The sequence below is a fragment of the Centroberyx affinis genome, unplaced genomic scaffold, assembly GCF_046629955.1.
Source record: "Centroberyx affinis isolate AG114_WGS23_722 - 3 ecotype Tasmania unplaced genomic scaffold, CSIRO-AGI_Caff_v1 ptg004126l_1, whole genome shotgun sequence".
NCBI classification, from domain to species: Eukaryota; Metazoa; Chordata; class Actinopteri; order Beryciformes; family Berycidae; genus Centroberyx; species Centroberyx affinis.
In genome coordinates, this window is record NW_027281900.1 from 37,779 (window position 1) to 160,090 (window position 122,312).

The 122,312-nt window shown below is 40.9% G+C and overlaps 2 protein-coding genes across 4 annotated transcripts; both read left to right on the forward strand.

Annotated features, from left to right (window-relative positions):
• The first annotated feature begins 4,677 nt into the window (after positions 1–4,677).
• ldb2a (LIM domain binding 2a) lies at positions 4,678–90,486 on the forward strand. Of its 3 annotated transcripts, XM_071542576.1 has the most exons (9): positions 4,678–4,809; positions 25,245–25,347; positions 56,527–56,699; positions 70,373–70,495; positions 74,159–74,242; positions 78,161–78,284; positions 80,390–80,443; positions 81,369–81,499; positions 88,515–90,486. In XM_071542576.1, exons 1-9 carry the CDS (start codon positions 4,678–4,680, stop codon positions 88,743–88,745), a joined length of 1,155 nt encoding a protein of 384 aa, XP_071398677.1. In that variant the 3' UTR covers positions 88,746–90,486. The 3 variants fall into 3 exon arrangements, with proteins under 3 accessions (XP_071398677.1, XP_071398679.1, XP_071398678.1); XM_071542578.1 differs by lacking the exon at positions 80,390–80,443 and having other exon boundaries at positions 81,369–81,505; XM_071542577.1 differs by lacking the exon at positions 80,390–80,443.
• A 2,465-nt stretch (positions 90,487–92,951) lies between these two features.
• On the forward strand, positions 92,952–119,002 carry tapt1a (transmembrane anterior posterior transformation 1a). Its single transcript, XM_071542579.1, has 15 exons — positions 92,952–93,147; positions 95,112–95,242; positions 96,650–96,768; positions 97,845–97,877; positions 101,713–101,875; positions 102,011–102,146; positions 102,745–102,842; positions 103,114–103,183; positions 105,050–105,130; positions 106,502–106,611; positions 108,089–108,148; positions 108,268–108,336; positions 109,309–109,385; positions 111,192–111,364; positions 118,415–119,002. Exons 1-15 carry the CDS (start codon positions 92,952–92,954, stop codon positions 118,744–118,746), a joined length of 1,848 nt encoding a protein of 615 aa, XP_071398680.1. The 3' UTR covers positions 118,747–119,002.
• The last annotated feature ends 3,310 nt before the right edge of the window (positions 119,003–122,312 follow it).

The window sequence follows — 122,312 nt, forward strand, 5'->3', positions numbered from 1 at the left end:
GTACAAGATTTAATCGCTGCACTAAAAAAAGATTCTCAACACACACCAGTGTTTCCAGTTTGGAGCGGCACACGTTTGTGTTGTTTTGAAATTCAACATGTGAATAACAACAAATATTGTCACAGTTTATGTTGCTATTAACATTAGTGGCATGGAATGTTGTAAAAACATTTAAATAAATGTTAATTACATGTGGTAATAACTGCATACATTATGATTAACATGTTATGTTGAAAATCCATGTGTTTAGTTATGCAAACTAGTTAGAAGGTGTCTAATTACACTGTTTATACAAACTAGACACACAAATGTGTTTAGAAAACTGAATTTCTTTGGATTAATGGATGCCTTAGAAATGTATTCATCTATTCATTCAACAATAATTAAGCATACAAGTTAATGAGTTCACATTTTTCTGAGCCCTCAGTAGACTGTAGGGCAAAAAATTCCCTACAGTTAAAACCATTAGATATAAGACTTTTCTCTAATCAACACAGTCAACATGTTTAGAGAAACCTGGAGAGAATTGTTTCCAATGGCTCTATATCAGGAGTTTTGTTCTAAAATAAGATACCCGCAACTTGAAAACTCTTACAAAATAATGGACAGCACAAATTTCATACAAATTAAGGCACTTTTTAGAGTATTTAGTAACTTAAGGCCATGGTTGAGAAAAGGAAAACCCTTTCACATTCTGGATCTTCGATATTTGAGAGATACTGAATACAAACGTAAGGTAAGGATGTTTTCACTAAAATGAATATATAACATTTTGGAATAGAGCTCTTCATCTGAATTGCGTTATTTGATGATCAAAGGTCATTTTCAGGCGTCCATCAAATTAGCCTGTTTTTAAAGGTCCAAAGATCATGCAAAACAGGATTTCTCTTGCCTCTTTGATTATAAAGGAGTTGGATGTGCTATCTAAGCATGGTGAAAGTATCAAAACGCACGGTCGCCAACTAAATCCGCACAATCCATATTAGAAAACCGAGCCTCTAAACGAGCCTTTTGGACTTCCGTAACTTTGTGGCGTCGCAAAGATTTGCTTATTATAATTTTTGTAAGAAATAATAGACTAACAAAGTGTTTTTTTTTTTTCAAAGCAGTTGAGCGTTTGCCATTGTTTATTACCGGAGAGTTTTCCCTACCTGTAGCTGTCTGTAGCTGCCGTGTCTGTGGTGTCTCACATTTCACTCTTGAAATGGTTAGCCAATCAGAACAGAGGGGTCATTAATATTAATGAGCCTTAAAGACACGGCGACAGAAACAGCCTGTTCTTTGCAAGGCTCAGAGAGATGCTGGAAAATGAACGTGTAAAAATGGATTGAGAGTGTTTTTGGTACATGACACCACACAAACAGCTTTTAATGGACATAAAATAAAACACTGGAAAGTGTAGAATATGGGACCTTTAAAGGAAAAATCTACCCTAAAACACTTTAACACTGTTAAAACACACCTATGGGTCAATTGTTTGATGTTGTATTTTAATGGGTTTTTATTGACTGGCCAAACGTAGCTTCCAGATATTTCCAGCAGCTACAATTGAGTTTGATAACCGTAATGTTTCAGCGATATAAAACATGGTAAAGATCAGGTTTTGGTGTCAGTCCCTCAGAATCAAAGAGCGAGAGCTTCTTTCTAAACCAATCACTTTACACATTCAACGATCATGCAGAAGAAAGAGAAATCTATTGTAGAAGAGGCAGAGAGAGCAATTTCTCCCCCCGCAGTTGCCTCAATAGACCAGAATGCAATGCAGCCACAAGCGTCTTGAGTAAGGGGCGCGACTCTCGATCTGAAAAGCTCTCACTTTCTTGCACTTACCATTGCTATCAGTATTTCTCTCTCCACCTACACGTTAAAAACCCACAGCAACAAGTTCAGGCATGTTCTCTGAGGGTTGCTAAGGCATTCTGGGAAACGTAGGAAATCACTAACTGAAGTAGAATAGAGGAGGCAGGTTGAGGGAAAGTGGCTTCACCAAAAACATAAATTACAACACTCCTGGAATGCATTGAACATCACTGATTGATGATCTACAACAGTGCAAGAGTATTTAAGGGTGGATTTTCTTTTAAAATGGTAATCTGTGAGATCCATGTTTTGTTATTTAGTCTCCATCTTTGTTGCTAAGCGCTCACTGCTGTAGTATATCGTCACTACGCACAGAACTTGAATGGATAGAACAGTCTTTCCCATTCAAATCAATGTTCCTGGATGGTCGGAGCGACTGCCTTTTTTATGTGAACCGCTGGACTTCCGTATGAACCGACTTATGGCAAGTCACTGAGGTGAGAGGTTTTGCAACAAGGATCAAAGCAGTGGAAAACGGGGATTGGAGTTGAATTAAGTTGTCCCTCATGCCACCACTAGATGGAGCTCTTTTACGTTACTGCTGTCTTTAGGTACGTCAAAAGTTTTCACATCTGTGCAGTTAGTAGAAGTGCAGGTTATAGTTGAGTTAATCTGTTTCTGCCAATGTCTGTTAGCTGTTTGAAGTTAGTGAATGCTAACTTTTCTTCTCCACTAAAGGTAGGCTAAGCTATGTTAGTTTACAGCAGTTAAGGGGCTATGTTAAATTAAGTTGATAATCCTTACCTAGGTTTGATAATATTCTGATTTTGACGAGAAGAGCTAGCGAGAGGAGCACAATATTTAATAATGCTACATTAGCCTCGTCGCTAACATCAGCTTTCAGTTGAGTTTTGACAGTTTGCTAAGCACTTGTTCAACAGATACACAGTTGTCAAGCAAGTGTGACAGATACAGCCTGAATGACCAGACATGTGTTGTCACCATAGCAACTAACCCTTGTGCCATAGTCGCCATTTTATGGTGTACCAGCCAAACTACCATAGCAAACAGTGTTAGGACCATTCTATCCATTCAGGTTCTGTGGCACTGCACTTCCCAGAGATCACCTGTCAGTCAAACAGTGTGGGCGGGACTGTGACATCTTTTTCTTTGGATTTTCTGTTGATGCAGTTTGAGTTGAGTTTGAGGATTTTTCCCAGGAAAGACCTACCAGACACTGGGTGTTCAGAACAACAAATGTAAAAGCTTTCATGAACTGGATATAGGTTTAGGATTTAGGATTTAGGATTTTATTAGGATCCCCATTAGCTGATGCAGAACATCAGCTACTCTTCCTGGGGTCCCCACAAAACATAAAAGCATGACAACAGATAAGACACTTACGGACAAAACAACCAAATGATGATCTGTTGCATTTCAAACACACAATGGCTAATAAAAATTCAGGGTGACTTGTGACATTTGTGAATTCACCTGCCACTGCATTAGATACAGCAGAATTGATTTTCCCACCCTGGTTATATCAGAGACTGTGCCACTTGTTGTATAACTAGGTCCTATAACATCCTGTCATTATCTAGGAGTATTGACGAGAGGAGGCATCACAATCAATATTACATCATGAAATCATGCCACATATAAAACTGACTGTTTCTTATGAGTGTCTCATCACCTGTGCTGTTTTAGCAGTTTCCTGATGATCTGTTTCCTCCAATGTGAATGTGGGAGGAGCTGTTTTTCAATTAAATGACACTTTACACCTTTTACACATATTAATGCTGCAGTTTAAAAAAAAAAAAAAATGTCTCAAGAGGGACGGAGTAATGTCAATACGTTGCAAAAATATCCATCTTACTATTTAAGACTGGAAACTCCAAGCTATGGTCAACTGATGGCTAATTTGAATTTCACAATTGAAATATGCCAGATTTCTCTCCCACTTCCTGTAAAAACAAGTGTTGTTAGATTTAGGAAGTACTAGTTAGAACTAAATTTTCCCCTTTTAATAGACAATTTGATGGCTTTCTTTTAGACCTCCAAACACCACGACTTCTACCATCCAGTCTTAAAATCTTATTTTTCTTAGAACAAATGAAAATAATCTGCCATTTGGATAACATAATTCCACTTGTTTCCAATACATCATAAATCAACTTGATCCAACAATTGTCTTGAATCAAGTCTAGTTGTCTTGATAGTGGTGATCTGCCTTATACTAGATATTGGTATTTATTATTCCTGAAACAAGTGAATTGGAAAAAAAGAAGAATTATCTTACCCACTTTGGTAGAATGTAACAAAAAATCAATTAATTCAACATTTTAGGACTGAATGTTAGAGCAGATGACTTTTGCATAATGAGATTTACAATAACAAACAGGTAACAGTATGTCTCTATATATCCAGATTGGGACATTTCACCAATGTATACTTTGAGTTGATCACACACAAACACACACACACACACACACACAAACACACACAAACACACACACACAAACACACACAAACACACACATAGGGTCTTACTTGAACTTTGCAAGAGTGCAAAACTGCGTGTAGGTCTTGAGGGAACAGGAAACGACCTCCCTCCTCCCCCTCCTCCTCTTACCCCCCACCCCCCTCTCCATCCCTCCTCCTCCTCCTCCCTCCCTCCTCCTCCTCTTCCTCCTCCCTCCTCCTCCTCCTCCACCACCACGCTATAGCTGCGAACTAGGCAGGCCAACTTGCAGAGTGCAGCTCAGCCTCGACAGCGGCTGCTTCCCACTGGGGGTCTCGGAGAGCATCGCACTCCCATGTGCGCTGCTGTGCCCGCTGGATGTTGAAATCGCGCCGTGCGCCTCGCCAGGAGCCACCATGTCCAACCCAACCCACGACCCGTTCTACTCGTCCCCGTTCGGACCCTTCTACCGGAGACACTCGCCCTACATGGTCCAGCCCGAGTATCGGATCTACGAGATGAACAAGCGGCTGCAGGCGCGCACAGAGGTGAGCTGACCAAAATAATAATAATAGAAACATAAGCGACGGTCCCGTTAGGTCGAGGCACCGGCTGTTTTGGGAGTCCGACGCGGGGGGTTAAAGGGGTTTTGGGGAGAGACGCTCCTGTCGGTAAGAAGGTCCCGCAATTAGGAGATACGGATGTGATGCCCAAGTGCCAAACATTCCTGAGGTGAAAGTAAACAGGCTTCGGTGTGTACGCTGCAAAAAATATCCATCCCAGCAAGTAATTTGGTCCAGTGCTGATTCGTGAAATCTTATTTTTCGTATGCAAGTGAAAACAAAATTGTGGTTATATGCCAACAGGGGTGAGATGATTTCACGTGTTCTCAATGCAAATTAACTTGTTTCAAAATTCTTGAATTAAGTGACAGTAGCCTATTTGGATACTAGTGGAGTGAGTGAACTCTGCCTTATAAGATATTATAACTTGCTTTCTCAAATCAGGTGAAACTGCATTGGAAACAATTGGAATCATCTCATCCCTTTGGCACATTTTGTTAACTTCTTGAAAGGAAATCAAGATTTTAAGACTCAGAAGTCAGTGCCAGACTAAATTACTTGTTAAAATGGGCATTGTCTGCAGTGTGACAAATACTATTGCAGCACGTTGTGATATATAAGAGGACATGTTGTTATAAAGCACATAGCCTAGTATAGAATTTAAAACAAAATATCTGAAAGAGATCTGGAAGAATATTCAAGTCTAACTGGGCTCTGAAGACTGAGGAAAAGTGCTCTTTTCACGTGCATTTGATGCATTTGCATATATTTACATGCAGCCTCGTTTTTACATATATTTGCATGCTGTGTTTGGGTAGTTAAAAACTGCAACACAGTGTGAGCAGCACAAGCCAAGCAAGCCTGACAAGAAACGAAACTAACGAAAAGAGAGTTAGTCTACTCTGGACTCTGGCAGACTGAGTTTCTGGTGTGACTGTAAAGCCAGGACAACAAAATGATGCACATCATGCTTTATGATTCATCACTTTGTCTAGACGAAGATTACATGGAGGAATTCTCAATGAAAGTGACCCCTCCCTGGTTGCACAATTGAATGTGTAATATAACTGCGTCAGGTAAATTAATTTCATGTCAGTTTTCCAGCAGTGCTGTGTTACTAAAATGGGATGCTTCAACTAGTTGGGCGCTAAGTGAGTGTGGCGTACAGTGTCATTCAGACTGAACCTTTGGTGATCCCACTGTGAATTATAGCAAGCATCTGTCTTCAACATCTGTTCAATGATCACTAATGTGCAAATCTGCGGATAAAAAGTTCATCCGACATGTCAAGTTTTAGTTGCAAGGCATCGCCGCAGGGGGGAATAGTTGAAAATGCATGAGAAAGCAGCTTTTAGCAATTTAATTGTTCACTTTTTGAACCATAAATACCTGATATTGTCAGTTAATGTGGCCAACCTTATGCATAAGGTTTTAGTTGCTGCTGCAGGCTTTAGAGTTTGGGTTTGATTCCCACTGAGACACTGTAGATGTACTGTATGCTGTAAGGCGTTTTGGATAAGAGTGTTCATCAAATGACGTATTTTGTGTTAAATATTTGCAGCAGTCATATTGGAAAATCTTATTTTCTGAAACGCACAGCAGGCCCAGTTAGACTCCAGCTAAGTTACTGCAGCAGCTGGCAGATGCTGACTTTCCTGAGGAGGAGTTGCAACTTTAAGCAAACCAAGGCAATGTTGCTGAGATGCAATGGCCCAGTCTGATGCATTATTCATATGGAGTGGTCTAAGCCCCAGTGGACCTCAACTCCCGTACCACACATACCCACACACCAAGTGCAATCACCATGCACACACACACACACACACTCATACATGAACACACACACACACGCACACTCGTATACAAACAAACAAGCCTGCATCCACACAAACTGCTCACATGCACAGACACACGTGTGTATATGTTAACATACAGACATGTGTACATTGTGTACAGGCACATGCGTGCGCAAACAAACACGCACGTGCCTGTACAGTGCAATTGATAACACACATGGTGGAGTTGCATGATATGAGAGTGCACCTCTTCAGTTCAAACACACAAACACACACACACACTAGGCCTAGACGCGCATCAGTAATAAGCATTACCTTCATCTCCTCAGACTAAAGTGGGTATTATAATTAGTTTTCCGTTCCTGTTTGTGTTCATGGCATGTTCATTCTCCTCAGTATCTTTGTCCTTCTGTAGTGGCGAGAGTGTATAATATGTCTTCTCTTTAGTTATGTGGTTATTGTTTGATTACAGTTTTTCACAATTGTTTACACACTAAAACTGGAACTTGGGACACAATCACTAAAACGTGAAACTCATGCATCAAATCCCTAAACCAAGTCTGCAAACCCACAAGCATTTTTTTCCTGCTTTTCACTCAGTTTGCAATTCTCTATCACACTTTTTGCAAAACACTACACACAGTAATGTGTAGTTTTCTTTCATTATCTACATTAGGCACAACATTCAAAAACTAAAATCACACGTTCATTTGGAAGCACCGCCATCCCCAATGCTTAACTTCATTTACCAATTAGCTACATCCACTCATCACACATATAAACACTAATATCTGAATTGTTCACTCAGAAATCAGAGCTTTAGCACTATAAAAAAAAAGACCACACGTGAGCTCTCTTTTTTTTGAGAACAATGTTGCAGTGAGAGCTAGAGGAAGAGGAGTGACAGTAAGAGGTCGAAGAGGAGGACGAGGACAAAGACAAACAAGGAGAACAGTTACATGAGATCCAGGTCACTTTGGTTCACCATGTGGTCCACATGGGTTGAGCATGAGGGAGGCTGGGCAGAGAGTCCAGACCAACCTGAGCAGCTTCACTGCTGCTTCCATCATCCAGACATTCAGACATGAGAACAGGCAAGTAGCCTAATCTCTACACCATGCTACTGTTCTTTATAGTATACTGTAGTACTAGTAGTAGTAGTAGTAGTAGTCCTACACATTACTAGGCCTGTGCTACTCAGTGATGGTTGGCCAGTGTTACAGTAATGTGTCATTTCATATTGAAAAATAGAAATATTCTTATACCATAACCAATCACATCATGTTTTTAGATCTTCTGCAGAACTGAGAGACGACCAGTCTGTGTGAACATGGCTTGTGATGTAGACTAGGTGTCCGACACAAACAGGAGGCAGGATGCAGCCTCATTTTTTTTAATCCTTTTTCATTTTTTTTCTGTTTTTATCCTACTGCATTGTGTTTTGTGTATAGAACACTTAACATATCCAACACATTCAAGTGTTGAAATAAAGTATTTGCGTGTTACTATATTACTGTATACTGTAACAGTCTTTTACAACAGGCTGCTGTGCATAAGTCTACCTCTGAACATGCAAACGACATAAGCCTACTGATGAGATATTCATAATAGTGTTTTCCGTTAAGCACATCAGTGTGTAGTCGGTTGTTAGAAAGATGTATTCATATGATGGTTGTGTGTGCCATTTTATTGCAAAAAGAGATAAAAAATGGTTTTGAATGCAGTGTTTAATTTTGCCAGTGATTTGTGGAGTTTTGCATTTTGTGTTAGTGGTTTTGTGTTTTGTGTTTAGAGTTTTGAGAAAATGAGCCCTAGTTTCAGAAAATGTGTGTAAGCAATTGTGAAAAACTGTAAAATGCAGGTGGTGATTATAATGAGGAAGAAGTAGTATCTTATCGCAGGAACTAAATGCCTCGAGTTTTGCATTTTGTTCTCATCCAGATGTGACATACAGGCAGCTTTTAAACAAATTAAATAGTAATTATGCTCCTGAATGCAAAACTGTTGCCAAATTACACAAAGCCATTGCATGTTAGAAATATATAAAGCTAAAAAAATGACTATAAGAGAAAACTCCCTTAACAATGATGCTATGTTATGTCTTTGTCCCTTTTCGCCCTGCTTAAGACACCGAAGGAAAAATGTGCAAAAACACAAAGTCCTTCATGAGAGAGACACACACTGAATGTGTTTACTTCCTGTAAAGCAAGGTTAGCCGACTGGTCCCTTAATGATGATGCGTGCCTCAAGGGTCATTCCATTGGTTCTTTTATCACTGAGGCGCTGCTCGGTCCTTTTCCTATAGGATGACTTTGAAATTCAGTGCACATTTGGAAGGAGACTGTGTCAGGATCAGCGCAGGGTCAGAACACTGTTGTTTCAAAACAGGAAGTTTGGAATGTTACTGGCAAAAAAAAAAAAAAAAATCTGGATTCCATTAAAAGAAAATAGCTGAATTGTCCTGCCGGAGAGTTTCTTGAATATTTCATCAGGGGTTTGCTGCCTAGCAGCTGTTGTACATCCATTTCCTGTTGTGTTTGATAGCTAAACTGCTGGCAGTGAACTGATGTTTCATGAAAATATCAGTTTGACAAACTCAATTTGGACTTCCGAATATATAGCAGAACGCTAAATTGATTTCCTTTTTAGACATGTCGCTATGAGCAACAGCTAAACCACAACAGCAGCAGCATGGGCTTTTATTGTTGTGGGTTTTTAAAAAATAATCTTTAAACAGAAAACACAAAGTGTATTAAAAATGATTCAAAGCAGAGAGGATAGCGAGTGCTTCTGTTGGGTTTTGGTGTGTGTGCGGAGATGTGTTGAAGCTGTTGGGGTTGTTGCCATGAACCTGCAATGTTTTTTTTTTTTTTATTGTCGGATTGATTTTTAGGTTGCAAATAGCAATCATGTCAGTATCATCACCGACGTTAAGACGTTCGATATCGTGAAAGGATTGCCATTGTTCAGGACCATAATAGCACTAAGCGTACTTAACATTGTGTCTGTTGGCAGGCTGCAGAAGTAAAATGACTGAATAGTTTTTAACAGGGAAGTGGCTAAGCCTCCGTATGACACTACCTTTTGGAAAAGTGTTGCTGCGCTGAAGAAGTTGGCTGAAGTCATTCCTCTAGAAATTCTTGCCTGTCTTATTCATGAGTGTGCTTTTGAATTTGCTTGGCATCGTAGTGCGACTGCCGCTCACACTGGCAGACACAGGACTCAAGGACTTGACACTTAAAGAGACTTTCCCTGAGAGGAAGCTATAGTCCTCGCTAGCATAAGTGACACCTATGGCAGAAGCTCTAAGCAGCTATGTGGAATTGCTCCTCTGGGAGTTAAATAACAACTCTTTACAATTAGATAGAAATAGTGTTTTTTTTTGCTTCTAGTGAGGGGAAATTAATTACTCTGATTTAACTTCCTATATATTGCTGCATGAACTCAGACTTTAGTCCAAGTGGCTAGTGTTTACAGTATGATCGTCTCTCAAATCATTTTAAAAGCTGGAGAAGTTAACTTTTATTGGGAAAATCCACCCTCAGACACTCTTATACTGTTATATATTATCACTTTTTTTTATCGATATTTTATGATGTGTTGTAATTTACTTTTTCGGTGTAGCCACATTCCCTCAACGTTCTATTTTAGTTTGTGATTTCCAGTCGAGAAAAAGCGAGAGTCGCTCCCTTTACACAAAACGCTGATGTTTATCGTTGTTGTTTTAGGTAGCTAAACATTTTTTTGCTATCAAATCCCTTTGTAGCTACAGTTAACCACGGGAAAAGCTAAAATATAGCACCAAACAACAAAGGGTCCCAGAAATGCAAGGTGCATCGCCAATAGCTGTTTTTTTTGTTGAAGTGTTTTAGGGTGGATTCTTCGCTTAAAACGTATGCGCTGAGAGCCTGCTTGTGCTTCTCTTCTCACTAACAACCTCTCTCACCCGGCATGCACTCGGAAACGAGGAGGAATAAAACCTAACGATACAACAAATCCTTTGTGTTCGTCTTGAATCAGCGTTCACCTTTGAACTGATAACTGCGGTGCGGCTTAAACAGGACTGCTCCAGTGATGACTCTGGGTCTGTTTCTATCCTAACCTTATTACCTGCTCCATTCATACCTATTACCTGACTGGCTGTATTTCTGCACCAGGCTGACTGCTATCCCATTACCTTCATTTTACACAACGTGAACCTACTGTGACCTGGCAATCTAAACAGGCTTTGATTTGGATTTGATGCTATGCATACGGTGTGACCACATTGTTTCTGTGCTGTCGCTCGGGGGCACTGGCCTCGGCGCGCAGAGACTGCTGCAATGATTTGTGGGGGAATTTGACACTTAAGCGTATGCAAATGAGGCGGCGGATTAACATTCAGAGGAGGAGCTTGTTCGACCTCAGCCGGTGTAAGGCCATTAGCATAGAAGTCATTAATATTCAGCGGGAGAGAGCGGGGACACAGCATAACGCTGTAAGTAAAACTACAACAGAGAGTCAGGGAGAGGGTGAAATGGAATGAAAACAAAAGCATTTTAATGGAGGTGCCATAATAATATCCAAAGGGCTCCGTTTAGAAACCTTTCCGCTGCTGCTGACAGTGGGTCTAATGGTCACACGCTCCTCAGTGGACAGACATGCAATCAGTAAAAAATGATTGGCAGGTCATTCTTTGGACGCTAGTGACTATTGCATGTAGTTAGTCTCATTCTCATTATTCTAATAGGGCTGCGGACCCGACTCGTACACACACACACTGCTGTAGAACTGGAGGGACTGGAGTGTTCATTATGGCAAAATTTCCTCGTCCCTGTCAGGGGCAAAGTGGATCTGTTCCCATCAGTAATATGTGTCAGATTGACATGAATAGGCTTATGATGTAGAGGTCAAGTTGGCACTGAGCTGTAGGCTTTACAGAGAGGGATTAATCTGAGCCTAACACCAAGAAATTTCTTTTGGTGAAAATCTGAAGTCAAAAGGAAGTTTTTTTCAGTCTTTAAAAAACACTAGGCTGAGATTTTTATGTGAAGTTACACCTGTTTTGTCAGTCTAAATCACAAGGTGAGGCTGCAGCATCCCGTCTATCGGGACGCGGTAGGTTTGCCCGATTTGCCCAAATTACAGTAAACTCTGGTGTCTGGTCTGTATGCTCAATTTCCCGCCCACAAGAAGCGACAAATCAAAAGTTAAGAGTGAAATACAAACAGCAGCGAGCAAACGCTCCGTTCAGAGAAAGCTGGACTCACCACCGTTAGATCTTTTTCCTCTCTCATCCCTTTGGCATCCTTTGGTGTAAAGCATCACAGACCGGCTGGGTTGGTAAATGACAGTTACCTCTCGCTACCATTTGGTGCCCCAACGTGCCGAGCTGTAAGATCTTATTTTTCTTACAATAACAAAAAAAACAAAAAAAAACGAATCTGCCACTGGATTGAGATACTTTTGTTTGCTTCAGTAGAATTCTGCTTGTTTCAAGAACTTTAAGGCTTGATATATGATATGTAATTAGTTGGTCAGATGGACATTTTTTACAGTGTATGTCTGTGAAACTGGCTGTTATTAATTACCACAGAGGTGTTGAACATCACAGTGCCGTTATCTAGGAGGTCACAACTACTATTTCAATTCTCTACCTTCATGAAAAAAGCAATCTAGTCAAATACTGAAAAGGCTTTCACAATTTACTTTCATTTACTATTTCAATCTAGTAAAGCTGAAAGAAGTCATTAAAAAATACATTGAGCGTACAGTATGTGGTGCCGCATGGAAATTGTAGGTGGGGTCAAAGTGTAATGTCTCCCTTTGGAAATCACACTTATATGCACGGTGCTATGTTCAAACACAGCAAACAACACAATGTAAAATAATAATTCATCTGTTATTCATTTGGCCCTGGACTGGCCAAACAGTATTTTTGAACAATTACCAAGGAGAACTAAGATAAGAAAAAAAGAGCTATCTGTGTTGTCAATAAGATGCACAGCTGCATTGACATCAACTCTAACCCGCTGACAATGAATAGACGGCTGATTTTGATATTTCTCTGAGCTATTACATTAGAAACAAAAACAGCTTTATATTTTCATAGTGGTGCCAGTCACTGAACATAGTTAGTCCCCCATCTCTGGAAGCGAAGATCGAATCCCATCAGTGCTTTTCCTCCCATTTTTTTTTTCTTTAGCTCCCTCACTACGTTCCCACTCTAAATTAAAGAATAATACTGCTAAAAGGTGACTGGACTGCCCACTCTTTTTTAAGAAAGAAAATGTAACCTTATTCTCAGAAAATCGTGGTGATCACTGTCCTGGTTGCCTTTTTCATCTGTTTCATTTCATTCCTTATAGAGCTGTACGTCGGTGTAAAATCACTGAATAGAGACAAAAGGGACAGTATAATCTCATACAATATAATTCTATTTAAGTGTTATACAACATATAAGACATCCACTAATTAACAGCAGTTAAAACACTTTTCTGTCTGGTTTCTAGTTATGAGTGACAGTAATGCATGTTGGCTTATACAATCAAATATTTCTAAACTGAGATTCAGTGGTATTCCCCTTTAAGCTCTGTTTTTTTTCCTTAAATAAAGTCTAAGTATTAAAGTTGTATTATGTACAGTAGCTTATCAATTTAGAATCAGAGTAAACTGATGTAACTATCAGAAAATGCCATTTAATGTCATTTAATGAGTTTCCGTTCATTATAATCAGATATATTCCTAAATTGATTATAGATTAATTGACTTACAACTCATCATAGCTTTCCCTGTATTACTTTGCCATTAAAATATCCATGGGGCTTTAACATATTTCCATTATGATATTCAGATTCATAATTCTTAGATGAGGATGTTGCCTGTTGAAAAGTTTTGTTCCCAAATGAGCAACAGCCACTCTTACAAAATGATGGATAGCACACAAAGCACCTTTACAGACTGGATCCTCTATATTTAGAGGTATTGAAGGACGAAGTTCACATAATGATTGTTGTTTTAAATGGATATATATAGCGGCTTGGAAATGAACTCTTCGTATATATATTTTTGTGACGCAGATTAACACAGTTGCTTTGGTCCGGTAATATCATACATGGGATGCTCTGAGAGGATGTTCCCAGAAAATCATATGAATAAAAAAAGGACTTCTGGTCAAACAATGAGCGTCAGTCAGGCCAGCAGGATGCTCGGACAATAGACCCACCTTTTTCCTGCTCCTTTCCCATGGTTCCTTCCAGGCTAAAGTGTGGCTCAGATAACAGAGAGGACGGAGGAGCCTGCAGCCCGTCTATGTCCTGTTGTTCTTTCTCCCCAACGGCGTTAGAGAGTCCGTCCCGTAAGCGAGAGGTCACAGGTCGGATCCCTGTGTGTCCATCAACGACGATGTTGAAGTGTCCATGAGCAAGACACTGAACCCCGGCCTGCTCACTCACTGTTTAACTGTTTATTAGATATCATCAGTTTGTTACGTTCAGTGCATTCCAGGAGTTATTTTGCGATGAAGGGTTGCAGTTTACTTTTTTGGTGCACCCACTTTCCCTCAACCTACCTCGTTTACTTCTACTGATTTCCTACATTTCCCAAAATGCCTTTCAACACCCCTCAGAAAACGTATCGGAACTTGTTGCATCCAGTTAAATGTAGGTGGAGAGACCAATAGTGATAGCGATAGTAGGAGCAAAGAGAGTGACAGATTTCCAGTTGAGAAAAAGTTGCGCCCCTTACGAATAACGCAGCATGTCTTGTGGCTGCATTGCATTCTGGTCTATCGAGGCTACTGTCGGTGGAGAAACTGGTCTCTCTCTCCTCTTCTACGATGGATTTCTCCCTGTATGATTGTTGAACGTCTCTTGGTGCAAAATGGCGGCTCTAGAAAGAGACACCCCCCGCTCTTTTGATTCTGAGGGACCGACACCAAAACCTTTAAATTTACTGGTGATGTTTTACATCGCTGAAAAATTCCCTGCTATCAAACTCAAACCAGCTGCACTGGAAACAGCTCAGCGTGGCGTCACATTTGGCCAGTTATCCAGGGCAATAAGAAAAATACATCACCCAAAAGCAAAATAGGTCCAGAAACACAAGGTACATTGTGGGTTTTTTTTAAACAGTTTTCAAGTGTTTTAGGCTGGATATTTCCATTAAAATGCATAGTTAAATTGTAAAATGTCTGTTTGCTCTAACAGTATGACCCTAATGAGAGCTACAGTGAATATGGGGGAGATATTCCTGCGGACTGTTGCTTTGGGAGGCAGCCGCTGCTCTGTGTCCCGGTTTCTGGGTGTTTCGTCATTTTGCTGATCAGCCTTTTGATGCAACCGTAGCATACTGTGTTTTTTTTTTTTTTCTGTAACGATGAACATGGCTGAATAGTTAAGATTGTTGAGGGATGGACATCTGAATATCGCTGGCTTGGAACGATAACTTGTTTGAGCCTTTATTTACCCAGAGAAGATTTTCCTGCTCTGTTGTATAGCAGAAACTTTGCCTAGATCTTCCCCAGCTGGGATACCGACTGACAACCACTGGGCCATGCCGCCTGTAGACAAGCCTCCACCCTGCTGAAGTGTCCTTGAGCAAGGCGCTGAACCCCTGCCTGCTCCGGGGGGGCGTGGCACTGCAGCCGACCCTGACCTTTGACCTTCCTGTATCACTATAGAAGGCAGCAAGCAAAATGAGACGAAATTTTCCCGAGGGGATCAATACAGTATCTTCTTCTTCTTCTTCTTCTTCTTCTTCTTCTTCTTCTTCTTCTTCTTCTTCTTCTTCTTCTTCTTCATCTTCTTCGTCTTCTTCTTCTTCTTCTTCTTTTTCTTCTTCTTATTATGCTGCTGTAACCAGAGGTGGAAAGTAACTAAGTACATTTACTCGAATACTGTACTTAAGTCCAATTTTGAGGTACTTGTGCTTTACTTGAGTATTACCATTTTATGCTACTTTATACTTCACTACATTTCAAAGGGAAATATTGTACTTTTTACTCCACTACCTTTATTTGATAACTTAAGTTACTAGGTACTTTGCAGATTCAGATTATTAATACAAAATATAATCAACTAATAAATTGTGATGTATTATTATAGATTACTGTAAGCTACCCAGCAGTATATAAAGTAGTGGAAATCAGCCCCACCTTTTCCAGCTGCAACATTAAAGTGATGCTTACACATTAATGCATCAATAATTATAATTCAATAATATACTATATACGGTATTATTCTGAAATGGGCCATTCTGCATAATGAGTACTTTTACTTCTACCACTTCTTCCACCACTGGCTGTAACCCAGTAGCAAGAATTTAATTATAATGATTACTACAGTCATACATAGAACTGTCCTGTCACTGTCCCTCTTGTATGATATAAGCTTGGCCTGAGTCCTAGGGTTTGCTCTTAGGCCAGTGGATAGCATGGCCTTATTCTCTGTAATTCTCTATAAAGCTCTATAATGTGTTGGTGCAAAGATAACCAGAGGCTCGGACCTTTAACACAGTAAGGCAGTATACTTTAACAACTACATAGGGCTGCACTGCGCAGTAAATAGTAAAAATATCAAAATTGCAATATTGACTGCAATTATCAAATCACCAGAGGTTGCAGTTTTTAATTATAGGTAAAGATGTTTCAGCTTCCTAACCAAGATACTCGTCTCCTGAGCAGAATGCCTGACCTACAAAATTAAGTCGCATGTCAGGGAAAATCTTTCATTTTATTCAAACGGTGCAAATTGTCAGCATTGGTACGTCATTCCACCCCACCCCAAGTTTTTTGACCATTTCTTAAGCCCTGAAAAAAAATAAAATAAATACAAATTAATTTACAGGATAAGCTGCAGCCACAGTTATCAAAATGCATAGTGCAATTTCAATATTCAGCAAAAAGAATTGAATTAGGATTTTTTTTTTTTTTTTTTGTCAATATTGTGCAGCCCTAAGCAAGCCTTTGGACTTGAATGCACAAGCTCTCTCATAGATTTCACCCTCTGGATTTCCCATAAACCACCTGTGTATTGTTTAATGCCCCCCTTCCTGTTCAGCTCCTCAGTCGCATTGATCAAACTAACAAGCAACAGGTGAAGATGTGCTTTAACTGAGAGCGAACCGTAGAGACGCGACAACAAAGCACATTAACTCCAACTGAACAACGTCTGTGGATTTGATGAAATCCGCTATTGATTGAGGTCCTCGTTAGGCAATGGAAGGGAGAGCGTGGTGTGTTGAGTGTTCATTGGTCTAATTAGCACATGGAGGTGTGTTGTTGGATGCAGAGGTGGTGATGGATTGGTGGATTGGTGGATTGGTGGTGGAGCCTCCCAATCAGAGCCCCACCCTCACTTTCCCCATGGTTTTATTTTCTGCATCATGGCTTCATGGCTACTTTAATTAATTTTACTCCCCTAATTTCTCATTTATGCATTTTTTTTCTTCCATTTTCCTGCATTTTCCTTTTCCTTATTGAGTTTTGCCGTCACTTAACATACAGTATGTTGCCCGATTCACTTGTGTCTTTGCCTGTAATATTGACTTGTTTTTGTTTGCTCGTCTCCTTTGAGGTGAGACGTTTTTTTAAGCCCCTTGGGTTTTTTTTATTGAACCTGCATAAATTCATACATTTCTTTTCCCCCTTTTATTAATATGTGTGAAAAAAACAAATTACATGTGCAAGTGTGAATGTGGAGTGTGCATGGGGATATTCTACATTTTTAGGCATTTGGCTGATGCTCTCATCAAGAGCGACTCGCTGTACAATGAGTGAGCAGTGTCTTGTGTTACAGTGGTGAATGGACAGTACAATGCATTAGTACAGCAGACAAGTCTCTTCTGTATAATAATCTTAACCCTAAACCTAACCTAACACAAACAATATATCTCTCAGTCAACTAGTTCCCAGACTATTCCTTGTAACTTCTGACAGCTGAAAAAGGGAGAATGGGAACGAGGCCGCGGCAGTTCAGCAAACATGCGGTTAAAGGTGCGAACCTCCTCACCGACCGCATTTACAGAGTGGAAGTTACTGTGGAGAAATGTACGGTGGCTGTTCAAGGGCAATGGCTTTTTTTTTTTTTTCCCCGCATTCATTTCTCTTCATTTGCATAATGCATGGCTAGCGGCTCTTAGGTGGCCAAAATGAAGCAACACGTTAAGTTTGCATTATAGAAAAACACTCAAGACCCGAGAGGATAAAGCTGTGTTTATATCAAACATTAGGGTGCAGCGAGTCTGACATGATTAAAGCACTGTAGCACATGCAGCCTTTATCAGGGGTTCCCATAATTTTTCATCTTAAGCACCCATTAATAGATATATATGTTAAGGTACTGAGTCCTATTTGTTAAGGAGATTTTTATTGTTAGATTTAGTACAGAATTTCTACTGTAGGTGGGGAGAGTGAAACCTCTATATCAAGTCATTTTTACACTGTGTTCTCTCATGGCGCTAACATCTGGTGAATGAAATAGTAATACATTTTAACTATTCCTTAATTTTGTCGAGGACCCCTCAGCAGCCTTCTCAAGGACCGCTGTGGGTCAAAGGCCCCCACTTTGGGAACCGCTGGCTTGCAGAAAAAAGAAAAAAAACTGTGAATACCTCGCATCATTTCAGATGTGGAAAAAATAAAAAGTTAACTTGCCAAGGATCCTTTTCTAGACATCTAACGAGTCTTTGGATGTGTTCAGCTGTTCTGCTCCCCATAACCTGAAGATATTTGACAACAGTAGAACTCCCTTGGCCCGCCAGTCAGCCAAGCTATAAGCTATTCAGCAGTTGAATGGGGTTTCAGACATTGTTAATTCACCAAGGTTAGAGCCCTAGACACGCCTACACTCTTGGAGGCCATTCTCCCACAATAGGCTGGGAGCAAAGGCAGAAAAATACCCGCTAACTAAAGCATGCTGGGAAAATGGTTTATGTTAAACGTTGTGACATTGGTGGTTTTATGGACTGTTAGAGAGAAAGCGTGAGAGAGGGAGAAAATAGTGGTCGTGTTTAATGTGGTATAATTGTGTATCGTAGCACAGGTATGTGTGTATGTGTGTGTGTGTGTGTGCTCTGAATGTACACAGTTTGCCTTTTGTATATAGGAATGTATTTGTGTAGATATGAGTATACTTGTACACAAATACATTCCTATATAAATGTTTACACACATGCTCATACATACTTTACATGTGGGTGCTGTTGTGCATTTCTATACATAACACAAGTGTTGTCCGTGTGTTTTCTGTTGCCACATTGTATCGTCTGTATGTCGTCTGTATCCAGACTGTATGGACATTTCTATATGCGAGGACTTAACCCTCGGCTCTGTTGCTATTTACTGAGGATCCTCCCTATGCTGTCCCTCCAATCCTCTGGATTTCCCATAAATCCCTGTGGCCCGGCCAACGCTGGTGATTTGTTGTCGGCTAGTGGGCAATTGACACATTGATAAATCCCCCTCAGACGGGGGACGATCCGTTTGAATCAATACAGCCTTATCGGCTGACGGCCGTCACGGCGGCGACCGTGTCAGTTCACCCCGGGTCCCTCAGAGTCGGTCTGATTTGTAGCATTTGACAACAAACATCGTCACGCCACGTGGCTCGTCAGAGAGTCTGCAGGCGTAAATGAAGGCAGGACGTCGTCTGTCAGCGAGCAGTGCTGCATCGAGGAGGATGAGAGAGAGACAGAGAGACAGACAGAGAGAGGGAGGGAGAGGGAAATGGATACAGAGAGAGACAAAAAGAGAATGAGGATGATGTTGGAAGACAGGAGAATGCAGGCTAAGTTTGGTTTATGTTGTTTTCCGATGAGTTGACTTGATTTGGCCAAAAGAAGGAACATTGATTATTTAGCACTGAGGGGCATTTGACAAATGATACAGTATGATTGGCTGTTGTTGGATTTGACGTTTTGATTTAACAGTGATGCTACCAGGACTGGGAAGTAGAGTTCATTGTTCCTGTTGACTTGATTTAATGCTATTGATCTCTATTGATTGCTCACTGATTGTTGCCCAGAATTAGGCACACCACAATCTCATACATCACACATACAAGGGGAAAAACCCTTTCTTTACGAAATGATATGGCATTTACAGTTTTATAACCCAGTATAAAAGCAAAGCTCTTAATAACAATTCCTGCTGTAGTCGGGGGGGGGATTGAAATTGAAATTGAAGACAACATCCACAGCAGCATGAGGCGTCCAGTGGCTGGGTTCAGCCTCAGCCAGAGGATTGGTGTGGCTTGTCTCCACTGGCCAGGCTGTTGCTGCGCTCCGGCCCGTCTGGCTCACTGCCAGCGTCTCCACTGTCTTCAGATCCGGGCCAAACCTGGCCAGACCGCGGCTCAGCCAGCCACGTTTCACAAGTTGGCGAGACGCGGGTCCAAGCTGGCCAAAAGCTCCAGCAAGGAGGATTAACGGTTACTGATTCTAAATAGAACTTTCCCTGTAGATAGTAGAAAAGTTTTTGGAGGATTATTAGTTAGCGGGATCAAATTTGTGGTAACACTTTAGATTAGGGAACACATATTAACTATTAACTATGGGTTTTCCCTCAACAGTTTTATAATTTCTCTCACTACTACTACTACTACTAGCACCTTATAAACCCATACTGAAAAAAGCATACTAAAATTAATGTTTCCTTACTGACTGCTATAAGCACTAATTAGGATGCTATTGAGGGAAAACACATTTTATAACGCAGTTTATAATTGCAGAATACAATAGTGCAGAATAAGGTGCTAATAAGTGGTTTGTAATGACTAGTAATGAACCAATACACTACTAATATGCATGTTAATTAGTAACTTATTAATAGTTAATATCTGTTCCCTAATCTAAAATGTTAACAATTTGTTTTACACAATAAGTGATCGGGAGAAGAACGATGAAACTGACGCTGCAATTTGTGTTACAGTTTGAATGCTGAAACTAAATACTAGTTCATGTTGCATGAGATGGGCTTGTTATTTTCAAATCCCGCCTCTGGGTAAGAGGCTATTCAACAGAGACACAAACCAAACCAGATCACTGTGTGGTTAACCCCCGCTGGGCCGCACAGAGCTAATGGAGACAAGACAATAGACACACCACTGTCAGCTCTGCTCTTTGTGAAACACAGGCCCTTGTTTGGACGGTTGAAGGCCAGAGCCAAATATCAATAGACTGCCAAATGAACCATATAGAGTTAGAACAGAAAATATTATTCTGTAAAAGAGAATAAGGGTCAGGTTTAGGAAAATTCTTTAAAACAGAGGAGGGCGAGCTTAGGGGAAACATTATTCTGTAAAGGGGATCTTAAATAAGAGACCATATTGGAAAATAGCATAAGGGAGAGCTTAAGTAAAACACTGTTCATTAAAACAGAATGAAGGGGGGGTTGACTAACACTATACTGTAAAATAGAATAAGTGGGATTTTAAGAAAGACAGTATTCTGTTAAACAGAGTGGGGGGGGAGCTTAAGTATAGCACTTTTCATTAAAACCGTAAAGGGAAGCTTAATGAATACAGGATTCTATAAAACAGAGTGAGGGGAAGCTTCGGGAAGACAGTACACGGTAAAACAGAGTGAGTGGGAACTCATGAAAAATGGATATCTAGCTCTTAATCCAGGGAATTTATATCAGAATGGGCATCAAACTTTTCATTGAATCTGATTCAGGAGCAGTAAAGGTTCATTCAGTCGAAATACTACTTTTTGTTTGGAACCAGATAAAATTTGGGATTTGCGTATTAATGCAATGTATTTTTAACAATTGTCTAAAACCTAAGGGGAATTTACATAGAATACTGCAATGAATATGAGGAACTTCATATGTTCAATACACACGCTATGTATGAAATGCATGGTTGTGTATTATTTTTTGACATTGCGTGACAAGCTGTTTTGACCTCTGAATCATTTTTATCCAATTGAGAATAGAATATAATAGAATAGAATAGAATAGAATAGAATAGAATAGAATAGAATAGAATAGAGGATCATCCTTTGTTTTACAGTGAGATAATGAGAGCGGCAGTGTGTGTGTGTGTGTGTGTGTGTGTGTGTGTGTGTGTGTGTGTGTGTGTGTGTGTGAGCATGTGTTGAGAGAGTCTTGTTGACCCTTGGCTTGACTGTCAATCCCAGGAGGCCCCGCCCCCTCATGCTACTGGATTATCTACTGAACTCAATCACAACGCTGAGTAGGACTAAATACAATGTCTTTTTATTTCTCTCTCTCTCTCTCTCTCTCTCTCTCTCTCTCTCTCTCTCTCTCTCTCTTTCTCTCTCTCACTCTCTCTCTCTCTTTTTTCTTTCTGTCTCTCTTTCTATTTTGCTCGGTGTGTCACTCTTTTTCTGAGATAGATGTATTCACACAAAACAGACACAACACACATGCTGGCTGTTCACACCTGCTGATTCTCACAGTATGACACAGTCAGTCAGACTCACACACACACACACACACACACACATGCAGCTCATCCAGTTTATTCCCTGTGGGGAGCTGGTCAGAGGTGTGTGTGACCAGGATAGCTACCTTTCAAATAAAGATTTTAAAATATAGACTTTTTTTTTTTCATAAATGAAAACCTAATGCTGCCAGCTGCCTGGCACCACACACTCACCATGTCTGGAAATGGCACCATGTGACACACACACACACACACACACACACACACACACACACACACACACACACACACACAGATACACCGTGCCTTCCTTAAACACCACATAACACACACAAACACAGAGGAGAAAAGCCTGACTTATGTTCACATATCCAATTGTTTTAGACTGAGAACACTGGCACTTTACATATCCCATGTAGTTTACTATCTGAGGTACTTGGTACTTTGTTCCGGAAAGCATCCATAATGGTATATGAATGGAGGAGGGCAGTAATGAGGTTGGACTGGAGTGGTTTGAATCCCAGAATGCTTTTGGTGGTGCGGTAAAGAAACAGCAGTTCTGTACTACAATTAGATATATACACCATCTGAAACAGGCAACACATAGTCTTACAAAACGATTAGCAACACATAAATAGATCAAGTTATGGTGCTTTTGAGTAGATAGTAGGCACGCAAAGTTCTTTTTCTCTTTTTGCCCTTTTTCACTTTTTCTCCCCCATGCAGTGAAATCCCGACGAATCTTGGACGGATGATGATGCCTCTTCGCACTGTGTTCTGGCGTCAGATATCACACTGATTGGCCCAAAGAGAGTGCTATAATTAAAGACCCAAATTTTTTAACTCAAATGTGAGATGTCAGACACCACTGGTCCAATTTTAACCACTTTTGAAACTTGGACGGGTGACACTTTTGGCACTGCGTTCTGGTGTTAAAAAATGTACTCTAATTGGCCTGATGGGGACGCTATAATGAAAAGTAAAACATTTTAAATTTTGATAACGAAACTTGGAGGGATGATGCATCTTGTTAATGATTGGCCCAGGAGGTGCGTGCATCATCCACTGGGGACGATATGTTTACTTGTACAGACTGGATCCAGACTGGATGATGAACTGTAATTATTTCTTTTTCTAAAATAGATACAGTGGACATACAGTGTTTTGAACTCTTCAATTATCACAGATTACATATCTCCAATGAAACCAATACTAGTTTAATTCTTATAGGCAGGGTGGAAGTGGAAACACTGATTCAAACAATTCTTCTTAACATTTTCACTAGACTTTATATTTCCACGTTTGACAAATTTTAGCCCTCAGAGACGCCTCATAAGTGCTAAAAATGTCCCATTCCATGTAATTCATCCCACACTCTCATTCCACCAGGGTCCAATCTGTAGCCCAGAGGTTAGTTGATTGGTCGGCCAGCCAGAATGCCTTCCCACTAACTCGTAATCACCTATTGATTGGCCTGCTAGATGAAGGTCCAGGTTCAGGTCCTGGACGCCACATCTCTTTCTCTTAGCGTCGGACCCCTCGGATCTGAGACACGGTGACCTGCGGGGCGCCCCGGTCGCCGCTTATTGGGCTTGACACTGCTTGATGGTGACAACGCTAATTGTCAACATCTGGGAAGCGCTCGCCATCCCTCGGCCCGGCGCAGAATGAAACGTGGCGATCTGTCATAACGTGTCAGGGGAAATTAGCATCAGTTGGGTGGGGGTCGTCCCGCCAACATTATCTGATGGTTGTGGAGCGGCGGGGGAGAAGGGGCGATGGGCTGTTAGTGGAGTCATTTCAGGGCAATTGGATTTACATGATCGTGTTTCCTCAGAGGGTCTCTGTCCCTGCTGTGATGGTGTGACCAGTACTGCTGCAACTACTGCTACTAATACTACTACTACTGCTGCTGTTAATACTACTACTGCTGCTACTACTACTGCTGCTACTACTACTGTTACTACTACTACTGTTACTGCTACTGCTACTACTACTACCAGTAATATGAGACTAAGGAGAGCACCTATGCAAATGACATGTATACTCGAACTCTGCCTGTGAAAGGCCAGTATGCAACATTCAAGTACAAGCCAGAAAGTCAGAAATCTCAGATTCAAATGCAAAAAAAAACTACTACTACTACTTACTACTACTGCTACTACTACTACTGCTGCTTCTGTTACTACTACTACTACTACCGCTACTACTACTACTACTACTACTACTACTGATACTACTACTACCACTGCTACTACTACTACTACAATAATAATAATAATGGGTTTATATAGCACTACCAGGTGCCAGTTGCAGTACATTACAAAGCGGTTGGGCTCCAAGCTATATCACAGACTTTTAACCCCTATCAGCCTCAGGCTCTTCCAAAGTCCAGGCTTAAACTAAAGTTCACCAGGCTTTTGGCTTTGCAGCGTGTCTGTCTGAGGAGCTTAAGCTACTGTAGCAGTCAGTATCCTCTTTTAAATCACTTCTTAAAACCTAATTTTATAGACTTGTTCCATATGCTGTCTTTTATCCTCTTGTTTTTTTTTTACTGTTATATTGTTTTTACCCTCTGTTCTTTTATTTTCTGGTGCCTTCTTGTTGTACTTGTTTGAATTTATTTTATGAGTTTGATGTTTGCTCTTATTTGACTGTTAAACCCCTTTGTAAACTCTGCTTTTAAAAAAGTGAGTTAAATAAAGTTCAGATACAGTTTATTATTATAATTAAAAGGAACAAACATATCAACAAACTACAATAAAGGGAATACATGCCATCTGCTCTAAACAACAAAATCTTTCTTTTTTTCTCTTGGCTCATACAAAAGCCTGTTCACAATATCTCAGTCTTATCGCGATGAATCAATATTGAATTTATGTAAAGGATCTCTCACAGAAAAACAAATGTAATAGCACATCACCAATAACTGGGATGAAGGAGATTCACTGGATTATTAAGTAATATAAGAAAATGAAGAATTTCATTCCAAAATGATGCCCTCTCACAAACTGAAACGACTCACGGTATTTTGTACAGGACAGGAGTAACTTAAGTGACAATGCAGTAGGGAAATGCTTTCCCATACTGCATATTTAGAATTCAAGATAACGATTCTTTTAAAAAATGCATATATAGTGTTTTGGATTGGAACTTAACTTCCCATACGGAGAAAAACCTGGATCTGTCACGGTCTTCCCTGTCGCACTGACATTTAATTCTGTCTCTCCTCCAACAGGAAAGTGACAGTTTGTGGTGGGACGCCTTCGCTACCGAGTTCTTCGAGGAGGACGCCACTCTCACGCTCTCCTTCTGCCTCGAAGACGGACCAAAGAGATACAGTAAGGCTCCCACAATGCATTGGGTTTATACAAAGTTGAGTTTGATGGACAGGTTTTAAAACTGACAGTTGTAATTGGGAGTATAACCATTTCTCCGCTGGAAAAATATGGGATTAAGTGCCTTGCAATCGACTATTTTTGCTATATTTTCTGAGGGAGAGCGTTTCAAATTCATTTCCCTCGCCCAGATTTTCCTGAATGGGATTCAAACCAGCAACCTTCCAGTAACGAGCCCACTTCTCTAGGAATTAGGCTTCTAGCATCCTAATAGAAGGGTATGGACAGTGGTTATAAGGGAAACACCTCCATACTGAAAGAGTTTAAAGGGAAAGTCCACCCTCAGATACTCTTACATTGTTCTAGATCATCAATCTGTGATGTTCAATGCATTCCAGGAGTTATTTTGTGATGAAGTGCTGTAATTTACTTGTTTGGTGTACCCGCTTTCCCTCAACCTGCCTCGACTACTTCTAATTAAGTTATTGATTTCCTGCGTTTCCCAAAATGCCTTTCAACAACCCTCAGAAAATGTGTCTGAACTTGTTGCATCCAACTGTTGGTGGAGAGACCAGTAAGAGCAAGAGCGAGAGTTTTTTAAGACAAAAACCACAACACTGTCTTGTGGCTGCATTGCATTCTGGTCTATTGAGGCTACTGTGGGTGGAGAAATTGGTCTTTCTCCTCTTCTACGATGGATTTCTCCCTGTATGATTGTTGAACGTCGGCCCAAAATGGCGGCTCTAGCCCTCGGTTTTTGATTCTGAGGGACTGACACCAAAACCTGATGTTTGCCATTCATGTTTTAGTTAGCTCTGCTATCAAACTCCATTGTAGCTGCACTGGAAATATCTCAACATGATATGGCATGTTGTCTACGTTTGGCCAGTTACCTATGAGAATAAGAAAAATACACCACCAAACGACAAAATTGACTCAGAAATGCAAAGTACATCACCAATAGTTTTTTAACAGTGATAAAGTGTTTTAGGGTGGATTTTCCCTTTAATGTTAACAGCCCTTCTGCCCTCATCTATTTCTTCATTTTTTATAACACCCTCTCTCTACCTTTACAGAGAAATCAAGGCATTTTCTTTGTTTTGTCAGGGAGGAAGAGGCGATGACATTACAGTACAGTCTCTCTCTTTGTTGTTACTCTTTCAAAATGATGGTTTTTCACTCGTAACCCCTGGTAACCTCTCTCCAAGCGTTTCATGACAGGCCTTTATTGTGGCCCTTACTTTTTAAATATAGACATAAATGTAGACCGCACTCTCGAAAATAGACAAATTACTGGGTATTCATATTGGAACATTTGACAAAATGTCTGCCTTTGAACAAGGTCCTGATGTCACCGCTTTATGACAGCGTGTTGATATCTTGGCAAACGTATTTTCTTTGAATTGAAAAGGGTCAAATCGCTGCACCAAATCGGGAAAAGTACACTTTTACTTAAAAGAGCCGAGCACAGAGTATCTCCACTTGATACTGTATCTGATTGTGAGTGTTTTTTTAATTCAAAAAGACTCCCAAAGTCACTGACATACACACTGTAAGAATTTGTTTCATATCGCTGCTGTCAGGGCAAGAAACAGTCATGTCGGCCATAAGTAAGATTTCCAGGAATAAAGACAAGAACGCTTATTTTCTCAATGACATCTGTGTATTTTTTAATATCACACAGGGTTTTAATATAGGTTTTCGACGGTCAGGAAACTCACTCAACTAACCTAACATGACCATGCAAACTTTCAACTCAAGTAAAAAAAACAAAAAACACAAAAAATTGCAGTTATGTGGGTTTTACTCTGCAGCGGCGAATATCCCAGAGCAGAGGCTGTTATTGTGTTTGCGATATTGTCCCCTTCATCTCATCTGCATAGGTTCGTGTTCTGATATCTGAAACATATTGAATATCACACAGACATAGATAAGGATGCGGTGCTCTGAAATGAGCAAATGTGTGTAGCGTCTGCTTCGTGTCTGTGTGTGTGTGTGTGTGTTTGTGTGTGTGTGACTCAGCCCAGTCATGGAGGAAGAGAGAGAGAGAGACAGAGAGAGAGGGAGAGAGAGTGGAGGAGAGAGGGAGTGGAGGATTGTTGTGAGCCGGGCCCCGGTTTGCTTTTCAAATGTAAAAATAAAAATCCCCAGTGGTGTAGAGACGGTAACCCTGTTCCCTCGGGAACAGGAGGCTTAACACCATGGCGATGATGACTCACCGCCAGTCGCAAGCCTTCCTCGATTCACATTCAGGTGCGCTAAGTTACACACATGCACGCACCCACACACACACACACACACACACACACACACACACAGACACACAAACACAGCATCCAGGAAAAACACACCAGCTTCATATGTATCCAGCAACAGATTTGTCTCATAAGAAAAACCAAGAATGACACCTTCTGAAAGTGATGTTGTTGTCTGTCGGGCTGCAGAGTGTTTCACATTGGCAGTATTATAAATAGAAAATAACAGTTGAAACAAGGACTTTATATAATGCTCATTGTCATATGTATACATCATGTTCCAGTTAGCTGGTTTGTCCATGGTTCAGTAATATCATCTTTTTAATTTGAGCTATAACAGAGGGACTTATGAGTGAGCAAGTAGGGGTTCAGTGTCTGGCTGAAGGATACTGAAAAAAATACACAATATACACAATACGTTTTTGGGAGGTTGGCCTGTTGGTTAACTTACCCAGTAACTGATGACAACATAGACAGCAACATCATCCATGTGTCCCCCGTAGATCATTGGCTCCGGCGCTCCATGCTAACACTTTAGCGTTCACTATGCTGATGATAGTTAGCGACTAGCATCATCTGAAAAGTGAGAAAATGAGAACTTGTAGCAGCTCTAAAGCTAAATGGAAAGTAATTCTAAATTCTAAGTCTGGCAGTTTTGTGTAAAAGAAAGGGAAATATATATGCAAAATATGATCTGAAAATAACAGACTGTTTTGAACTGCAAGGGACTACTTTCTCTGTTTCTATAGAAAGTGAACATGGTAGGCAATGGGAGACTGTGTGCAGCTAAAAACCACTGCGCGGCGGATGAATACACGGTTGCTCACCTGAAATAGTTCCAAAAATAAACATCTACCAGCTATATTGAGTTAATGACATTATCATTTTTCAAATTTATCAAATTTTAGACCGTATGATCAAAAAGACGAACATTATTTTATTACTAAAAGCTCAGCCTTCTTACTTTGGATAATGCTAGTCGCCTACTATCACTCAACACAGTGTATGCTAAAGTGTTAGCATGCAGCACCGAAGTGAATGATCCACCGGGGACACATGGGTGATTTTGGTATCTATGTTCTCATCACTTAACGGCCAATTACTTTAAAGTGAATTCCTACTAATTTCTACGTTTCTCTGTCATAACAGTGCCATCTAAAATGAAACATAATGTGAAAATGGCATTACTGAATAGTGGAGAAACTGGTTTAGAAAGCTGGGAATAAGATTATGATGATGAGTATTGGTATGTATGAGTGTCTCTAACCACCAGGCTCCCTTACTCCCTGCAGTAATGTCAGTTAGTCTGCCATGTCATCACTATCTCAGCATTTGTCACTGTGAGTTTCTGGCATGTTCTGACTGTTTGGTATTCGTGTTTAGCTCTCAGATAACCGTGCGCGGACACTTAGGAACCTTATCTAGGCAAAAAGCTCATTAATGAATAATGGATGTGAATGTAAATATATTGATATGTGGCTCAACAAGTACCTCAGGGAGTTAGACAGACAGCTACAGTATTCCTGTGAGATTTGAACATGTGAACTCTGGAAAAAATACACAAAAAAAAAAATACCGCTCTACCTTTTCTCCCTGTCTTTTATTTCTTCACCTTCTCTATTATACAGGATTATCCTTGTGGCACAGGAATTTCTGTCATGTCTTTTGTCGGGGGACTTCAGCTTTGCCCCTTGCACTCCCTACTATTGGTTGCTTTTAATGTTGCCGATCTAGAAATTTATGCTTATTCTGCTGTTGCACTCATTGTTAGTCACTCTGCATAAGAGCGTCAGCTAACTGCCTAAAATGTAAAATGTAAATGTGACCGCCAATGGCTTTGCTCTGAAATAATCTTTGCTTCCAGCCCTTTTCAAAGCGCAGACACGCTGCGGTTATCGTTGCCCGAGTCGCGACAGCGCTGACCAGGGGAGATGTGAGGGAGGAGGAGGTGGAGAGCGGCTACCGGTGGTTTAAAAAAGGGCCGGTGCCGCCATGTTGGAAGAGTGACAACAAAACAAAAGGTCGTTAACGTTACGCAGTGGAACAAAGAGTCTTCACATAGTTATACCGAGTTGGATGAAATGCATGAAATAAGTTCTCAGCAGGACGTAATTCCCGAGGCTAAAGTGGTGTAGTGTACAAAGACTTGTGCAGACATTATGAGCGGTACAAGCCTGAGCAAAAAAGATTATTTTAGCTCTGTGACACAAAGCATGTTATGGCATTTCTAAATTGAAGAGAAAATATCTGTATCTTTAATAATCAAAGATACTACACAGACAAAAGGGCTACGCTTCTGTGTTGGTAGTTTGTAATTCAACGACAGCACACAAAAGACATAAGGTCAAATTTGAGGTTATTTTTATTTCCAGATGTATTCATTATTCGCTTGGCACACTCATAATGTGTCAATGTACGAGTGTGAGAAGTCCAATCCTCGTTGAAATTGAATTATATTTTTTGAGCCATACAGTAGCTTATATGATGATTACAAAGAAACAATCATTTCACTCCATACCGAGGCCCGTTAATTTCATAACGTTCAGCAGAGGAAAAAATAGAAGAGCCAATTCACCTAATCTGTTTTTTTTTTTTTATTGCATGGACCTGTATTTAGGTGTTTTGTAACCAGGTCTGCAGCTGGCATTCATTGTGACTTTTTCAAAGGAAGGCGATCTTATTAAAAATGGCCGTGCGTTAATTGTGGGAAGACAAACGCTAATGCATTTGTTTTCTCCAGGAGTTCCTTTTTCCTCTCTATCTCCCATAAGGTAACATAACAAGCTCCACTGGAGAAACTGGGGGGTTCGTTTTCTTGCACAAGGGCACTTTGGCAATGATTGTTGAGAGAGGGAAGAGCGTTTCTCATTCACTTTCCCCACTGGGGCTTTCCCAACCTGTCCGGGATTCGAATCGGCAACCTTCTGGTCACAAGCCTGCATCTCTAACCTCCATTATATTTCATTTCATTTCATATCTATCCATTATCAAACCTGTTTTTTTATTCATGGGCCATAGTGGCCAGTAAATCCCAAAATTCGCCAACTAATTTCACTATTCTACCAGCCAACTCAATGTTAAGAATAGAATAGGATAGAATAGAATAGAATAGAATAGAATAGAATAGAATAGAATAGAAGACCTCCAAATTATGGTTGGTCTCCTGCTAAAATGGCTGGTACAGTAGATGAACCTGTCAGCCACAGCATGTAGCCTGTGGCTTGTTAATTTCTCACCCTGTGCCACTAATGAACAGCAGCTTCAACCTTCACCAGATCCTCTATTCTGTCTAATTGTAATCTACATGTATTAATAACAATAACCAGTGTAAGAAGACAACATAAGCAGCTTATCCAGATAGAGTACATCACGGCTTCTATCGGCTCGTCTTGCCTTGTTCTCGCAAAGATCTGAAGAGAGTTGGATGTGAGCAGTGAGAATTTGCAGTCTCAAAAATATCATAATATTTTTATTGGCTTTTTTTGGAAATAAAACCTATTAAAAAGTATTTTATTGCCATGACTAGTGCTTTGACAGAAGTTCATATTAATTGTGTACTTGTTGAAATTACATTTCAGTGTTGGACAGTAAAGTGTTTGCGCGTTTGTGCGTGTGTATTTGCATACCCATGTGTGTAAAACAGTTCTCCATAGGTGCAGGCCAATTATTGTTTTCTACACTGAATATTCAATTACACTATCTAATTATTCCCCCAATTGCCGTGGCCTTAACATTTGCCCCAGTACCTTGTCTAGCTCTGCAATCTACGAGGCATCTGATGAAAGCTGCGCTCCATGATGCAATCAAAGAGCAAGGCTCACTTTAGAAGTAGTTCAAACAAGAGAGGGAAAACTCTGCATGTTTAGTGGGCTGGTTCACCGAGGGCAAACTGTGAAAGTGATTCACAACACATTTACAATTCGTCTAGAGTTACCCTTGCATTGCAGCATGCAATAATTGCAGCTATAAAATGACCACAGCTAATAATATTTAAGCAAGCATGAGGACATAGAGAAATAATGAGGAGGAAGAAAACGGGGGAAATAGTCTTAATCCGGGTGAAGGAATGAACCAGACTCGCTCTGCAGTGGCTTCGACTGGAGCTTAACAAGAAACACACCAGGCGCCACACATTAAAACCTGGAAACTGTTAATGAATAAACACACTGTCCTGTTCATATTATAATGATGTTTACAGCCTGTCTCAGCCCAGCCCTATACATATCATAATGATGTTTTTAGCTAGTCACAGTCCAGTCTGATGTTAATTGCTAATATTAGGCCAGTTCTATACATAGCATAATAGCCAGTTTTAGCCCAGTGCCACATACTGTATCATAACCTTGTGAATTTCCAGTTTTAGCCCAGTCTTAAGTACATTATGTCTCAGTCTTGTATTTAGCATAAGAAAGAGATAATGTGTTACTTCACATCGGGGTCTTGCTCGCCCTGAAGGGGTTTATTTTGCAATAATGACCATCTCCCTGTACATTATCTCGCTTATTACATGGTTACTTACCAAAGGCATTAGTCATTTGACATGACATATTGATTTAGAATGATTTTATTCCAAGCTTAAATAATTTACAAGCCTCCGCCACAAAATAGTTCTGCAGGACTGCAACATTAGAAACATCTGTGGCTAGCATCCATGGGCTGCACTGTAGAACTGTAACCACAGCATAGTAAACAAACCTGGTAAGACTGCTGCTCAGCCTCCAAACAGCCGTTTTGTGTTTTCAGAATTTTTTAAAGATTATACGATTTTGGGGCGTTTTGCCTTGATTACATAGTTGATAGTGAAGAGCAGTGGTGGAAGAAGTACTGAGATCTTTTACTTAAGTAAAAGTAGCAATACAACAATGTAAAGATACTCCATTACAAGTAAAAGTCCTGCATTCAAAATCTTACTTAAGTAAAACTACATAAGAACTGGCAGCAAAATGTACTTAGAGTATCAAAGTAAACGTACTCATTATGCAAACTGTCCCCATTTAGAGAGTTATATTTTTCATAAATTATTGGAATATTAATACTGATTTATTGACATACATGTACATGTAAGCAGCATTTTAAAGTTGTCAACGTGAAGCTGATCTTAACAATTTAGCTATACTTTTGGGTAGTCTAATCTATAACAATGCTATTTTATAGTTATTTTATATAGATGATCAAATGTTTTAAATATAAAATATTGATCTGAAAAGTAACTAATAACTATAGCTGTGAAATAAATGTAATGGAGTAAAAAGTACAATATTTCCCTCTAAAATGTAGTGGAGTATAAGTACAAAGTAGCATAAAATGGAAATACTCAAGAAAGTACAAGTACCTCAAAATTGTACTTAAGTACAGTACTTGAGCAAATGTACTTAGTTACTTTCCACCACTGGTGAAGAGAGACAAGAAAGGTTGTGAGAGAGAGAGAGAGAGGGGGACAACATGCGTCAAAGGTCCCGGTCCTGACTTGAACCCTGGACACTGCGGTTACATGGCATGCGCCTTAGACCACTGAGCCAAAAACCCTCCATGTTCCTGATCTAGGTTAGCCGAGTGTTTGTTTGCAGTAACCATGGAGTAACGACTTATTGGCACGAGGTGTTGCCAGTCAATTTGATTAGAAATCAACAAAATGGACCAGACTTCTTGGCGGTGGAGTGATATGATTAGATGTGAAACAGCGGTCTGTTATTCAGAAATAAGATTTTGTTCAGTTTGTTATTCAGAAATAACAGACCTCAAGACGACCTCACTGGCCAATCAGAGTGCTCAACAAAGCCGTGTAGTAATGATGTTTATTGCCAGAGTTAGCCTAGTCGCATATCATAATATTGATGATAGCCAGTTTTTTACATGTCTGATATAGTATGCATATTATAATGATTATATAATCATCTTAATAGCCAGTGTTAGCCCAGTTTTTATAACAATAATGTTATTTATATGGCACTTTTCAAAGCACATTATGTCACAGTTTTGTATATAGCACAATTATATTTATAGCTGGTATCAGCCCAGTCCTAGACACAAACAATGTTAATAGAAAATTTCCACCCAGTCTTATACAATGTCTGGCCTGTCCTAGTTTTTCTATCATTATGGTTTTATAACCATTATAATCATCGCCAGTCTTAGGCCGGTCCAACACACATCTTAATGATGTTCACATCCAGTCTCAGCCCAGTGTTAAGCACATTATCTCTCAGCCCTATACATTTCAAAATAATGTTTGTAGACAGTCTTAGGCCGGTCATAGCTGTGTGAAAGAATCTGAATAGAAGTCTGAGATGGAAGGATAAGACTGGTGCTGTGATCCCACTCCCTTTCTGTTGAATAAAAGATTGACAGGGAGGGAGGGGTGGAGGGAGGGAGGGGGGGGGGGGGGTTGCTGTATTATTGAATTGGGAGGTAGGATGAAGAGAAGGAGAGGAGGAGGCCCTGATGAAGGTATGGGAGTGGTGCAATGTCTGCCTGCCTGCCTACTTGCCTGTCTGCCTGCCTCCCTGTCTGTCTGTTTGTGTGTATGTGGTGTGTGTGTGGGTGCGTGTGTGTGCAGTACGTGCGTATATATGTGTGTGTGTGTGTGTGTGTGTGTGTGTGTGTGTGTGTGGGTGTATACGCATGTGTGTATGCCTCTATCTGCGTCTTATTGTCAATGTATTTTTCTTTGAGCAAGCAACGGGGAACAGTGAATGTTTGTGTGAATTTGTGTGTATGTGTATGTGTGTGTGTGTGTGTGTGTGTGTTGGGAGAGTTAAAGGGGCTCTCAGTGCTTCTGTGGAGGGGGTTGGTTGGTTGGTGGTGGTGGTGGTGGTGGGGGGGGGGGGGGGGTGTGCTGCGTGAAGCTGCTTTACAGAGAGATGGATAGGATGGATTGAAGGTGTAGAGGGGTGATTGGCAGGCAGGATGATGCGGCCCTGGCTCAGCTGCAGCGCAGAGATGTAGGCTGCTGTTGATTGACAGTCGCACCGAGCCTGGGAACCACGGCGTTGGATCGGCCACAGAGGGAGGGAGAGAGAGGGAGAGAGAGACTTAGAAAGAGACTGAGAGAGAGAAAGAGAGAGAGAGAGAAATGATACCAAAATTCATAGCCTTAACGTTTTTGCTGTATGTTTTTTTGCGAGGATAGTTCTACACCGCCATACATTGTAAACTGCTTTGGCAGTATTGTTAATTTTTGAACTGAACTGAATTGAGAAGAGAGAGAAATAGATGATGGTAGAGAGAGAGAGATGCAGAGAGAGAGAGAGAGAGAGAGACGCAAGCAGAGACTGAATGACAGATAGCCCTCAGGAGAAACAGACAATCATTGAGCCAATGAGATAGCACTGTTTGGGAGTAGAAAGCTATATATATATATATATATAGGCAAGTCCAGGGGGTGAGCAAAATAACAGAAACACCTAACAATATCTGAATATCAAGTACCTATAATATCCTAAACCTTTTGCCTTCAGAACAGCTTCAATCCTCCTTGGACTGCTGTCTTAAAGGTCCTGGACTGTGCGGTGGGATACTGGACCTTTCTTCAAGAAGGAAAGTTCTTTGAGGAATGAAGGAGGCGGAAATCAGAACTTCCCATAAAGGTTCAATGGTGTCTAGATCTGCTGGTTGGTTGATCTGAATCTTTTGAATGTGTTTAGCAGTGTGTATGGGAACATTATCATCCTGGAATATGGGAACATCATGAGGGAACAGTGTTTGCACCATAGGATGCATCTGGTTCTGTAAAATGTTCCTTGACCTTTATACAAATTACTCGCACAAGATGGCTGCCCATACCACACAGATCCTCCGCCATGGTGGCAACCGGCATTGGGGGTTGAAGGCATTTTCCTTCTGGCTTTCTACAAATGTAAACTTGCCAGGAGAGTGAATACGACTCATCAGTAGTGATGGGACGATCTGCTTATCTCACGATATGATTCGATACGCGATATGGGGTTCGCGATTCGATACAACCATGATACGATGTAATAAATAAAAGTTCAGTGACAACAAAGTATGACCGTGCAGAATTATGTTTATTGCTGAGCCACAAATCTTTCTAGCGATGGCACTGGCTTCGCTCGAATGTAAACAACAATTTAAAAATGTCATTAGTGCAAATAATATAATTTGGATGGAGAGCTTGTGAAATTGTGATAGGCAAGACGTCTCATTGGTGATTACTACAGCAGAATAAAATGGAGCTAATATCGTGATTCATTTTTCTGCCCCACGATATGTATTGTCACATCTTTGTATTTGGGATATACTGAATTTCGAGATATCGTCCCCTCCCTGCTCATCAGACCATATTATGTTTTTCCATTGTTCAGGAGTCCAGGTTTTGTGCTCCTTACACCAGGTTGAGCATTTTTCTGTGTTAGCCTTGGATACAAGATGTTTCTGAATGGCAGCTCTGCCACAAATACCAGCTTTGTGAAGCTCACAACATACAGTATTCATTTAATTCTGTGTTTGTCAATCCCTGTTGGTGAGCCTTGACCTGCAGTTTGTCTGTGTGGCATATTGTCATGATTTTCAAGACTGTAATTCAGACGCCTACTATTTAGCCTCTGTGAAACCAAATTATTTGCCTCATTGTTATTTTGAAAACTCATAAAAGTAGTGGATGTCAGACCTCTTTTAAAGCTGACACATACTTCTAATTAGCATTCAACTTAAAGTGATTCATCTGTGTATCGCCTTTGTAATTGCGAAAAGGTTAGGTTACTTTGAAGTTAGCGTCCAATTTTTGGTGGTGTTGTTGTTATTTTGTACACCCCCTATATACAGGGGTTGACAATATAGGATAACTAGGGCCAGTTGATCGGTCAGTCAGTGCCTTAAAGGAAGAGTCTTATTATTTTATTATTTCTGGCTATTTTTCACGTGATAATAAGCCATATCTTTCGCTGTCTGCCACTGGCCCACTCTCCTCTCTGTTGTGACCCATCAGATTGGACGCCACCAATCTGAGTTAGTGACATGATGTTGTTATGATATGTATAGGACTGAGATCTGTGTGAAGTGGATATGATAGTGGCTACTTAAAATCACTGAGCGAAAAGTTGAAGGCTGTTTCTTTCGTCGTGGAAGCAAGTTTCCTTGGGTTGAAAATGATGAGTCAATCCCATTTGATTTATGTTTTATTCCATGTTAACGCTGGTTACATTTACAGAAATGCCTCAATCAGATAGTTATGAGGGCTTAACCATGAATACAACAAGTGCAACAAGGGTCAATTCATACTTTTCATAGAGTTGTTAAAAATATATTTCAAATGTATTCATAATCAATCAGTTATTTATTTTATTTAAATCAATATATGAAAGTGGTTACTTTCATTTTTTGCATGCAGAGCTAATGGAAACATACCAGTGGCAAGGAGAACTCTGATCTACTGTGCCAAGTAGAAAAAAAAAAATCTTTACATTGAGCCCTGATATAGCAAGTTAGCAGAGGAAGAGAAAAACTGATACCATCAAAGTGAAAAGTGAGTCACAGTCAAAGTGAACTGAGAGAGAGAGAGGCAGACAGAGACAGAGAGAGGGCAGAGACAGTCTGATACAGAAGTGAAACTCTATTATTGCGTTCTCTTAATCAACCTTTTGCAGTCATGTCAATCAATGACGGACTAGAATTGATTTGAATCCGATGCCGATTCCCGTTTGTCTCTGGCGATGTGTGGATCTGTGGGTGTATAGGCGCAGCGTGCATTTTGTCTAAGAGTCAGATGAAAATACAGCTATAGCAGAAGTCAGCAGTGTTTTTTTTTTTTTCTTTTGCACCATTTGACCAGTGAAGAAAGGAATAGGCCTTTTAATGAAATAATGTGGTTCTTCTAAGGCTGTCGGGAACTGAAGCCTTTTCGTTCTAAAACAATATCCAGCATCTGAAATAATTGACGCCTACTCTTACAAAAAAGACTGCTGGCATGAAAGTAAAAAACAACACAGAAGACTCTATCCTTAAAAATTATTATTGTGTACCATTGTGTACCATTACTTTACTCGCGTCAAGTCAATTTTATTTATTGAGTGCTTTCAACAAACAGGTTTGTCACAAAGTGCGCTACAGACAACAAAGGACATAAAGGACAGATAAAAAAACATTAAAAGAACAAACACATCACACATTTTAAGCTATAGCAGAGTTTGTGTGTGTGTGTGTGTGTGTTGGACTATGGTGGAATATAGTCTACTTTTGGAATATATTAAGTCTCTACAGTATACAAATGAGTTGTACATTTTGAATCGATTTATCTGAAAGTGAATCGACCCCATCCCGGTTGCTATAGCGATAATACCTGAGAGGAAGTTCTGTATTGCGATTATGGGCATGACAGTGAAGCAGCGAGGTACGGGGTGCAGCCACTGGCATTACCGAAGTGCCCGTAATCACCATAAAGAATATCCTCTGGAGTGTTATGGCTTTTATACAATGCCTACCTCTATAAGTGTACTGGCTGAAAAAGTTTTCTTCACAGTATTGTACATACTTAGGAATAAAAAGAAAAAAACTAACCAGCTCCTCAGCTACCACCAGAGTAAACATGGCAGCCAATACATTTTATTCATGAAATACAATTAGATCTGCTTTACAGGAATATTATCAACCCAGCTGGAACGTGCCAGGCTGAAAACTGAAAGTAAACATCTATACAGGGCTTTCAGATGATGTCACCCAAGCCCCCAGGAGGAGCTCTGGGCTGTGTGGCGATTTTGGTGTAGTGGCCAAGCTCGGGATTGCAAGTCACGTGACGGCATTGGGCCCAAAAATACTTTTTTTCCCATAGAGATACATTAGAAAAGAAACGCCTGTAAAACTCCAGAAACATTTTTTTTCTGGGGATTGCAACCATAGATGTCACATGTCTGTTGGCGGCCATATTGGAGGTCCACAGCAACAATGGCTGAGAGCAGCTGATTGCATTTCTAAACTTATAACTTGGCTGCCTCAGCATAGACATTGTTAATTTCTGTGCTTTTTTTGACTGGGAACTGATCAATTCATCACTGATAGCCTACATGAGAATATTTTTGTCTTTAGATAATAGCTTGTTAGTTAGCTAGCTAGCTAGCTGCTGATGTTGTTATGCTGCTCTATGTTAACATATTGCCTAGTAGCTAATGTTACATGGCTAGTAGCTAGTAGGCTAGTGGTTAGTGGTTGTATGTATGTATTAACATTAGTTGTTTTGACAAACATGCTAGCTAGTTCTAGCTAAAAAAGCCAAAAACCAACTGTTTGTTAGCTAAGCTGACTCTAGCTAAGACTTTCCTTTGTCACAGTAACCTCAATTTGGAAGCAACCTACCTTATCAAACCATTCCCACACTCGCACCATGACTATTTTTTTCAGTTCGCTCTTGTTTCTAGACTGCTTGTTATATATTTAGCCATTATTTGCACACAGCCTATTCTCCAAGGGTCCTCCAAGATGGTGCCAGCTGCGATTACGAGGAGATTTGTGACACAACTGCGAAGCCTCTATTCAGCCTGAGTCAAGGCAGGGAGTGGCTGGGTTGGTTTCCAGGTTGCCTGGTTCAGGGTGGGAACCATTGTATGTGGCTAACAGGAAGGGGGGATGGCTATCGGAGGGCACCAGCTGTCCGTGAGGATGGGCAGGTCTCCTGGCTTCCTGTTTCTCAACACTCTGTGCGCCCCGCAGCAAAACAAAACCAGCTTCCCCTTCCAGTTTGAGAAACAATAGATGTCGCAAACGGCCCCTCCTCTCCTCCCACCTCCTCTCCCTCCTCTTCTCTCTCATCCTCCTTCACCTCCTCTCTCACCTCTTCTCCCTCCTTCTCCTTTTCTCTCCTCCTCTCTGCTCTCGTTCCCTATCCTCTCCCTCCTCCTCCTCCTCATCTTCTCCCTGCACCTAATCTCTCCCCACCATACTCTCCTCCCTGTTCTCTCCCTCTTCTTCTTCATCTCCCTCTCCCCATCCATCCTTCTCCCTCCTGTCATCTTTCTTCTCTATCCTCTCCCTCTTGCTTCCTCCCCTCTCCTTCTTTGCCTCCTTCTCCCTCATCATCTTCTTCTCTCTCCTCCTCCCTCCTTGTCTCCCTCATCTCCCTCCTCTCCTTCCTCGTCCCTCCTCCTCCTCTCTCTTGGCTCAGCTGAGCAGTTTTTTGCTGGTCTCACATCTTCCTTACTTCTTCACTTCTTACCTGTGTGTGTATGTACATATGTATGTGTGTATGTGTGTGTGTGTGTGTGAACATGTACTGTGTTAAATACAGTCAATAATACAGTAGATTCTTTGACTGTTGAATTGTGCATTTAGTTTGACTGTAAAGACAAATGTAATGTAATGTTGTAACCAAAGTTAGATGGCCTAACTGCATATAAATCACACCTAGCTATTATATTATTTGTAATAGACAGGCAAAGAATTAACAAAAAACATAGTACAATATGTTAAAACGATAATATGAATTGACATATATGCAACTTATTTATTTATTTTTTTTTACAGAATTTCTTGTTTAGCAGTGTAACACAAAAGATTGTGTGTGCATGGAGGAGCGGTCATTTTTTAATTTGAATAAAATAAATGTGTATCTAATATACAACTTGATTCGTCAGCTCCACATTCTGCGCAACACAAGAAAATCTTGTTTGTCTGCAACGCTGTTCCCTCTGAGAAAAAAACATTGCAGCATCTTGCCGTAGTATCACTATTTGGATTTTTTTTTTTTCCAATTTATTGTGCAGCTGCAGTTTGTAATATATGAAATAAACATGAATTTACATTTAAAATGTCCTGAAAAAGCTGTTTCCCATGAGGTCTGTTACGGCACGCATCTCCGATTTGTTGTCTTTCTCCGCTGAAATGGAATTTGTGAATGTTTGCTACAAGTCATGATGACAAACATGGCAGTTCATGAAAAAATGAAGAGTGAAGTGCAACATGAGCTTTTAACACTGGAACATTCCAGAAAGGTCAACAAGATGGGCGAGAGAGAGAGAGAGAGAGAGAGAGAGAGAGAGAGAGAGAGAGAGAGAGAAATAGAGAGAGAAGTTTTATCAATAATGAATAGAATTTTCATCCGCACACTGGAGAGTAGAAGAAGAATTCCACCTGGAAAACCTCACACACACACACACACACACACACACACACACACACACTCCCTCTCCCTCTCTCTCTCTCTCTCTCTCTTTCTCTCTCTCGCTATCTCTCTCTCTCATACACACACAGAGAGAAGAAGCAGCACACATAAATATAGTGAAAGAAAGTGAGAGACTGCGTGCCGACACACACACACACACACACACATACACACATGCATATGCGTACACACACACACACATTAATACACACCCATTACAGTAACTGAGAAAGAGTGGGAGAGAGCACATGCGCACACACACACACACACACACACACACAGACACACACTGTACGCTCAGAGAAAGTGGGAGAGAGAGAACTTGTGGACACAAGTACAAACACACACACACACACACACAGACGTACACACACACACACAGACACACACAGTTATTGACACATGGAGAAATCCATATCTTTATATATAATACAGTGTGGTGGAGACCCATCAGTCTCCATAGTCTATGAAAGGGCCTGCGCCGCTTTACTTAAGGTATTAAATGTTTATGTGGCGCTTTTTCATCTCTCAATAATCCTTCTTTCCAACCACACACACACACACACACACACGTGAGAGAAAGTGAGAGAGAGCACACACAGATATGCAGACATACACACTTACACACACACACACACACACGCACAACTGCAGTAATAGCCTCCCAACTCAGGTTAGAAAAGGCTGAAGTCACGATTATATGACTTTTTCACCTTGTTAGCTAATTCTCCATATCATAACGTAAACAGCTATTTAACAATAAATGCAAAATTCTTTACTTATTTTTTTGATCAAAATCCCATTACTTTTACTTCCTGAAAAGCAGTGTTCTTTTTGTGGTTACATCATACTTCATTCAAACCAATAAAACCATGACAGATTTTTTTAACAATCCCCCCCTCTCCGCCCCTCCCATCATCATAAAACCTGCAGCTTCACAGCTTGCAAAGTGACACGAGTGGCGACTAAGACATCATCATGGCGGCTGGAACTTACTCATTTTGAGGAATCGTGACAGAATTTGTGACAGCTAAAGATTATCTCATGATGAAGTCAAGGTTATTTTATTTAAGCGTTTCACAGTGGATCGCTTCACTAGTTCTTCTGAATCTCTTTTCCATGTTTGTCACGCTCCGACCTGCCCACTTTTGAACAGGTGTACAGTTACAAGAGGGATTTAAATCAAATCCTTCGCATTTGATTGGACCGTTAAACGGTGGGCGGGGCTTAGAGTTTAGCGCGATACGGAGCTACAGAGAGAAACGGAACTACATACCAGGGTGAAGAATGATTGATGGGTGGATGTCATGATATTATTGGTTGAAATTGGTTGGTTCACGCTTACGTAAGCACACGGCATATTTTGTTTTACAGGAAGAAAACATGATTGGATTTTGATATAAGAATACAAAGAAATTGATTTTTTTTTTTTTTTGGCATATATTGTTAAATAGGTGCACGATATGACCGGGGATGTGATCTGAAAGGGTTAAAAATGCATTTTTCATTTCATCTCGACTTTAAAGACACACACAGAATCTATATTCCATCCAGAGGCGAGCTGATACACTCATACCTACACACACACACACACACTGGGGCAAGGGTTTGCAACACACACCTTCAGGCCAACACACACACACATCTGCGTCTATTTCGCCACCTCCCTCTCCCCTTGGGAACGGAGGGAAGGGGGGGAGGTACAGTGGTACAGCCCCCCCCCCCCCAACCCCCCTCCCCTCCTCGGTAAGCTGCTGAGTGCCTCGTCGTATCGGTGCCTCTTTTAGATCGGAGCTCGATTATCAGAGGCCAAACAGCGCAGAGCGACGCTCATTACCATTGATTCAGACTCACTGGGAGTCTGAGTCACACAAGAATGGAACAAGGGGGAAACTCCAATAGTGTGTGTGTGTGTGTGTGTGTGTGTGTGTGTGTGTATGTGTGTCAGATATTAATTCACCCGGTGACGATACAAATATGAAGCGTATAGCGTAGCGTTTTACACCATGCGATATGTTTTTGTCCTTCACAGTGAAGGAGTCCATTTGTTTGTTTGTTTGTTTGTTTATTTGTTCCTTCACTCATCCGTGCATTTGTTTGTTTGTTTGTTTGTTTGCCGCGCACAATATCTAAACACCACACAGCTGATTGGATTTTGACGAAACTTCGGGGGGAAATTATGCATCTCACCGCAGCGTCACAACAGGGCGACACACACACATTTGTTATGATGTGTTTACCTGTCACCATGGTTACGGTTCGGATGCTAATGGACATTGTTTAGCATTGACTGTGCTATGGTACAGATGGTTATAGTTGTAGCGTGTGTATGTGTGTGTGTGTGTGTGTGTGTGTGTGGGGGGGGGGGGGTGCTTTGTCTCTTCTTCTCTTCTTCCTCTGCGTGTTGTGTCCTCCCTGCGGGGCTGTGCCCTGGAGGAGGTTGGGAGGGGGGGCAGGTTATGTATGGGAGGGGGGGGGTTATGGGGGAGGGGATGGAGTTGGGGGGGGGCAGCCCCTGTTGAATTATGGATTGAGGTGAAGAGGGGATGAGGGCTGGCCTCGAGGGGATATACCCCCCCCCACCCCCCACCCCCACCCCCACCTTCCCACCCCCCAATACTTCCTACCCCCCACCCCCCCTCCACCCACCTTCCCCCATCTCCTTTCCTCTCCTCCTCTCTCCTCTCTGCCCAAACAGACACCATCCAGGCGTGGCGTGAGGTTGGATGAGGGTGACTGGAGATGTGTCTCTCTCTCTCTCTCCCTCTCTCTCTCTCCTTCTCTCTCTCTCTCTCCCTCCATCTCTCTTTTTACACTCTCTTTCTTTCCTCTCTTCCTCTCTCTCTCTCTCTCTCTCTCATTTGCTCTCCCCTGCTGTTCCTCTTGCTTTTTTTCTGTCTGAGTTGCTCTCTCTCTCTCTCTCTTTCTCCACTCTCTCTCTCTCTCTCTCTCTCTCTCTCTCTCTCTCTCTCTCTCTCTCTCTCTCTCTCCCAGTTTTCAGCTGGGAAAGTCAAAATGATAGAGGTCCGTTCAGTCGAAACTGGTCCGCAGATGTTGAGAAAACGAGACAAAGACATATCTGGATTTCCTTCCAGTGTGGATTTCCATCAGTATTCAGCCGGTGGCATGTTGCTCAGCGACACACAAAGCTGTTGTTTATTTCGTTGTTTGTTTGTTTGTCAGTCTAAATCGTTGCTGTGTCTTCTCACAACCTGCTATGTAGTTTGCGGTGAGATGTCTTAATAAGGCAGTTGGGTTTTTTTTTTTTATCTCACCTACACAAATTACTAATTTGCATCTTTTTTATCATCATATTTTATCACTGTTTTTTTATCACTTTGCTTCTGTTTGCTGCTTATGTTTTATAACGTTGCAAATAAACTAAACCAAACTACCAGAGAAGCAGATCTGAAGAGCTGCGTCAGACAGAAGGTCCATCTGGGAAACAGCAATAATATTCCTCATTTCTAACCGACCGCTCCTCAGAAAACAGCACGGTTCTAAAAAAAATCCTCGTGTTTGCGGCGTTGAAGTCACGTAATAAAGTACGTGACATTTTCATTCATCCGAATTCTGTTTACTGTTGATTTTCTCCAGGGGCTTGGTAGCCATTATAAGACCAGGGAGGGAAGGCTGGTCCACCTTGTTCCTGCTGTAGGCATTTATTTGTGTAGAAGGAGAATAAAAACTGATTTTACTTCCTGTCTTGCTCTGGTTTCAACTGGCAAAGCCAAAATGATGGAGGGCTGTTAAGTCAGAACTCGTCTGTGTGAATTACTACCAGTTTTGAGTCAGTATCATGTCAGTAGTCCTTCTGAATAACACACAAAGCTGTTGCTTGTTGGTCAGTCTTAATCTCTGCCATATCTGCTCAGAACATGAAGACAAACACAGCAAAAACTACTTTTCTACACAGCAAAATCATTAAAAATCAAAATGATGCCAGTGTTTCTAGAGGTCCACACCCACACACGAGTGAATTTAACACTTTTTTGACACTTTTAAACAGCCGCCCTAGAGCCACGTCAGCTCTATGAGTGGACAAACAACTCTCCAATCAAAATGCTAATAATCCAAATAATTGTCACTGAAAAACAGTTATAAACACAGGAAAATTACAGCCCGTGACTCTGAAGATTAGATGAATCTTGATCTTCGGTTGTTGCAGCAGCAAATACTAATAGGGTACAGAAGAGGAAAAAAAATAAAAGAGAGTAAAAACACAAAAATAGGATATAAACAAGAACAATTATATACAATTTCAACACCAGAACATGTTTAGGAGAATGTATGAATGTATGAAGTATGGGAGAAAGTATGGATTACAGCATACTTTTGTTAATGTACCTAGCATTTCTCTGTTGTACATCATCAGTGAAGGGTCACAGGGATATTTGTTCCATCTGTTGTCCAGCTTTGACCCGTTGCACTCCTTCCTATTGGTTCTGTAATGTTGGTGACCGAGAAATCGAAGCTTATTTTACTGTTACACTCATTGCAAGTCACACTGGGTAAAAGCATCAGCTAAATGCCTGAAATGCTTTATATATATATATATATATATATATATATATATGTTGAGGCATTGGTATGATCATGCTTTCCTTTTCTGTGTTTGAATACATTGGTTGAATGACAATAACTTTGATAAGAGGAGACTTCTGAAACTCGGCATCACAGTATTAAAAGTAAAATGCTCCTTGCTCGCCACCCAGTAGCTTTGCTTTTGAAATGTAATTTTGAACTATATGAATAGCGGTTTCCTCCATCTGAAATGTGGCGGCTTCTTAATGATGCGCTTTGGCTAATGCATTTGGACAATTGTGCAAAGGGGTTTTAATGAAATCTCTTATTGCTTTCATTGCAGGAACAGTGGGCTAAAGTGTTTACCTCACAAAATAGATAGAGGCAAAGAGAGGTTTACAATACAGCAACCCCCAAAATGACAGGAAATACAGAGAGAGTGAGAGAGAGTGTGTGTGAGAGAGAGAGTGAGAGAGAGAGAGAGAGAGAGAGAGAGATTGAATTAAAGTTTTATGACTGATGAATATTTCATGTTCTGGGCAGTGATTCCCACATTCTGGTATTGTGTGTGTGTGTTTGTGTGTGTGTGTGTGTGTGCGTGCGTGCGCGTGCTTATGTGCACAGCCCAAATGTGTGTATGTGTAAGAGCACCTCTGGAATATATGCTGGGCGTTTTTAACCCGTTCACTACTGAATTAGGAAGCTATATCTGTGTAGTGTTCTTACCAAGATAGAAATTGACAGGGAAGCACACGTGCACACACACACACACACACACACACACACCAGCTTCAGCAGCTTCAGCTCTATATCTTAAAAAAAAATGTATCTTTTTTTCCCGTTGTTTCCATCTCTGTTCATGTCCTTTGTAAAGCACTTTGTGACAATTCTGTTTGTCAAAAGCGCTTTCTAAATAAATTTGACTTAACTTGAGTTGACTTAATCAGTTTGCCAATGATCTCCTGCCTGGGCTCTTCCCTGTTGATCCAGTAGCAGCAGCTCATGATGGGTATTTAGATAGAGATATGAGTCGATGAAGACAGACATTTGTTTGCCAAGTAGCTTGGCTCTCCTCAGTCATCAATTACACTCCCAGATCAATATGTCAGCTTGGTTTTCATCCACACATCTCGCCTCTCACCGATCATCAACAGTAGCTTACACTGAGGAGTAATAATCTATTTAATAGTATTTTTAGCCTAGTTTATTGATTACAGCACATACTGTAGGTCTAAACACGCATTGGTTGCTATACACGCTGAAAAAAAATCAATACTACCTATCTGAGTCTGTTGATCTACTTGTTCCTCAGGTTCCTTCATCAGTTTTCTTCAGCCTAACCTTATGTATAGGTTATGAGGTGACGCCAGGCTGGCCTTGGGGATAGAGAGACTGTCCTGGAACTGAAAAGACAGAGTCAATCCTCACAACAGCCCACATGTTTATCAGCAGCCGTTTGTCCTGTCGAGGCATCCTTGAGCTGAGCCCCGACTCGCTCATTTAAATCGCTTGGGATAAGAGCATCGGCTAAATGTCTAAAACTCTAAAAATATAGAGAATAAATGTAGGAAAGTTTCATATTTTGGGGTGAAGCATGGGCTAAAATCAGTAGCCTTCAGTACATTGGCTTTTGACAATGATCCCTTTTGTCTGAGTACCCGTTAGGGCTGAAAGATGTATCGTATTTTTATTTTCCGCAATAAACACATCGCAAAAGGGCTTCTTACAGCTTTTTTGATTTGATTGACAAGTTTATCGCGCATCGCAGATCTGACACAACACAACACAACACAACACAACACAACACAACACATCAACATCAAGTCTTATGTTAGTACCATGCTCTACTCACTCACCTACACAGGGAATGGAGCCAACTAAATGCCTAAAAAAAATTAAAATGTAGGGGAAAAAAACAACATAACATAACATAACATAACATAACATACCACAACACAACACAACACAACACAATACAAAACAACATAACATAACATAACATAACATAACATATAGTAGCATAACATACACAGAAAGATAAAAGGTACTGAAAATGGTTCTTCGGAGTGATGTCATAGAAGAACCATTTCTGGTTCCACAAAGAACCTTTCAGACCAAGATTCTTTAAAGAACCATTTCTGCTCTCCTTTGCTTAGACACCCTGCATTGTGTTTTTGTTTATCTGCCCTTGTATAGCCTCATTTGCAATTGCACAATATAAACTATGGAGGGATTTGGTTATTTTCCACATTTATCACCCACCATCCAATAACTAAGAATTAACAACCTTTTAATATCGCAACCATCTTCACTCTGAAGAAACATTTTTGGTTTTGGTTCGCACCTTTATTGACATGACATGACATGACATAGCATAACATAATGACACGAGATAACATAATATAACATGATATAACTATAATATATCATGACATGGCATGAGGATTTGAACCCCTAACCCTGGCAGTGTTAGTGCCTTGCTCTACCCATGGAGCCACACTGGGCCCCTGAGACCAGCCGGTGACTGTCTGATGACTGTTTGCAGGATGCAGACACTGTGGATCATCTACAATTTCTCCTTGCTCTCCCCCTTCTCATTTCCATCCCTTCTCTTCTGCAGTGCGGAGAGCTGCATTTGCTGCATAATCGCCCACTGAGTATCTCCCGACTTTCTCGCCTCTTTTTTTTTTTTTTTCCTCTTTTTAATTCGGCTTCATTCTGTGAGCTATACTCCACCAGTATGCAGTTTAATCATCACCTAGCTGGACGGCTTGGACGAGCAGCACTGACAAATCTGAGAGGTCTCCGTTTGACTCGTTTAATTCCAAATTGAGCTACCGCCCGCCATTCGCAAAAAACAGTGACATCTTTTCTTACAAAAAAATGACTGATAGCACAAAATTAAACACAAATCATGGTACTTTTTTAAAGGATAGAGCCTTGACAGACTGGATCGTCTATATGTTACAGGTATTGAATGATGAGCTTCAGGTTATAAAGTCCAGGTAATGACTTTATTTTCCCAAATGGATGTCTAGCGCTTTTTGAGTGGAACTCTCCATGTGTTCGCTGTCACATGGAGGATGTCTAGTGACAGTCTGCCAGCCAAGCTATACTCTTTTTAATAGTTATTGCCATTTCAACCAGCCATGGCTCCAGCCTCTTACTCTCAACTTCATGCAAAATGGGATTGATACTTGGTGATTGGTTCACCATGAAATTCTAGGGCTGCTTTGACTGGAGAACGAGTCGCCCTCTCCTACCTCACATGTCGACCCCTAAGTACTGGTTTGAAGTGTTTTCATTTTACATTTTTAGGCATTTAGCCAACGCTCTTGTTCACAGTGACTTACAGTGAGTGAGCAGGTTGGGGTTCAGTGCCTTGCTCAAGGGACAAGACACATGGCTGTTGGTGGACACACATTGGCACACAAGGCCTGTGAAATCCTTGAAAGGAAATATATCACACTTGGTGTTATATTTAGATTTAGATTAATATAAATATAAATTAAATATAAAACAAATGGATAACTGAAAATAGGCATTTATAATGAATCCTTATTGAATTAAACAGGTCTCACTTGTGTAAACACACAAGAGTAAAGGTAGCAACAGTAACATTTAATTCAATTATCAATGTTTTACACTATGTTATCCAACGTGGAAAAAAATGTCTAGTGTGTAATGTATTGGCTAATCAATAATTAGAAGGTTCAGTGTGTGTGTATTGACTGAGAGGGTTGTGCGTGTGTGTGTGTGTGTGTGTGTGTGGGGGGGGGGGGGGGGGTATAGTTCACTTATGTTTCTTGGTGCATCTCTGCATGTTTACTTGTATTTATTTTTGTTCATGCATGTGGGTGTGCATACAGGAGGATGTATGTTTTTGCCTAGCTGCCTATATACTCCCTAGGTGCATCATTACTGTGTGTGTGTGTGTGTGTGTGTGTGTGTGTGTGTGTGTGTGTGTCCTGTGTGTGTGTGTGGTAGTGGACAACGCACAGGCTCTCCATTCAACCAGCCAATCTTACAGCTTTACAGCTCTCCTATACACACATAAACACATGTAAACACATGAATCACACGTACACACACAGGCATATCTGCACACACACTCAGTCATGTTGTATATGTATCTACAGACACACACACACACACACACACAACCACGCACGTACGTACAGTGCATGCCTGCAAGCACGCACATACAGTATGTACCCACACATGCACACACACACACACACACACACACACACACACACTTGCAGGTATACTATATATACAGTATACACATAAACACCTACAAGCACATGCATACACATATACAGTACACACACACACACATGAATATACAGCCATGCAAACACTCACACACACACACACACGAATATACAGCCATGCAAACACTCACACACACACACACACACACACACACACACTCACTCACTCAATCAGGTTCATATATACATACACATGCACACACACATGTTCCCACACAAACACACATATTCACAACACTGTGATTCACTTGACTGCATGTTTTCTCACATTTACCCAAATACACACACACACAGAAACATTTAAAATGGTCTATCTTGCTCTCTCTTGCGCTCTCTCTCTCTCTCTCTCTTCTCTCTTTCACTCACACACACGTGCACATATTGTGTGTGTGGGTGCAGATGTGTGGGTGTGCACATGTGTCTATGGGGTGGGGGGGGGGATGAATATGTGTTATTCTGCACATGTATTTGAATGTGTGCCCGTATGTGTGTATGAGCCTGTGTGTGTGTGTGTGTGTGTGTGTGTGTGTGTGTGTACGCCAGCCAGCGGCCCTCCTTTCTTCTGACGCCCCGCTCTCGCTTCGGAGCTGAAAAATCGCTCTCGCCGTCTCGTTGGCTGACGTTGCTGGCAGGAGTCCTGGGGACCGACGGGGGGAAACAATCCCAACAAAGTGGCATGAATTAATGTGACTAATTAACACCACGTTAATTATTTGTAAATTGCATGTTTGGGTACACATTACTTGAGAGGCATATGCTGCTTGTCGTGTTCGCCCAAACAAGTGCCAGCTAATCCGTATCTCTGAGTGCCCCGCGTCTGAAGACGGGCCAATCAGCGCGGCGGAGGGGGGTGAAAAAAAAAAAAAAAAAAAAGAAGAGGAAGAGGAAGAAGAAGAGAGAGGGAGGGAGAGGGAGAGAGAGAGAGGTGGGGTGAGGAGGAAGCAGAAATGGAAAAGATCCCAACAAATGCTTTATTTTATCTCGTCTGGTCTCCATGCAGCTTGAGGTTTTGTGTTTTTTGTGAGGTTTTTTTTTTGTTTTGTTTTGTTTTGTTTTTTTGTCCACCGGCAGTAATTTCCGTTTGAAGTTCGTTAGGCTTGTGTTCTGTTGGTTAGCGTGATAATCATTTGTACAACCTCAGGGCTTGTTAAAGGATAATTCCAGTTATTTTTCAACCTGGGCCTTATTTCCCATTATTTGCCATCATGACCATTCATTGTGTTCAAAATTTAGTCACTTCACTTGTAGAGCTTTATGTAGCCGGCACTGCTCTCCAATACACATCCATAGGGCCGATGCAAACTCCAACAGTCGAACCCAAAAAGTGTTTAAAAACATGCAAACAGGAGGGTAAAAAAGGAGGGCAGATGGCAGGGTTTGGTGTTTTTTCAAAGGGCATTTTTTGCCTCTTTGATCTGATTTTTAGGGACATTTTGGTTCTTGTTGGGGGCAATTTTATTGAACTATGAAATAATAAATTTGCATTGAATTTTGGCAAATAAAGACAAAATTTGTACCTTTAAGATTTGTTTTAACTTCTTTCCCACTGCTGGAAACTGACAGCAGGCTTTTCAGAAGAGGACAGTGCCATTTTCCCCTCTCTGTCTCCAACCAGTCCATCTTCCATCTCTCGATTGTTTCGTCTCGTACCATATTGGTGGGTTTATTTTTTGTTAATGCAGTGGTTTGTGTCGGTCATCATTTTCTTCTACTTCTTGGCTGTGTGGTACCAACATTTCCTACTTTCTTCAGGCTGTGTACTTGGTTGTTTTCTGATCAAAATTTTTCTTGCCCAGTACGCACTGGAAAGTATCCCACAGATCACCTATGGTGGCCCACGGGGGGACAGTAGTCGCATTGACGTGAGAATATTTGATAACTCAACGAAAAAAAATGTGATCAAGCTGAAAGTCAAAACAGAATAGGCCTATTCCTAATTATCCCCCTCATTTTTAATTTCAGAGGCATTTCATGAACTTTCAAGTGGATTGTTGCCTGAAGCCTCTGTTAATTTCTGACCATGGAGCAATGAACAATACAGTAACGCATTCAAGTATGTGCTAATTTGACACCCAATCATAACAAAATTGAAAAATGTAATTACAGCGCCAGTGGTTAGAGAGACTCCTGAAAGATCACAGGTTTGATCCCTGCGGCAGCCTCATGTCCTGCCAAAGTGCCTTTGAGCAAGATGCTGAAACCTGCTCACACAGAGAGCAGCTGAATGCCTGAAGTGCAAATACAGAGTAGGGGAGCCTGGAAAAAGATTTTAACCCCAGCCTAGAAACTATCTGAGGAGAAACATAAGACTGCGGTGCTTGAAATGATCCAAGCCTTGCTAGCATGGCTACCATTACATGCTTATCTATCACTCTGTCACCCTGGGCTACGCTCGCTGGTTTTTATTAGGCCTGTTTTGGTTGAGAAGACTCTACCAAAACTCCTGGCTTGGTCAGGTAGGCAAGAAGCAGGTCGGAGTATCTCTCTCTCTCTCTCTCTCTCTCTCTCTCTCTCTCTCACTGTCTCTCTCTCCCTCTCTCTCCCGCTCTCTCACTGTCTCTCTCTCTTTCTGTTACCCCACAATGTGTCTTCTTTCCCCCCTTTCCCTCCCTGACAAGCCCCCTCTTCTTTTTCTTCCCTCTCTTTCTTCTCTCTCTCTCTCTCTCTCTCTCTCTTTCATCCCTCGCTCATTTTTCTGTCCCAATCCCTCTCCTCACGCCCCCCCTCCCCCTACCCCCTCATCCCCCCACCCCCCTCCTCCTCCTCCTCCTCCTTCCTCCTCCTCTCCTCAGAGCTCCTCCGCATTAGCAGTCAGCTCCACTCCTAGACGTACTTTGTTTTTCAACCGTGGTGTCGAGTGAGCGAGGGAGGGAGCGAGAGAGAGAGAGAGAGAGAGAGAGAGAGAGTAGAGAGCAAGTGATAGAGAAAGAGAGGGAGAGAGAGAGGGAGAGAGAGAGAGAGAGAGCATCATTTACACAGTCATCCACACCAAGCAGAGCCTGCAGCTCAGCCTCCTCCTCCTCCCTCCTCCCTCCTCCTCTCTCTCCCTCCATCCTCTTCCCCCAGCCACTGCTCACGCTGCCAAACATTTTATGTGTTTATTTAGTCATGCCTGACTTTATCGAATTTGAAAAACATGCCAGTCACGGGTACATTTCCCCCCCACCCCACCCCCCTCCATCCATCCTCCACCCCCTTGCCCAGCTACCAATACCAACACCAACCCCCCAATCTTTCTCTCCTCTCCCTCTCTCTGGTTTGAAACTCCACTGTCCAGGTCGGACCTCAGGAGCAGCTTGAGCCACTGTCTTTGGGGACATTTCACTTCTAAATGAAGTTTTATTCCCTGGCTTCACCCCCGCATCCCCCCCACCCTCCCTGGGGAAAGGGGAGAAAGAGGACTGGAGCATAATTCCAGCCAACAGAGTGTTGACTCTAAGATGGATTATTTCTGCTTGAAATCAGAGGCCGTGTGCTGCTGGATAATGTAGTGCTCCCGTTTTTTTCCCCGGCAGTGTTCTAATGATGAAGATTTGACGGGCAGGAAAATGCAAGAGGAACAGAGACTTGTTCCACCAGGCGAGGAACTAGCGGCTGAGGGAAATCCCAACACACTTGCCTTTATAATCCCAAAGTCAGGATTTACGGTTGTTTTGTTTTTGCTCTTATTTAACAGTCCGGCGTGGCTCAGTGGGTAGAACATGTCACTAACACTTGCCAGGATTAGGGGGGGGGGGGGGTGATTCCCAATTGGACCATCCATGCAAAAAAAAAAAAAAAAAGTATGCTCTTATGGTGCTGTAAGGTGCTTAGGATAAAAGCATCCACCCAAATGGCATATAATATCATATATTCTACAAAATGGATAGAAACCTATTTTCTGTTGCGCTCTTTCCTTGAGATTTAAATTACTCTACCCTAGATGGGATCAGGGGTGTTGAGGAGAAGGAACATGAAAAGTTTGCACCCAGTGGTAAAAAATGTGAGCTAGTATCTGCAAGGTTGCTGGTTCAAATCCCCAGTCCAGCTGAGAGAATGAGCAATACTCTCCCCTCTCTCAGCAACTACTGTTGAGGTGCCGTTGAGCAAGGCTTGTAACCCCCAATTGCTTCCAAGTGTGTATGTGTGTTAACTGTGTGAGTGTGAAACAGTGCTGAAAAAGAGGATTTGTGCTCAGAAAAGCCCTTACCTAGATAAATACGGGTTAGCGAATGGTTCTTGAAGGGGGGATGCGCTGCTAAGATGTGGTGTTACTGATGACATGGTGTGTTCTGCACAGCTGATCAACAAGCAATACAAATCGCAATATTATATATATAGACTCCTGCAATTTCCAAAACACAAGAGGCTGCAATTTTTGTCCGAGTGAAAGCTGTTTCAGGCAGCTGTTCTCTGTTGGTGCTCTGCAGAGTCCCTGATCTACATATTAAGTTGCACATTTGAAAAAATCTTGCTTTATATTCTGACTAAATCCTGAGCATTAACATCTCATTTTTCACAAGTTGCATTTTTTTTCAAACACTAGAAAACAGCTATGCCCACACACTGCAAAATAGCCATCTTAACAAGCTATTTAATGTAGTACAGAGTTTGAAAATCATATTTTATTTAAAAATCAAGAATTTTCCAGGGTCAAGTGACAATATCTCCAAACAAGGCAGATAAAACAACTCATATCAATTGAAGATTAAATAACTTGTCGAGGTGGAGATTTTTTTCAGTGTATGTACTGCAGTTCATAACACAACTGCAATGTTCAGCAAAAGAATCCCAATTCGATTTTCCTCAGTATCATGCAACTCTAATACAGAAGACACTGTACTTTCTTTCCCGCACTCTGGGCTGGCGGATAGGAAGACATGTAGCAGGATTTCAGCTTCTTAGCCGGAGAGGTAGGGTGGGATTTTTTTTACCGGTGTTGCAGAGGAAGAGGAACTGTAAGACAAATACAACTCCTGAGCTGTGAAGCCGAGGTTAAGATGAAAAGGTGCTGATGTAGTTTTGTCAAACACGCAGTTTTGAAACCCTCAATAAGGATTTTGTGCCAAATTTCCGTTGTAGTAGTATCAGAATTGTCAATTGGGAGAAATGGCTCGGTAAAATGCAGGGCAGGACTTGGTGTATTACGGTGTAAAAAGACATCCAAATATTCAGGAATCTGTATGTTGTATGTAATGGAAAATTCAAGTCTTTTCTACTGTATCGTCTATTGTTTTCCTTGAAGCTAACGAAGACAGAGGAGATAGAAACCAGACGAAGCCTGAGGGCTAAAAAGACGCTGCTGAGACGTTCCCCTCCCTGACTCCACCTCCGGTTTTCATCATGCAGCCTGTTCATTGTCTCTTTAGGATTCTCCTGATAAAGCTGTCTGTCTCAATAATTCATTTTATTATTGAATTTAGTCATGAAATCATATATTTCTGAAAATAAGCGAAGATATTCTGCCAGTTGCCCTTCTTTCCAATGCAGTTTCACTCATTTGAAGAATATTTCAAGTGAAGTGACATATCTTGGAACAAGTGATCGGCCTAAATTCATGATATTGTCACTTGTTTCAAGAGAATTCTTTAAGTTCCACATGTGTTGGAAACAGGTGAAATTAGCTCTACCCAGTGGAAAATATATTTTACACTTGTTTTAAGAAAAATGAGACTCACTTTAAGGATGAAGGACTTTTTGGGGATTTTTCCTGAAGGCTGTCCAGAATTTTACTCACTCATAATCAATAGCTCGCAGGACAATCCAATAGTTTCTGTAATGTGCCAGTTGTGTTAAGAATATTGATACATAAATTCACCACAGGCAGCAGGAAAGCTCCATGCAATATATTTACCAGTGAGTTCACTCAAAACAGTCGTGATTACTAAATATGTAGCAATGCAAAAACACTGTAAATGATTTGTGTGGGATTATTACAATGCCCTTCGTGTTCCTTGTCATTAGAAGACCTTTCAGCTCTTAATGAGGCTGGACAAGGGGAGAATACAGATGAATGCATCTTTCATATTTTGAATATAAACTGCATTTTACATTTACATTTGAAGGACTTTGCAGATGCGCTTATGCAGAGCAACTTGCAGTGAGTGCAACAGTAGAATTTGCTTAAATTCCTAGATTACCAACATTAGAAGCAACCAACTGTAATGGGTGGAAGGGTCAAAGCCAAATCAGTAGACAGTAGACATAACAAATACTCCCGTGCCCTTAGAATGGTTATGTATTATAGAGAATGTTTATGTTTATGTGAAGAAATTAGAGCTAGATAGCAAAAGTAAAGTATTCAATCCTTCATTTGAACATTTAATCTGTTCCTGCCTCCTCCAAGGCTTTTAACAGACAGTTGTATAGTAACATGTTTAGAAGATGATCTTCATCAAGAATATAGAAGTCCTTCTCTAGCATTTTATTGTCTGTTATGCTTTTAAGAACTGGTATCTCTTCTTAATTTTGCATCACATTTTCTTTCATCCCTCAGTTTTATGATCTTGCATTTAACTGATAACTTCATGTCATTAAGAGTTAGTGTTTTTGTTCATGTGTTTGTTGAGAGTCCAGTATGATTTCTGAGGTTCGACTGGTTTTTGAATCTTGGTCCTTAATGGGGTCAGCAATGCCTTCTTGATTATAGCTTATTGTTTGTTAATATGTTTATTTTAATTTGCTTAGAACAGTTTGTAACTTTGTTAAGAAAAGTGCCATATAAATCTAGTTAAAGTGTAATGAAAATACAGTTTTCGCAGTAGTAGTAGTATAACTAGTTTTAATACTACAAGAAGTACAACTATTCTTGTTACTATTAGGGTTAGTAGTTGTAGTAGCAGCAGTAGTAGTTGCAGGAGTAGTAGCAGTAGTAGTAGTAGTATTGTTATATTAGTCTCAGTAGTAGTAGTATTTAATAATGCCACCCTCGTCTCTCCCAGCTATTGGACATCATTAAGTACATTGTCTTCCCTCCAGTTCGTTTCACATTTTCTCTCTGTCTATATTTAGCAGCTCCGCCCTCTGTCTTGTCTCCCTGCAGCTATCGGCCGGACGCTGATCCCCCGTTACTTCAGCACGGTGTTCGAGGGGGGGGTGACCGAGCTCCACTACATCCTCAAACACTCCAAGGAGTCCTTCCACAACTCCTGCATCACGGTGGACTGTGATCAGTGCACCATGGTCACCCAGCACGGGAAGCCAATGTTTACAAAGGTAACACCTGACCCCAGAGCTGTCCCACCATGAATAATTGATCACAAGGTATGATAATGGACCGGGCGAGGCGTTTAACTGGTTAAAGATCAAATCCATTTTCACCCTTTGATTTTTTTTTTTTTGCTCCTTTCGTTTTGTCCACCCAGCGTGTTCAAGCCTTGCTGTCAAAGATGAGAATCCCTGTTTTAACAGTGACAGTCTGTGAATTTACTTGCTTGCTTAAATTTGCTTTGAATTCTGTAGGAGTAGGAGGATTTCTGGAGGAATGGATGTTTCCCATTTTTGACAATCAAGCTTTATTTATATTGCAACTTTTGCAACAAGATTGCAATACAATGTAGTTACAGTAACATCAAGGCAACTTAAAGAAACACTAATAAATAAGAAAATTACAACAGAAGGTGTACACTCAAAAAAACGATTCAAGCCCTTCTTAGATGTGACACATTTAAATATTGTTTGCTTTATTTAAATATATCTATTTAATAGATATGCATTTATATTTAATGGATGTAACATAAAATGTATTCATAGTTTCACCTATGAGATTCATTAACTCAAAATAAATGAGTTCTCTTCGGGGGACCGCCCTTTGCGCATGTGCGAGACCACGCCCTCTCGTCCTCGTTTTTGCGCCCTCCATTTTCTACTTCTGGCTGCAACGAGATTGGTGCGGTGGTGAGACACTTGCAGGTGGAAGTCTATGCCTTGGTAAGTATTCGTTTTTTTGGTAGTAGTTTAGAATGTACCTTGCTGTCAAATAACGTGCATTCCGTAACGTTGACCCAAATATTTGCAACAGCCGTGATAACGTTAAGCGAGGCGAATTTTGCTAGGTTTTCAGTAAAGTCGGAGTTGGCGGGCTAACCGTAGCTGGCTAGCTAAAGTTAGCTAAGCCAACGTTAGCTGGCTAGCTAACCTTGGATAGTCTCTCCCCCTCACTCACACGCGGGCACCTGACACACACACACACACACACTGTTGCCACTGTTGACTTTCTCGCTAGACTTAGCGTCTTTTCAGACCCTCTTAGCGACTGTATTTCTGTACAGAAGCCTTTTTGCGCGCTCCCAGATGATTGGCACTGACGTCGGGGAGCGCACGGACCCGCGCATTGCAAGCACCAGCTTCAGAACAGTGACAGACAATTCAGTTAAGCTCAGCAGGGACAATTAACGCTTTTTAACTTCTCTTTTGTGATTTTTGTGCGTGAGTGAATAAGGTGAGAATCTGCTCATGTTTCTTCAACTGTAGAGCAAGTTTATTTTCTGTTTAACATGCCTTTGCGTATTTTCCAGTTTGTGTTCGTAAAATTATTGCTGTGTCAGGAGCTTAAATGGCGTCTCTCCCTGTCCTCTCGCGCCGTGCGCACGCAGGCAGGAGTTACTGTGGTTATGGCAATCTCTGAACCCATCGTCTATCGTCGTCAGATAGTCAGAGATTGTGGTTATGGGGACACTTTGTGTCTCTGTTGCTCTGAAACTTTATCGAGAGAGGAAGAGCAGACGCGCCCACTGTGCCCGGGATAGGATTATCATTACCGTATTTCCTCAAACAGTGACCGGGGCCTTTATTTACCTCAACTGCAGAAGGTAACAGGCCATTATTTGAAGCAGGCTTGTATTAGAGGCAGGCCTTTATTTCTAATTCCCTCTGTATTGATAAGTATAATTTGTCATATTTTAGTATGATGCCTCGTTTGCCCTGTTAAAGTTATTGCGTTACGCTGTTAATACAAACTCAACACTTCCGCTTTGACTTTGGCTGCAACACACATACACGTGCAATGACTGAAATTGGACAATAAGCTTTAGATGAGTAATCCAGAACAACAAGGTGTTGAAAATAGAATGATTATTGTTGAATTTATTAAATTAAAGCGATGGAAATATACATTATACTTAGTTGGCATGCACATAATATGACAGCCACCGGGAGTTTGTCCACCCTTGTTTTTTCCCTGGCCATTATTCGAGACCCGGCTTTTATTTGACTACTGGTTTTTATTTGAGGAAATACGGTATGTCCCTGTGCTGTTTAACACAAATAAAAACTGGCCTGATCCAATTCAAACAATGTCATTACCACAGAGATATATATGTTCTTTGGTAATTACAGTGGAACCTATAGGCTCAATTCAAGAACAACACAAATACCTAGCATAATAATAGTGTAATAATATAGTATTATTGTATAAATATATTATTGTATAACACATTTTGCTTGTGTTTATGTATTGAGACACATTTCTATTCACATTCTCTAATTTAAATCCAAAATGATGCAAACACAAAGATGAAATAAAGATTATTATTATTATTAATTGTATTGTTAATTAAGATGATTATTTGATATTTTATTAAAATAGCGGAGTAAAATTTATTTGACATGCTTTAATGATTTGATCTCCATTATATGTAGCTTCAGTGTTGCTGTAAAATGATTGCTAGTCCATTCTAAATGTTAACGTTTTATCTGTTTTCATTGGCGAGTGCACTAATGCAATTTTGACTTGTCGGTGAATTTTCCAGTATTCCAGCACAAGTATTTGTTTGTTGTAGTAGTTTAGAATGTACCTTGCTGTCAAATAATGTGCACTCACACCTCTAATATATGTATCTCATCTTTTGCAGTTTTGCAGTTTGATCAGCATTACCAAGCTACAACCTTCAAGTGATAGTAAGTAATAGGCTACTTGCTCAATCAATGCTGGCACAAGCTGATCTGTATCATTGCCATTTGTTCAATGTGATATGTGCTAATTCTCTTTATTCTCATTTTTAGGATAATGAATGTGGCAGTGCAAAGACTGCAGTTTGGAACTAGCTAGCAGGTATTTGTTGCTGCAACATCTTTGGCATTTTATACTCATGGGCAATTTAGGGGCAGTTATCGCTATCCATGTCCATACACAGATTGCCTGTGTACGTTTAATATATGGTAGGGCTGCATGATATATCATTTCAGCATCGTCATGGCGATGTGTGCATGCGCAATAGTCACATCGCAGGACGTGCGATGTCAAGTAAGGCAAATTAACTCAAACGCGTCATGCTACAACTTTTTTGCTGCTTGATACAAAAGGAAAACTCGCACGGTTCTCATTTCCCAAAGCCAGTAGAAGTATCTACATTCCAGTGTCATGTGTGCTCATGCAGAGAAATGGCGAGGAGAGAGGAGAGGAGAATGCAGAGTTCTTGTGGATCACCACCAAGCCACTGCAATCAAAGTTCATGTCACAGCTGGACCATTTCTCAGACAAGCTGATACAGATCTTCAAGAGCAAAGGAGGAGTGAAGGGGCAAAGGATCAAGGACGTCCTGGCGATCAAAGATTTGGTTAGTAGAAATGCATAGAACATCCTTTTTACTGTATTGGGGTGGTTATTGTAAGATTTTCTTGTCCATAGCTGCTCATTTAAACACATTTGAACACATAAATGGTAAATGGCCTGCTTATATAGCGCGTTTATCCAAAGTGCTTTACAGTGTTTGCATTTCATTCACCCACTCACACACCAACGGCTGTGTAAACCATGCAAGGCAACTACCAGCTTGTTGGGGGCATTAAGGGGTCAGGTGTCCTGCTCAGGGACACCTCGACAGATCCTCTGGTCTTCAGACAACCTGCTTTCCTCCCTGTGCCACTGTCGCACCCACATTTGGCTAAATTTTGTCTTGATTTGTCGCCCCTGCTTTAGTGTGACAACATCAACACCAGGAGGGAGTGCATCCTGAGAAGCCTTGTCATCTACCTCAATGAAGATCCAGACTCTTTCTTCAAGGAATATCTGGTAAGTTTATCACAATATGTTTCCCATGAAGCGTCGAACAGTGTTACCCACAGTTATTTCTCCCATGGCACACTATTATGGAATCAGATGAGTCTCATTATTAATGAAAGCGCACAGAAAGATTCACAAATGTATTTTGTGATTTATATATAAATGACACTCTCCACAAAAATATTTTTCAATGCACACAAAAATATTGTATATATGTGTATATGAATGTAAAAAAAATCCACATAAAAAAAGAAGGTTCATAAATGTTTTTCTGATGCACACACAAATATTTCTTGCTTTAAATATATGTAATAGAAATCCGCAAATATATGTATTTAAAAGTATTTGCAATTTTCATCAAAAACATATTTGGATGTTGTTACATTTATATACAGACTGTTGAACCAGCATTTATAAACTGCTTGTCATTTGTGACTGTTCGTTCTCTCTTCGTGTTCTAAGTCATAATTGTAGACTGCAGATGTAACGCTGTGATCACATTAAATCACACCTTCGAGTCTACGCTCATGTGATTGGCTGAAAAGGAAGGAGACATCTGATAGGCTACAGATAATTCCCTTTTGAAAAAAAATGCATTTGTGAATGGAGCCGCGGCAGGGGAGTCTCAAAACATCCACACACACAAATGCAGTGAAGTTCACAAATGACAAGCAGTTTGTAAATGCAGGTTCCAACAGTCTGTATATAAATGTAACAACATCCAAATATGTTTCTGATGAAAATTGCAAAACTTTTAAATACATATATTTGTGGATTTCTATTACGTTTATTTAAAACGAGAAATATTTGTGATCTAAGAATGCTTATTTATATTTTTGTATATAGTTTTCTGTTTGTGGTGTTCAGCATTTTACTTCACACAAGTGTTCTGTGTTTGTGTTGTTGTTCAGGCCTCCGCCACTGAGGATGCAGAGAGGGACATCGGAGTCATGGGGATTTACACGATCCGAAGAGATGGGGAGCCAGAGGACGTGGGAATTGTGATCGAAGGCATTAAAGTCCTGACCAACGTAGGCAGTGTCATTGATCTAAGCTTTCCAGACAACCTCAAGTACACCTTCAAGTTTTTCCAGAAGGTCATAATGAATTTGGATGGGCATAAGCTGAATGCAAATATACAGCAGCTGAAAATCAAGTTGTTTGCATGAGAGGTGAACACCAGGTGACATCTTCAAGTTTCCTTATCACATCTTTTGGGAGTTGTTTTTGTTTTGTTTGTTCACTTTCATCTTCTGCCCAGTCAACGACCAACAACAATCGATGACCTCATGGATGTTTTCCTTGTTCTGACATTTTGAAAGAATTGACTAAGCTGCACAGAGGCAGGCCAGGGGCTGTAATTTGCTGAACTTTTACATATGACTGCAAGCTTCTGTTTAAATATAATGATGAATGTATGATATGCAGCCATGGGGAGTGGAGCAACTTACTGCAATTGCTCCTCCCTTACGAACTAATGGTTGATGGGGGTTTAAGATTGGAATTCCATGGGCTCGGACGAGTGTTTACACATGGAAAGTTTGCCCACTTCACCTCCCCATCCTAATTCCTTGAGTGTGACTCTACCCTCCACCCTTCTCAAGCTGCCGTTCATCTCTAGTGTCAACTGGCGTATCCATTTTTCTCCTCCCTGTAGCCCGATTGCATGACTCAACTCAGGTTGAAATGGACCTAAACACGACTCAACACACTGTGTGATTTCCTTTGATTGTGAATGGCCAGAACTCTCTTCATGCTGCAAGTCACATTTTCATAGATTAAGTTACATTTAAATGACTATGGGTATCCTTGTTAGTTATAATCAGACTCTTGGTCTGTGAATGTTGTGATTTTTTATTTTATTTTTTTGTTGCCCAAAAGTGGTCCACGCTACCTGTTTCTGTTAGCACCTATGATAATACACCAAAGGCTATTCTTCAGTGTAAATGAGTAATTGCAAAACTGTGTCCTTGTTTGAACTGACCATCTTGTACTACAGGGAAAGAAAACAAAGCTGTACCGCTCTTGAGAAACCAAAGTAGTGGGAATTTTGCATTTGCCATATTGGTTGTACATGCCAATTGCAGGAATTTCTTTTCTGCTTTTGTGTGTGTGTGTGTATTCAAGTATTGATGTTGTTGAATTGAGGATTACTGTCATCGACCTCATTGATGATTTCCATTTTGATGTTTTCTTGGTTCTAACATTTAAAAACAGTGTAACCTGCACTGTGTCGATCATGTTGGTTTTTTTGTTTTCATTTCCTGCTCAGTCTGTTTCTGTTATCTTTAAAACAAAAAAGAAATGCAGGCACACTAGTCATGGGTGGTCGGTTTTGACCATGCTGAACTTATCTGAACATTTTCAATAAAAACACCACAACCAGGTTTTGTCTCATGTGTGTCATAATGGGGGATCAAATGAAAAAGAATTTTACCTTATTTAATTTCCAATTAATTATATTCGTTTGAGTTGGACAAACATAAATCAATTTCATCTAGTTAATGTAATTATTTTATTTTTGCTGTATTTGATAAAAATTAGTTGGACTAACTCAATTCAATTATATTAGTTTGAGTTGGACAAACCCAAATCAATTTCATCTAGTTAATGTAATTATTTTATTTTAGCTGTATTTGATAAAAATGAGTTGGACTTACTCAATTAAATTATATTGCATGGATGTACTTAGTTTGAGTTGGGGCTACATATATTTATTGGATGGAAATCCTGCCCACAATTTAATTGAGTTCATCCAATGAGTTATTTTTTTGAGTGTAAGAGCTCAATTACAACATAAAACACAATTATTACTTGGCTACTAAGGCTTCATGTAAAATGATAAGTCTTCAAAATGTCCCTCCATGACTTTTCCTAAACCCTAGTTTCCTAGTTTCTGCACAAATCAGTGTTGTTAGATTTTATAAATCATGCAATGAAAAGGTGGATATAATCATATTTACCCTCCTCAGTTATCAGCTTGTTGGCCTTCTCGTAGACCCCCAAAATCCACCGGCATTTCTCATTTATCATGTCTGTCAAAGATGTGGACAGATTTTGAAGCCCTCAGCTCCTCTGGCAGGCTGAAGCTATAGGAGACATGAAAGAGACTGTTGAAGAGTAGAGTTAAGTTTATTTGCCCATACAGTATAAATGACACACAGAAAGAAGCGAGAAGAGAAGACGAAATACAAATTGTGCAGGTGAGATAACCCAAAACCTGGAACCAAGGTCTTCTGAAAACACAAAAGCAAGAAAGCTAGAAAGAGAGGAGGGGAAGAAAAAGAAAAAAATAATCTTTAAGGTCATCTGTTTTTTTGTCTTTGGGGGAGAGTATCTCCTGTGCCAGTGTGAATATCTGCTTCACCAGAGCCTGATCCAGATGGCTAGCTGACTCGGAGAGTTCTTCTGCTGACTCTCTAAATGAATGTGAGTCCAGGCACCTTGTCAGCGCCCAGCAGCCGAGCTAAAGGGATTCCATGTTCTCTGTACCATGAACCCTGAGCTGCAGCACCGCACCGGATTGTTCTGACATTAAACAGCTATACGCCCTCTTGTTTTCACCACTTGAAAGTATACGCACTCCCTCTTCTGTCTGTCTGTGTGTGTGTGTGTGTGTGCGTGTGACGGTACAGTGTCCGAAATTAACTTTTCCGCTCACCTGCCGAGGGCTAGTATAAACTAAAAAAGAATTTCAATTAAAAAAAAAAAAATCAGGGGATTGCACTCAGAAATTAATCTTAATGCATTTATAGCAAAAAAAAAGCAGCAGCAGCAGCAGGGGAACAAATCACACACAAACAACAGGAAACAGTGTTTTGCAGTAAATGCGTTAAGATTAATTTTTGAGTGAGATTCCCTGATTTTTTTTCATTGATGTTTGATGGATCCAGCACCAAGTTAAACTGAAATACTTGCCAAGAATAGTTGTTACCGTCCAAAATAATTTATATACATTTTTCATAGAGATACGTCACCCTACCTGTTCTCAAAGCCATTTTGTGTATAAAATCAGGTGCTGTATATTAATTTAACACTTGTCCATTCACTTATAGAATGGATCAAGTTTGTAATTCATTGTAAACTTAAAAAGTTGCCGGCCAGTGTATTTATATCTGCCAAAGACATATTTTATAGGCATTTGGCGCTTGGCGGGTGTTAATTTCAGACTCTGTGTGTGTGTGTGTGTGTCTGTGTGTGTGTACATGTCAGTGTGTGTGTGTGTTTTTGTGTTTGTGAGGAGGTTCAGGGGGTCATATCACGGTTTCTGTATATTTGGAGGGGGATGGTTTTTCTACATGTAACGGATGGGTGGGGGTTGGGGTGTGTGTGTGTGTGTGTGTGTGTTGGCGGCGGGGGGGGGGGGGGGTTAGTAAAGGTCCTATCTATCTCCCTAGACCATTCTACAATCTTAACCCACGCTGGCCTTTATGTGTTATCATATCAACCTTAATGAGAATGAATATCAAATTTTTTTTTTGGCTTGGTAAACGAGGCTTCCCCAAAAAAAACAACAACAACAACAACAACAACAAAAAAACCTATGAGTGTCTGATATTAACGGTACAGAACAGTCCAGACCCGGTCAACAGCAAGCTAAATTTGATGCTCGCAGCGCTGCTCTCTTTTCATCTTCACCTAAATTGGATGAGAAGAATTAATTCATTAGAAAAAAAAAAAAGAGAGAGAGCGAGAGAGAGAGACAGAGAGAGAGAGCGAGAGAGAGAAAAAAAGAATTCCAATAAGTGAGCGTGTTCTCCCAGCGCTCCGAGCAGCAGCAGCAAGCCTGCAGCTCTGGAGGCCGGAATCTCAATCAGCTCTGCCTCGCTCGCTCGCTCGCCTCGCTCTCCTCAACCCCCCCCCCCCCCCCACCCCACCCCCCCCCACCTCACCCCCACTTCCCTCCACCACCACCCCCCTCCTCTTCTCTCTCATCCCCCTGCCTCGCTCGCTCTCCCCTCTCCCCTCGCTCTCTACTCCACCACTCTCTCTCATCCCCCCCCCCCCCCCTTCGTCTCGTTACACCCCCTCCGACACACACACACACACACACACACACACACACACACACCCGCATCCTTCATCCCTGGAGAAATCATCCCCAGCTCCCCACTCGCTCGCTCTCTCGCTCTCTCTCTCAGCCTGTATCTCTCTCTCTTTCTCTGTCTCACTTTCTCTCCCTGCCTGTCTCTCTCTCTCTGTTTCTCTGTCTGACTCTATCTCTCTTTCACTCTTTGCCTGTATCTCTCTCTCTCTCTCTCTCTCTTCTCTGTCTCTCTGCCTCTCTCGCTCACTCTCTCTTTCTCTTTGCCTGTTTCTAGCTCTCTCTGTCTATCTCTCTCTCTCTCTCTGTCTGTCTGTCTGTCTCTCTCTCTCTCTCTCTCTCTCTGCAGGCCATGGTCCTGTTGGGAGTCCCCTGGGTGCTACTCAGTAACGAATGGGCGGGGCTAGCGTGGGGCTAAGGGTGGGCGGAGCTAACCAGGTGCTAGGGGGTGATGTGGGCGGGACTTTCAGGGTGCTAAGGAGGCAGCGGGCCCGGCTTTCGCAAGGTGCTAGGTGTTGACGAGGTGGCAGAGGGTGTCGATTTGACCAAAAGCCCCCCCTCCTCCTCCTCCTCACCCCGACCGGAGCCTCACGGTATCCCAGCACCTCTATTCACTACCCAGCAGGCCTTGCTTCACCTGGTCAGTGTGTGTTAGCTCGGAGGGCACGGCCCTTGTTACTGGCGCCCAGTTGGGGTTTCGGCATGCAGGGAGGCGAGGAAAGAGCAAGAGGAGAGTTCATGACACCGTGATCCCACTTCTACTGAATTCAATTCCCTGAGCGAATTCTTTGAGAAATTTACCAGTGGATCTGTTATCAACAGTTTCTCTGTGCTTTGTTAACATGATTGTCGGTGAATTTGAGGCATGTTTGAATTGTCACTCTACCCCTACTTTGGTTAAAATTACAGCAATCAACCATTATTTATGTTACAATTACAGTAATCCGCCCTTATTAGTCGTAGTGCATGTTTAAATCACACTAGTCTACCCTAATTGGATGGCATGTTAAATTACAGTGGTCTATCCTTACTTATATTCAAATTACAGGTGTCTACTGTTATACATGTTTAAAATATAGTCTACACTACACTAACAATCCCTTATTATGTTGCAGTGTCTTAATACTACACTGTCTACCTGGTAACACTTTACAATAAGGGTACACTAAGTTAAGGGTTAGTTAATGCTTAATAAGGGTTAACTAAACCTTAATTAACAGTTAACTAATGTGTAATTTACTAATGGTGTTCAATGGGTTAGTTAATGCTTATTAAGCATTAACTAACCCTTAATGAATGTACCCTTATTGTAAAGTGTTACCGTCTACCTTTATTTATGTTAAAAGTACAGTAATCTACAGTTATATTAAAATCATGGCAGTCTATCCAAATTGCAGGCATGCTTAAATTACAGTCATCTAGCTGTAATATGCTGTATTCTCTCTTTATTGATTGATTTGCTATCTCATTGCTGATCACTGGTTCCAATTTTGAGGAATTGAGGTGTTCATTTCTAATCTATTCTGTAGAAACACTCATACTTGTCATGCTGCTAAATTAGAATTTTTGACATGTTAGAGTCGCTGTTAGAAGAAGGCTTTAGTCATATTGATATTCACCAGAAAACAACAATGAATGCTGTATATCTTTAACATTTTTATTGATTTGATACTGTTCAGGTCTTCAGTTCATAATTATTTGTCATGTTGAGGTGCGGCATTCAATGGCATCTTAGGGCCTAGATGCTGTAATTCAACATATAGCATGCTTTACTCATATTTACATTAAGCAGGAATAACAATGAATGCTGTATATCTTTAACATTTGTATTGATTGAATACTGTTCAGCTCCTCAGTTCTTAATATAGTGTCATATGTTTAGATACAGTATTAAATGGCATCTTAGGAGCTTGTTGCTGGAATTCAGCGTATTTAGCCAACTTTGATCCTATTTATATTCCCCAGAAGTAGCCATGCGCGCTGTATATCTTTAACATTTTTATCGATTTAATGACGCCCGGCTCCTCAGCTGTTAATTGATTGTCATGTTAAGGTACAGTATTGAATAGCGTCTCAGCAGCAAGACGCTGTTATTCTTTGTTACTCTTTTGAGCCGGAGATCCCCTGATCCCAGCCCCGTTGTGTGGAAGATTTATGACCCTGCTCTTAAATCAATGGGGACTCTCTGTGAGGGGCTGGACCATTTAATGTCCCTCCTTTTAATTCAAGGGGATATTCCTGCTCTTAGTTTTCATAAGGGAACGCTGTTTAGGTAAACATTGGTTACGGCCATCGTGAGCGATATTAGATTTTAACCAATTGGCTTTCGCTATGGAGGAATTAAATAGCTTTGTTTGATTAAACCGACACTGGAATGTGAGGAAAAGGCTGCCTTGGTTAGTGTTGAGTTTTGTTGCTACGCTTGTTGTCGATATAAATCTCTGCACCGGTGCCACCAAGACAAATTTCTGTACATTCATTGCGTTTGGCAATTAAAGTGATTCTTATTCTGGTTCTGTTTTAGGCAATTTACCAATGCATATTTATTTTTCAGATACTGAGGCAGAGAGCTGGTACAGATATAGCAGCAGTAGTGGAGGCAAAGCTTAAGAAACAGTTGGCACTGTGGAGAAAGTCAATAGTACAGCAGTGTTTCACTGTAGGCTACAGTACCTGGAAAGCATCGTAAGAAACTGTTTCACTAGTAAACATAATTCAAGTTATTTCACTGCTGGTGGGTAAATACCATAAATCTGCAAAAAATACAATTTCAGCAATGGAGAAAAGAATTACTTATTTCCTCAATGATGCCAATGTATTTTGAATTATACAACAGGGTTTTAACAGGTTTCAAGGGCCCAAGGGGCATGAAACTCATCCAAAAACATAATGACCATGATAAATTTCAATTCAAAAGAGGAAAAGAAAAACACCAAAGTTGCAGTTACGTGTTTTTGTATGTGACAACAGCAATTTGTGTATTCTGGCGGATTCATTACAGGATTCCCTCTTGAGATGATTATTGTGTCACGATTTATGGAATCTGGATGAATATATTTCTTAATACACAAATTGAATGTCATGTTTTTAATCTTTATAATAAATGACTTTTCTCTGCAAAATAATGAGTATTTGTCGTCTCAAGGCTTCTTTCAACAACTTTATCAAGTAAAATAGCATGAAAAGGGAAAATAAAAATCATATTGTGCGTTTACGCCCACAATAGAGGATCTTGGTTAGCTATTGCTTCGTTTTCTGGGGCGTTGCGAGCCAAAAAAGTTGAGAATCACCGGTCGGACAAACCGTATCCTTCCTTTGACCGAGACTCTGAGCCAGTGGTCAGCTGTTGGACAAACTGCTGTTGGCATTAGAATAAAAAAAAAAAAATAAAGTCCATTTTCATTGTCCATTAAACACGACACGGATTATTTCCAAACATTGCTTTAGTCTAATCCACACTTATCTAGCTCAGACAAGCCCATTATCAGACCAAGCAGATCCCAGCGGTGTTTGCACTTAAAACTATCCGCACTGCATTCTGTCAATCATCGAAAGAAGAGTTTATGCATCTATTTTGGGAAGAAATAAGATCGTTACCTGAAGTTCCTCAGTCAGCATCTCTAAAAATGTGTAGGATCCAGTTTGTAAAAGTGCAACTACGTTCCTTCAGAAGTTGCTGTAAATTTGTGGTCATTTTGTGCGAACAGACATTTTTTTTTAAGGGTAACTGTCACTTTTTTTTTTTTTTTTTTTAGAATGGGAGATATTTCATTTTGGAACGAAATTCACTCTGTACTCTCTATTACTTAGTCTAATCTCAATAGGGTTGAATAACTTGGGAGCACACCATTGCACAGAGAGTGAGAACATTATACAGTAGCTGTATTTTCAGTCAAGACAGCAGAGTAGCAGCTCTGTATTCAGGGGTTTTTGGAGCAGTACAGCTTCTACTTATTCTTTTTTTTTTTTTTTTTTTGTGCAGCGTGTTGGAGTTAGCGGTTGAGCACGTGACTGGGGGGGGATATGGGAGGGGGGGTGGGGGTGGGGGGGGGTGGGGGGGTAGTATGGCCGCCAGCCTCTTTCTTGTTGATCCTCAGGAGACCATCTGCGCTGGGGGCATTGATTAGAGTGTGTCTGGTGGGATTACATCTTTGCCGTTGCCATGCCAACTAATCAGCTGATTTTTTTTCCTCTCTCTCTCTCTCTCTCTCTCTCTCTCTCTCTCCATTTCTCTCTCTCTCTCTCTCTCTCTTGCTCTCTCCCTCCCTGGTTGTCACAGCAACGAAATACGGGGGAAGCGCAAGGGCCCCGGCAAGCGCTGAATTCGGCTAAAGGGGCGAAAAAATATGTTTTTTTTTATTCTCTCTCTCTCTCTCTCTCTCTCTCTGTATTTCTCTCTGTCTTCCTCTCTCTCTCTCTCTCTCTCTCTCCCTGTCTCTCTCTCTCTCTCTCTCTCCTCCTAATTGGCAACTCTCTCTGACCTGAAGTTCTTTTGTCTCTGGCGTAAACACACCCCTCTCCAGATTACATTTATTTTCACATTTTAGAAATAGCTGGATGGTTGAGAGGCCCAAGGACAGATGCTCTGAATGAGGAAAGCGAGCAGAATAAATATTGGGAGCATAATAGCCCGCCCCATGCTACAAACTCCTTGAACAAACTCCAACACCAAGAAACCCTTCCAGCATTTTATGAAAATCACGCCTGGCCAATAAACACTGATTCCTTTTGTCTCTGTCCAAATCAGCTGACGGCTGCCTGCCAGCTGGTTAAAGATTACTGAGAGAGATGTCAGGCTGAGTAGAAATGCAAAGTAACACTAACGATGTGATCTTTCTCCAGGTTTGTACGGAGGGTCGTTTGATACTGGAGTTTGCCTTTGACGATCTGATGAGGATCAAGACGTGGCACTTTACCATCAGGCAGTACCGAGAGCTCATCCCCCGCAGCATCCTGGCCATGCACGTGAGTGTGACATCATCAACGCGCGACGAACCCCTAGCCTACTGTCCGTTTAGGTGTCCGTTTTGAATACTAACGAGGGTGTCTGTACTCTGCCAAGACACTTTAGAATCTATTCATGAGCATATGAAATTTAAACGCCAACAAAGCAGTTTGGAGGGATTTTTGCAAACCAATTTATTTGCAGACATCAAAGGCCACCGAGGATAAAAAAGGGCCCTTGCCTGAAAAGAGAGGGAGAGAGAGAGAGAGAGAGAGAGAGAAAAAAAAAACAAGGTCGAATGAATAATCTGCTTAATTCCACTAAGTGTAATACACATTCTAGTCACTGGAGCTGTAGAGTGTGCTAGCTATAGCTAGCAGGAATTCTTCTGTTCTCAAGTCATTTTGAACTGAAACTGTATGATAAGGCACATATCGCTGCTGTCAGGAAGAAAAACACCTATCTGCATTTTTCATGAATGAAGAAAGCAAAAATAATACACATTTTCTCATTGGCGCCCATGTGTTTTTGAAATTATACAATGGGGTTTTAACAGGTTTCAAGGGCCCAAGGTGCTTGAAACACACTCAGCAGATAAATGACCATGTAAGCTTTCAATTCAACTAAGAAAAAAAACAAAACAAAAGTGCTCTTACGTGTTTTTTTCCTCTCCAGCAGTGATATGTATCCTGTGTTGTTGCTATATTGTGCATGCAGCTCCTTCCGTTTGGTTGATAAAAAAACAGAGATGCATTTCTTCAATATTTTCTATTTATCCCCACGGACCTGCAGGTGTGTTTAAGAAGTAGCTCTGCCCTGTATAGCCAACCTCCTTTTGGCCAAATCTTCATATGAAATTCACACTCCATTAAATTGGCCCCTCTGGATATTCAGACTAATTCCTGGAGAGTGGGGTATTGTGGGTATTGCAGGTCCTGGCCAGATCTTCAGTGATGTGTGCGAGTGTGAGTTCGCTCTTTTGATCGTTGCCTGGCCTAATGAAAGCAGATACAGACACATGGGAGACAGAATACTGGAGCTGGATTGAACCTGTTCGCAGATACCAGTGCAGATGTGGCCATTGTGGAAGTCCCACTTTTGAACTGAACTGAGCTGAACTACTGCTGTACTTTTGCTCAATGATCCTAGAGGAACTGCTTGTAAAAAAAATCTAGTTTTGCTCTACTTTTAGATGTCACAAGTTACAGATACTGGATAGATAGATACTGCTAGGGATGGGACGATATGCTTATGTCACGATACAATTCGATACGTGATAGGGGGGGTTTGATACAACCATGATACGATGTGATAAATAAAAGTTCAATGACAACAAAATATAACGTGCAGGCTTATGTTTATTTCTGAGCCGCAAATCTTTCTAGCAATGGCACTGGCATGCTAGAATGTAAACAATTTAAAAAATGTCATTACAAAGCGCAGATAATATAATTTGGATGGAGAGCTTGTGAAATTGTGATGGGCAAGCCGTCTCATTTGTGATTACTATAGCAGAGAAAAATGAAGCTAATATCACGATTCATTTTTCTGCCCTATCATAGGTATTGTCGCATTTTTGTAGTGCGATACATTGAATTTTGATACATCATCCCATCCCTAGATACTGCTGAGAGATACTAGGGATTTGTGTTACAATTAGGGAAAGAGTATCAAAATATCAGCAGTCTACAGTGGTGGTAGTCTAAATCTGAGCATTTAATGTTACATATGTTTCTTAGTTAAATTAGTTTCATGAAGATACATTTTATAATTAGCCAGTTTGTGATGCCATGCTTACGGAAAGCCTACAAAATTGTATTGTGACTTAAACTGTAGCAAAGTATAATCCTTGAGTCAAAACACACATAAGTAAAAGTAAACGTAGGCTAATACGCAAAATATTGAGTATTAGCCAAAAAACTACTCAAGTAATACATTTAATTTCTTTATACCAATGCATGAAAAGTGGACTTCTACAATGGCTTACATTGCTCACATTCTAGTTGCAGCTGTCTACTTTCACTAGCATAAATACACACATGCACTCTATCCAACTGGGATATAAATACATTTTGTCAAAGTTTTCACATGTGAAAACTGTTTTTTTTTCAAAACGCGAAGACGGTTCAGGAGAAGCTGTCCGAATGATTTGGAAGAATCTACTGTACTTCCACTGAACTGAACAATATCCTGATCTCTCTCACGTTAACTTTGAATGCATGTCTTTTATTCATATAGACGCACGATGACACTGTCTTTACTGCTTGAACTTCTCAGTTGGAGCCGGTGTGCCGTGCTGCCTGAAAGCACACACTGTAGTGATCGAATGCTGCGTGTATTTTTGTATCGTACGTATGCTGTTTGCCTTTCACTGTCCCCTTGAACCGGACGCCTCCTGTTATCCCTGCACCATATGTGCCAGTATGTTCCCGCACTAATTGTTGATATCTCTCGCCAAGACAAATTCCTCTGCGGTGCATTTAATTGCACTTTGCGATTAAAGTAACTCGGATCCCGATTCGAAACGCCACTAATAACGCGCGCCGGTTCGATTCCCCGTCACTCATCTCAGACTGCGGACGGTGCAGAAGGACTCCCTCGCTTCCCTCTTGACTTTCTCCACACACAGATGCGAGTGGAGATAGAATTATGCATTTTTCATAAGGCGGTGAATGCAAGCGTGCTCACTGCTTCTCCTCAGTCTGGGCTATGTTTTGCTCTGTCAATATCTACAGCTTTTTATGATTCGACTGCTTATTCTTTGAGCGGCAAACAAGCCGACTGAATAATCACTTATCTTCAGGAGATTTTTTTTTTTTCAATCAGATGTCATTCTATAAGTGCCATTTCTTTTTTTTTTTTTTGCTTTATTCTCATTAAAGCCTTATTCATACTCCCACACATACTGTATTAGTGCAGGGTTCCCATACATTTCCCATTTTTAAAATGCTATGCTTTTTCCAGTGCTTTTCCAGTGATTCTTGAATAGATTAGAAGATGTTGGTCAGTGATCTTTTGTATACAAATGGATGATATGACTGTAAACTGGGGCATATCACTCTATAGCTGATGATTGTTCTTCACAACAACAAATAGCACAATACATGAAATGGCAGGGGGTTTACATCATATAAATCTGAACAAATATATCAGGATTGATCGTTTTTTCCCCGTAATTCTCTAGATTTTTGGCCAGTTCCTAAATTTTTCAATACCTGGAAAATATAAAATTAATTTTCCATGTTTTTCCAGACTTTCCAGACCGCCTTTATACACACATTGACTAACATCTTCAAATCCAGTCAAGAAATTAAAGAAAAAGTATATTATTTTAAAATGAAAGAAGTGTAGGAAACCCTGGAATAATAAAGTCATATAGATGAACTCACCTACGGTTTGATATGCTACATGATAATAAAGTCCAAACACACTTTGCTAGCGCATTTAGCTTCTACTTGTACTTTAATGGGAAAAATGGGAAGTAATTGTAATTGTGACTTGGGGGTGTGAATGTGTCTATTGTGCATATCCTATGAACGCTAATGAGCCCAGTTATCCTGCAAATTGCCTGTAGATAATTTGTTTAGCTGTGTTAAGATGAATGCATACATAGCCTATATATATTTTTTCTTTTTTTTTTCTTTTTTTTTTTTTCATTTTCATTTCTATACTCCTGACTTCAGGCACAAGACCCTCAGGTGCTGGAACAACTGTCCAAAAACATCACTCGCATGGGTTTGACCAACTTCACCCTCAACTACCTCAGGGTAAGTGCTCTACATGCATGTGTGTGTGTGTGTGTGTGCGCGCGTGTGCGTGTGTGTGTGGGCGTGTGTGTGTGTCTGACAGAGTCTATGACTGTCATTCCACTTTTGTTTTTGGCTCTCTCTGATCTCCTCACACTTACATGCACACAGAGGCACAATCCATTTCCAAACGTAATAATTCACATGTTACTCAAACTAATTTACTTATTTTCAAACTAAATCTCTAATACTCATCTCTGGAAAGCGCACAGTAGCTGTTTTCATTATGCATAATATTCATGCTTTTGGCACATTTACTATGGGCCTGGCATAATTACATTACACCCTCTGCACCGAAGTCTATCACGTTTTATTGTGTTTTTTAAGTATATATATCAGTGTATTAGTGTATGAATATATCTGTTTGATTTGAGTTTCAATTTGCAGATATCCTTGTTTACTTCCCCAGGTTCAATCTCCAGTTTATTTAAGGTCATATCGTAACTGCAAATTTGGTTATTATTCTTTTTCTTACTTGAATTGAAAGTTTTTTCTGTTATTTATGTGCTTGTACAAGTTTTGTGACTGGGGTGCATGTATAATTTCAAAACTACATTGGCGTCAATGCAAAAATAGGCATTTATTTCTTCCTTACTGTTTGCATATACGTGGTTTTTACCTGACAGCAGCGATATACTTCACGGAAATAGGAAGTATGAGCTGGCTGAATACATTAGTGATTATTTCACAGGGTTTTGTTTGTGTTTTTCTACTCCACAGTTGACTGACAGCTACGATTTCCAAATGGGAGAACAAGAGCGAGAGAGCGAGGGATAGAGGGAAGAATTAATTGGATACAGAAAATTAGCATAACATTAATGAACGCTCCCTGTTGAGACTCATAATTGTGAAATGCCGCGCGAATCGGGGAACGGCACCGCCACTGCTTATAATAACTGGAGTGAAGAGAGAGAGTGTGAGACAGACAGAGAGAGAGAGGGAGAGAGAGGGAGGGAGAGAGCAGGGCGGCTGTTAGTGTTTTTGTTTTCCTATAACAATGATTTTTATATATCGAATGCAACTGTAGTGCCGTTGAAAGAGAAAGCACATAATTCAAGTATCTGTAATTACACACTGAAGATTTAGCTGCTGTTCATTCTCTATGTCAGTGATTCAGATGGTCAGTGCTTAGCAAATGAAATGGGGATCATGTCTTGTTTTCCATTTGCTTGCAACACGCCTTTTTTATGGAAGAGGTTAAGTTGTTTGTGTCTAAACAACGGCAGCGTTGCTTTTGAAGAATGGTTAGTTTGTCAAAATGACATGCTTCCCCTCAGTGGTCTAAATCTGAAATATTTCACATAAATCCTTTTGTGTCTGGGAGGTAAATTAGGCATTGGCCGACTTTGCCGGGGCACAATGGGGCTTTATTTTATACACTGCAAAAAATGTCCGTCTTGGCAAGGGATTTAATCTTGTATTGAGTGTTTCTCTAGATTGTTTCCTTTGTTTTCAATAACAATCACAATATCTTGAGCATATTACTTCACTAGTATAAGATTATGTTACTTGGTTGATTTGATTCACAGTTTAAAAGGTATGAAGTTATCTCATCCAGATTGTCAGCTTTTTTGTGTACTTTTTTTAAAAAGAGAAATAAGATTTTAAGGCTCAATAATAGATTTAATGACTTGTTGAGATGGACATTTTTTGCAGTGCGCTGTAAACTGTGTAAACATTATCAGTCCTCAACATGTCACACACAGAGCTAATGATTTTTTTCCCCCACTGTTATCTTAGGGTGTCGAGGTAAAATACACCCTTTCCTCACATTAAACTGGCAATAACGTGTCTCTGGAAAAGGCCTTTCCCAGCGTTTATCAGTCTTTCCAAAGAGACTGACGGTTTCCTGGCTAAGGGTTACAACCGGCCTTTCTCTCTCTCTCACACACACTCTCTCTTTCTTTTTTTGTGGAGTATTTAAGCCTTTCCATGTATTGGAGCTGCCGGCTTCCTACTATTCAGCCTGAAAATAGCCCTTGTTTTCGGGCTGAGAGCCAGGGCTTGTTGGCTGAGCCGGGGAGGGATATTACTGTGTCAGGAGGGAACTATCAGAGGAGAACACGGGATTAGTCTGCTACACGGATGTTCACTTTACCTCGAGCTGCGTGGCATCAAAATACTGCCATCCTAACAGAGGGAAGAGCAGCAGACATTACTATATATGTGTAGGCTAATTTGGGGTGAGCAGATGAGACTAGGGTTGTTAAAATTGGTCGCCTGACTGGTGAACTTCCCTGGTTTGAATCCCTTATACTAAAAAAGTATGGTTCCTGATGTTGTGAAGTGCTTTGCATAAAAGGCTCCAAGAATTGGCATATAGGCTACATATCACTCAATATTCAAAATGCTGCTTCAACGCATAAGTGAGGACTTCAGACAGGCCCAACAGTTATCAAATTAGCTAGCAATCCCCAAAACAACTACAACAACTCTTTGAATTTAGCATGGAAGTTAGCTGGCTTACTAGCTAGTTAGGGGGACTGCCCATTGTTCCGACGGCCCATTATTCCGAAACCCCAATAGTCCCGAAAAATGTCCACCCATTGGGCCGAAAGCCCATTTGTCCGACAGCCCGTTATCCCGGAGGTGGTTGGGTTGAGGCATGGGGTCATTGAGGTTAGGGTTAGATCAAGCTTACGGTCAAGGCTGTCAGAAGCCACGGTTGTGGATGGAGCCAGGCTTGGAGTTTTCGGACTATTGGGGCCGTCGGAACAATGGCACGGCACCTCAGTTAGCTAGTAGCTAACGACCTAGGCTAGATTCCCAGTGGGCTAGCTACTTGCTCCTCTCTAGGTAGAGTTTCCCTTTCCCACCCGAGGGTCACGTGAGTTCAAAATGGCCGCCGTGGGAATAAGGTCTGTTGCTCCAGTGGAGCTGCTCAGTGGCCAACAGTAGAAAGCTGTTAGTTGTAGGCTACTGGGCGGCTCCCAGCTGTGAATGTGTGTAACTGTGTGAACATGAAGCCGGGCTTTGCTGTAAAAAAGCACACCGGTCAAATTTTCCTGGATAAATAGCGGTTAGAAAAAGAAAACAGTTACTTACCGGCTAGAGGAAAATACAGGACAGGTTGCCTGGAGTTTGAACCCAGGCTTGTCCTGTGATTGGTCCAGCCCAGTGACAGCACTGTCCTCTGACTGCACCCAACAGCATTTGGATGGCTGCTGCTAGCTGAGATAACTGCTGAAGAGGGCGGGCTCACCAGATTGTAATGTTATCCAGATGTTATCTGGATAAGCTATCCCTGATGTATTTAAGATGACAGGCCGACCCCTGGCTCCTCTCACTGCAGATCACTGGAGGTTTACAGTTTTCTCCAGACTGAATATTGTGCTTAGGCCTTTTAACTGAAGAATATTGTTGGAGTACATAGTGTGGGAATGGAGGACCTTTGTCTGTGTGTGTTTGTGTGTGAGGCGGGAACAATCAGATAAACGTGTGTGTGTGTGTGTGTGCATGTTTACATGTGTGCAAGTGTGTGGTTGTGCGCATGCAAGTGTGTGTGTCATTGTGAGTTATAAACAACTTAACAAAGACTGCTCGTATTAAAATGTATGATGTTGCTTCTTCTTCTTCTCTTTTTTTTTTATCTCTCTTCATGTCCTTTCTTCTCTATAAAGCACTTTGTGACAATAAACCTATTTTTTTTAAAAGTGCTGTATTAATAGTGTCTATAAAAACTGTAGATTTACTGCACACTTAATCACTCAAAGTCAGAGTATGAGTGATTAACTGTTCGGCAAACCCACCGTTTTTTTTATGGACATTGTTTTCCTGCGGTTTAAAGAGCTGCAGTGGTGCACAGATTGTTATTCCCTTATCAAACTCTCAATGAATTTGCCTTGACTCGACATGTGGTCTGTCCCGTTGTGTCTCCAGTTGTGTGTCATCCTGGAGCCTATGCAGGAGCTCATGTCAAGGCACAAGACCTACAACCTCAGCCCCCGGGACTGTCTCAAGACATGCCTATTCCAAAAGTGGCAGAGAATGGTAGCTCCACCAGGTAATAAACACCAAACACACACACCTCTGCTGTCCAGATAACAGAAACTAATGAAATGGAGAGTTCTGTTCCAAAATGGCATTAAATCCAAAAAACCTGTAATTAATCATTCAAAATCTCTAAAATATAGAGGGTCCAGTCTGTATGTAAGTGTTACTTTCTCATCCAAGATTTTAACTACATGCTATCCTTTAAAAAAAAATACTTTCAATTGTTTTTAATTTTGTGATATCAGTCATTTTGTAAGAATAGGAATTACTTTTTTCTTTCAAACAGTGGATATCTCATTTTGGAATGAAACCCTTCAATCGTTTTTTATTGCATCATTTATATATCCAAAATAACCATTATATGTCCTAATCCCTCAAATGTGTTTTGCCTGTCAGGTGTATGAAATTAATCAGAATTCAGGGGTGCCTCTTGAATCTCAACCCTACCAGTCCTAACAGGCCTCTCAGCTTCATATGATTGATGTTTTAAGGGCGGTTTTTGAAAAGTACCGGGCTTAAATTGGCTGTGCAGTGTTAAGCTGGAGAAAAAGGAGCCGACTTTTGGACACATCGGAGGGGCTGCAAATTACAGCAATGCTCAGCGAGGCGTGACGAGATGTCTTTAAGAACCAACACCAGTCAAAAAGCCTTTGACTCAGACCTGTGTAACTTTAATTAAGAGTGCCGGGTGTAATCAAACTAGTAGATCCAGCTCCCCGGCCAGCAGCTCCCCAGCGTCAACGATGTTCTTCTTTCTAAAAACATAGAAAAGAAAGCATTTTTATGAACATGGAGTCTTTGGAAAAGCTGCTCTGTTGATAGTTAATTGTGCACATGGAAAGACAATGTGCTTTTGAATGTGGTTCGATGGGAAATACTTTCTTATGATGGATGCTTTATGTGTATATAGGTTTATATCATATATAGCTTTATGTGTGATTTAGTTTCATATAATGTGCAGCTTTATGTGTTATTTAGTTTGATATAATTTATGTGAGCTGAGCACTGGTTGCTTATGTTTATGCTTTTGGATCCATATGTTGTAGTCAGTTGCCAAACATTAACTTCGTATTTGTTTTTAACGTTGATTACAGTTCACAGCCTCTTGTTTCCTTCAAGTAAGGCCTCGTCATTTTTTTTTTGCTATTCATAAATCTGTTCTTGAGCATCGTTTCATCTCATCTGTTTGTATTTTACATGAAGCAAACCTGAACTCTGCAGTTTAGCTGGAATTGTGGTTTTCCTCATTGGTGGCTTGTTTTTCGCCTTTTCCTGCAATTCTTCTCCAACCTGGAAACTGGTTGGGATTTGGCCAGGAAGGAAGCCACAGGCGCATTTATGCTCTGATAAGTCCTTTTGGTGGAAATGGAAGTGATTTTAGTGCGTCACCAGTTCAGCATCGAAGGAAACCAGTCGGATAACAAAAATGATTGTCTTTGACAATGGGCCGGGTTTCTGCACAAACGTCTGTCAAAGTCAGGAATCAAAATAGGAAAGATATTGATAAAAAATTCCCCTTATTGTTTTGCCTCTGATTTAGAGTTTCAGTTATGTTTTGTTTGTACCATGAGTTGCTGGTTGCTGTAATTGAATATGAAAGCATCTCCCTTGGTGTGATTAGTAAGAACCTCGAAAAATGTATTTCATTTTCAGACATCTGTTTGAAGATCACAGCAGTGTTTTCTTTTCCCCCTGAGATTAAAAGGAATAACGTTTTTCTATCCAAAACTTGGCAGAATTTGCAAAATCATGTATTCATAAATTATGTACTACATAAATTATTTTGTAAATACAAGAAATGCTAAGATCTCTACTTAACCTATCTCATTACTTCATAACTTTCTATTAATAAAGATTCACATGGTCACACTTGTGATTTAATTGCACCTTTAGGAATTATGTATTGCTCATAATTGGAATAACATCTTTCATCTAAGCTCAAGTTTTTTTCCAACAGTGTTTAAGTAGCAACTGTATATCCATGGCATTGAATGTTCAAGTATTTTCTCCCTTTTCTCTGTTGTCATCTCTGGTCTCGTTTTGTCTTAAATAGTTTGATAACGAAACTATTCAACCACCTGAGTAAAATAAAACTCGTTTTGGCTCCGGTTTCAGCTGGACACCCACAGAACTTCAAAACGGAAATATTTCCCACAAATCACAAAAAAGGTATCTTTTCCGTCTTATGCTGTCAGTTTTCTGTAGTCCTGCAGGAGCGCAGCATTCTGGTGCTCAGTGGAATGCCATGAAATACATTTTTGTGTGCAAGTTCATCATGGATGCTCAACTGCATGCTCAAAAACAATAAATAGATAATACTACATATGCAGGTTACACATTTCAGTTTGTTGCATGTGCACATGAATTCTCAAGATGGCTAAGAAAGTGATTAAATGATATGCATTACAATAACACAGTCACACTCGCCACATCAAATCTACAGTAATGTACAAGAGATAGAGATACAAGAATGGATACAATATCAATGCATATTCAGTAAGACACACACGAATGTGCTTTCTGCCTCAGCAGAGTAGTTTTAATCTGGCACAGGCTATTGAGGAACATTGCACTCGGTGCAGCACCAAAATCATTAACAAATTCACATTATGTTGAGCAGCAGGGTCCATTGTTGAGCATTTATGCAAATGAAGCAGGGGTTCTTTCTTACTAGTGCATGTCTTGGGAGATGTTAACGCTTATGTGATTTCACCTCTGAAGAAAACAAAGCATGGATCATTGTAGACCAGTCGCTCTTGTCTGTGTGTACAGCGTGTGTGTGTGTGTTGAGTGTGAGTGTGTGTGTGTGTGTGTGTGTGTGTGTGTGTGTGTGTGTGTGTGTGCGCCTTCTTGCATGCGTGCATGTGTGTGCGTATGTTCCGTACAATATTTGCTCTTGTGTGTGTGCATAGCTATATGTGTGTAGGCGTGCTTATGAGTGTGCCTGCATAAGATGTTGTCTGTCCGAGCGTCCGTGCATCTATGACTCCTCACACACACCCCACACACACACATATATACGACCCCCTGTCTCTGTGTGTATGCATTATGTTGTTGGCATTGCCTCTGTTTCTCTTTGCTGGTCGTGCCAAAGCAGAGCCCGCCCGACAGACAACCACCAAGAGGAGGAAACGGAAGAACTCGGCCAGCAGCGCCAACAGCAGCGTGGGCAACGCCGCCAGCAAGAAGCGCAGCCCCGCCACCAACTTCAGCCTCTCCAGTCAGGTACCTGTAAGCATCAGCTCCACTCGGGTTTGCCTCCTCTTTTCATTTTTTTTCTATAACCCCCTTTTTCTCGCACTCCTCACACACAGGGCTGGAAACAGGGACGAGTCACTCCTAATGGTATCGCAGCTATTAGGTGTAGTTTATTTGCACAAATGATAAAAACACTGTGAAGAGAGAGAGAAGAAAAGAAACGCAAACTGTGCGGTGAGACAAAGAAACCCCAAGGGACTCGTATGGAAACATCTCGCCCCAAAAGAGAAAGAGAAAAATAAAATCAAATATCATAAACAGTGACACAAATGACATCAAAACTCATCAAAGAAGCAAATGGTACAAAAACAACTAAATTTATAAATAACAAGTAAAGGAAATGAAAAGCCTACCTCTGCTGCAGATGATATATTACCAGTTGGCGATAGATAGCGAGTTCCTTAATTTTAAAAATATTTTCTCCCCTTGCACGCTATGTGTACTAATGTCTATTTATACTAAAGACCCAGTTGACCCATTTGCTTAACCAAGTAGATAGTCTGTTACGTGATGCTACTGAACCACATTTTGAACTTCAGTGACCAAATACAGTCAAGGCAGAGACTTTAGAGAAAAATTCAGAGGGAGGTAGAATCCATAAGGGAAGTGAAGGTTCGACTGGCGGGAAAACGTGAAGGAGTGACGCTCTCCCCTCCATCGGCAACCACTGTCGAGATGCCCTTGAGCAAGGCACTGAACCCGCCAACGCTCCACTGAAGGTAGAAGACTGTACTGGGCAGCTCTCAGGTGTGAAAGTGTATAACTGTATGAATGTGAAGCAGAGTGTTGCTGGAAAAGAGCTTCTCAGTTGACTTTCCCAAAAAATTGAAAAACTAAACAATGAATTCCCACTAACTTTGGGCTTGTGATCAGAAGGTTGCTGGTTCGAATCCCTATATTAGCTGTGAAAGTCTGTGTTAATGAAAGTGAATGATCAGTAAACTGTCACCTGCTTTAGTAGAGCTGCTTTGACCAACTGTAGTGCTCAAAGAGTGACTCCCCGGATAAAGAAAGGTCAAAAATAGAGTTAGACGGATATGAGTTCTAGAAGGCCAATACAGGTATTTTATGCCCTAAAAAAATTTACAAGTATTCAGTATTTCCCCTAGTATTTTTTCATGTCAGGACTTTAAGCCTCTGAAACAGCATTTAGACCATCATGGGAGACTAAAACTCTCCGCTGAAAACCCAGACTAATGAAATTATTTTAGGATTAGCAGTTCCCTAACACAGCTATTCAGTGGTAGGGGATACATTACTACCTTTACATAGAGAATTCATTTACAAAAAAAAAAATCATTATTGAACAATTAAATGAAAAATTAAAGTGTGTGAAGAAAATAGAATTTAATTGCAGGTTTTATAAACTGTTATGTAAGCGAGGAACCTCTGGTGGACAACATGACTGGCCGATATCCAATATTTAACAAAAGATTTAACAAAATCCTGAAAACCCACCTGTTAACCAAGGCCTATTGTCTCTAGTTAACTCTCTCATCCCCGGCAATTATTGCTATTATTATGCTATTATTTATTGTTTTGTGTGCCTCACTTTGTAAAGCATCCTTGGGTCTCTTGAAAGGCGCTATATAAATCTAAGTTATTATCATTATTATTATTAAAAGACCAGTGTTAGCAAACCAATATATCAGTCCAGCCCTAATGCTCCTGGATAAAGACAGGTTAAAAAAAACAAAAACAAATCTAGCATTCTCACTCTGGATACTGTGCGGCACAGTGTGAACGCCTGATTTTGCCACATGTCTCCATAACAGGCCACTTGACACAGTTAGAGGTTAAACAGCCTCTTAAACAGCTGAGTATTACACCACATGCTTGGCACCCCCCTCGAGGATACGATGCTGTTGGGAATCTATTGTTTGCAGCAGAGGCTCTAGTTTTCTATCCATTCCATACAATGCTCTATTATGTTTTTACCACTGCATCCAGTATACCATGCTGCACCCACACTGGCGCAGAACTGAAGCCTATGATTTCCCGATTTTTGTTCACAGTTCATTTTAGTGCAGCTAAAAGTGTGCTGGGAAGGCAACCAAACATAACTGTCACTAGGCATTTTGTCATTACTGTACGTTCATCATGCACATCAAACAGGACCAAACCGGCTCAATGTAGGTACTGAGCAATTTTACATTAATTAGCCGTTTAAAAGCTGTCTAACTGGTTATAGACGTCGAGGCTAAAATGAGGCGAAAATGAAGTGAAACTTTAGTAGACATCCTAGACATAAATACAGCATTACCTTGTACATATGGACTTCTCAGGTGCATGTTTTTGGTTTTTACAGCTGTTTCTGCATTGTTTAAATATGTAATAATGTATTTACTGCTTGGTGTAAAACTGGGCTACACACATAGCCAAAAAGATCCCAGGCTTTATGAGAGCTAAAGCAGAGAGGCAACACTGAAATGACGTCTAGTGCTCAGGGGGACAGTGTGGGACCTCATGTTAATGTTAGTACTGGGTGAACTGGGTTCCTCCCAAATCCAACCAGATCAAGGTTGTCCATCTGCTCTGACACTTCACTAGCAGCCTACACTTCCGCTTTAACTTCATTTTCCTGGCATTTCTACTTTCTCAACAAGGAATTCTCTCTTTCTTGTCTGTCTGTCCCTCTGCTGTCCCATAGGTAGCTCTCTCTCGTCATCTTTCAAGATTTGTTGCCCTCACTCTCTTTCTTGCTCTCTCTCTTTCTCTCACACATACATATACAGTAGCCTACATCACACACACACACACACACACACACAATTGTTTTCTCTCTGGAAGGCAGTTTGGCTCTGTGCCATCTCTCATTATCACCGATATCTGTATACACCCTCCGCCCCCCACCCTTTCCCCTCCTCCCCCTTCACCCCCAGCCCCCTCCTCCTCCTCTCACACACACACACACACACCTCTCCATCAATGCCCCCCCCCCCCTCCCCACCTCCCTAACCCCCTCCCTCCTCAACCAAACACACACACACACACACAGCCCATACCACTCACGCCGTGCATTCACACGCCTCTTAAAGACTGGCAGCGTGGCTGGTAACATGCTGGTTACATATGTTGCACGCCTGCTGTCTTTGTCTGAGAAGTTGTTCGTTTGTGGCTGAGCACAAGCCTACGTGAGCCCAATGACAATAAGGAGTGGACTCTCGCAAGGGGAGGGGTGGAGTGGGGGGGGGTGGGGGGTACCAGCGGCTGAAGGAGAGGAGGAGGAGTAGAGGAGGAGGAGGTGGGGGGGGGGGGCGACTCATAGCATGATCAACACTGACCTCTAGTGGCGACTGGCTGGACTGTAGGAGAGGAGAGTGTGGGTTTGTTGTCTCTTTTGCCCATATGGCCTCTACAAATTATTTCTCATCCCTCGCACTTTGATTTTTGTGGTAATTTTGAAAGTGTGACACAAAATGTAATACCTGAACTGCAGCACCTATCTCAATTTGAAAGCATAGTTCCCTGGGAGGGGTTATATGAGGAAGAGGAGGAGGAGGAGGAAGGAGGAGGGGAAGGATTAGACTTTTTCCATTCTTCTCTCCTCATTTACATTACAAACTGATTTTTTTTTCTTCTTCTTTTTTTTTTTCTTTTTTTTTTGACTGCTTCAAGGGGGCGATTATGTCCTCCAGACCCCCTCGTCTTCCATGTGGTCCCACCACGTCTTCATTAGAATCCCACTTGTTGTGTCGGAGGCCTGGGGAGGAAATATGTCCTCCAAGCTCCTCACCGCTAATCTCTGTAAAAGTATGCTAATGACGCCGCTTGGTGAATGAAGGGAGTCGGGAGGCATTCATCGCGGCGTCGGCCCATTCAAGGCCTCGCCCGGTTAGCTAGCGCGGAGGCTAACGCTAACGAGATGAGTAGACGAGTAGACAGTATTAATTAGATCACAATTAGTGCTCCCCAGTCCCAGACTAGCCACCAGCTGTTATCATCGGAGGGAATTTTTTAATTTCTTTTTGGCCCAAAATTGGCCAGAGGTAGGTTGACAGGCCTCCTCACAGGAACAGATGGTGAATGCAAGGCTTGTTGGCAATCAGCACGTTTTTAGCTAATGACTTAATTAGCTATGCAAATTGACAAATCAGTGTGGATATTGTCATTTAGTTGAAAAGCTCACCTAAATTAATTAGCCTGATTAAGGCGTAGTGGGGTGTAGTGGTGGTCGCTAGGGGGGGTTTGAGGATGGCTCGGATAAATAAACTGCCTCCCTCCATCGGTCCTCTTCATCACAGTTTTTTTTGTGTGTGTGTGTGTGTGTGTTGAGGGGTGGGGTGGGTGGGGAGGGGCTAAGTGTGTGCTAAGTTGTCTGATTTTGTTTGTATGAGTACATCAATGCTTGCTGAATATCATCATGTGCGTTTGTTTTGTGCGTGTGTGTGTGTGTGTGTGATTGTTGTGTACAATACACATATCTGGGTTTTGCATGCATGTGCTTATTTTCTCTGTGTTTGTGTTTATGTATATTTGTGTTTAGGTGTGATTGTTGTGTATAATATACGTATCTGGGTTTTTGCGTGTTTGTGCAGGGGCATGTGTGTTTGTCTGTGCTTGTATATGAGTGTGTGTGTGTGTGTGTGTGTGTGTGTGTGTGTGTGTGCTGCAGAGGAGATGGATGAGGAGAGCGAGATCTCCCAAGCCAGGCAGCGTTGACACACATGGCCAGTGAAGCATGCGCTCCATTTAACTGTACAGCTTCTTCCCAGGTTACGGTGGGTGGCGCCGGGCGAGCCAGCAGGGAGATGCTTAGCCAGTCAAAGGGAAGACGAGATTTACAGATTCACAGCATCACCCATTGTGTATCACAAAGCAACACATCCACATTTCAAAGCTTATCGATCACCGTGTGAATTCACAAATTGCACCCTCCTCCCCACCCCGCCCTTGATATTCCTCAGCAGAATCACTTCATTCGAGTACAATGAATGTACAGGAATTTGTCTTGTTGGGCTGGGACGTATCGACAACTAATGGAATAACACAAGTACCTGTTGGCACAAGGGAAAGAAAGCAGAAGGGGGACGGGGCGAGGCATGAAACAGACAGTCGACTTTACATATGACCCTCCAAGTAGACATTCAGACATGTCAGACATCTCGTTCGTCTCTCATCTCCTCAAAGGATCCCTTCACATCACACACAACAGAGACAGCGGCGGATAAATCTCTCTCCTTCCCTGTCTTGACCCCGGCGTGAGAGGGGCCATCTCTGTGAAATATGTCCTACATGATGAGTATTGATTGGGGGCGGGCGGTGGAGGCTGGGGAGGGCTGCGGGGGAATCCTGCTTTCTGTTAAGGGAAGGTTTCATTTGCACGGAGCGCTTCGAGAGGGGTCGACCGTACGGATGGGTTCACTGGATACACCGGCCTGCGTCTCAAACACACACACACACACACACACACACACACACACACACACACTCACACGCCTACTGTTATTCCATCGCGGGCGGGGGGTCTGTGTTGAAGCAGGAAAACACACAGCTCCCAGGGCGGAGGCTTCAGGCACTCTTCCTTCAGTCAAAAAAAAAATATATATATATATATACCGTAAACACACACAAACACACACAGATCAGTGGTTTGAAACACATCAGTTATTGAATGGAATCTTTGCCAGTGGCTAACTTTGTGGAGAGTCGTGAGTTATGGATTCAAAGATGTTTTCCTTTATGAGATCATACTATTTTATACTATTTTTGGCCCTCTCTTACGTAGTGGAGGATCATTAAATTCACGTGTTTGGGTAGGAATGAAAGGTATGGAAGTATAATGTGACACAGTCGGCCACAGAAAACATGCATATACATTCATTTAAAGGCATTTTACTCAAAGAATGATTCCTTTTTGTGTGTGTGTGTGTGTGTGTGTGTGTTCACTTGATATTCAGATGGTCTTTGGTCTGAGAGAAGTCAAAGATTTAGATTAAATGGAATGCAAGATTTCGGTTCTCTGGTGATTTGCTCACAAACTTTAGCATATTCATTTTAAATCACCCTTAGGCTAAATATGGACCGTCCCGCCTAAAACTGAAAATATGTCATGGTTGCCTGTATGATAATTAATAATAATAATAATAATATTTTTTTTGTATATCACTACTCCAAATGGAGTTATAAACTGTTTTACAGACATTATAGCAACAGTAATTTAAAGCCAGTAAGATAAACAACAAATAATTCCAGACATGAATTAAAACCAGGGTGACAGAAGAATAAAGAAACTGGGAAATGTATGAAAAGCCTTTTTGTAAAAGTACTTTAAGAGGTAATTTAATGATGACACTAATTGATCTATCATATAATATTTCCACTTCCTATACAGGTGTAGCCTGAATAGCAACAAATACATTTAAACATATATTAGAGATGATTTCAGAGCACTAAATGTTTGAATTGACAAGACATTTCATGTAGTAGGCTAAGTGTGTTTATTTTCCTCAAACTATGCAAAATCCTCAGTTTGGCCTGTATAGTATTCACTCTCTTAACAAGGATCTGTCATTTTCAACACTTTTTGTCTGTCTAGTGTGGGAAAACACTCATTTGTGTTACTTCTCTACGTGACATATTGCTGTTGACATGTAAAAACCTCCTAACAATTTGATTGATTTTCGTGTTTTCACTTCACTTGAAGGATTACATGGTTCTCTATGGGTCGAGAAAATTCCGTGAGCGATGGGCTTATGAAATCCTTTAAAAACCTCAAAAATCCATTGTGGTCAAGCTAGAAACAAGGCTGATTTTCTTAGTTGCTGACATTTTGGAGATACAAGGTGTTCACTTGACAGCATATGTGTTGATAAGAACAAGTCAAACAACAAATGAGACACGCAGATAGGCTGAAGATGTCATAACCTTTCAAAGAGAGCACCAACAAACAAGAACACTGCTATTTTCCTGTCTGTTCTCTGTTAGTGAGTTTGCTCTCTCCCTCTCCCCCTCTCTCTCTCTCTCTCTCTCTCTCTCTCAGGACGTGATGGTGGTGGGCGAGCCGACCCTGATGGGCGGGGAGTTCGGGGACGAGGACGAGCGTCTGATCACTCGTCTGGAGAACACGCAGTACGACGCCACCAACGGCCTGGACGACGAGGACGACTTCAACAGCTCCCCGGCTCTGGGCAACAACAGCCCCTGGAGCAGCAAGCCCCCCACCAGCCAGGACAGCAAGCCGGAGAGCACAGCGCCCCAGCCCTCACAGTAAAAGAAAAACAACAAAAGAAGAAGAAGAAGAAGAAAACAGTAGATCCTTGACTCCACGTGGACCGGACCCGTTTTACCCCCTCACCGACCCAGGACAGTACTCCTACACCTCATAACATTGTACTGAATCAAAACCCTCCCCTCTGTCTGCAAACTCATCGCTGGCTCATCTCCGGCCAGAACGTCCTGGACATTTCTTCTTCTGCTGTAACATCTAGGAGAACACTGAGAACTGGCAGCATTGCACAGCAATATCCACATGTCAAAGACTACTTCTTTGTTTGTTTGTTTTTTTGGTTTGGTTTTTCAAAGAAATGCGTACAAGTCGTATGCAGTGATAATGTAAAAAAAATAAATAATACGGTGTGGGGCGTTTTCTCAAGAAAATTGCAGATGAAATTCTCCTCCTCGGACACTCACATGTGAACTTCCCGTCTGGCGGAATACCGCAGCTGTGATTGGTTGACCTGTGGGTCATGAGTCATCGCTCTGTGACAGTAGACAGTGGGAAGAAGAAGAAGGAAAAAACAAACAAAATGTCTCTGAAGAGTAGCGGGCTCAACATGAAGAGAGCAAGGTGTTTTTAGCAGCCAACAGAGCCAACAGAACCATCTAAGCGCGTTGGAGGCAACTGGAACATTGTGCGAGGCATTTGCATTTTTATTGGAAATTCAGTTGGCTGTTGGTTTGTTTCTGCTGTTCTTGTTTATTTCCATTTCCAATTAAAAGGAAATGAACTTCTCTACCACTATGGACTCCTTTCAAACGAGGGAAAGTCGTGTCCTAGGATTGTTTTTCCACATTACTGCAGTCGTCACAGATTGTGATTTCATGCAAACCTGTTCGATTGTGTTCGTAGTCTATTGGTATTTTGCTTCTCTCAGAATCCTTTGCAATCACATTGTAATTTTGCCGATCAGTATGTGAACATTGATGCATTAATGTTGATTTTTTCCCTCCTCGAAATTTGACTTCTTTCCCTTTAACGACCTACTCCCAAACTGATACTGAAGCTTTTTCCTGCATGATTTTATAGGATTTCTTTTGTTTGATATATGTACCTTTTAAAAACACATCAGTCCAGTTTTTTTGGTTCATCAGTTTGGGAACACTGTTACAAGGTTTGTAGCTCTGTAAATAGAGGTGGGACCTATTTTATCCACTGTAAATCAGCCACTGAAACCAGTTTGGATATGGCAGCTGTTTTGTTTTTTACAGGAGTTTCACATTTCTGTAGGGTGGTTTGGATGGATGCTGGTTTCCTGCTGCCAAAACCAAACTCACTACTGCGTCTTGATGCCCGATAGCTACAGCAGAACCAAAGCCACAAAGTTATCAAATACCCAAATACTCATATATCATATTTCATGTGTATTCTCTGAAATAATTAGTAATGAAAAAGTACAAAAAAAAGATAAATTTTACATTTTAAAACGCACAGATAAAGTCCCAGCCACCTTACAGCTCTACAGAAATGGTTTGAAATCCCTGTTTTTGTGTTCACAATTGTTCTTTAATCTTTAATTGAATTGATACTATCCCTGATCTCCTCTTTTGTTGGATTTTTCTTTGAAAATGGGCAAGAAGACAAAGGTGGACGTCTTTCTACATTTGGATCTTATGGGTATTTATTTGTGCATTTGTAAGGAAGCTAACACATTTCTAAATATGTTTGAGCCTAGTATTATTAGACACCATTTGTACATTATATAGCAGAGGTGTTTAGTGTCATAACTGATGTCTGGTATGTATGCTTTACCATTATGTGTGCCAATAAACCGTGCTTACAAATTAGTTGGGTTTGTTTTGGTTACATGCATCATGTGTGCATGCTGCTGGCTCGTTTTCTGTCTGGTTTAGTCTTACTGGTTCACCTATTAACTTCAGTTATTCAAATCAAATGTTGGAAGATGTTGTAATTTATTTGCCATTCCTCCAAAAATGATCAATTGACAATTTCTCAGGCTGGCCTAGTGGTGAGCGAATGTGTCCTCTAACAGAAAGGTCACAGATTCAATCCCTGCTACATCATAAAAGAAAAATACACCCTAAAACACTTTAACAATGTTGAAAAACACACATATTGGTGATGTACCTTGCATTCCTGGGTCCATTTTGTTGTCTGGTGGTGTGTTTTTCTTATTTCCATGGATAACTGGTTAAATGTACAGTAGACAATGTGACGTCATGTCGAGATATTTCCAGCAGCTACAGTGGAGTTTGATAGCAGTAAATGTTTCAGCGATCTAAAACATCAACGTCAGGTTTTGGTGTCAGTCCCTCTGGATCAAAGAGTGAGGGCTTCTTTCTGGAGCCGCCATTTTACACCGAGGTTCAACAATCATACAGGGAGAAATCCATTGTAGAAGAGGCAGAGAGATCAATTTCTCCTCCCACAGTCGCCTCAATAGACCAGAATGCAATGCAGCCACAAGACAGGTTGTGTTTTTAGTAAGGGGCGTGGCCGCGATCGTAGACACGCCCCAATATTCAAAGACTAATTGGCTTGCTAGCTGTATTGATTGAAATTGATTGACATCACAAAATAACTCCTGGAATGCATTGAACACAAATTGATATCTAACATTGTAAGAGTATCCGAAGGTGGATTTCTCCTTTAATGTGTCCATCCATTACAGTTATGTATCCTGCTGAAGTTTCCTTTAGAAAGACACTGAACTCCTACTTGCTCATACTCTGGGTAAGAGCATCAGCTAAATACCTATTGTGTAAATCTAAATATTGTTTGTTCAATAGGTCAGTTGTGCATTTGAAATCGTGCTGCTTCTCCTTTAACGTTATTTTAAAGATTAATAAATTATTCCAGAGGTAATCAGCTCTCTAAGACCCAGTCTGGATTTTTTTTATTTACCTTCTCTGGAAAGCGCAAAGGTGTCTGATCAATACAATCGGCTGTTAGAAAAGCAGGTGTATTTGATGGAACTTTGGCGCCATCAAGTGGAAGAGATTGGGTACTGCAAAAACACTGAGTTTTTAATGGTGACGCCACAGAATGTCTTCCACCAAAACATGACCATTGCAGATCTCTGTCATTTAAATTCTCTCTATTATCAGAGTATTAACCCATTAGGTGATAATCTATAACCTCTGATATTCTTACATTCTCACATCTTATGATATTCCCTATTGTCTTATATTCATATTCATATCCATCCCTAACGGAAAACCGCATATTATTCCAATAATATTCGTATGGGTACTCAATAATGAGTTTATTTATAGTGACCTTATCGAACTTAATGGTATTTTTATAATATTCCTATAATGTTCCTGTAGGAATTTATTAATTTTACTGTAGGCTAATATTAGCCTACAGCAATATTAATAAATGTAATATTAACAAAAATTTACTGTAGCATTACTAAAGGGATACAAACGCCAAAATGCCATTGTTAGCGATACACGTGGTTATTGTTGTTTACATTTATTATGAGACTTGGTTGAGGGCCATCTGGCTCTCAACCAAACACCGGTTAATTAAAGAACACGATTAGCGTGGAAGCGGTGCTGGCAGGGATCAAACGACTCTCTCTCTCTCTCTCTCTCTCTCTCTCTCTCTCTCTCTCTCTCTCTCTCTCTCTCTCTCTCTCTCTCTCTCTCTCTCGCACACACACACACACACACACACACACGCCAATAACAATGATTAAGGAACAGCAATGCATGGGACTTCATTAATTGATTAACTGGCTGGAGAGAACTGCTACTGCGTGTCTATCTATCTAGCTATCTATCTATCTAGCTAGCTATCTATCTAGCTATCTAGCTATCTATATTGAATAGTTAGGCAATTAAATATAAATAGAGATACATATACTTTTGTAAATATGCAAATTTAATATAAAAGTTTTTTTTATTCTTCGTGAACAATTCTGTTTCACTAAAAACGACTATTTTTTTGTTTTTATAAACTTACAAATAGGACTGTTACTTTTTATTATAGGCCTGTCTAATAAAATGTAATCAGTTTAAATATTTTCAAAAACATTTTTTATTTTATTTTATTTTTTACTTTTTGAAATTGTCAAAATAGTTTATACTATTTTAGACATTATATATTTTATGTTCTTTTATTTAGTTTTTTTATTATTACTATTTATCGCCACATTTTTTGACGTTTTTTATTTTTTACCCAGAATGCGATGACGTTGCACAGGGCGACGCGGCGGCGGTGGCCAAAGTAAAGATGGCGGACGTGTCGGGGACCGAGCTGTCAGAGGAGAAAGAAACCGAAATTGAGCTAAAGAAGAGACAGAAACGGCCGTGGGACGACTTGCCCAAGTCGGGTAAAATCGGTATAACTCCAGAATTGCCCGAAACTTTGGGATTTTACGATCTAAATGCTGTCAGAAGGGAGCAACGGGAGCAACGGGAGCACCCAGGTAAACGTCGGGTTCCCTTTCCTTTCCCCCCTACTAGCTTACTAACGTTATCTAGTTAGACGGATCAAATGCTGTCCTTTAGCTTGCTGACCAGGTTAGCCACTTCTGGTGCCATACTGGCTTCTTAAATATAATGTTTTTGGTTATTCTGAAGCAGTATGAGTAAGTATAGCTGCAGCAATAATACAATAGTGACTCCTGTCTTATGTCAGCTGAGTCGAGCTGTCAACGTGTTGTTGTTGACATTGACGGTTAACGTTAGCTGTATTAACTAAGTTAGCTAACCGTCTCTTGTAATTTGGGTTCCCATTCACAGAACTGGCTTGTACATGTAATCCTTTTCGTTGTATGGCGCACACAGTACCTGCCATCTCTGAAACTAGTATTGGGATTTTTCCCACACTGTCTAGTATAATGTCTGAAGTAAGTTTGCAAGAACCGCGCCTAGTCGTCTAGACAGCAAAGTTCATATCAACGTTACTGAAGGGCAACACTCGGTCACCATGATCTGTTACTGCTGTAGAAGTGGCAGTTTAAAGCAGTGATGTAGTAAACTTAACATCTCGCAGGTTGATATTTTGTTATCCACACATTCCCCTCTTTTGGGCATTCTCAGATTATGTTGTAAGCATGGTAAGCATGTGTAATGGGCTCCAGACACTACCATCGATCATCATTTGACTCTGTACATTGCGTGTTTACCATGTGATGTCCAAGTAAAGTGCCCATCAGATGACTTAGGCAAACGGTACTAAAAATTGCTCAATATGCAAACACTGAAGATAGCTGACATGGTATGCAAATATGAACAAGAGGGCAAATTACATTTAAATAAAATTATCTGTTTGCGATCCCGAGGCTGGGTCCTCATAGCCTGGTATCCAGCCCCTATGAATCGCAGTTTTCAGCACTCTTCGAATTTGCATGCCGATTCATAAGGAATCTGAATGAATGAATTAATTAATCTTATGAACCTTATGAATCGCCATGTAAATTCGAGTGCTGAAAACTGCGATTCATAGGGGCTGGACATCAGGCTGGGGTCCTCAGTGGTTCAGGCTCCTTGTTCTTCTGCCCTGGTCACCCTGTTGGTAATCCAGCCACGCTTTTGGGTGCTAACTTTACTTGAACCCCTCAGGCTCTTTTTTACTTGAACCCCACAGAGCTTTTGATCATTAAGGTGTTTCACCTCTGATCACCAGCTCTCTGTGCGAGGTTAGACTTCAACAGCAAAACTGTTGAAATCGAGCCCACCTAACACTGTCTGGTCAAGAGATGTTTGATGCACTTTGAAGTCGTCTGTGTTCAGTTTATGAACTACGACATGTTTGACAGGTTCTCACAGGTTGAAGCCAAGTGGAAATGATTCAAAGACAGTATGGCACCATTTAGAGTGAAGTTAGACTGAGCAGCCAATGCAAAAAGTCAGTGCCTTTGCTGCAAGAAGAATAGACTGGAGTGAGGAATTTCTTATTACACTCTGTTATACATTGTCTGTTGTTGCCATAATAGCTCTCAAGTGTTTTAGCCCAGTTCATAATTTTAGATTTCTTTATTCTAATAAAAAAAAAAGGAAATCTCCATAGGATTTGACTTTACTAACTATTATGCAAAAATAAAAAGTTACAGGACAAAATATTGTATTATGATATGAGTTGTAGGCATAATCGTGTATGCTTAGCCATAGCAAGATAACAAAATTCACAAATATTATACTTATCTTAATTTTGCAATATTCAGCTAATGCAAAGATTGTGAGCCCAGCATGGTGAATTGAACCAAATGGTGCACTGAGAATACTGTTAAAGCCCTAGTTTTCCCCATTCAGATAAATTTCCTCCTCTTTCACTTTGCAATCTGACACTTCAAAGGTTGGTGCTCTCATTGTGTTTATAACCATGGCTGTAATTGTTGCAGACAGACAATGGCCTTGTGGTAACACTGTTGCTCTAATGTTGTTCCAGATCCGTCGCTGGCGCGCTTCATGTGCGCAGAGCTTACCAGAGGCTACTTCCTGGAACACAACGAGGCAAAGTACACCGAGCGCAGGGAGAAAGTTTACACATGCATGCGTATTCCCAAGGAACTGGAAAAGGTGAAGTACAGGCCCCCAGTGATTAGAAACACTCAGATTCTGTTGCTGCCCCCCCTCCCTTTCTCTTTAGCTCTGCATCTCTGTCTGTCTCTCTGTCTGTCTGTCTCTCTGTCTGTCTGTCTGTGCTGTCATTCTCATAAATACACACAAGGCATAGCCATATTAGCATTTTGCGGACCACAAAGGTCAGTGGTCTGTTTCAAACCCAGCAAATCCTAAGCATTAGAACCCCCTACACATACTGTACACACACACACACACACACACTCTTCAGCATTTTTTCCGTACTAATTATTGATGTATGGAAAACAGCAATGTACAAAAAACAACATTGTACTGTGATGTATGCCGTACTGTCACTGGTATATTTTGGTTGTACTTTTCTTAAGCCACCAGGTGGCAGTGTTGCAACATGAAACTTTGGTTCATCTGAACTGACAATGGGGACTATGCTTCCTCTTTCCAGGAATGTATCACATCTTTGCAATGTCACCCCTGTTATATCCTTAGCCTATGAGTCCATAGTGTTTTGCATGTACCCTGTTCAAAAATGCCTGGCCCAAATTGCTAAAATTACAATGATGCATCACAATGGCACACATAGCCTATTTAGGCTAGTTTCCATGCTTGCATTGTGGCCTAAAGGCCTATATTTATCACTGCCGAAGACTAGACTCTCATATCTCAGCAAACATCAGTCAGGATAAGTGACTGCTTAGGCTAATGTTGTTGCTCTTATTGGTTGGATTTTGCCTTCTTAGCTTGGGGGCAACTGAGGAATGTGTGCAAACACACAGACCTCAGTGACCCTGCTATGTCAAGCAGCCTCCCATAGGTATCTGACAGGGCAACAGGAAAAGTCTGAACGGTTCCACCAATGAAAAGCAAACCCACCCCCCAGCTCCTGCCACTACTTCCTCAGTGCCTTCTTGTTTTTCCAGTTAGGAATAAGAATATCTTCTTCTCTTCTCTCAATACATCCATTTTAAAATGATAAGGATATGGCCTTTTTTATGTGGAGATTTGGGAAGGTATGTGCCTGCTGCATAATTGGATTTAGGCTTAATATACGGTAATTTATTTTTTGTCTCATGTTTGGTGGTTATTAGCTTCGGCCTAGATTGTCCACAGATGTTCCTTATTTATTCTAGTGACTTATAAAGTCATCTTTTCAGGTGGTAATCTCTGTTTGATGTGGAGGTTGTTGTGTATCTCCCCAGCTGATGATCTTTGCTTGAAAACTCTTATTTACCTTTTCCAGTTAACAACCTTTATTTTGACAAGGAGAAGTTATAGTATCCTATAACTTTCTATCTATCTTACTCTGTCTTATCCTTGTTTGACATAATTGTACATCTTTCAAGCTGATGAATTTTGACATGGAAATGCTGTTGTACATCTTTCCAGCTGATGATCTTTGGCTTCTTCCTGTGTGTGGATGCCTTCTTGTACGTCTTCACCCTGCTGCCCCTCAGGGTGCTGCTGGCCCTGCTCCGCCTCCTCACCCTGCCATGCTGTGGCTTCAGGTCAGAGTCTACACACAAACACACCCGCCCACCCACCTATCCACACACACACACACACACACACACAGACACACACATATATAAACACAAAACAAAGTTTATACCATCATAAAAACCTGTACACAGATGTACGCCCACAGTCAACATAAGCTTATATGTACACCTACTTATACACACAAAATAGTATGCTTACCAATAATTAAAAAATACATATTCACACAGCAACACACAACCTGTAAACACACATATCATGGATAAACACATATTTGTAAACACATGCACGCACAAACAGATACACACACATAAATAACTGATAAATGATGGGCACGTTATTACTTTGATTTGTTTGATTTGATTTGGTATACAAGCCCGAAAATAACACAAAAGCCTCATGATACCGTCTCGTTTTTGACATATTAGTATAAAGTATATTTAAAGTATAAAGTATAAATAGTGTGTTTTAGTGTTTGATCTGATTCCTATGTCTATAGGAATCAGATCAAACACTAAAATGAGAATTTTATTTTATTCGAGTGTCACTCTACACCCATACATCACTTACTGTATATCAACTCTCAGGGTTTAGCATATTATTGGTATGGCATATTATCATACCAGGATTGTGTGCTGCCAACATCGAATCGCCATTGTTAGGCATCTGGTGTCTTAATTTGATAAACTCCAGTCTTGAAACGGTCTTGAAAAGTTTTGGATTTGTACAAAAGGTCTGGAAAACAAGGGGGAAAATGTATTGTTCAGTCCCAGTTCAGCTGTGACAACACATTGTGTGTAGCTATAGACCAGCTGTCAATTCATATATAGTGATACTTGTCGTGTTTGGAGTAATCCTGTGCTATAGAGTGATATGGGCTTGTTAACAGTCATACTAAATATACATTGATCAAAACTTCAAATCCAGTCAAGGAATTAAGATCTAGAAAAAGTATGACATTTTGTAAATGATGCAGCCATGATGTCCAACATAGTAACAGTTAAACAGCTAGACTTATATGCCCCCAAACCCACCCCCCCACCCCACCCTGTGTGATTCACCCCTTGCCTTCCTCCTCCTGCAGGGCACACACATGCCCCTACTGCAGAAGAAGCAGGTACGCTGCCACAAGCCGGCCAAGGCTTCATACTGTAAATGTTATCACTGTCCTGAATTGGATTCAACATTCACCAGTCTCTCTCCATCTCCATCGTGTCTGTTAATATGTGAAGCTTGGCACCACTCATCATGCTCCACTCTCGAAGCCACAACAGCCATATTGATTCCTTATCGGTCGGGTTTTTATTGTTTTTTTTAACTTGAATTCATCCAGGGAAGGTTTGCTGAGCATGTACTGTACACTCTTTCTCATCAACACCCTGCTTGACATTGATACAGTTACACATATTCAAACCGGAGAGCTGTCCAGTACAACCAGTCTTCCACAGTTTTGGGGCTCAAGCGCATCTGGACAGTACAGTAGTTGTTGAGTCTGCTCTTTCCCCTGCCCAGATTTCCCCAGTTGCTCTACGGATTCAACGGGGTCACAAGTCCCCTTCTCTAACAAGGTTTTGTATCACAAGTCAAGCTTTCTCTTCTTTTTCTGGCCTAGAGCTTAATGCCTAGAAATGTCAGGCTAAGATGAATGGCACATAGTGATGGCTAGCTGGAATGTAGCACAGTAGCTGATTGCACTCAACTGTAATATACATGTGAGCAACAGAGATAATGGTTGCAAATTGGAGATAGTGAGACCTGCTTTGCACAGGCTACACTAACAGCCAGCTGCAGCAGCTTTGCGACTACAGACCAGAGTGTGTGTGTTGCACATGTTGGGGAGAAGATGCTGTACAGGGAGCTGAGTTTGCCGTAGTGTCTCGGCCCTCTCCAAACCACCTGAACATCGAATATTAACCTAGACATCTTTTTGAGAGAAGCTTTTCTTTTATGCCTAATTTCATTTCTTTTACAACGCAATCTAAAAAGCTTAGGTCTTACCTTGGATCTTGGTCTAAGCATCCTTGTCATAGTGCCTCTGTCCCTGGTCCATGCATCATTTGGTCATATATGTTTACGATTTTTTTTAAAACAATGGTAGCTCTGAGTTTGGAATTTTGAAAAAACAGACAGAGGTTTGGTCTACAATATGATCACCGTTTGAATTTTGTGACACCTACCTTTACAAATACACAAAATGACAGTAAAACAAAATATTTTACATTTTAGTCATCAGAAATGCTCTAATGCAAGGTGACTGTCAGTCAAGTAAAGATTGGTTATACCTGTGACCAGTTACAGGACAGTTTCTCTTCTTATTTTGATAAATATTATTACCTCTTTCTCTCTCTCTCTCTCTCTCTCTCTCTCTCTCTCTCTCTCTCTCTCTCTCTCTCTCTTTCTCTCTCTCTCCCCCCCCTCCTCCTCTCTCAGTGTGAATTGAACACTGACCAAAAATCTTGTCAAAAAAAAAAAAGATTTGGAAAGAAAATGTGTAATCTTGAAATGCATAATGTGTTGGAGCCCTGATGCTATTCCTAGACTAATAGCTCCTTCTCATGAATCACTCCAGACACGACCACTAGATGGAGCCGTAGCCTGAGGAGTGCAAACTACACTGACTGTTCAAAAATCATAGGGGCATCTTCCTGATATTGAGTTGCAGCCCCTTTTTGCGCAATCCACATCTCAATAGTCTCAAAGCTTAAAAATCCTTCTCTAACTGGTCTGCTTCTCTTCATCTATAGATTTAATAAGGGAAATCAATAAGGGATAATGGCTTTTACCTCGGATTCACCTCATCAGTGTACTTCATGAAAAGAGCAAGTGTCCCTAATATTTTGTACATTCAGTGTATAAGCTAGAGTAGTTGAGACACAAACTGTTCTTTGGTTATGTGACCAGTCACTCTCTTTCATGCTTTGGAGACACAGACTCAGATGTTCGTCTCGTCCCATTCTCTTCACAGCTCGGTGCTCAGCTGTACGCCGATTCAGCAGTGAGACACTTGATTAAGCCAATTTACACATCTTTCTGAACTCAAGCCTTTCTTCCTCTCGCAGCCTGGAGTCAAGAGCGTGCTGCTCCTAAAATAGCTCATATATCTACACCTTCCAGCCCCCCTTCCCTGCCAGCAAACAGTTCAGTCATCTGAAGCATGGTTTATTTTCCTCTCTCATGTTTTTAGGGAGATAAAGTATAAGGGGTAGCCATCGTTTGTTGTGATGCGAGATTAAACAACGGCAACTGTAAGTTCATTTAAGTGAAGATTGGCTGTTAGAATAGTTGTTGTCTTGCCGTGTCTTGTACACTAGTAAGTAGGTCTAGAAATAGTGTGTGTAGTGATTTAGCTGCAGTGTTTGGGCTTATTTCAGTGCTACCTGTAGAGCAGTATTCAACTAGTACATTCTCTGTTGTAATTAAAATTGTAAGAAACTGCTCATAGTGAGTAAAGTGCCGTGTAATAATGCTTAGTCTTAGTAGCAGGGTGGGAAATTGCTACCAGAAAACAGCCAAATGCAGGTACATTTTGGCAGTGACATGTCTACCAGCTGCTTAAAACAGTGCATTTTGTAATCCATCAGCCACTGTGGCTGTCAGATGAAAAAGCTAGTTTCCTTCCCTGCGTAGAAGTGCGTATACTGACATAGGCCAGTCATATCGCTTACATGTCTTGAAATTAAGCTCTCTCTGGCTTTGCCCTGTCATCCCTCTCACAGTGAATTCTAAATAATGAGTCCTATGGATTTGTCAGCCTTCCCCTTTACATCCTCCTAAGCTGCCACTGCCAACCATTGCCATTAATTATGACTGCTGCATATGTTTCGAAGACATTTTTTAACATTGAAAGACATGTTTTGCTGTTTCTGTGACAGCTTAGCCTTTGTGTTTTCTCCATTTATTTTATTCACCCAACACCACTTGAAGCATTTCTGTCCAAAATGCTGTATATCCATATTGGGCACAAATTGGTGCCTGAAATATCTTAAAAGATAGATGTTATTATTCTCAAATGGGTAAGTATGTTGTAGGCATAAGTCTTCAGTAAGATAAGAAGAAATAGTCTTTGTATATGGCCTAGTAGTTATCTAAAAGCAGATTTATCTAAAAGTGCTTTACAAAACGGCATAAAAACAAGAACAGTAACAAATCTAAAAGGAGATGAAACTTATGAATGAAGGACATAACTTATGAAGGAGATAAAAAGTTTCATATTGAGTTTTACTGTTTTAGTAGCAAGTATTTTAAGAGTTGTTGCCTTTTTCCCGTTGTTGGATATCTCATTTTGGACAGAAATGATTGATTTGCACCCCTATGTGTTTCTGTATGTCTGTATCATTGCATGGGATGAATAGCGATGATCATGCATAAACTTCTGAACCAGCACTAGTCGTGATACTGGTCCTGTGGTATCTAAATGAATCAGGACTCAAGAATGAAGACTTTCTTTCAGTTGGCTTTTCAGGCTTCACTCCATGCCAGCAAGTACCAAAGACAAGTTTTGAAAATAGCGTGTGTTTATAAGTGCTTTTATGTGTACATGTGCACAGGTGTTCATATGAATATTCATACTTTTACATAGTAAAACTTTTTTTGTGCGCGTGTATGTTTCCCTGTCTGTATGATATATTGTATATCTGGGTGCAAACATGTTTAACTATACATTCAGACATTATAATGAAAGGTTTTTTATGTGTGCACTTATGTACATTTGGACACGTATACCCTTAAGTTGATCTTCCCTTGCGTGTGTATGTATGTGCGAGTGTGTGTCTGCATGCATGCATCTGTAGTGTATATTCATGCATGTAAGTATGCGTTCAAATATTCGTGAATGTAATGAAACGTGTGTGTGTAAATGTGTCTGCATATCAATACAGATGCTTTAAGTTGATCTTCCTGTGTGTGTGTGTTTGTGTGTGTGTGTGTGTGTGTGTGTGTGTGTGTGTGGCCAGCGGGTCGCGGCTGCTGCAGCCAGCACAGGTGTGTGACGTGCTGAAGGGCCTGATCCTGGTGCTGTGCTTCTCCATGATGCATTATGTGGATTACTCCATGATGTACCACCTGATCAGAGGACAGTCTGTCATCAAACTCTACATCATCTACAACATGTTGGAGGTACCGGACATTTTATATGTTAACATCTGACATTAAAACGCATAAAATAAATCTCCTATTGAAATGCATGAATGACAAGTAAAGGGAAATGAAATGAACTCCCTATTAGCTTTTAACCGTCCTTCCCTCTGTAAGGTGGCAGACCGCCTCTTCTCCTCCTTCGGCCAAGACATCCTGGACGCTCTCTACTGGACGGCCACAGAACCCAAAGAGCGGAAGCGGGACAGTATAGGAGTCATCCCTCACTTCCTCATGGCAGTCTTCTACGTCTGTATCCTTCTCCTACAACTCCACTGCAAAAATATGGATGGTTCTAAGTCTTAACGGTCGATATCGGCACAGTAGAAGCTGTTTATTTATACATGTTGCATTCCAGAGCTGCACTTTCTCAGCCCTCTATGTCCTGTTTTAGATTATTGGGTTTTTCGCCTCTGAATTGACAGTGAGGTTTTACTTCTGCACAGTATAGCCTATTTGTATTGTTTCCCTGAGCTTCTGTCCCTCAGTCATACAGTCCATGTTTAATGTTGGTGTTTTGGTGTCTAATCTGTTGAGTTTTGTAGAGCTAAGTAGGTTTACATTACATTTACACTCTAGGTATTTAGCTGGCGCTTTTATCTATCTAGAGTGAGTTACAGTGAGTGAGCAGGACAGGGTTCAGTGTCTTGCTTGAGGACACTTCAAAAGGACAAATGGCTGTTGATGGTCACACATGAGCTGTTTTGGGGGTTTAACTTGTGACCTTTTGGTTATTTTGATGGTCTCTCTAACCACTAGGCTGCCATGCTTTTAATTAAGTTGTAATTAAGTGGAGTTCTGTGCTGTAAAGCTGTTTGAATCTGTTGTTTTCCTGAGCGGCTGTTCCTCAGTCCTCCATGCCATCCTCATCATGGTCCAAGCCTCCACGCTCAACGTCGCCTTCAACTCCCACAACAAGTCCCTGCTCACCATCATGATGTCCAACAATGTAAGTGCAAACCCAGATGTGCGTACTGTACACAGCAATCACACACACACAAACAAAAGAGCATGATTTGATTCAGCACAAACAAAACATTTCCCCGTGTGCACACAAACTACATTTTAGCTAAATTATCTGTATGCAAATGTAGCTCAAAAATTGGCACATGGGTGAGGTAATGTTTCTGATGCAGCTGCAACACAGTATTTTTTTTTTTTTTCTCTGGATAATGCTGCTACTGTACCGTTCCCTGTTCTTCTTTTTCCCTCACACACAGTTTGTGGAGATCAAAGGAAGTGTTTTCAAGAAGTTTGAGAAGAACAATCTATTCCAGATGTCAAACAGTGGTAAGATAACCAATACCATATCAACGATCCCAAACTTAATACATAATAATTAGTATTGCACAGAGCACTAGTACTGACAACATACAGTACTGTTGTACCTAATTTGAGAAACAGTATTACTTTATGCTTGAGTTTTTGCAGAGCTGGTAACATTACTCTATTTATATTGTTTCACTTCATATTTACTTTTGTCAGCATGCATAAAATTTACCATAAATGTAAATCCTTGTAGAAAATGTACATAGAGATTTGGGTTTTGTCTTACTTTTTACAAGAAAATTTTGCATCAGAAAAATATGTCCTAAAGGAACACTCTTTGTAGTTTCAATTCCCTCTCTTCTTTAAAAATATCAATGGCTATTTGATGAAAGAAAAAAAAAAAAGAAAGTGTATTTTTTTTTTGCTTTTGAATCGAAACCCTGATACCCTGGGCTGGTATCAGCATTGAAGTCAAATTTTTTGTATTGTGACAACACATTAGCAATACGTAGCAATATGTGTAATGCACATTTTACATTTTGAACATATAGTTGATGAGCTTATCCAGAACAACTCAGAATGTGTGTTAGGTAAAATAAGCTTCAATTCCGTAGATCGCCAACATTACAAGCAACCAACAGTAATGAGTACAAGGGTCAAAAGGTCACTGCATCCTGATACTAAGTAGAACAATTTCTGAAGAACAATTCTATCTGTAATCTTAAATTAGAAAGAATTAACTCTCTCAAAAAAGTTACTTTTGAGCTAATCTTGGAGACAGAACTACTTCTCTCAGTTTCTCTCGGGTAAATGTATGTGATATTTTCTGCTTCCTAGGGAAATGTTTGGCATAAAACCATAATGAAAAACCTTTAAAACAAGTAACAACCCCAGCATACATGGGATTAATTTCTCTCCTTTACATAGGAACGCTTTGTGAATCTATTCATTTGGCTTTGATAAGAAGAATAGAGACGCTCTACTATAGATGAAATGCATTCTCCAGGCTCCTTTTTATTCCCCAAGGCAGCATGTTTTCATCTCGCCGCTGCTATTCTGTAGCAAAGACAGGAGAGGACAATAAACCTTAATCAGCTGTCATTTCCCTCTCACTGTTCACTCACATCTTTGAAGATTGACTGTTTATGGAGCTGGGCTTGGTCCTAACTAGCGTGGTATTAACAATAAAGATGATGGTATGCAAAACATTTATGGATGCATCTGGAAATTGCACTAGATGGATGCTTTTAACAGCCGTTGCTGCGGTAAGACTAAAACCTATTGTAGTTGTGATGAGCAGCTGTGATGAACCGCATAGTGACTTTTATTTCATAGCACTTTTCTTTACATAGTTACAAAGTGCTGTAAAACAAAAGTAACAAAACTGACTCCCTCAAACCCATAGCTCATTAATACCCATTCAGCAAGATTCAGAAGCCAACAAACAAATTAATAATACTGCTACCAAACACTGAGACCAAAAAAGTAAGAGTTAAATGCAAGTTTAATGCAGTTCTGCAGATAGTTCAAGTTCAAGTTCAGTTCAATACTTTATTGCCATCTCAACTTGGTTGATTGGGATTTGCTTTGGCAAGCTCACTTAAAACAGACAGTTAAAAATGAACCACAAGATGTAAAACACTTAAAGTAAGTCATAAGGTAGAAGCAATAACATACCATAAAACAAAATGAAATACCACAACTCAAATACCATAAACTAAGAAATATGTACCATGGGGATAAAAACTGTATTGAACAACCAATACACCTGTCATATTGCACTCTCCATTAGATCTGATACAGAGTTTACTAATCATATTTCCTCAGGCGGATTGTTCCAAAGTTTAGGGGCCCTGATTTGCAAATTTTATTATTTTATCTTGGCAGATATCAAGGAACGATTCACCAACTACGTTCTCCTGCTCATCGTTTGTCTCAGGAACATGGAGCAGTTCTCATGGAACCCAGGTAATTATTTAATACATTTAATTTCCCTCAAGCTATAGTTCAATAGAAGAATATTCCTTCTTATTAAATGCAAACCAATAGGATATACTGCCCCAAGTTTGTTCACCATATTTTGGTTATTTAATGCAAGTTGAACTGTGTCCACCTCAGTGAAGGGGTCAGTGCTTGTCATGGGAAAAAATACGCTGAGCAGGTCCTTTCCTGCTGTTTGGGCTGACCCGCCGTAACACCTTCGGCAGCTCTCTCCGAAAAATCCCAGTGAATGAGACAGAACAGTGCGAGGGAAGAGTGCTGGGCGTTACCGTATGACAGCTCTCTGAACACAGTCAGCTCCTCCTGCCACTCTCCCGGCCAGGAAGCACACTAGCTGACAGACTTGGCCTGTCAACAGCAATCGTAACGCTGATGTGCTAATACTGGCAGAGCTAAGGCCTTCTGTCGCTACAGCGGCAGCCCCTGCAGAATCCCCCTTTCATGGATTTATCCGGCATCCATCCTGCTTTAGAACTGCAGACACTTTTTTGTTAATGTTATACAGTCGAACCAAAGCACTCTCTCTCAGCTGATTAGCTATCAAACACTTTCTGGTAGATTTAGATGACTGAAAAGAGAGCAGAAGTTACCTAAAAAATTGTAGAGATATTCCTTGCCAGTAACTTAAGATACAAAAATGGAGTAAAACCAGGAATTACCCAAAAAACTCCCTTAGTATTTTACGTTACTGGCAAGGAATATCTCTAGTAGGTATTTTTGTACCCGCCAACCAGAGAACACCTGTTTTTGCTGTCCTCTAATACCTCAGATGCAAGAAGCGCTCCTTTCTTATTCTTTTTTCAAGAGAGCAAAAGTTGTTTTGCACATGTAGTATGGGAAATATATATACAGTACGTGTGCCAACCTTTACCAAAATAATCTAATCTAATAATCTAGTTTTTATTTTCTCTGCTATAAGGTATTGGGTCATGTATTGTACTTGGACATGGTGACACGGTGCTAGTAAAAGAAATGTATATGCATAATCAAAAACTCATAAATTGTTTAAAATATGAGACCGTATTGAATTGAGTGAATAATTATATTTAAATAGTTTTGTTAGTTAGTTTCTAAAATTTGTAAAACTTGGACTTTGCTTGTGTCACCGGTTTTAATCCTGGCTGAGAAAATCTGAGCAGGGGGAAGTGAATGCAACACCCCAGTAACTGACAGCTGGTCAGCAGTACAAGACTGGTGAAGCTCCCATGTATGGATGTCTTTAATGGGTTTTGTTCAAAATGAAGAGTATACTTGCTCAGCAATCCTTCCCTGGATAAATTAAGGTTAAAAGTTATTTCCATGCATCAAGTAGTTTCCTGTGCCTCTCTTTTCCCTCAGACCACCTCTGGGTGTTGTTCCCTGATGTCTTCATGGTTGTCACCTCTGAAGTTGCTGTTGACATCATTAAACATGCTTTCATCACCAAGTTCAACGACATCACTGCAGATGTAAGGACTAAAGCTGAAGATCATTATTTCTGAGAGTTTCATCCACCGACTAAGATGAGCTTTGAAGTGGAAAATTTTGCTGTTAAGTCGGCTGTTTATTGCTTCAGTGATCTTATAGATTGAAATGCAAGGCAAAGTTCAGCCAACTCATTTTATTTACTCCATATATACGTATTGAAAATCAATTTCCCCTCAGCTATTTGTTTGCTAGTGCACTGAAAGATTTTGAATTCATCCTAGAACCAGCCAAATGTTCCTGAATATTAGCCTCTAGCTGAGCAGATAGTCTACGCTGCCAGCTACTTTGGCAGGTAACTTGCATTGTTCAGTCCTATTCTGTGCTGAAATCTATTTGGCGGATGAAACGGTGAGCATGGCTGGTGAATTTTGAGATGCACTAGGCACTGCAGCTGGCGGAGCAAAATTTTAACTCCCTGCCCTGAAAATAACATGTTGAAATTCAGTTGAGGTGAAGGCTCAGCAGAGCAGGGGGAGTCTGCTCTCTTCACGTCTGAGGGATTAGTCTGCGGTTGGTCTTTGCTGAATTTCACGCCGCCTTAAGCAGCAAACATAGTGTTTCAGTGTTTAGCCAGCCGTCCACTTTGCCCCGTGCTTCCCCATAGCGAGCCTTAACAAGGGATGCACAATATTGGGGGGGGGAAACAAACAACATCTTGCAATTTTGTCTGCTGAATATTGTAGTTGTGATATGAATTGCAGTGTATGTGGACAGAGCTTTTTACTACATGATCTCTTTTTCACAAAAAGAAAATGAGATGGTAATTCTTGGTCTCAAGTATACAGTGGATATATAAGTATAAATGACTTTGTGTACATATTCTTGTGAGAGAAAATGAATTCAGTATACATTTATCTGGGATATTAACTGTGAAATCTACAGTACTTTACAGTACTTTTTTCTATCAAAATAGAATTCAAGGAATCTATGTGAAAATTCAAATTAGTGTTAAGTGGTAATTCCCTTTTCTTATGTGGGCTGATTTGACTCTGGGGGAAAAACATCTAGCATTGTATGACATATATTATTCATACTTCATATTTAAGTAATAGAGATACATTTTGAGTAGTAGTTTTTTTTGGGGGGTTTCACAGATAAAAAGGACTAGATAATCCTTGTATCGCCATATACAGAGGGTTCACAGTCACTGCTCATTCTCTTATGTCATTTTACTATGGGAGTCACTAAAGAAATTAGAAATTGGATTGAAATAAAACTATTGAGAAGTGCTCCCTCTGTACCCTTCAAACATTTGTCAGCTTAAGTAAAAAAAAAAAAAGCCGGGAATGTGATTTTGTGATTTGATGGTTTGCATAATAGAATCTCCAGTGATTACAGGGTGTCTACAAATGATGTTTAGAAAAATGCAGTTGGCGGCATATTATAGTTGTAGCCATTCTGAGACGAGACTTGTTTGCTCTCAGACTCTGAACATTTCTTTGCCTTTCTCTCCCCCAGGTGTACAGTGAATACAGAGCCAGTTTGGCCTTCGATCTCGTCAGCAGTCGACAGAAGAATGTAAGCAACCGTCCCTTTTTCATGCCACAGTCATACCTACATAAACAGCATGGAGCCCACAAGGCTAATCAATGGGGTTTTGTTGAGTGCTGTAATCTATCCTGTCTGTCACTGTGTAGGCTTATACAGACTACAGTGACTCAGTGGCTCGGAGAATGGGCTTCATCCCTCTGCCTTTGGCTGTTCTGGTAAGACAGGCGGCAATCTGTTGCCATTCATGTACTCTCACTTGCAGTATTGTCACGCACAATGCTAAAGTAAGTATGTATTTAGGCTGCATGTACACCAAGAAACTCTCTTTACTGTGCTTGATTATTTATTTGTTATTTACGATGGAAAGGATGTGCTGTTGCATGTTCCTGGCCATACTAAGAATTAAAGCTACAAAATGCAACTTTTTGACCTTTTCAAGTAACAATAAATAAACAGGATATAATCTACGTTATCAATCTACAGGTATGTCTGTCTGTGAGCCTGTGTGTACATCCCTAAATCCCCCCTGTTTGCCTGAAATTGGCTTTTCAGTGATGCTTGGCAAGTTTTGGGTCACATACCATTTGTTGTGGGCATGAGCAGCGGTGAGCTGGGTTGTGGCTATTAAGATGAGGCTAGCGGCAAGTCATAGCAACAACAATGGTGGAAAGTAGTGAAAAACAAAAGAACAGCAAAGCTAATCATGTGACAGACAAGACCCGTTAAAAAACACGACAAACATCAGGTAGGTCTTTTTTTGGGGGGGGTTGTATTGCAGATTGGCTGCATTCATCGCCTGTAGAGGCTTTACAGATGCCTGTTACCTCAGTCTCAGGATAGATGCCACAAGGTACACAGCTCAGCAAGATGAGTGATAAGTGTTGAGGTGGGAACTTGATCAACTGAGGGGGAAGAGGGTCGGGCTAACAATACACTTTCTGCGTCAGGGCAAAAAGTTGCATATTGTTGCTTTTACATGGTTTTAGTGCAAAGCGCACCAAGAGCTAGAGGTTAAAAATATTTAAAACTTTTAGGAAAAGAGCAGCGTGCCTAAAATTGTTTTCTCCATCACATAGCAACAACAGTAGCTATGATCTCACAGATCTCAACTTCTCTCCTCTCTTTCTAATGGAATTTTTTTGTCCCAAAGTTACTGGGCATTTATTCTGCCTTTTCTGTTTTAACAGCTTATCCGAGTGGTGATGAGCTCAGTGAAGTTACAGGGAGCTCTGTCGTACGCGTGTGTGTTCCTCTTTTATCTTGGGTAAGACTTAACAATTCTGTTAAGGTTATAATGTTGTCTACATTTTGGTATTACAGATGTTATTTCACCCTATTTCGCTTTCACCCTACTTACTCCCATGCTTGCTCCCTGATTGGATAGTCAAATGAGATGCTAATCCGTCCATTGGTTAATAAAATGCCATGACAAAAGAGGGTCAAAACTCACAGCTTTCTCACAAATGTAATTGAGTTTTGTGTGTGCTTGTTTCACCTTCTCAACAAACAAGGCTGCACTCAAAAATTCAGGAATACTCTCTCTATCTGAGTCTCTTGATATGCACTCAGACTGAAATTATCGGTGCACATTTTTTCCACTTGTTCACAAAATATTATGCACAACTTCAAATCTTTTCTTGCATGTGGGAAAATAAAATCTAGTTGCTTGATTTTTTTTTATCAAATCTTTTTTACACATTCACACATAGGCATGTATTTATGCAAATTTATTTCACACATTCAAACATGATAATTCAAAAGCCTAAGTCTCAACATTTTGAACATATTTCTACAAGCTTAAAATCCTTTAGACTCTAATTTGCCTTCATTGTCTACAGTTCCATGCTTTTGCTTGTTAAAATGCTGTACTAATTTTGTCAATATTCAATGATCAGTGAATGTTTACTTGTTTGAATGCATGGTTTGCAAGTAGTAAGATTAAGCATTTGTGTTAAGTACAGTGTGCCATTACATTACTTTAATGCTGCTCTGTCCCATTTGGTTTTAACACGCACACACACATACTCACATAAACACAGTCTCTTACACACTCACACACACACACAGACACCGTCACATACTCACACACACTCAGCCTCAAACACACACAGTTACATAAGCGTTAACACGGTGCCCTCACGTTCCCCCTATGCCGAGCCGCTGATAGCCTTGCTCATTCTCATTTCCCCAATCCCATCGGGCTTGTACCATTGAAGAGTTTCCCTCGGGGGGGGGGGGGGAGAAGACAATGTTGTCATCTCTAGTGCCGTCTCCGTCCCTCCCTCCCTCCCTCCCCCCCGTCATTTAAAAATAGCCTTGGCCCGAACAGACCGCCGCGCCTCGGCAAAGATTCAGCATCGCTCACGCGCTCTCGGTCCGAAGCGGCCTGTCACACCGAGCCGTGCTCCACAGACCTAGATGTGTCTGTCTCTCTCTCATCACGGCGTCGTATTCAGTCATCGCCGAGGCCCAATAGCAAAGACTAGAAACACAAAAGGACGGCACGCATCAACCTCCGGGTGTCAGTGGTGGGATGTGATCAGTGGCGATTGCAACCAGATGGTAGAATGGATTCATTATAGCTGCGGCCCAGCTGAAGGCAGCTTTTTGGGAAACTCTCTTATAAATCATGGAATAACAGTGATGGAAATTGGAATAGGGCGTTTCAATTATGTCTGAAATGATAATCTGATTATTTTGGTAGATGTTGTGATTAAAAATTGTCAAAGTCCTTGCACACAACCAGCTTAAATTGATGCTGGATCCATCGAACAAATGGATCCAGCAGTTTGTTTTTTTTAAACCTTTATTTATCCAGGCAAGTTAACTGAACAGCTGTGCTGTTTTACAACACCACCCTGCTTTAAATTCATACAGTTTCACACATTCCCACCTGGGAGCTGCCCAGTACAGCCACAGTCTTCTACTGTTGCCAACTGAGCAGCTCCAACAGTTGGAGGCGAAGTGCCTTGCTCATGGGCAGCTCGGCAGCAGTTTTTCATTCACTTTCCCCATCCAGTTGCTCCGGTCATAAGCCCACTTCCCTAACGGCAGCCTCCTCCCTGTGCAGGCTGGTGACGCTCAAGGTGCTGAACAGCATCGTACTGCTGGGGAAGTCGTGTGTTTACGTCAAGAGGGCCAACATGGAGGACAAGCTGTTTGAGAGGCCCCCGTCCGCCCCCTCCTCCTCCTCCGGGAAGAGCCCCAGCAAAGCCGACCAGGCCAGATATCCCAAACCTTCAGGTAAATTGCACACAGCTTTGTACCAATACTGAAACTGAAACTACCACAGTGCTTCTTTTGAGAAACCTTACTGTACTAGAGTTCTGCCATAAAATTCACACTCATGAACGTAAATTCCTCTAAAACAGGGGTTCCCAAACTTTTTCAGCTTGGGACCCAAAAGAGAAATTTGGTGTTTTTAGTGAGTCTAAAAGCTTGTTTGTTTACACACAGATGAAGTACGCCTTCAATTTTAGCAGAGCAGGCTCCAGTTAACTTACAGTAATATGGCCGTTCATTTGGCCCTTCTGTAGCATTGTGTGTCAGCAAAATATGAAATATTTCCCACGTAATGTAGTTTCTGTTCGCCTCTTGAAAAGAGCTATGAATGTAAATTTGGAGATTGAAAAAAGAAAAAAAAAAACGTAAAAAGTTTCAAATGTCTAAAAGTTTGCCCGTAGAATTATTGCATTTTAAACAACTTTCAAGTGTTATACCAGGTTATAATATTGTTTTTGAATCATACTAAGATACCTGGGCTGGCTTCGATACTGAAATCATTTTTTGTTTTGTTTTGTAAACTCTAATTCAAATCACAAGGAGTAATTACACACTTGTACAGTAGCTTCAATGCAAATAATACTTAAATGCCATCAGGTTTATTGGAAAGAGGGAACATACAGGTTGATCCAGTTGCAAGGGGGGAGTGTTTCCAATCACATCTGCATAATTATTCAAACATCTCTGCTTGATAACACTCCATCCTGCTGAGTAATTACACTTTGCAGAGCTAGCAGGGTTCCTACAGTCTTACAAAACCATTGCCATGGAAATTTGTTCATAACTGTTTTTCTTTTTGTTTTGTTTTTTGTTCTGGTCAGTAGTGCAATGTCAAGCTTGGCTGCTTGGACTAGTTGCTTTTGATGGGATAACCCAAATAATTACATAAATCCCAAGAGTTACGCCTAGTCCTGTCAAGACCTGTCAAACCAGCTTTTTGAATAAATATATACACACACCATTTGAAAGTAAATGCTGACACATATTAGGCATTAAACATTCTCTGTACACTCTGTTATCATCATAGAAAATTCATGGAAATTGATTAGCAAAAATGTGTAGGAACCCTCAACTAAGGTCATTTCACATTTATCTCATGTGAACATGCACTCAGAACATGAAGTGATTCATTCTGGTGCAAGCTGGTTTTGCAGCCAGCTTGCAAACAAGGATAGAGAATACATGAAATTGATTTGTTTTAATGCTGTGGAAGCTTTTACATTTTGGAAGTCACATCCCATTTTTCACAACTGTTCAGAGCTTAGGTGCCGTCCTTTTGGCTCAGTCGGCCAGCGCTGCGTTTCCCAATGACAAACGCTCCTAGTGGTTACAAAGGTTTCCTACCAGCGATTTTAAGAGGGTTCGTAGATTTTTACACGCATTGCCCAAACTCGCACTTAAGATAAGAGTGTCGTACCATAAGTGCATCTTTGTTCGTGTTCCATTTCTTTACGCTTCACCACTGTGTTGTGCAGCTGATAAACAGAGGAGGAAGGTCTTGGGTAGGATTTAGATGACGGAGAGCGCGGCACATTGGGGTCTGGAAAACACTTTTGACAGGTATATGTAAATGCTTAGTTGGTTTATGGTTGATTGAAGGCTTTTGTTTTGCAGGCATTGTTTTCACATACCAGTTAAAACACTATTGTGTAAAGCCTGGGACTCAGGTGTTCTCACTCTGTTATTGTTATTGAAGCACTTTTTTTTTCACCCTCACTTCAACATTCCCCAGGGTTTAGTTACCTGCATCAACAGCCACCCATTTTTTTAATATTATCTCACCTTTTCCCTACTGCCTGAAGTTCATCAAATCAACAATTAAATCCATGAATTATGCCCTGAAAACTATAGCCTGCATTTCACGTTTTTTTATAAAATGTTTGCAGTTGGTGTTTTTCACTCTAGATAAATGTTTTATCTTGGTTATAAACATTGTGTGCATATTTTGCTGTAGACTACAATCATCACTGGCACTCAGAATAAAGCTGGATCATGATCTTTTCTTCCTTCCGATGTTCTTAGCGTTCTACAAGTGGTCAGAAACCCGCCGTAACCCTAAGATGCTCCTTACAATGTACTTTACGAACATTTTAGGCTTACGATGCTTTTGGGAAACGCAGCCCAGAATGGATATTATGTATCTGCCATGTCCTGGGTTTGAATCTGCCCTGGGACTCTTGTTCCACCCCCTTTCTCACCCATCTCACCCCACCCTCTTTCTCACCCATCTTTCCTGTGTCTCTCTACTGTGAAGTATCTAATGAAGCAGAAGTGTCATAAAAAATAATCTTAAAAAAAAAAAAAAAATGTGCAAAACGCTCGCTCTCATTTCCTTACCTTCCTCCTGTTAACACAGAGAAGAAAGCACTGTTTGTTTAATGTCTCGCAATACAGCCAGTAGTATTGATTTATATGAGAGCTACTAAGTAATGTTGTCAAGTCTCACATTTGTTCATTACATGTGCCACACTTGCTAAGACAGCGCTAGGCTTATTGACTCATCCCTTCGAAGAGAAGAGCCATGTTTATATTTACATTTTCAGGCATTTAGCTGACACTTTCATTTACATTTTAGGCGTTTAGCTGACACTCGTATCCAGAGAGACTTGAGTCAGCAGGTGGGGGCTCAGTGTCCGGCTTAGGGAACTGATGGGCACATACTAACTGTTGTGGGGATCAAACCTGTGACCTTTTGGTTACAGGCCAGTCTCTCTAACTATTATTAGGCGATATCTTATGAAATGGTGAATCTGATTCATCCGAGAAATCTGTGGCATAAAATATATCTGCGTTCCCAGCATCATTTTGTCAGACATCGTTTTGTATTCCAAGTGGCTGCTCTCTAAAGCAAACTTTTAAGAGCCTAAAGAAGTGTTCATTTGACCGTGGGAAGGAGTATTATGGACGCTGCATGTTGTGCAGCTGTTTGGTTTTGTGCTTGGGGTGGTGGAGGTTGGCTAGCTGGAGAGTCAAGGCCAGGATATAATCTGTCAGGGCTTTCTCTTTCTCTTTCTTTTCTTTTTACAGTATGTTTAGCATGTCATGTAATCTTTCTTTTTTTATGTAATGTTCAATCTCTAACTTAGTTCCGTTGCCTATTTGCATTCGTGAATATAGCATTTACAATACAGTATGAGTAAATTCATCAAATACAAAACATTCTCATCAACTGACTCATTGTCCAGTAAAAGTGATGCATCTTTGTTGCTTCGTGCTCAGGGTCCAGCCACATCAGTTTTGTATACATACATTCATAAAGCACATGAAAACTTGATTCAGTTTCAATTTAACAAACTGAGCACTGACTTTCAGTTAGGGGTGCAATGGATCACAAAACTCACGGTTCAGATTGTATCACGGTTTTGCACGGATCGGATCATTTTTCGGAGCAGCACAAACAAAAAAAAAAGGGTTAGGGTTAAATTAATTTAAAAATGTGCTACTTTGGCTCTGATGCAGCCACCTTTCTGTCTGTAGTCACCACTCTGTAGTCTCGCTCCATGTCCCGCCCACAGCACTATCTGATTGGTTACACGTCAACACGTCAACACACAGCCTATCAACACTGAAGGCTCTGCCACAGACAGGCAAAGAGACTGGAGCTTCTCCGAGCCGAGCTGTGTGTCAAAGGGAAGGCAGCATATCGCCGAAGTTGCAATAAACATCACAATCTTGTGATCTATTTCAATGATGACAAGCATGCCCAGTTTCCCAGTTACACCACTGAAAATGCCAAGTCATAGCCTATGGGATTTCACTCAGTGGAGGCGAAAGCGACGGCTTTTAAATCAGTCGCTCTTCATTTTTTTTTCTTCCCTAACGCAATCATTGCGCTTCAGAGTAAAACACAGCATGCGTCTGTCTTGTCTGTATCTTTTCACTGCAACTCTGCATCGAGATTTAGGGAATTATTACTTTAAAAAGTAACAGCGGCAGTAAAACTGTATTTCACACTATGATGGTTAAACTTTGCAATTAATCCGCGGTTCACATGCGTGCCGAACCGTGGGGGGGATCCGTACGGATCACAGATCAACTACGGTCCGTTACACCACTACTTTCAATATTATATCATTTCAATTTTTACATATCATGTAATCTTGCGTGGTTTTTGCCAGTAATGTGACATCAGATTAAAAACAAGTGAAACATGAATAATGCAGCCGCCCATTGGGCCAATCAGCAACAAGATGAATCATTCCTGTAGCAGTTATGGCCTTTCAAAGTTTGAAATTTTGACCTTTAATTATAGCCTCCCCATCAGGCCAATCAGTGTAATTTGTCTGGCACTAACACAGTGCCAAAGTGCATCATCCCTCCAAAATCATACCAGTGGTATCTGAGACATTTCATTAAAGTTTAAAATTTTGACCTTTAATTATAGCACCCTCATTAGGCCAATCAGTGTAATTTAAAAAGGATAGCTGGATGTGCGTAGCAAGTTTTGTGTCAGTATGGCTTAAAGGTGTGGAAGTTAAAGCCTTTCAAAGGCTCCCAAAAAACATCATTCACTCGTTCATCCATTCAAATATTCACGTATTCATTCAGAATCATGTGAATAACACACACACACACACACGCAAATAGACACACATACTCATACAATTGAAAGTGGCAGTATCTCCCTGTCATCCGCTTGCAAAAGCCGAGCAGATCTTTCCTCCGGTGCGTGGCGTCGACCCGCCTGCTGCGCCGAGCCAAGAGCTTTAAAATGACAAAGACCCTGATGCTGCATCATGTCATATCAAACATCAAAGCTTCTACCAGCGCTTTCAACTGATTCTGGTATCTCAGAAAACAGCCGTTACAAGGCCTAAGGCTCCACGATCTAACATGTACACTATAATAATAATAATAATAATAATAACTACTAGTGGGAAAAGGAGAGTGTGTCTTCTTTGCTTCTCCTTCCCACATATTTTGCTGTTTGGGATTTGAACCGGCGACCCTCGGATCCTATGCTCACTTCTCTAAACCCTGAGCGGTTTTGGTCCACGGCTCAGGGTTTGCCTGCTGCTCCAGTGGATTCACTGCACAATTATGGCCATGTGCGTATCTTACGTCTTTATAATGATCTGGATTCGCTTAACACTGGAAATGCCATCTGTCTAAACGGGATGTTTCTGTCCTAAAGGTGAAGATGGGTAATGAGTGGTTTTCCCTCAGCCACTCGAAGGCATACGGTGGTTAACTTTTATTAAAGCTATCTTGAAAAGTAGAAATGGAGAACTCATTTGTGTCTGTGTATATACTGTATATGTGACCCGAATAACAGCTGTTCTAAATCTTGTGTAATGTCAACCTTTGAGTTCTTGACAAGGCGGTTTATTTACACATATAAAGGATAAAACCCAGAAAGAAGAGACAAAAAAATCAAAAAATCCAATTTGTGTAGGTGAGGGGGAAAAAAAGATTTCCTATAAAAAAAAGAAAAAAAAATCTCTCACCTCAAAAGAAACAAGAACTCTAGGTGACAGACAAAGACAAATGGGATAACAGAAACTAAAAGACAAGGGAAATAATAAACATAGCCTTGTTGCAGTGGATGAAATTGTAGGGGATGTGAGAGCGTGGGAGAGTGTGTGTGTGTGTGTGTGTGTTTTGTTGGTGCACTTACTGACCATTGACAGTCTAGAGACGAGGCTTAATTTGCTCTAATAAGAATTCACTGCAAACTCAACACTGAATTATTCAGATGAAACTGAAGGTAATAACGCACCAAAGCCTGACATTTTCTAATATTCTGTTGGTCTGCAGTGTCTCTGCTTGTTTTCCATCGCCTCTATCAGATGTGAAATTCTCTTAATGCCATGCCCAACACACACACACACACACACACACACACACACACACACACACACACTCTCACACACACACACACACACATACAGTATAGGCACAGTAGATTGCAGCAGTTCTGCACTGTAAACTCTCAGTGCAGCTCTGCCTGCAGTAAGAATTGGAAGTTTGCCGTAGCTGGTTAGCCTGAGGCTGGGTGGTTGTCTCTATAGACACCCGTGTTAATATCTAATGCTGCTTCACTCAATTCTCTCTGATATGATGAATTATTCTGTTTGGTTGGCTCTCCTAATGCGATGTAACTACACTCACACTGTGTGCGCTCATACTTAAAAGTCCAATGCGGGGTTTTCTCTTAACATAATGCAGTGGATTGTGAGAGTGACCAGCTGCTCCGTGGCTCCTGACGGTTTGCTTTTTGTGGTTTAATTATTTCTCCTCTCTGCCGCTTTGAAGCCGAGCAGTGAGGTGGTTCTGGGTTGCCTGAATTTGAACCTTGGCGAACCCAGCAGGTAGAATAACTGCCGACCACTCCGGCCTCAACAGTGGAGTCCATCTTCAAGCCTTCACATCTCCCTCTCCCATTCTTCTTCCTCCTCTTGCTCTATTATTCTCCTGTCTGGGTTTATCTAAAAGAAATCCCTTCTACCTCGCTCCTTTGCTCTTTCTCCTCTCATTTATTTTCCGAGCACTTTTCTATCTCAGATGATCGTTTTAGGGTTGTAGGAATGGTTTGTTGAATAGTTGGGGCACTGTGACTCTGACTCTATCACCTCTTACTATTAGTTGCTTGTGATGTTAGTAATCTAGGAATTTAAGATAATTCTACTGTTGCATGTATTGTAATTTGCTTTAGCCAAGGTTAGGGTTAGGGTTATGCTTTACAGAAGCATAATATGACTAGTAAATATCAGCACAGGTTCCCGAATGGTAGTGAGTGGGAACGGTAGTCCCTCCTACCACGCCAAGGTCCATTTAAAAAATCGGGCAATTTGTTTTTGCCTTGCTTATCGGCAAAAAACACATACCAGAACATAGAATTTGAGACTTTATTACTAATCGATAGGATGTTCTGGTAAATTTGCCATGTATATAATTCTCCAAACAGCTCAAACAACAAACAATAAAGTTAGTTTTACAGAATAAAATATACTATACCATTGTACTACTGTGTTTGTCAGTGGATTAATTCCAATCAATCTGCCTCTTTAGGTGATTCCAAGGTGGAGCGGATCCCTGCCACTCCTTGCAGTACAACATCCTCTTCCTCCTCTTCCTCCTCCTCCTCCTCCTCCTCCTCCTCTGTGACCGCCCAGCCCGCCCGCAGGACGGACTTGCTACCTGCCCCGCCAGCTGACGCCTCCCCCGCTGCCCCCGCCAGCCGCCCTGCTACTCCAGAGCCTGAACCCGAGCGTCCCACGCCTTCGCCCTCCCAGGAGGAGCAGGAGGAGGCGCAGGGAGGCTCTGAACTGAAGCACAGGACTCCCAAAAAGGATTTGCTGGAAATCGACCGCTTCACGATCTGTGGTAACCGCATCGACTGAGCGCCGGCACCGGCTGACCTAGCGATGACCACTCAGGAGAGGCGGGGAGTCGGCGGCGCCTCGGCCCGGCTCTCCCGGCCAACGGCAGCGGGAAGCAGAGTATTTATTAAAGTCAGTGACAATACAGTAAGTTATTGTGGACTTGAACAAGCGGGTTCAGATGATCCTGCTGTTCTTTTGCTCCCAAAGTTGAGGGGTTTTGACGAAGCAAACTGCGGTTGGCTAATAAACAGAGGGAGAGAGGTTCAAAGTGGCGTCAGGGTAGGCTGGTATGTGTGTGTGTATGTGTGTATGGAGGTTAGGATGATATGTGGAATGTGTGAGTGTGTGAGAGAGAGAGTGTGTGTGAGTGTGAGAGCACTCAAGCACTTCCTGTATGAGCAGCACTGGGACCATAGGAGAGAAGGTTTTCAGTTAGCTCAGCAGCCAGCTAATGGACAATCTAGAAGAAACTTGCAGACGGCCCTTGTATAAACAGTAATACCTGAAGCATTTTTTCCAGTATGAAGTTTTTTCCAAGTAAAAATCTTGGGTGTCATCCAATCTTATCGACCCATGTTGCAAGTTAAGCTAGCCAAAACAGTACAGAGCAGAAGAGCCTTGGTAATCAGAAACCGAAGTTGTTTGAACAATCCAGACAAGACATAAAGATCTGAAATAAAGTATTGAATTTTGAAATGGAGGATTTGTAGGAAACCTGTGATTTATCATCGCAGTCTGATCCATGCAAATCGACCAAGGCAGTGTAACTGGTTGAAAGATTTAAAGGCTTCTAACAGGTTCTTTCAACAAGTAACTCTGAACAGTCGCACACTGTTAATATGAAATGTCTGTGCATTGCTGCTTATTCGTTTAACTGCTCGGTTTGGATGACTGAGGTACTATGGTCAATAATTAAAGGCTGTATCTGAGTGGGGCTAATTAAAATTCTGAAGAGGAGCTTCGCTTTACTGTCCAACCTCCTTTGATAGCGTTAAGAACATGTCTAAAACAGTGACATTTAAAAGTACAAGTTTTTTAATCAACTGCAATTAAATTAGAGCCTTAAGTAGAGCCTGTGTTTACACCGCCAACAGATATCGCCATTTCAGAACTTGCAGCTTGTATTTCTCTTTCAGCAACTAGAAGACCTTTCTTTTCATTAAGGGATCTAAAAAATTTTGACTGCTGCCACCAAGTCTGCTTCTTCTACCAGCCGCTTCGGCAGCCAGCGATTCAGAGGTCCAATTGGTCCAATTGGTCAATTTTGGTCAGTTTTGGAGTCCATTAGCCACCGTGGCCAGTGGATGGAAAAAAAGTTAGTTTCCTGCCTTTTCTAGGGTACATTTAGAGTTTTTTTTCTAAATCACTATATATCCATTTCAGGGGGATAAAAAACATAATCTGAAATATATAAAATATAGAGGATCCTGGAACAGGGTTATCATTTTATCAATCATGGACTAAAATAATCTAGCATCCGTCAAATGTAACTAATTTTGTTGTGATTGTGTGCTGTTGATCATTTTGTTAGAAAATACATATTTTTCCAAATGTGAGTATCTCATGTTACTCTTCAGTCTGGGATCATGAGTACAAAACTCGTCTCATCCAACAAACCTGCTGGGCGTCTCCTGTGAATGTTTGCACTGATGGACCGTATTGTCTTAAATACGCTACACATGACGGGTCATGTCTCTCCTCATTCGACTCTCAAGTAATGTTATAATGTTTACATCCTAGGATTACAGAAGCAATATTTCCATAACAGCCTTTTCTTTTCTTTCTTTTTTTTCGTAAGACAAATTTTGTTAACCGGCCTTGTTAAGTAGTTTGCTATTATTTAGATTTTCTTTTCATTGCATTGAAAAATCTAGAAATGATTTCTGCCATACTATAGACCAGATATATCATCTAGCTTTCATTTATGACCCATGTAAGTGAATGTAAGCAAAATGTATAATATATTTATCACAATTTATTTAAAATTTTAATGCCAGGCCATAAAGTTCCAGCTGCCATGCCGAATGTTTCTTTTGTGTCAGAATTCAAGTCACTTTAGTTTCATCTAATCCCACCTAGCTGATAAGATATCAATTAATAATAATAATGGTACATGATGTAGCACTTTATGGTTCCTGCAGTTTTTGGTTGTAAGGTCACACTTTGCATTTCCATGGAACTATTCCACAGCAACTGTAATATCTGATTTGTATAGAAAGTGGATGTAGTTTTATAAATATTTAGAATTATATACAGAAATACATTCGTTTACTGTTACAGGGCAATTATCAGGGTGGGAATTTACCGCCAGCCAAAAGCCAGATGCTGGTAAATTCTGGACTAATGATATAGTTGACCATAGAAACCTTCTCATAGTTAACTTTCCTCTTTCTGACTCACTCCTCTCTTCGCTCTGTATTCATTTGGGAATTGATTAACCACTGTGGCCTGTGGACAGAAGAGGTACTTTCCTGCCCTGGTGATTATACAGTATAATCTGTAACACAGTAACACATTTATAGTTGCTTTGGTATAAAACCTGTCGTAATGTAAAGCGGGACCTTGTGTTTTACTTTAAACAGAAGGAAGATGTACAATAGTGTATACACATATCAGCATTTATTTGATTTTGTTCATTACCATTGTAATAAGGAAGATAGTTCTATTTTTGGAGCTGCCAGCTGTGATATGATACTATTTTTGCGCATGAAACTTGACTCCCCTCGATCCTCTCCATGTGGTTTTGTCAAACGCCTCGTCTCCACCGGCCAGGTTCGGCCTGGTTGTGGCCCCTCTGGCTCCAAGCCAGCGGCTCCACTGTCTTTACAGCCTGGCCAGACCCTCCTGGACCAAGTCTGGAGTGGAGATGGAAACCAAGCCGTACCTTTCCGTACCACAGCTAGACCCAGCCGGGCTGAACCGAGCTACTGGAGACGAGGCAGAAGTGTTCTTATGCAAGCTACGATGGTCTGGTACACTGCCTGCTTTGTTTCATCAGTTCCTAATTTAATTCTTACCTTGATACTGTATGAAATTGCCTCCTTTTTGATTAATAAAAATTGGTTTCTTAAGGGTGTTTTTTAATGTAACAATATACAGTATGTTGGGTAAGTACCCAGGTGTAGACTTTGGTAAATAGACATTTTTTCCATTGTGTTTTTGAGGAGGGAAATACGCTGCAATATCTCTTGTAGATTTGTCTCTGCTGCCTGCTGGCAGTGTCTCCTGTCTGTTTCCAGGCTGAACAAGGTTAGAAACGGGTCAACATCGAGTCTCAGACTTAATGCTGTTCTATTCAGCTTTCTGATTTGGACTCATCATGAGGTACATTTCCTTCAGATGTGAAACTGCAACTAGCTTAACTTGAAATTCCAGCCATCAGCCCCTGTTTAGTGGTGTGAACTGGTAGATTTTAAGTATGTTTCATCCCCCTCCTTCCCTTCCCAGTTTCTGGTCAAACATCACTCAGTCATTTACCTGCTCTGGACTGTCTAGACACAGGGTTCCTACACAAGTCTGGAAAGCCTGGAAAAGTATGTAAATTCAATTGGGTAATGTTCAAGTCTTACAGATGGGGAATTTAA

Excerpts from the sequence above, each read along its gene's own strand:
- ldb2a (XM_071542576.1), top strand. The coding sequence starts at position 4,678 with ATGTCCAACCCAACCCACGACCCGTTCTACTCGTCCCCGTTCGGACCC. Across the intron at positions 78,285-80,389 it reads GAGAATGGTAGCTCCACCAG|CTGGACACCCACAGAACTTC; the intron begins GTAATAAACACC and ends CTCCGGTTTCAG. Across the intron at positions 81,500-88,514 it reads ACTTCAGCCTCTCCAGTCAG|GACGTGATGGTGGTGGGCGA; the intron begins GTACCTGTAAGC and ends TCTCTCTCTCAG.
- tapt1a (XM_071542579.1), top strand. The coding sequence starts at position 92,952 with ATGGCGGACGTGTCGGGGACCGAGCTGTCAGAGGAGAAAGAAACCGAA. Across the intron at positions 108,337-109,308 it reads CTCTGCCTTTGGCTGTTCTG|CTTATCCGAGTGGTGATGAG; the intron begins GTAAGACAGGCG and ends CTGTTTTAACAG. Across the intron at positions 109,386-111,191 it reads GTGTTCCTCTTTTATCTTGG|GCTGGTGACGCTCAAGGTGC; the intron begins GTAAGACTTAAC and ends CTCCCTGTGCAG.